Source organism: Dermacentor albipictus, chromosome 7 (genome assembly GCF_038994185.2).
Source record: "Dermacentor albipictus isolate Rhodes 1998 colony chromosome 7, USDA_Dalb.pri_finalv2, whole genome shotgun sequence".
NCBI lineage: Eukaryota > Metazoa > Arthropoda > Arachnida > Ixodida > Ixodidae > Dermacentor > Dermacentor albipictus.
Genome location: NC_091827.1, coordinates 79722708 through 79866886, shown reverse-complemented (window position 1 = coordinate 79866886; position 144179 = coordinate 79722708). Strand labels below are relative to the sequence as shown.

At 43.7% G+C, this 144179-nt stretch overlaps 4 protein-coding genes and 1 non-coding gene across 7 annotated transcripts in view; 1 reads left to right on the top strand and 4 right to left on the bottom strand.

The window, feature by feature from the left end:
* The window catches only part of LOC135897097 (uncharacterized), a 26073-nt gene extending 14505 nt beyond the window's left edge, over positions 1–11568 (bottom strand). The window contains exons 1-5 of one of the 2 annotated variants that reach the window (XR_010562906.2): positions 11443–11559; positions 10945–11031; positions 1583–1624; positions 1272–1408; positions 1139–1206 (exon numbers count right to left, since the gene is read on the bottom strand). Coding sequence is in view for 1 of the 2 variants with exons in the window: in XM_070521337.1 (XP_070377438.1) it covers positions 1139–1206; positions 1272–1408; positions 1583–1624; positions 11443–11547 (352 nt within the window). In the remaining variant the exon portion in view is untranslated. Of the gene's footprint in view, positions 1–1138; positions 1207–1271; positions 1409–1582; positions 1625–10944; positions 11032–11442 lie in introns of both variants that reach the window. The other variant, XM_070521337.1, reaches the window with a different exon arrangement.
* A 17310-nt stretch (positions 11569–28878) lies between these two features.
* On the top strand, positions 28879–28951 carry TRNAP-CGG (transfer RNA proline (anticodon CGG)). The gene has a single exon. It is a non-coding gene; the product is annotated as a tRNA-Pro (tRNA).
* A 1261-nt stretch (positions 28952–30212) lies between these two features.
* On the bottom strand, positions 30213–59470 carry LOC135898990 (uncharacterized). Its single transcript, XM_065428244.2, has 6 exons — positions 59305–59470; positions 44782–44844; positions 38662–38798; positions 38532–38599; positions 35406–35486; positions 30213–30612 (listed from the first exon to the last, which is right to left on the bottom strand). The coding sequence occupies exons 1-6, from the start codon at positions 59404–59406 to the stop codon at positions 30407–30409; spliced, it is 657 nt and encodes a 218-aa protein (XP_065284316.2). The 5' UTR covers positions 59407–59470; the 3' UTR covers positions 30213–30406.
* A 10756-nt stretch (positions 59471–70226) lies between these two features.
* Positions 70227–98238, bottom strand: LOC135898991 (uncharacterized). The gene is made up of 6 exons (XM_070521336.1): positions 98049–98238; positions 86358–86426; positions 76259–76395; positions 76108–76199; positions 73509–73595; positions 70227–70357 (listed from the first exon to the last, which is right to left on the bottom strand). Exons 1-5 carry the CDS (start codon positions 98148–98150, stop codon positions 73528–73530), a joined length of 468 nt encoding a protein of 155 aa, XP_070377437.1. The 5' UTR covers positions 98151–98238; the 3' UTR covers positions 70227–70357; positions 73509–73527.
* An 8488-nt stretch (positions 98239–106726) lies between these two features.
* On the bottom strand, positions 106727–129276 carry LOC135898993 (uncharacterized). 2 transcript variants are annotated; one of them, XM_065428248.2, is made up of 5 exons: positions 129146–129276; positions 120980–121116; positions 120854–120921; positions 120209–120301; positions 106727–107108 (listed from the first exon to the last, which is right to left on the bottom strand). In XM_065428248.2, exons 1-5 carry the CDS (start codon positions 129248–129250, stop codon positions 106906–106908), a joined length of 606 nt encoding a protein of 201 aa, XP_065284320.2. In that variant the 5' UTR covers positions 129251–129276; the 3' UTR covers positions 106727–106905. The 2 variants fall into 2 exon arrangements, with proteins under 2 accessions (XP_065284320.2, XP_070377435.1); XM_070521334.1 differs by lacking the exon at positions 120209–120301.
* Between the last annotated feature and the right edge of the window lie 14903 nt (positions 129277–144179).

Genomic DNA, 144179 nt, shown 5'->3' with positions numbered 1-144179 from the left:
TATATGTATACATGGTGTGGCACGGAATTGCAAATGATTCTGCGAAACCTATTCGCATAGGTTGCAATGCAATACGGCTGTGTGCTGGCCATAGCCCTTTTCATCACTGAAACATGTTTTGCTTGGTCAATTATATTGGTTGCATTATTCCAGACGAATAAAAGCGAAGTTGATTTTGAAAGCTCTTTGGCAGCGTTTTTTATTCCCATCCTATTCGCTCACCATCCTAAGACAGCTACTGGAGTATTTGCCGTCAATTAGAGCCTACTTGCGTTCATATTACGAAAACGCCACTTATAGTAGTTGAAGAACACGCTGTCGTTTCAGCTAAGGCAAGTCGCAAGCTTGTCTCAGCCTCAAAAGAAAGATAACTTCTGTCGTAGGGGCCATATTGCCGGACGCTAAAGAAATGCAAATATTCGCGACAAGCAGCTTAAGGACTTGACTTCACTGCCATTTAAGGTTGTGACGTAATTTTTTATGGTTTTGGTTCCTGTTAGTTGTCCCCGCGATACGTAGATGGCGACGGTTACAACGAGCCCCATTTCCCTAATATGTGGGCTTGTAGGGAAGTATCCCTACCAGTTTACATATACCTTGCTATGGGTCTTAACGCAAGACTTCTAGCCACTCATCTGAGGAGCTCATAAGTTGTTCCAACAGAAATAAAAGTGACACTGCTGATTTTTGCAGCACAAGAAATTTCATCACGCCTTTAGAAGGCGCCAATCATTAACGTTACTGCTTATGCTTATAAGGCGGGTCATGCTGAAGCATTTAATATTTGGTTTTCAGTCTGATGGAAAACGACAAATGGGTATTTACTGGGTGATGTTTTCTGGGGGTGACGTTCCACTTCGGCAGGCCTTAGAAGTGGCCGATAGCCGAACTCCTCCTTTAGGACTGAGAGGCACCGTGAACGCATCAATATTGAAATGACACTTTCTTAGATGCGTCTACGAGAATCATCATTGGGTGCAAGAAATCTTGTAGTACATCAGTCGCACAAATGCAGTAAAAAGTGTAAGCGCTCCTAGAAACTTGTATTTGGCGCTCTTTGACCGTACTTGGCCATTGCGCCAGAAAACCACAAAGTCAACATTACATGCAAAGACGGAGTACTACTTTTTCTACATACCTGGAAGTTGAATAAACATGTGTGCCACGTGCTTCAGATCAAAGGTTCCTTGTAGGTCGCCGGATATCCTGCGAATAAAACAAAAACGGCTATATATATAGAGAGAAAATTCCCTTTTTAATGTTGATAATACTTTTTACTGTGTTCGTAATATGATCGGATCAAGTGAACTGAAGTTTTGTTCATATGTTGCACTTGTTGCACTTCACACTGCCGTTCAGGATGTCCGGTGGTGTTGTATATCCATATTGGCTCTGGCGTCGTCAAAAACTGAAACAGGCAGGAATACGTTCATGTGAGCTTCCAAATGTGAGGTTTTCCTCTTCCTAAAATGTAACTCCTGCATATTGAAAAGTATAAGTGCCTTACACAACCATGTTGAGCGTGTAAGTAGTGCGCGTAGAGGAAAGGTAAGTGTTTTTGCAAATGGAATGAGGCACTTACCCTTGGGAATCCGCCATGTTTACGTCCTCGATGTACCCGGGGCTGTATAATTTAATAAATAGAATACGACATGTGGCTTGTACAATGCTCGAACACAAATGTCATCACAAATATTTTTATTGGACATGAAAGCGACTCTGTTTAGTTTGCACTTCGTGCTGCATGCCTGCGCTCATGTCGTAGCCAGCGACAGCTTAAAGGCGAAACTGCTACTGTGCCTCCAAGGGAAATGATATGCACATGCCTCCGAAAATGACCTCGTACTTTACATTTAACTTCCCTTACATAATTTATTTCACACATGTACTGACCTTTGTTATCTCCAGTCATTTCAGTGCCATGAAACGCCTTACCCAGTTGTGCAAGGTTCACCTGAGTGAGCTGACAGTAGTACCCTTTTCAGTGCAGGATCAATCCTGCGCTTTCGCGGAATATCTCAGTGTACGCACGCACACATTAAGTGCATTGGCTACAGGGAGCAGGAACGTCGTACCGAAATTCATCGAAAATTCTACCACAGTCATTTACTGCCACAGCAAGTTTTCCCTGTGAGCTTTCTTACCACTTTTTACTCCTTCTTCTTAAACTCTTCTTACTATTAGTGCTTTATCTGTGTGGCAGGATCATGCCGATTGCTGCTGAATGACTGGGCTATTTCGGTTTGTGTTGCTTCTTTCGTGAGGGAATTAGTATTGCTTATATTGCACAAAAAGCAGTACTTTGTGCGAGCAGCTTATCCTGCATTTTTTATTTGTCACTAGGCAGAGTTCATTAAAAAAATCCAGCGCACATGTTGTACAGCATATGAAAAGAAACTTTACCCTTTATAGCTCGAGGAGATCACTGAAGCATAACGCATATCTTAGTTCGAAAGACTCACAAAGAGCGACACTGGACGATACCTCTTCGACCGACTGGGCGTAATGTACCACAAACAATACAGGCAGAAAGCGCAAATAACAAGGGAATCCAAGAAACCTTACATGCTTAAGCCATCCCCCGGAACGACCACCCGGATTTCAACAAAAGTCGCAGACTAGCTAGAGCCAAAGCCCCCCTCCGATCATACGGCAGGGAAACCGATGCGCGCTTCGTCGACGCCGCGGAGCACCCTGACTGCCGACGCTTCACTCTAGCAGTAAAGGATGCCGACTCCAATACCGACAACGCGTGTATCCTCGTAGCCCAATATCCAGAAGAAGCCGAAAAGGTAGCCATCGCCCTGGTCTTCAGAATCCGGACTGCAACACCGTCCGGAGCGATTCCCAGGCGGCGGTGAGAAACTTTGCCAAAAGGCGCATTTCGCCCAAACCCGAAAACATCCTTAAGGGACGATGCATCCCCAAGGACATTCTGAATCTAAATGTATGATTCACCTCTACCATAAACATGGGCGACCAGGCATCCCCAACCTCAACAATGTAGCCCACCGCAGAGCGCGAGAGAGCCGATGGACCACGCCCGACCGGGCTCTCGGGAAGATCCCCGAGCCGAACGAGAGAGATTGACCAGATGCAACATCACAAAGATGTGCCAACAAGCCACAGGTGCATTCCCACCACCACACAAACACCTAAATAGGGTACAAGCGGCGGCGCAGCCTAAACTACAAAAATACCTTCCTGAACCCATTTCACCTCAAGCGGATATTTGCTGAAGCACTCAAAGAAGACACACGTAATATATGCGAACATGACATAGCTACACTGAAACACATGCTACGGTAATGTGACGCCCAAAGCAAAAACGAGTTATACTCTGAGACCCTACCACTTAGGTTGGTCACCGCTCTACACAGCTTCGACCACAACTACCAACACTGGGCCGTCCAGCAGACCCGCGAGGCGACGTTGAGGTAAGGTCTTGACGTCTCGTCATGGGAGGACTGAGCCCGCATCGCCAAAAACAAAGCACTGAGTGAACATTGCTGAAAGCACAATGTACAACAGCATAAAATTAGAAGAACAAACGAACAGGGCATAGGAGCTAACGTTGTTTTAAAAGAGTGATGCTTAAATCAACGAAAGAAGCTGTTTATTACAACGTGTGTGTGTGTTACATTATCGCAACATTTACGCGATTGAAGGCCTATATATTGCTTATATCATAATTAAGCTTACCCAGTCAACTAGTACTGGCCAGTAACGGGAACAGAGCCAGTGGCAATGCGCAAATGCCCCGAATGCTTCGAATGCTTCAATGAAATGTTATCAGAGTGAGTGAAGATCCCACTGAATCTCGCATTTCCTTCATGAGGTGTGTGCGGCTGAACAACACACATAACTCTGTATCTTTATATTTTGCGTAAGGTAAAGTTGTCCTTGATGCAAAGAAGGAGTAAGGCGTGCAGGTACGGATACAAGAGAAGTGAAGACGAGCGCCGTCAGCTTCGCCACTTCTCTTGTGTCCGTGTCTGCACGCCTTACCCCTTCTTTGCATTATGAATCCTTACCAACTAGCTTAGCTTTATGTCTTTGTACAGTTGTCATACGCAAACAAGACATCAATTGACACACACTACGAGTACTTTGCTGGTCATAACACACAATTCGCGTTCGTGGAAGTTTTAAACCTTAATTTTAATCACAACCACCGTCTCCATCAGCAGCAGCAGCAGTAGCAGAAACCCTCAATTTTTATCTATATTGCAGGACATATTACCTTTCCAACCGATATCCAATTACCGCTGTCTTTCGCTAGCTGATTCCAGCTTATGCCTGCAATTTCCCCATCTTTATCGCCATGTCTAATGTCCTGCCTCGCAATGCTCTTCCCATCGCTCGGCCCGCTTCTTGTGACTTTAATGGTCGACCACTTACCTGCCATACGCCTTACTCATTGCCTGTTCAGATTCACGTTTTGCCTCTTAATGTTGACTAGAATATCAATTCCTGTATCTCCATCATGCTCCTCGCTCTTAACGTGACGCCAAACTTTTTTCGTGTAATCAAGCTTTACGGCAACAGTTCAACATAACTTCCTTCGCTCTTTGCACGGGCCCATAAAATATTCTCGAGCTTATTTTGTAAAGCTTCAGGCTTGGAGCCCATATGCTAGCAGTGGTAGAATAAGATTACTGCATACTTTTCTTGTCGTAAGCTCCCAGTCAGGATTTCGTAATGCCTGCAGTATGCCCTTTCAGCGATATTTATTCTTCTGTAATTTTCTTCTGTCGATCAGGTAGCCATGTGAGTAATTGAGCTAGATAGGTGTATTCCTGCACACACTCCAGTGGCTGAGTGGCGGTCATAAATTCTTGCTGATTTGCCAAGCTATTTTATATAAGCATTCTAATATACAAATATTCTTCAAACTTCGCTTTAATATATCAACAAGGTTCTTGTTAAACAAGTAAGAGATACAGTGTATATATGTCCTTTTTACTACGGTCCAGGCTTTGGTACGTTGTGACGTCATGTAACCAGAATGTATGCGTGTCGGGGTGATAAGAATGTTGCCATGAGAAACATCGTGGCATTACTGAAGTCATAAGTTGTTCTGTACACGGAACCGTTCGATTTGCTCGTTATTTGGGGTACGCAATGGTTATCCATCTAGTCAGCAAGGATGTTAACCTCCACTCCGCGAGATACCAAAAACCCTGCTGTCACAGCATGTATCTGGTTGTTCGTGCTATTCATTCTTACTGATGCATGTACTGCACCTTCCACACTTGCTACAATATTTGGAACGCAGGCTATAGCTGACTGTACCTTCAACACGCTCTACTCATATCCGCACCTCGTGACTGAGGCCTCGGTATACCTAACACTGAAGCCCGTGAGCCGCTGAAGTATTTTTTGGAACCTTCCATGTGAGAAAATTTCTTGGATAAATTTAATATACATGCTAGCTGCTTTTTTAGTGATTGTGTTTGACATTGCCTTGATATCTCTTCGAATTCTCACTTCTTTCATGTGGAGGTTTGTGTGATTGGGTTTGCGCCAAGACTAGTCGCTCGCGAATGAGCGAAATTGCTTTTTTTATTATAAATCATTCTTATGCTGGCATTGCTGTCTTTCAGTAAACAACTACGGGTCCTTATGTGTGCTAATTGAGTCCCATAGTAGGTTACATGTGAACTGTAGAACACTTCCATCTTATGTTGTAGGCCCAATACATATTTCTTTACCAAGGTTCTTTACCGGCACCCAACGGCCAAGAACGTGATGAAGAAGTCAAAAGGCAACCATGCTCGAAAATACTCGCAAAAATTCGAAAATGGGCAGTCTCCGCTCATTCCATTGTAAGAATTGATGAGTCTCCCAGAAAATGGACGTAAGAACTATTGTACGTGCAGCGCCAGTTAAGGGCGCAAATATCCCGATGTGTGAGAAATTGTTAAAGAATTGCATAAAGTCTTGTGTACGTTAAGTGAACCACACTTGCCTAGAGTAGTTTAGTGGCACAGTGAAAACTGCGCCTGCGTCATGCAGTCGTATCTCCTGAAATCAAGGTGTGTTGGACAGGGGCACATGAAGCTGCTTTGTGTAATGAACATGCGTGAACAGTTCTGACACTGGTGTATACGTTTTTTTTGCGACCAATCACGTCCAATTTTGCCCCTTGGCCCCACTTGACACGTGTCATTTAGACCGTAGGAAAATGTGTTTTTCTATATTGTCATATATTACAATTAAAGTAAATGGTGAATATATGAAAACATTCGGTTAGAAACTAAAATAATTAGCAACTGTACGGCAAAAAAAAATACGGCAGAACTTATCTAACGATGTCTCTCGATGGTAACGCGAACAGTAATCGAGCAACTTAGCAAGAGACAAGGTTTCAGAAGTCGCATTTCTTTAACACATGTAGTGGTGATTCTGGGACTTCTCTTGGTTCGGCTATGTGCCACATACTCCTATATAATTCCTTTTTGATATGACACTCGTTTGCCAAGGTCTTCCTTAAGCATAGAGGTGTGGTGACGACTGTATGACGCGGACGCAGTGACAATTGAATGATGGGGCAATTACATCAATGAAACGACAAAGGCGCACAACAACGATATGACGACAATGCGCTCTCTATTCTTTAAATTATGGCAATGGTACAACGTCAACAACGTGACAATGATGGCGTAAGGACATTGTGAGGGCTACGTCTGCGTCAGCGCGATAGTGTGAGTACGACGGTATGACGACTACCGAATGAAGAAGCCGGAATGATGACGATGACAAGACGAAGTTGGTATGATGAAGGTGTGATAGCGGATGCATGCTAGCGTTAGAGGGACGACACCGCAGTGACTACGTTGTCATGACAACAGCGTCATAATGATGACTGCATGACAACAGCATGATTACAATAGAGTGACTAACAAGGAATGAATTTGGTTGATCGACGAGCGTAGTATGAGGGCGACGGCATGAATATAATGGGATCAAAATACAGAAGTCATGACCATAGTTAAAGAACACTGTGGCTGTGACAGAATGTCTAGAGTCGTATGTCGAAATTACAGCGACGACTTGGAACGACGCTCAAAGGCATCCAGAGGAGGGCATGACAACGAATGGATAGTTGCTCTAAGAAGGTGATGCTTTGGTGACAACAGCATGAAAATGGCATCATGACAAGGAGATGGCTAATGCATGGTGACAATGGCATGACCATGATTGTATCGACGGCGTGAGGACAATGGTGTGAGAGAATCAGATGGGGAGTTGGAGTGACGGTATGGCATGTTCACGAGATAATTACGCTGACGCCCTGACGATGGAGGCATAGTACCGACTGTGTGAAGATAATGGCATGGCAAAGGAGGCATAATGACCATTTATAGATGACAATCTGATTACAATATATTACCAAGAAAACGTGACGTTGAGTGAATGACGCATGCGGTATGATGGCGGCAGGACGACAAGGACGTGACGTTACTAAAGTGCCACGAAGATGAAAGGGCAACGTGAGGATGAGTGTGTTGCATGATGATGACGGCATGACGAAAGGCGGATGAGTAGGCAACAACGACCACCATGGAATGATCATAACGGCATAACAAGCACAGACATATACCTAGTGGCCCAAAATATTAGAGAACTTGGCAAGCCTGGTCAGAGTAGAGGGCGTGACGACGAGAGCAAGATGACACTCAGATCACGCAGCTGCAATGACAATTGAATGACCAATACGGCAGGTCTAGGGCAGTTGGCCAATGAACACACGATAGCCGTATGACAACGATGGCGTGACGACAATGGACTCAGGGGAGTCGTATGACAAACCTGGATTGACAGCCACGCAAAGGCCACGACGGCATCATGACCACAAGCCCATACGTGAGTGCTCAAGGTATTAGACAAATAGGGTCACTGGATCGGAGGAGAAGGCCTAAAGACGATGGCATGATGAGAGCGACATCCCGAGGATAGAATGACCGCAATTAAACAAACGTGACGACATCAAGACCACGACCACATTACTAGTGGCACAAGCAGGTGGGCAACTTGGGCCACTGTGACGGCATAAGAGGTTAGGTGGATGTATGGATGGATGGCAAAATGGACAGACAGACAGACAGACAGACAGACAGACAGACAGACAGACAGACAGACAGACAGACAGACAGACAGACAGACAGACAGACAGACAGACAGACAGACAGACAGACAGACAGACAGACAGACAGACAGACAGACAGACAAGCAGACACACAGACGGACGGACGGACGGACGGACAGACAGGTAGATACATAGATAGATAGATAGATAGATAGATAGATAGATAGATAGATAGATAGATAGATAGATAGATAGATAGATAGATAGATAGATAGATAGATAGATAGATAGATAGATAGATAGATAGATAGATATGTTCCAACCGATGAAGGAAGCAAATTGTGCTTTTCACATAAAGATATTCTAAATATACGCGGTTTGGTATGCTGCTTTTAAGTATCACAATGAATTATTTTGTGATCCACATTGTCCCTGCAGCGTAAATAAAGTTAGCACGTTAACCCAGCCTAATACCTTTCACGATATAATCTGCGGCTTTTTCTGCTATTGCAGAACGACTTATATCTTCCGGAGGTGCTATGCTATTTGTATGCTATGCTATGTAAGTGTGTGATACCAAGTGAGCTAACTCACTTGTAGCGTCCAGTTATGCGAAAGCGGAAGACAAAGCAGCGTGACAGCGCTGAAATTGTCAGAGATAAAGATGAGCTGCCTATTAGGTTAAACGATCTGCCAAAAAGGTTTTACTGTCTTTATGAGAATCACCCCTGACGTTTTGGTGTCTTCTGAGTAAGCCCGAAGGGAAAGTGAGCCAATTAACACTAAATGAAGTTATAACCGCTTTATGATGGTGGTGGGTAATGAAGCCTTTGCTTATTTGATGTAGTTTAGCTGACTTACTTGAACCCTTACTTTATCTTGATAACGCACTGCGTGTTCTGCATATAATATAATACGGCAGCTCCAATCTGATCTGCTCCCGGCACGGCGACAAACAGCAAGAGCGAGATTATTTTATCTCTTCTTCAACAGCGGCAAACTTGGTCTGGCACGTAATTCATATTTGCTTCTTCCATCGAAAATATCGTCACGTTGTGCGTCCGTATTTTGTTCAAGACAAGCAAGTCAGAAAACCTTCCTTCCACACACTGCGGAGCAATGGAATGTCTGCCTAAATTTAGCACCCCTGCAATAATATTGCTCGATGGCGAGATGCCCTATTTTTGCACTTTACGCTGCTCTCTTGCTTGGGCTCCGCCTCTGTGCACGATCGCAATAAATAAATAAAAGAAAGGATAGGCAACTAATACAGTGTCATGGCCCCAGGAGACCCAAAATGTTCAAGTGAACGTGTTCGAAATGGACACTGCTTTGATCATGGGAGCATTATGGCTCTTAAGCTCGCATCGCCGACACTTGGTGTACGAGTCAATATATTGGCGAACACAACGATAGATATAAATATTTGTTGCTTGGATAGTTCGTTCATACGTCTTATAATCTGTTATGAAGCGAACCACAAGTAACGGTTGTGAGCGACGTATTTTCCAGTGGTTTTTTCGCATTCTCTTTTACTTCCCGGCTCGACACATCATAATTGCGGTAGGGATGTACTTTCTATAGCTCTTAGCAGGGAAGGAAAAGCGGCTGATATTCCTGGGTGAAATGTTGGATCTAGTGCATTAACTACTCTTCGGCTAAACTAGGTGGGCTGGCAAGGACAGAGAAGTATCGTCGACATGTGAAACATTGTGGTATAATTGCAGGGAGGCAACTTAACTTCTATATTACGATGTGGGTTTTGCCACTTTATTAACCAAAGAGCAGCTTACAGTAACGTGGTTAGAAATAAGGAGGATATAAACGAAGAGGCAAGGTTCACAGACGCATTCATCGCCGGCAATGTTTTGCCTAAACTTTTCTCGCTAATTGAGGATGCGTTGACGCAGTTGGGGGCGGCCGCCCAGATTCGGTACAAGCACATAGAAACAGTACTGAGAGGACACAGTCGACATCTACAGTACCACCAAATGCTGGAGCTAGAGGGAGCTTGAGGAGAGGCGCAACACTGATACAGGAAGAAACTGCTGTGTGCCACTATGCGACCAGATGAACGACGACGGTCGCGGTAACAAAAGCCGCAATCTCATTGACCTTGACTGCCGTCTGTGAAGTCTTTTTTGGAGCACAGGCATATGTTGCCCATAACGGCGAAGGAAATGCTGGCGTAGAAGAGAAACGCTGACTGTCGTCGCCTGGACATGAGTTGAAAGTGAATGTCGTGAATAATATGCGGGGGTTTGCTCTGGCGAAAATAATGAGATGGTAAATTCTGCTCACGGTGGTTTTGATCAGGAAGTGAACTCCATCCAAGCGTCTGCCTTTCTGGTTGCTGTAGGAAGTTTCGTAATTTGGAATCAAAATAACGTCCCACATATAGCCAATTAGAAATCGGGCAACGGCAGTAGTCAGCAGTGGTACGAGTGATTGAAGGCAGCAAGTCACTCTTACCATCGTGGCGACGTATTATTAAAATGACGAAAGCATACATAAAAACTGACATCGAACAACACTGCTGCATTGAAAATAGCTATAGTGGCAGAAAAATTGCCCTCAGCTTGCTATTCTCTTCGTTTCATTGTTTGTTTACGTGTTATCTATACCAACACACTATTTTGACACCACCAATAGCAAACGAACTAGCTCACTTTAAAAGGTGCAAGCAAGTGCAGATACTCAATATTGCAACAGCATCTCGCGTGTTTTGCAAAAACGCAGATGTCTAATTGCCCGAATGTAATTTTTTCAGTGATAAGTCATAGACGTAGCGGAATGCTTCAAAAATTTGTCATCAAATCAGCAAATTTCATCAGTTTTACCAGCAGTCTTACCTTATTCGAGAAGAATCCCCGCCACCTCCCAATATGTTAAAACGAAATTGCTGCTCCTGCTTAAATAACCAGCTTGCAGACCTAATTCTGGAGAGATATAGAGATAAATAAAAACATCTGCAATGTTTCTACAAAACAGCAACTCAGCAAAAACGTTAGTGACCGCAACGGTTATAAATACCGACGCAGCCCACTGTGAAACACAGAAGGGAACGGAGAAACAAATTATTGGACAGGTAAATTCAATACTTTCTTCTGATGAGCCAAAATCTATCCATGCCAATGTCAGTTGTCTGCGCATTTTACCATGCCAATTGTCTGTGAAATAGATAGGTTCAGGAGAACATTCAGGAGAACATAGGTTCAGGAGAACAATAGATAGGCATGGAAAAATTCATTCTTTTGACAAAGATCACAATGACTACCGAAGTGAAAGCCACGCATAAGGGGTTCCTTTCAACCAAATTTGCAAATTCAAGAACACGAACAAAATCTTACCACCAAAAATATGAGAGGCCATCCAGCCCTGAACCGAAGTGTGGCTTCCAGCATAGTTAAGGAAGCGGCAAACAGAAGCAAAGCAAGAAGCTTCATTCTCGCCATGCTTCTAGCTTAGCAACTGTCTAGGTAGACAATGAGGGCTCTGCACTCCCAGCAACGGCTACATGAAAAAGAAATCGCTTTTCACAGATTTGAAATGACAGCCGCCGTTGGACGTCCATTGTTACAAGCGGCCTACATATGCGTAGCGAGAGAGAAGAGCACTATGCAATTGCTTTTATAACTTTCCACCACACGAATTTCTTTTACGAAAATCACATTGCGGCCAGATTTTATGACGCGGTCAAAATATAATTGACCATTGGAGAAGCAAATTTCTACTTTGATGCTTTCTAGAATATTCGTCTCAATAACCAATGTGCACACTGGTACACGAGCGATACCAGTGATAACTAAACCCCTACAAGAGATGCTATGGGTGGGGTTTTTTATACTCTTGCATCACTGCGGTCAATTTCATTCACAGCGTGACATGAAGACGAGACAAACAAGTCGCAAAAATTTGCTGCGAAGTTGCCAAAGATTTTGCTAAAGCTGTCGAATGAATTTAAAGATACCTTAAGCATTCCGCAGCACTACAAGATGAGTTAATATGGCGTAATTAATCGACGGACCTGTTACACAGCTTTTCAGTGTCCCGGTAGAGTTGGATAATCAATAAACATAAATTTACCGGAAGGCTGCAGAGGGCCTCCAAATTAAATATATATTTGCTATACAGCAATCAAAGCAGCTGGAATTTCCTATTTATTTACAGATTCTCAGGATGGAATTTCAGCAAGTATAAACAACACAAAGCTGAATTTGTCATAAGAAGCAACAAACAATGACGCCAAGGACAGCACCGGGGAAATTGCGTGTACTTACATATTGAAAAAGAAAAATTATGAATTATTGGAATTAAAAGTGGATGAAAAAACAACTTGCCGCAGGTGGGTAACGATCCAACATCCTTCGCATTACGCGTGCGATGCTCTGCCAACTGAGCTACCACGGCGCCCCATTCGCATCTCCATTCTGGGGTATTTATGTGTTACTACGAGAACTAAGCCTGGGAGTGTTAGCTAGCGCCACCACTCACAAACCTTGGCGGCGCATGTGGTTCCGCAGGTGTCACGAGTACGAGATCAATTTTGGGTTAAGGCAACTGGTCAATAAACCCGCAAGTGCTACCTGAAGGCATCAGTGTTGCCAGATACGATATATTCGTTATGTAATGAACGAAAAGAAAAGGAATTAACTGAGGGGCCTCATTTTTATTGATCATATTGCTACGGCACGAGCCGGGCGAGGAGAAGAGGAAGAAGACGTGAACTGGTGCAGCCTCAGGACGCCATCTTGACTTCACCATCAATCTCGTTGTATCGAGCGGTGCCGCAGGCAAGACATGACCAGAGGCTCCAAGCAAGGGGAGCGGAAAGCGTCCCCGTTAATTCAACAGCCGTGTATATATACACTAAGTGGGAGAGGGTGTGTTCCCTCACCACAATGTGTCATGGGCGATACCGATATCTGTCACGTCACACGTGCCATAGATGCGAAGCCAGCGCTGCGCCAGATACGATACACTCGTCCCTTGACTAAAGTCGGTTTAATATTAACCGTAACAGTTTTGTGGCTAAGGTGCGGGGTACTTCGACCAAGACGTTGGAGCTGCTGCAGCAAGTGCCACGCCGAAGCCGACGCCTCGCTCCGGCGCGGCCGATGGAGGTAAGGTCGCCGGACAGTCTGCGTCTCGGCGAAATACTCCTCTGCCTATTATGAAGGTGAAGAACAAAGTGCGTGTGGTAATTGATAGTACACCTTCAACAGCATTAGTGGATACTGGTGCTACCGTTTCCATCATGAGTGTGACTTTCAAAGAGAGGCTGGGTCGCAAAGTTATGTTCTCGTGAAATGATGGTGTGACGGTTCGTGGTGTCAGTGGAAAGTGCCAAGTTCCCCTTGGTATTTGTTTTGCAAGTGTTTCATTTTGAGGAGAAGATCTTAAAACAGAATTTCTCGTACTACCGCGATGCACTCAAGATGTGATTCTCGGAAGTGACTTTCTTCAGGATTGTGGTGCATTCGTTAGCTGCGGCACAGGCGAAATTACTTTTAATAGCGCGCTCCTCGCCATCCTTTCCGACACAACCTTGCCAGTGAAAAACTATTGTGTAGTTTCGAAGGATTTGCTGCTACCGCCTTGGTCGCTGTCACGTATCCCTGTTAATTTGGCTGCTGCCGACCTTTCATCGTTTTACGCGCAACTCCAGCCACTTACGTCGAGCTGCGCAAACAAAGATGTACTTGTACCACGCTCTGTCGTGAGAGTAGTGAATGGTGCCTCAAATTTGTGGTCTTTCAATTGTTCTTGCGCCCCTGCCATTCTCTCGCGTGATATGAAGCTCGCTGAATTTGACGAGATTACTTACAGCTTCATCACAGTTCTAAGCGAGGAGGAGCAGTCTCATACTAGCGATCCCCACCGAAGCATTTCTGAAGAGCAGATCCCACGAATGATCAACAAGGCACTTCCCTCACATGAGCGCCACGCTCTCGCACAAGTTTTGTGGGCACATCTTTCTGTGCTCGATTTCACACAAGGTGACAAGCAGGCTTCACTCCCGCGTTCTTATGCCCGCCACAACGGATCTGCGCACCCCATTCGGCAAAAGCCTTACCGCGCTTCTTCAACAGAGAGGAGAATTATCACTTAGCAGGTGAAGGACATGCTGCGGGAAAGTGTTGTTCAAGAGTCTTCTAGTCCGTGGGCAGCACCAGTAATCTTATTAAAGAAGGATGAATCGTGGCGGCTTTGCGTTTATTACAGGAAACTGAATGCGGTCACCAAAAAGGATGTGTATCCGCTTCCTAGAATTGATGATGTCATCGATTGTCTACATTCCGCTGCCTGCTTTTCATCACTGGATTTGCGATCAGGGTATTGACAGATACCCACGCACCCAGACGATAAGGAGAAAACGGCTTTCGTGACGCCAGATGGTCTTGATGAATTTAACGTTAAGCCGTTCGGCCTTTGTAACGCGCCAGCAACATTCGAACGATTCATGGATGCTATGCTCCGAGGACTTAAATGGGGAATTTGTTTGTGTTACCTCGATGATCTAGTGACTTCTGGCAGCACATTGAGTGAGCATAACACCCGTCTCAGTCTTGTTCTGGATTGTGTTAAACAAGCCAGCTTGCTCCTAAATTCCAAGAAATGTCGTTTCGGAGAAACCGAGACGTTAGTACTTGGTCGTCTGGTCGACAAAAACGGTGTGAAGCCAGATCCACGGAAGATTGAGGCAGTCAGCTCCTTCGAAGCACCGAAGTCAGTGCGGGGGTTGAGGAGTTGCTTGGGCCTGTGCTCGTATTTTTGTCGCTTCGTTCCGAGATTAGCCGACGTGGTGTACCCCCTAACATGTCTTCTCCAGAAAGCGCACTCTATCAACTGGACATCGGCTTGCGACGACACGTTCCGCCAGCTAAAATTTCTACCAACGTCAGGGCCTGTGTTGCGTCACTTTGATGCATGCGCACCTACGGAAGTGCACGCTGATGCCAGTGGCATCGGCATCGGTGCCGTACTTGTGCAACGTCATCAAGGAGCTGAACACGTTGTGACTTATGCTAGTCGCTCTTTGACTAAGGCGGAACGCAATTACACTGTGACCGAGCAAGAATGCTAGACAAATTTCGGCCACATATCTACTGATGCCCGTTCACTATCATTACTGACCACCACGTGTTGTGCTGGTTGGTGAATCTCCGTGAACCGAGCGGACGACTGGCACGTTGGGCTCTTCGAATGCAAGAGTACAACTTCGTTATTTCCTACAAGTCCGGGCGTCCCCACGCAAATGCCGACTGTCTCTCCCGCCTTCCTCTGACGACGACGGAGTGTGACGAAAACAGTTTTGATGACTATTTCGCTCGCATTTCTTCTACGTTCCCAGACTCGGTGACTTTCAAAGGAGAGCAGGAAAATTATATTAGTTTGGAACCTCTGTTCGTAGCCGCATCGCGTCCTAGAGCCACCGGTCGATTGTGTGTCCGTGACGGCCTGCTCTACAAGACCAATTATTCGGCTAAAGGCGCACGCTTCCTTCTGGTGGTGGTGCCGCAGAGTCTGCGAACGCACATATTGAGAGCCATGCACGACGATGTGACCTCTGGCCATCTAGGATTCATCAGAACTCTGAACCGGACACAGGAGCGTTTTTAATGGCCCAGAATGCGGGGCACAGTCAAGCACTACGTCGCCAGTTGCGAACAATGTCAACGCTACAAGCGCCCTACGACCGCTCCGCCAGGGCTTCTCCAACCTCTGCCGCCGCCTCGCCTGCCATTTGAACAAGTGGGTATCGATCTTCTGCGCCAGTTTCCCCGATCATCTAACGACAACCGATGGGTGATCGTATGTGTCTACCATCTGACCCGTTGCGCGGAAATGGCGGCTGTACCATCTTCAACAGCTGCCTAAAGGAACAACAGCTTCAACAACTGTTGTTACTTTAAAATGAAGGAATTTTCATTGTAAATCTGTCACCTTTTGTGAGCTGAACTGTGCTTAAATAAAGCACAGACGCCTCATTCAACCTGAGGTTCACGCACCTGCTAGCTTAGTGCATATTGGCAATAATAAAATAACCCTTGTCTCTGCAATGTTTGAAACAAACAGTGACCACCAACATGGAGTTGTCTGTGCGTTGTGCTTATGTATGTTGTGCGCATGTGCATGTGGATGCGTGTTTTCTGCGCGGTAGGGGAGGGCGTGTACAGTATGTTTTATGGTATGTGCTGCTTGTTTCAAAGCGTATACCGTGCCACTGAATGACCACTTGATAATATTCTGCAGTTCACTGAAACAAAATGGTCATCCCGCTGGAATAAACATAAGTGTAAGTGGCCTCCCCCATGGTACTCACATACGCACACACTGCAGGCTTTTGTTGACCGCTCTTCGAAAAAAATATTGTGTTTAATTCACTGAGTTCTGTACAGTCATGCTACTAACATATGTATATTAAAACACCACTGCTCAGGTCATTCGCACCATGACACGCCAAGAGAGGAACCGAGGTCCAACACCGAAGCAAGAAGCACGGCCTTGCATCGAATGTTTTCTCTATGATAAGGTGTATTCATGATTGAGTTTTAAAATAAATGTCATCATCAACCTATTGCCGAGGCCATTTTGAGTTTTCTTTTTCAGCACCAAGATGGTTTTATACATGGGCTGGTTGTCTTGCACTGTAGTAAGAAGTTCGCTGTTTCTGTTTGGATTTTCATGTGGCCAATTTACCTGTCTGTTTTCCTTACTTTAAAATAAAACACTTTTCTATTTTTGTACGACACAAGCTGTAGCCTGGTTCTTCTTTGTGGCATCATTTAGCGCAGTATTAGTGCTGCCACGTGCTCTTTGTCACGCATGCCTCCGTGAAATATCTGGTTTCCTGGTTTATTGAGAAAAAAAAAAAAGCAGCTGTTGTGGTGGCTAAGCAGGTATAGCGTTGCGCTGCCAAGCACGAGGTCGCGGGATCAAATCGCGGCCACGGCAGCCGCATTTTGAAGGGGTCGAAATGCGAAAACACCTCTCTTTTGTGTTTTCGTATTTTCGATCTCTTTTGTGCAATTAGTCAAAATTAATTAATCAAAATTATTCCGGAGTTCGCCAGTACGGCGTGCTTCATAGTAAAATAGTAGTTTTTGCACGTAACACCTCAGCATACATTCATAGAAAAAAAACATGCCTTAGAGTGGAACAATTTTCATCTGTGAACACCTGCTATTTTGTGGCTCAGCGACGATGGTTAAATCAATATCTGACTTTACACAACAGTTCTTTTTGCATCAGAAAATCATGCGTTTGTAACTGCAGTTTGAAAATACTCACATCTCTTCAATGTGCATGCAATTCACAATATCTGGACACTGTCACAATGCACACCTACTGCGATGCCTCATATGCACCGCACACCCAAGTTGATGCTATTTCGTGTCGCAAATTAGGGCTTGAATACCCTGCAGTGGCTAATTAAAAACAAATTTATTGACATGGCCGTAGCAGTTCTGTAACTTGGCCAGCAGTGTCTATTATACGCAAAGATGTATGTGTTCATTTACTTCGCTTGCCTTGCTTTGAAAGGGCATGTACTTTTTCCTGTTCTTCCTTCTCTACGTACGCCTGCGATCCATGGCAAGACACAGCTGTTTTTATCTTTTAAACTTTTCTTTTGGGAGATAAAGGCAACCTGCTGTTCATGAGCTGAGAATGCCTGCCAAACGCACCGCAGTTCGTTCTTGTTCTTCTGATTATTTCATTGTCATGATCCGGATTCGTGATCACCACCTGCCCTAAGTAGATGTATTTTTTTATCACTTCAAGTGTCTCGCTACTTTTTGTAAACTGCTGTTCTCTTCCGGCCCTGATAAACGTTACTTTAGTTTTCTGCAGGTTAATTTTTCGACCCACACGTCTGCTTTGCCTCTCCAGGTCAGTGAGTATGCATTGCAATTGGTCCCCTGAGTTACTAAGCAAGGCAATATCATCAGCGAATCGCAAGTTACTAAAGTGTTTTCGCATACCTCTTCTCCCCAATTATTCCCAATCCAGATCTCTGAATACCGTCTGTAAAGACGCGGTGAATAGCATTGGAGAGCTCGTATCTATGGTGGCATTGGAGAGATCGGCAATATGGCCTTTCTGAAAAACCGCTTTGGGAAAGCCCTGGCCCTTCCCGTGCCTTGTGGCAGAGGAGAGATGTTACTTACGAAATAGTCCTTTTTGATCCTAGAACATCTTCTATTTCATCACACCTTGTCCAAATACACCCCCTCAAACCATACTTTTTGCCCACCACCAAGTGTAAGGCTAGGCGCATTTCCGCCCGCAGGTGAATGTCACGGGACTTCGAGCAATGTGACAAAGATGGCGTCGGTCTCTGGGGAAAGAAAACAACAATCGTAAACTTTTTTTTGTCGTCCATTTTGGCCTTGTAGATCTACATCATTTTCCATGGCAATATCTTATGTGACGAACAATAATAGGCATGACTCTGCTAGGTACAAGTTTGCTGGTGCATCACCTCAACGATCCGTCTTTGACTTTCGAGTGGTTGTTTGCATAGGACATTTTCGCACTAATGTGCCTTTTTTGCTGATTCGATATGCTGAAAGCAGAAAGCTATGGAATGCTTTTGACAGTGTTCCCATCTGCATGGACATCCAAAGAGGCGCTTTCTCAGTTTTAATGTGCACAAGAGTACATACAATAAGCTACTTGTAGGACGAGGCTTCACCTTACTGGCGTCTTTCTAAATACATGAAAAACGGGTACTCCTGTTTATCGGCAGTAACTACAGTGATACTGAATGTATTTATTGCAAAAACATAAATTATTATCTGCTGATTATGGAGAGTGAGTCCTCAATTTGCGCCTTTAAGTAATATCTTATTTCTTAGGTATCACAAAAAAAATGTATATCAAGAATACCACTATGTCACATGAGGAAAAACAAAAACTGATCAGAATTCATTGAACTGCAGCTAATATTGCCTCTAAATTGAAGGAAAATATTGTAATACACATCTGCTGAAATACAGATATATTACATGCGTACGGCGTTTGCAAATGTTCCGAAACAACATGAAAATTCTATGTACTGTGTAAACTTTTATATCAACTGTGTCCACTTCAGATGTTGTAAAAGATAAATACGTTACTGCGCACCGAATGAAAATATCGTACTTTTACAAACAGCATCAATCTAAACATATAAAATTGAGGAACTTAATGTATCTTGCTTCAGCTTACCCTAAACTGCTGCAGTGTTTACGAGCGTTCTGAAACATTATTATTCATTTGCAGAGTTCAAGATGCGACATATGAGCTTTTTTTTTTCATTTTGCAATCTTAAAAAATTGAAAACAATGATGGTCCATATAAACCAAATTCGTCCATTCACTTGTGGGTAAATGTTTCGTCTATATGCCACAAACCTCATAAAATCTCTGTATTGCTTACGAAAAAGCCAAAACGAACCAATGTCGTGATTGATTCACAGCTTTAGCGGCTTTAAAATATGCACTAGTAAGTTATTACACGTAAACCACACCAGTTGCCTTTTTGTATACCTTTCATTACGCTCCATTGGGGAGGGCAGATGAAATTAAAGTTGTTGATGTGTAGTTCGCAAAACCCTAAACTTCATAACTGCCTCTCTAGATATATGAAACAATGCGGCATCTAAACACTTGGATACGTTTGTCCAATATCAAATGGAATCCACTGTCATTCTACCTTTATGATGCAGCGACCAGTATGCCGTCCTCTGCTAGAGACCTCCTCTGTATTTGGAAAGCAGGAATTATAAATCAATTATGACGTCTATAAAGGCATTCAGAACAAAATTTGTATCTATTTTCAACCAGTGCTATTGAAACTCCAGCATGAACACCTGTACCATCGCACCATTTCTTTCATTTTACAGTTGTTCGTTACACCTCCTATGTATTTTTCTTCGATCTGTTCCTATACATCACATTGTTTTGCAGCCTCCAGGGTCGTGTTGTGGCTATGGCGCGCCGCGGCGGTGCACTGAGTCGAGGATTCGTTTCCTTGACGCGGGGGAAGCAACCGAACTTCCCAAGTGCTTATGTGCAGGTGCCTGCTGGAAAACACCAGTATGTCGCAAAGTATCCAGAGCTTTCCAACAAGACTTCTCTCATAAGCCCATTGTTTCTTTTGACGGCAAAACTCCCCTATAGAAAATTTGCCGCTAATGGGCGCGATGTAATGTGTTATGGATCATTATGGTGGATTATGGTAGTGGGCATGCTGGGTAGCATTCTGGGTGACGGGCGTCATGAAGGGGGACGAGCAGCTTTCTACGCGACGGGCAGCTTGCTGGCGGACCGACATCTTGCTGGGTGACGGGCTGCATGTTGGGCAACAGGCAGCATGCTGGGTGATGGGCAGCATGCTTTGTGGCAGGCTCAGTATGACACGCTGGAATAGCAGTGGAAATACTCCATCAAGTGGACTACGTCACCGTTTGTGGTACAGTGCAGTGCTTGTACAATCATAGCATAACACCACCACAGTGGTGTCCTATATGTGGCGGTAGAATCTCTAGCACATATAATGACAGAACAGGAAGCAAGAAAACAAATACAGTTATCATACAGCAAGCAGCGCAAGATTCACCGAAGATAATTCTACAACACTTGAACGCGTTCGGCTCTGAAAATAATTCCTATTCTGTCCTGCGTAACCAATGACTAGGTATTGCCAAATAATCTCTGTGAGAAATACGCATTGTAAATTAAAGATATGTCTACCTACATACACTTACAATTAACTGCCATACTTCTCACAAATTATCAGACTATCTAATCTTTTCAGCTCCCTCAACAAGGCCTATTTATCATTACAGGCTTTTTGTAAAGTCCCTTCTATAATTAGCTCACTGCATTAAACCATGTGCTGTATTGGCCCTAATATGTACCTTCATGAAAGTATATTTATTTTTACGGTGAGTTCTCTTTTCCTTCTCTATTAGAGGAAAGGCTACAACTAAATTGCGATGAAGAACTTAGTAAAATAGCTATGTAGCTAATCGCTCAAAACAGCGCCCTTAAAGAATTAGAACATAATGCTTTATTCGTCAATAATGTATGTAGTGTACCTTGTTGAAGGTCGCTTACATTACAACCACATAAGAAAGATACTGCAATATCTGGGCGATCCTCCATGCAGCCAATAGAGCAAGGTTCATTCTAAATGTAGCGTAGTTAAATTTTACTGATAATTACTGCACAAGATAAAGGAATAAGAGCTTGTATAGTCGACGTTATGTTCGAAACTACGTATCCGTACTGCTACTTGCTTGTTTTGTCAACTATGCGCTAAGCTCCCTATAGAAAAAAACACCAGATCTCTTACACATGAGTGCCTTTTTGGATACAGGTGGGATGTGCCTGGAATACACCGTCTTTGTATTTACGGTGAGCACCTTCTGGCGCGTTTGATGTAGTGTGTTTCCAGTGCACGCCTAGTGCTTTTCGTATCCTGGTGTGGTGTCTTCTAGGGACAATGTTGGTGCCATCTGGCGTCTATTTAAAATTTTATTATGCATCAAACATCTATATACACGAAGGCGTGGATAATGCTGTAGTACGCACATTTACTGTGGCAACCAATTAGTTTGCATTTATCTACATATGAGAAGAAGCTGTAATATCCGAGGCAAAGCATCAGTGCAGATACTTGTTTATTAAAAATAATAAATGAAAACAGATTTTTCAATGAAAATATGAGCAATAAAAATAACTAAGTGCACCAAATTTCCTCAGATGCGCTCTGTTGCCCTAGCAATTTATTAACTTGTCAAGGCAAAATAATAAGATTAGGTACCTAGCCTTTTATTTTTGACTAAATCACACCTCAGCTTGATGTCTAGAAGAATTTTGTAATGAAATTTGAAAGTACTGTAGGAACTGCAGCCGGCTTACAGCCAGTCGTAGCTTTTATTCCCCCGAGAGATACAGAAATCCCTGAAAAAGAAAACAGACTTTCATATATTTGGAAATTAATTTATAGCAGAGCTGTCTATGGCTCGAATCCCAGAATGTTTTCGTCTTCGTGGAGAGAAAAACACATTCTATAAATTTCAAAGCGAAAATGTTTCTCTCTTTTGGAATCACACGTACAACATATAGCACATCATGTGTTTCAATAAAGAAAAACCATACAACAAGCCTCCACACCACATGATAGATGACAGGCGAGCGCGAACAATGCAAACCCCGTATCACACCCGCGCACGTGTTCGCAGTAAGACGGCTGCTACGTAAGCTGCCGCGGCAACAGCAGAGTTCAAAGTGGGGTGTGACGTCACTAGCCTGGTAACAATATGAAGGAAGTAGAGCTCCTCGCATACGCTTTTCACTTGCAGATGCATACGTGGCGGCAGTGCCGGTAGCCTACGAAGTCTTTCATATATAAAATATAAAAAAGCAGCTTGCAGGTTGCTCTCCACAGCTTCTGTTATCAACCACCTTTACAGAGTGAATTGGCCTACTGTTTCTTGTGTCATCAATTGACATTTTTTTTTCATGCAACCAGATTACCCCATTACCAGTTTTATGTCATTAAGTATTGGTAGGAAAAAGAAGCCTGCTCTGGTACGTGCGTGGCTCAGGTACGTGCGAAGGCATTAGTGTAAGGGCTGCAACGAAAACTATGTGGCACACCTCTGTTTAAAAGTAATTTTTAAAGAGGTTATACAAAAACGCATGAGAAGTTTCAGTGAGCCCCAGAAGAGTATTTCAGCAAGTGCGGAAAGAGGTGCAGGTTGTGCCTGCCAACATCATCACACTGGTAGCAATTCTTATAGGCACAATACAGCTTGTACATTTGCAACACTAGTGCTATGAAGCTATCTTTACATAGACCGAAAATACAGAAGCTCATGAACTTGGACATCATAGGAAGCGCAAAGGAATGCAAACGCAAAGAAGAGACACTAGACTGGACGGGCGCCAGACATCAATTGGGGTGTTTGACGAAAAAATAGCAACGTGCATACTTGCGCGGAAAGATACGAAAAGTAGCAGAAGGTTCAGTTGCCGCTCAAAAGAATTCTAGCGCCACTTGAGATACCCTATTTCCATTTCCTTCACGTGTAAGGATAAGGAAGTAATGCTCACACGTTGGTCAGTTTCGTTTCTAATGCACAAGGCATCGAATATTTTTCTAGCTAGTTCGTTGCAAAGCTGTGCACGACTCGGGTTCCCTTAAGTCATGCATGCATGAGCACTGCGCGCAATGATCTGCCAAAATTCCGCCCCGCTCCAAATATTTACCAGCCTTGCTATGCTCTTTAAATCTTTCATCGATGGATCGGCAGTCTCGCCAACCAAACATTTTTCACATAAAAGTGGGATCCTGTACACCACACCCACACCCACGTCCAGTGTGCTATGCCTGGAATCGCCCTTGGCAGCACCACTGTCAATAATGAACATACGTGCAAGCTTACCAGGCGCCAAAAAAAAGAATGATCAGGGTGCCACATTTTCCAGCCACCTTCTTCATCCTGTGGGACAGGCTATAAACGTATTGCACGACCACAGTCTTTGCCTTTTTTGTTGCAAGCTGATTGTGGCATGTTTTGCTCCCTTCATTCACCTCTTTAAAGCGGACCTGAACCACCCCTCGAGTTGGATGAAATTCCACAGTCCGCGGGCAGCACGCGCTGCTGTGAAAATCTCATCCAAGTTTGGCTGTCGTGTATGGTGCGTGGAGTTCGCAAGCGAATCGCGAACTTATATTTCTCGCAAGCCCTCTCTTCTAAACAGAAGGCACGTCCTCACTCTCTTATACGCGTACTATTTTGGTATCGGACGCACTATTTCTTTATTCCTTAGACGGTTGCTTTTGGCCTATAGCTAACATCAAGCTGCGGTTGGCTAGATGTCATACATACCGCAGAATCCGTGGACTGCCGCCACCAGACCACTGGCTAAGCGCACTGCGGCTCGCTGAGGACAACTGCGTTTGGCTTATGTTTACCGCTTCCTAGGTACTAAAGGCGGAAGTCGTTACGTTTACGTTACCATAAAAAATGAAATTCGATCAGCGCGCCACGGGCACATGTAGAACTTGGAGCATTGTAGACACGGCCCACTGTGCCGTATCCTTCGTACTGCAAGGCATTAAAGAAGGAATGGGAGCAGAGCGGAGGCCACGTTTGCTTACTAAAAACTGCACTTCTGCTGGATGCACTGAAGTGCTTTTAGTGGAAAAGTATTTTTCAACTAAACCATTTTGACTTTAAATGCCTTTTTCACCTCTATGGGCCCCTCTAATGACGCTTCCTGATATAGAAGCCAACAGTTCTGTGGGAACGGCAGCATTGTACAGGCGTAGTACTTTGAAGCCGCAGGCTGCACGCATCCTGGTGGTCCCAAGAGTTTTTGAGAGTTTTTGCAATGCCCTTTCAAAATCTTGTAATGGGCTAAATTGTAGCTAAGAACTGGGTTTTTATAGATTGTTGATGTTATCTCCAGCACACCTGACCATCATGCAAAATGTTACAGATAATGAGAAATTTGAGAAACTGCAGGTGTCGCTTTCAGGTAACGCAAAGATGAATTTAACCCTTTGCCGGTAGGATCAAAAACACCAAACAGTTGGTTAACAGGCTCTTCGGAGCTGAGGCCGTACATCCTTTAGGATAAATAAGTAATTAAATTAATTTATGAGGTTTTACGTGCCAAAACCACTTTATGATTATGAGGCACGCCGTAGTGGGGGACTACGGAAATTTCGACCACCTGGGGTTCTTTAACGTGCACCTAAATCTAAGTACACGGGTGTTTTCGCATTTCGCCCCCATCGAAATGCAGCCGCCGGGGCCGGGATGCTCAGCGATAAATAAGTAATTATCAACACATCTAAAAATGTGTAAAGCTTTAACTGCGCAAGCTTTGTCAAGGCATGTGGAAATACGACTCTCACAAAAGTATAAAATATCACTTAAAATAGGAATGATACATATTTCTCTACAAATACCCTCCTTTTGAAGGACAGGGGCGTGAATAAAGCGACTGCTGCAGTCTACAGGTAATAAAGAAAAAATGAGACATCCACCTCCAAAGGCATTCTCCGAATTGGGCGCGAGGCATGGATCATACACTTCAAGCAATTTCAGATGCTATTGCAAAAATCTAGAGAAGGCGTACTGCCATGAATTTTTGTCAGTCACAAAGATCCCTGAATGGTATCCCATTTTTTGCGTTTTTTACGAGGAGAAACACCCAGCAGGTCCTTTTGTAGCACCAATTGTCTTCTCGAGGCTTTGCAAGTTCATCTCAATGAAAAGAGCCAAAGTTTTCTGCCCTGATTCATTCCGTGAGCACGTGAAGGGCATGAAATTGCTTGGTAATCCTTGTAGAGGATTCCCGAGAAGACTGCTTAATGAAGCGCCTCAAAAAGACCTGTGGTCTTGTTGAGGCTTTGCAAGATGAACTTGCAAAGCCAGCCTCAAGACCACCGGTGGTGCAAAAAAGGATCTCCTGGATATTTTTTCGCCTTGAAAACCTAGAAAAGGGGCATGCGATTAAGGATTGAAAAAGACTGATGGCAAGGCACCTTCTCTAGATTCTTGCAAAATCTTCCAAATTTGTTTCAAGTGTATGATCCTTACATTGTGCCCAATTCTAAGAGTGTCATAGATAATGTTTCCAAGTACGCGTATCCTCTGCAGGTACTATACACCTTTTCTATTTGGTGGGGAGCGCTTTTGTCTTCGTGGTCTTCGTGTCTCAGTATATATGCGTGTTACTCAACATGAAAATCAGTTGGAAGTCAGCACTTGTCTTCGTCGTTCTTTTGGTCCCTTGTCCTTGTATGCGCTGTAAGTGATGTTTGAAACAATGGAATACCAACTAGCCCGTACCCTAACCATGCTTCAGTAGCAGATCTTTTTCATTCGGTTCTACAACACCTACCTTTTTGCGCTGTCCGTGGAAACATCAGTCATTTTGGTTGTGTTGCCTTTCAAAGTTGACTCATTTGAACGTTGACAACTTTATGAAATAGCAGCCCAGTCCTTCCAAAGGAAGAGTTTGTGCTGAATCATGCAATGATCTTGTTTATGTGATCTGTTTTTATTTTTTGTAGCAAACATATTTTCATATGCCTTTACACAGCACGCACATCTATGATTTTGCATATTTTGAGATATGATGATGATTCCTGAGTTATCTGAAAGGATCTGCGGTCTGAGTCTTCTCAAGACCTAGTGAACCTGGTGCTTGGAGCTTTTGATTTTTGTGGCAAAAGGCTCAAAATCATGTCTCAGTTACTTGAAGAGGAGTGCCCTCAGTTTCTCGATATCAGTATGATGTTTCATTAAGGTCTGGTGTGCTATTGATACCCCCTATGGTGCAAAAGATGTACTTAACTACAATTCTGCCCCTTCTAAAACTGTGAAAAAGGGTATACAAAAAAAACATGCACGTTACTCCCAAAAAGTCTTGTCACCATCAGGTTGCATTCATCCTTCAGCTCGAAGTGCTACGCCTGCACAGTGTCAACTGCAAGAGTTTACATTGTGACACTGTGCACAATGCTGGCTTTCCTGCAAAATTGTTGGCTTCTGTAGCAGGAAGACTAATTAAGGCAGTGAATTGAGGGAGTCACACATGACACAATGAGCTTGAAAGTAAAAAGGCGCGGCCTATGTTTGTGTCATACATTAATAACCTGACTTAACGGCTCAAGGAAATGGCTCGGAACTGTGGCATCCTGCTGGTTTTTTCGGCGCCTGGTAAGTTTGCACGCATGTGCAATATTATGAATGATGCTGGCAAGGCAGACTGCACAACAAAGCTCACTACACGTTTCGAGACGTGCACAGGGGGGTTTCCACTTTCATGTGGAAAATATTGTGGTGGATGGACCAGCCGATACGTCAATGAAAGACTGAGAGCAGATCGCGCCACTGTTAAGTCATTTGCAGGCGGTGGACATTCGGGTGATCAGAGCAGGTGGTGCTCGTGCAAACCTGATTTTCAGGTAATCGGTCTCCTGAGCAGCTTTGCGATGCAAGCTTGAAAAAATATTTGAGTGCTTTCCATTAGCAACGAAACTGCTAAACGAATGATCACTCCTTCCCTGGCCATGCATGACAAGAAAAAGGCTCATGTGAAGCGGCACTAGAATTCACTTGAGAATTCACTTGAATTCACCTTCTGCTTCATTTTGTAGGTTTGCGAGCAATATGTGCGTTCCTGTTTTTTTGTCAATAAATCCATAAGTTGATGCCTAGCGCCCGTCCAGTCTGCGCCTCTTTGTATGGGCATGCCTTTGCGCTTGTCATGATGTCCGAATTTAGTTGTCACCAACTATCTCTCTAAGTTCTGCATTGGCCTGAATTACGTATTAGAACGCTTTAAAAAAACCAGTAGGGTAGTACTATATTGACCGGAAGTGACAAATGGTAATGAATATTCTGGCTCAAAACAAAACTTTCAGTATATTAACAGCGACTGACAAGTAAATTATAAAGTTCGTGTGCGTTCATGTCTACCTTTTGGGTGCCAGACAAAGGACAGAAGGGAGGCAACAGGACACAAAAGCTATCAATTCAACATGTATTCTATTGCAAGGCTTGAATATATTTACACTTTGTGCGCACTTGTACTGCACAAGCGTCCCTTATGAAAAGGCACAAGTTGCAGTACAAATTAACACAAGCATGATAAGCCGTACTTGCATAAAGATACAATAAATGAGCGTGGAGTGATTGTTATTTCATTTCCCTTAAAGGGTATTCCTTTTTGTAATGCAATCATAATGAGCACTGGCTGACAGATGTCCCATTTTTTTAAGTGGTTGCCGGCGTTGTATATCCTTGCATTTCCTACTATACCCATAGACCACTCCAAGTATCGATGTCAAAATTTTGTACTATATATCGTTTTACGCTTCTGCGATAACGATTAATTCTAGACCACCTTACAACCATGTTACATCTCATCATCACAAATTGCCAATCAGCACTTAACGCAACGTAATCAATCATAGCGCTCTTTGGCCACACCTGGCCCTTGCCCCATCCACAAAGAACACGTATCATCAGATATTGGCTGTTGAGTGCGAGTGCCGCTGGGCAGTTTGAGGCGACACCAGAAGGGTGGTCAGTTCTGTACCACACTGCCTAAGCACCATTTTCAGAACACACAAGCTCCTGAGAGTAGGCTGCGAACAGTATTGCAAAATTAGACTGCAAGGTACTATTTGCTGAAACGAAAACCAGTTTAAGCGTCGTAATGCATGAGCAAATGTAAGTTGTTTGTTTGTTTGCGTCACTTAAGTATTTCAGTGCACATACGCCCTCTCGTTCACGCGCAAGATGTTTCACGTGCCCCCCTCCGACATCCTCCCTGATAAAGGCTACCCGATCTGATTGAATTACTATTCTTAGGATACTGCAGTATACTTTAGCTCGCGCCCAACTTCAATGCACTCTACTGAAACTCATGTAAAGCGTAAAAACGCTTTTCTGAGATAGCCCCTAGACAGATTTTAATGAAGTTTGTTGCACTTGAGAGAGAAAGTTAAGTTTTAGTGGCTGTTGGAAGCGGCATTTTGAGATAGGGCACATATATGCTACCAGAAGGCATCAATGTAGCAAAGTAGCATATGTGGGTTTATTGACCAGTTGCGTTCACCGAAAAAGATCACGTTCTCGTGACGCCTGCGGTAAAAAGGACGTTCCACGACACCGGCAAGGTCTGTGAGTGGTGGCGCTGCCAAACACTCCCAGGGTTCTACTAGGACACAGAAATATCCAAGCAAGTGAATGGGGAAACAGCGCCGCGGTAGCTCAATTGGTAGAGCATCGCACGCGGAATGCGAAGGTTGTGGGTTCGGTTCCCACCTGCGGCAAGTTGTTTTTTCATCCACTTTAATTTCCAGTAATTTATTGTTTCTTTATTTCATTTATTAATCACAAGTAATTCCCTCTATTTTGTCCTTGGTGTCAGTGTTTGTTGGCTTTTTATGGTATCATTGAGATTCATGTGTAACTTATCAATTTTGTCCGCTTTAGATGTACTAATATTTGCGATTGATCGTGACAGTATTTTTCATTGCTGAGTTAGTGAGTTATAAGCTTGATTGTTCTGTTTCCAGAAAATTTGCGATTTTCTCTACTTCTTTATGAAAAATTGATGACCTAGATCGAAAATTCTAAACAAACAACCATTAGATCTTAGAGTTCCTTTAGTATGAAACGGACCTAGTCAAGTTTGGGGCAACGGTTGCTGAGAAAAATTAATTCTACTTTCACATGTATCTATGTAGAAGCACCCATGCTAAAGCTTGCTCTGAAGACACACTGCAGCGTTTATGTTTCTATGTCTGTGTAAAGCCGTCTTCCCCCTAACTTGGGTCACTGCGTCTTGCATGTTTTAATAGATCACCGAGAAGTCTCTGATGAAGCAACCCCGTTGGAAACGAACTGTTAGACCAACTTTCGGAACAAGGTCTGTGCAACAGAGTGTGTGATGCATGTCAATAAATCTCTTTGATGCCAACTTTCGTCACTGGTTATGTGTCAGTGGGTATGTGGTATTTTCCAGTGGCGAAAAAATTCTAGAAATTTTTCCCCGGTTGTAGAGATTTATACAAGATGCGTTGAGACGGTGGAACTAGGGTCTTTCACTACATTGCTTCAACGCTAATTTCTTCATTCATTGTGAGATGGGCTTTATCACAATTCTTCATATCGAATAATGCGTATAGGTAATTCAGATAGGTATTGAAACATGGGTATTGCTGCCTAGTCAAGTGCCCGATGCTCTGACCATCAAGCCACAGTCGCACGTTGTTTGTATTGTCAGAACGTCAACTAGGTTTCTATCATCCAAACGCCAACCGCATAAATGTTAACCATCTATGTGGTTGTTCTTGATACATAGTGTCTCCTGTCTTCGACAGACACACTGCAGTGGTAGGGCTTGTCGCAGTCAATTGAGGGCCCTAACAAAGTTTGGAGCACAAGTGCAGTAATCCTGATGCAAAAGAGAAACTGAAGAAATAGCTTCGGTTCACTGTTCGAGGCGGCACCATGACGGCTGCCTGCTTTTTGAAGAATATGCATAACAATGAAGGCGACATGACGTGCGATGTAGCAGTTCAAAATTAATTTGTTTGTACAAGTTGCATCATCACACAATTTATTGCGTAGTAAGAGAAGAAAAAAAATGGATTTCATGTATTCAGGTATTCTCGTCTAGTTTGATGCCTTGAATGTGACGATAGACGCTGCATAGGTATAATACTTCCTATCAGCCTCCAACGACGCCAGCGTAGTCATATCCACGCAGTGGCAAGAATAATCTAACGAAGATGCGTCTTTGTCGGTTTGGTTGTTGTAACAATGGTGAATTCTGGTTCCATCCTTTGGAGAAGTATGTTTTGACAATGTGGTTGATACATACGTAATGACGTGCTCGTTAACTTAGCAAATTCTTTAATACAGCGTCTACTAGGGCCTCGCTCAATAGAGGAATTTCGAACTAGGAGGTCATAAACAGCGTGGTGGCCTAAAAGAGAACGAGAAAAAAGATAAAGGGTTATCACTTCTCCCAAAGGAAATCCAGAGTCAATGGCTGCTATTTTGTCTCTACAATATAATATTCTTTTGCTACAAGTGAAAGCAGTATAATATATTTCAAAAAAGTATATGTATACTTTACTTTCAATGCTTTACGAAAACGTTCTAGACACTATTGAATAAAAGTACTCCGCATACTTCTGCACCATAGTGGAAAGCATGACATGAGAAACGTGATACTTGCTGCAGTGAGTCACCTTCTTTTCGCCGAATGATCGCGTCTCTTTACCAGGAATCACGCGAAATGAACTTGTTCAATCACTGTCAATTTGTACTGGAAATTACGCATGGCACTGTATTACATTACGAGCTGTTTATACCATAGGTGATCTGTATTTAAAGAATATGTTCAAGAAGCAAAACCCATCTCAAAAATACAGTACCCCATAATTTTTTCAAGTACATGGTTCACGGATCTCAAAATTATAGAAGTGGTAAAGAAAATTAAATAGGACAGAGGTACGAATAAACAGCTACAAAAATAGACTCTTACGGACATCTTGTTCTAAAATGTGGGAGTTTCTGTAGTTATTTAGAAAACATTCTTTACATTTAAATCGAAGGGAGATACCTCGTTTATTAATCTCTATAAAAATTCAACCTCTGCGGCCGCCTTCTATGCATTTCGTAATGCTCAAATACAGAAAAATATTTTTCTTTGAGTGAATAATTTCTACACTGCCGATTTAATCCTGAAAAGCGTTTTGATGTACTCTATGTGCCATAAATGTATTAACCTATGTAATGAAAACGTGGCGCAGTTAAAATCTGCCAGGTACCTGCTGGAAACCAATATAAATGGCCGCCAGTCGACATCAATACCGTTCGCCAATAGACATCGTATTCCTGGTGCCTTTTCTGTTCCCAACAAATTGGTGTTTGGTTCTCGCAATAGGTATTCGGGATATAAAGACGTCACACTAAACTCGAGCTAACTCACTTTTGCACTGCTCTATAGCGCCTGCACGTGGAAGTGTTCTTAGCTGCAAAAATTGAAGTGATCAATTTTATGTTTTCCGCAATATTTAGAAATCACGCGCTTTATAGCTCATTTTTGGTCCTTGAGCTTTATATTTCGAAGAGGCGTGCAGTAAGAGCGCAACAACTTGAAGCACATAGTCAATTAATTTACAAAAATATAATAAGAACTTTCTACATAGTTACACAAAGCACTCATTTCAATTTACTAATTGCAGCCGCTGGGTTTGCAAGACGCATTTGTTTGAAATAAATTTGCAGGATGACTTCAGCTTCGAAGTAAAATTTATCAAAGTGTGGGACGAAATACGTGGACGTTCCAGTTACTTTTGTGCTCCAGTGCATAAAGGAACATTTATTTAGTCAGTGCAAATCTCTTAGGGCGAGTTTGACGGCGCATATCTCAAAACTCACACCGTTCTGTAAACTCAATCCAATTAAATAAGCCTTGTAACATCACTGGGCAGAATTCGGAAATTTCAATATGTGGCGTAAGGTAGCTGTTGGAACATTTAATTCGGGAATTTCTGTCAATTTGTTAAGTATGTGGTTTGTTTTCTCGTGCATGGACTGTCCGCCTTACTGATGAATAATCCCGCTGAAGGACTGCAAACATATAAGACAGTTTCAGTTTAGTGTGTTTAGCGTGATAGCGGGCTTAGCAGTATAGCGGGATCGAAATGGGCATGCCTAGAACGATAAATGGGCCATAGCGTTTAGCGTACGCCTGCTTTTTTCGCAGTTTATGTTGTGCGATCACTTACTATGAACGAAGTTTATTCTAGAAAAGCCACACCAAATTCAGTTCGAAGCACGGTACTGTCTTCGTATGGTTTTCGCAATTTATGTGAAACATAGCGTCATACCCGGTCACCGGCTTCGAAATGACTTTGGCGCTGACTTTGTAGAAGTTGTTTCGTTTGTAGCATGTGAGTCCGTAAGCGGCTTTTGCTTAGTTTCAGACCCCTCTGACGATAGAATATTATCGATAACGTTGTAGAGTTTTCGAGATTACTTTACGTTTCAAATGCATCAAGACCTTCCGCTCGAATCCTTTGTGGTGATCATGGTGATCATTTATTGGAATCCCCTTTGGGACGGGGCGACAACAAATTGTCACCTCGCCCACTTAAGTTACTCAGGTGCGCTAATAATACCTTTCCTATTATTATACTTGTATTAGTCTCTTTAGCCATCTCTGTCTGCCTTCTAACGCTGTCTATGCCTGTAAACGGTCTGGTCGTATGACTCTCTTTCTTATTTCTTCCAGCCATAATCTGAATGTCTCCTGATCATTGCCACTGCTGAACACGTGATGGTTATGTCTAATTTAAATCAAAGCACTTCTGGAAGTTGTGCGTTGCGTACTGGTGTCGCTGGCTGAAACCCTTCGCATTACGTTAGAGGTTTTTAGCATGCTTATTAGTTTAGACCTTTTAGCAGGTTCCCCTCAAGATGCCAGTGCAACATATAGCTGAAGTCAAAAAATAGGCGTGATAGCATATGACATCTGAGATCAAAAGATCTCGAATGCTATGGTAGACAGCTCATACTGATTTCTCCGTGAAGTACAAATACAACGCTCTCCCGGCTGTCATTGCGTTACCTCTCGTACTTATTGGACGCACGCACAAAGCACCGCGAATAGAAGCACTTAGGTGCACTGTGCATGAAATTTTCAAAGCGAAATGAAATAGACTACTACATGAGAAAGAGCGCTATAACGTAAAGCCATTCCAAGTTTTTCTATTCCAATTCTCCAATCAGCACTCCATGATAGTTGAAAAAGTTTTCGAGCCACCCTCACTATGCCTTTCTGTCACACGACGTGCCGATCTGATGTGGTGCCTGCACTGTGAATATGCATGATTAGACAAAACCCCAAAAAATATTTCTGATTCAAAGTCTTTTCGACATGTTCCCTCTGATATCGGTAAAACGTTTTTGGGATGCGCCCACTTCGCCTGCCTAACGCGCGATGTAACAAAACCACGAAAACTCATCTCACGAAAGTGAAGTGCTCGTCTTAAAGACGCAATACTAAACCGAAAAACACTTAATTATTTTTTGCTGGATAAGCAGAAACTGCCCCTTTCCGAATCGAATAAAAGATGGCTGTCCACTGATCGCTCTTGCGCCGGCTACTCTGATATGCTGGGGAGCATGATTTTATTTCTATATAGTTGAAATTTTTAGTGGCAGTATAGCGTTATTGAGCCGTTTCAAAACGTCTACCACATCGCTCTGCCAAACTTTCTTTCCTCATTATCCATAGAGGCGTTTTTTTTAACCTTCTCCGGCGCGCTGCCGCTGATTTCCACAAGCCATCGCAAGCTAATGGGAAGCGGACCAATCGCAGGCGCCGGCAGCACGCTATCTATGTGGTTATGTATTTTCCGTGTGCTTGCTAGGTACCACATAAACGTTCAGCCCTTGAGCATGCTCTTCGCCTCTCCTCAGCCATTTCTACAAAATTTTCTCAATCTTGGTCATAGTATTCACCTTGAAAGCAAAAGAGAGCGTCCTCCTATAAACGAGGAGCACATTTGATTGGGCTTTAGAAACAGCGCTCCATGTTAACGCCCACGCTTGAGTTAGTGGTTACGTAACTTTGACGTCAGGAGATTAGAATAAAACAGATTGGAGTAGTTTTACGTTATAGGGCCCCTACGCTATCACGCTATACTAAACCTAGCTCAGTGACGACAGTAGCGAGGAGCGAGGAACTAAACAGCTTGTGGGCTTATAAACCTGGCGTGTGTAAAACGGAAAGTTAAATTGTACGTAAGTGATACTTTGACCACTCTCGGTGGTTATTAAGTTGCGTTTATCAATAAAATTGTATCAGAAAATGTCGCTCTATCCACACAAACTGATCTCACTTTTATGCGCTACATATTTGCTTATTATATACTCCAACTTTATACAGTGGAACTCTTCCGTACCCTTCATCTGCTTCTTCTACAGGATTTCAGTAAATTAGTTTCGAGTGTGGCGGCTGTGATATTTTTGTTCTATGCTCGTTTTGTTTTGGCGCTACACTGGCTTGACACGTGTAGGCCTTTTGCATACCAAATGGTTGGCAGTGAATACCCGTGCATGCTTTCTTTGTCGTAATATTTGCAGGCACTTTTTTGCCCCATGGAAGCAATGGTGTGTTAAGCATAATACTTTTGCTAGCAGGCAGGCTGCTTAGACCTGTATGCAGGTACAATACGGCCTCTCCTTGAGGAAGAAAATATTTGGAATATCGCTGAGTAGTATCTACTTTTTCAGTAAACGTAGATTGGGTGATAATGATTAGAAAGCCAGCCTCGCTCTTCCATTTTCCTCTCAAGAATAAAGCTGCTCTCTTTAGCCCATCGCCTTAGATACCATGCTTTTGGTTGTCTACCTCAATCATTTCTTTTTTCTTATCAAATGCGCCAATTAGTACATAGTACAGAACACATGCTGTTTGTAATGTTTAGGAAAGACACATTTTGTTTCATTCCTTATTTTTCAAGTAAAAAAGTATATAAAAGAATGGAAACGCGACGGCCTTCTGTAGACAGTTGGTTCCTCTAATTAATACAATAGAGTATCATATTACATTTCATAGAAAATGTAGCATAAAAATAAAATAAGTGATAAATATAACTCAACCACGCCAACACTTCTCTGCAAGAGGTCAGTCCTTCTATTGATTGGTTGCAGGGCATTTCGGGATTGTTTACTCCAGGAAAACAATGTAATAAAACTAACCTGGAAGTGTGATCCTAAGTATCGCACATCTCAACTTCTTGCTTAGATACTCCATGTTTTCAGTCAGGCTGTCAGGCATATCTGAAAAAGGATAAAGTTTATAGGGAGGGTTCCTAATTGCGTATAACAAATTCTATAAGGTCATCTCAGTTGCAGAAACGAAGGCATCATGTCAAGGGGAGCCGGGCGCAACATCTCCTATTTTCTTTGATCAGCACAAAAATTATGTGCGTGACACCCACAATGAAGACAGCGTACAATAAAAAAATTGCAACGAGGATAGACGTCGCGTGGAAAACTTTTTATTCTCCCTGCCCTCAGTGCTCATTGACCTCAGTGAAGACGCAAGTTATTCTAGCAATGCCATCTATGAAGATACATAGCCCAGCCCTCACAAAAAAAAAATAAAAAATACAGAGCGATGATAATAAAAATTATTCAAGCATGTCAGCGAATGTATAGGCACTGCGTGAGAACGCTCTTCATTTGTATGCAGTTTGCTGTTATCCCAGGTGAACAATGCGCATAACATCACGCACTAACTCATGTTCGAGCTCCGACATGAAAGTTGTAGACAGATGGACCAGGAAGCTAGATTAGGTATGAACACAATATGTGCACGTGGTGCTTGGCGTAAGTAAGATCATTAAGAGTATGCCGTTTCTAAAACCTCCTAGACTCTTGTTTCATGCATACGTTTGTGACTTAAATTGAATTGCTGTAATGCTATCGGTGCCCCTTGATCATATGGAAGTATCAAAGACGTAACTTTTTTATGGATGAGGCTGCTGTGAGGTCAGCCAGCAATTTTTCGACCTATTGGCCATCTGCAATGGGCTAAAAATGCTTTGTTATGAATAACGCTAATGTAGTTGATGTAGTGTAGTAATATAACAAATAATGTAGTAGAACGTACAACCCAAGCAAGATGCTGTATCCGTTGTGAAACGTATGAGTTAAAGGGGAAATTCCTGCTAATAGCATAATTGACATCGGCGTGAACGCAGGCACCACAGCTGACTACCCTGATGCCTGACTATATTAAGGCCACAAGAAAGTTGTGAAAGTTGTGAAGCAATGTTTCAGATTAATCATTTCGAGGCCGAATATTCTTCTAAAGCAACGCAGGGGCTATGGAGACAGCATCAGAAGACGGTGAGGGCATGCTCAGGCAAAATTTCCAACACATCAGTTTATTTGATATCTGCAAAAACACTTTATTTTTCATATCACCGGCTACAGAAAAGCCCAATCACTAAGGGACCTCCCGCTTAGACGCAGAAGTCTGCAACTACTTTCTTGCAGTGCATTTAAGCATTTACCTCAGCCTCCATATCATTTTGCCGAAGTCGATGAGCATATGAACAAGTACCATTTATAAAGATTGCGCACCATGATCAACCTCTAACAGGCTCTTGCTTCAACGCGAACGTTTCTTTTCGTCTTCAGCACTTTGCAGGTCGTGACCGCTCGCTGCAGCTATCTTGCCCAATTTACCAGATGGGGCGTTGGGTACGTAATTGTTAGTGAGCGCCCGGGTAGAGAACTATGGTCATTAAGAACGCGCAACTGCGCACGTGGCTCTGGATATGTGTCTCAAATAGAATGCTTAGGCTACTGAGCACGTGCAACTGGACATGAGGCACTTCATACTTGTCCAAATGGACAAGGAGAACAAGAAGCAAGAGGTGAAGGCGAAAAAAACATTCTTGTGGGCTACCCAAAGAACTGAAGAATTCGTCATAAAAAATAAAGTCAAGTGCACACAAAGAAGGCAGGTGAACAGCATAGGACAACAACGTGCACTTGTTGCAGAACACTTTGCATTGTACAACACTTTCTGCAGAGTTTGTGCCATGACATAGGCCCCTAACCCATGGAGACCAACACGAGTGACGAGTGCCACTGGTGGCACTAACCTCGCCACCGGTCGAGGCATCCGTCAAGTTATTTCAGTTTCCACGAAAGCCAGCTTCACCTTAACTGATTCTTACATGCTTGCGCATTCCCTTCTCATTTTAATACGATCTAAAAGATCAGTGCACTCAAATAATTTTTGTGCAGATATTTAACTTGTTTATTTTCAGCGGGCATTCTGCTGAACGGAGATTTTCCTACTCGCTTTTCTTGTTTATAGACATATAAATACCAGTCTTATTGTCAGTCTTTGAAGTTTGTTGCGCCTTCCGGCGTGCATCTTCCGCGTGATAACTCACAGTGCTTGCTGCTGCAGGCGCGGACGCGCACCGCGCGTCCGCGCCTGCTCCGGCCCGCTCCGTGTGCCGGCGCGCAGCTGCGCGCGTACGCGCCCCGCTGGCCCCACAGTTTAGGGTAAAGCGAGATCGCGCGCGCAGCAAGGGAGACCCTAGGCAAAGCTCTCGAGATACCAGAAAGTACATTTATTAAACTGGGATTCAATACAAACATCAGTTTTAACGTCCCGCCCGAATCTGAAGCTAGTTACACAAAACATGGCCGAATGGTCGCCGGTGGCCACTAAAGGCGCACCGCGACAGAGAGAGAACGAAGAAACGAGGAACAAAGAACAAAGAGCCCGAGCAGTAAGAGGCTGCCTATCCTTCGGTCAGCGCTTGCCATCGCGCGCCCCCACAGCAGAGAAAAGGGAAATAGAAAGAAACGACAGACGAACAGACGGGGGCACGATCGGCAGACGCTGCCTCAGGACATCGAGACGACGAAAGAGTGCGTGCGCGCCCGCCGAGGCCGCGACCCCGACGAGCCGAAGTAACCATCGGCCGGCGGCGGACAAAGGGGGCCACCGCCGGCAGAGAGGAACACGTACGCACTTTCCGACGCCCCGATGTGGTCTCCCCGGGCCCCGTCTTGCGCGCGCTTACCCGGAGTGCACACAAGCAGGGCCTGAATCGCGCCAAAATGCTGGCCAATGGCGAAAGCCTGTTGACCTTCCCGTGGGCGGGATGACAGCAGAGTGACAGTTTTTTATGACCAGCTGCCAAACCGTCCAGGCAAGGAGGAGAGGGACACGGAGCCCCTGGCAACACAACGCAATGGCTCCAGACAAGCACTGCGAGAGCCAGAAAAACGCCGCGAGAGCCAGAAACCCCACAACTCCGAGGAGTAAAGAAATTCTACGTTTTGTCATACCTGGAATATGAAGAAACATGCGCTTCGGATTATGCAGCTGAAATGTCCCCATTAGGTTGATAGACGTTCTGTGAAAAGAAGAACAGATGTAAATGCAGCTCGTAAATTATAACGTGACTGTTCATATTACTTCGTGCCGTTTTGGTAAAGTGATCGCAACAGGAGAACGGAAGTTTGGTTTATGTTCATCGTTTCATCCACTTCGCAATCACGGTCTGGGCGTCCGGTGCTGTTATATAACCATATCGGCTCTTTCGTGCAGAGGAACTGAAACAGGCAGAGGTAGGTCCGTGTGAGCGTCGAAATGCTGCGCTTCGTACTTTCAAGAGTAGAAGCTTTCACGTATATACGAAGCGTAATAATAAAGCAATATTTTCATGATTCAAGTGTATATATTTTCAGTCCAAGATGTATATATTCAATACGAAAAATAAACCGTGACAGAAAATACAGTATGCTATATTTTCGTCCAGTCTTTCATGCAAAGGTCATGATAGCATAGTCATCATCGTCAACAATTACAAACAAGCAGTTGCTGTACTTGCTGAACTTATTTCATTACAATAAAAGACCATTCCTGGGAATGCGAAAATAAGACTGTCATGCCGGACACACACAAGCGCAATATCATAAATAGAAATCCGACAACAAACAAAATTAGGCTAGAAAATAAGGGATGCATGTCAAAACTTATCACTTTATTAATGTGTTATGCCTGAGAGCCACTGGTAGAAGATTTCACAGAAGTAGATAGGAGTCATCTATGAAAGTCTTACGATATAAAAGGAATTTAACCACTTTACGTACAACTTGTTTCAGTTGCAGCAATTTATCGCACGTAAAGATGATTTTGCGCATCTCTTAGACCTTGGTAGAAGCCTGTTGTTGGTAACTTGTGCCATAAGCAATAACCCAAATATAGAAATGAACATTACGTATTGAACGGCAGAGAGAAAATACAATCTGTCTAATGATCTACAAGCCCATTTTCTAAAGGGGAGATTCCGTCAAGCATACCAGCCGTACGTAGTTTTGAATCTGATAGGATTAGCAGAAATGACATCCACAGCTCGAACACCTGACGAACATCTCTGTTTGGAGGCCTCCGTATTGAGATTTTAATGTGCGTGTCGCGGATGTACAGTTGACGATTCGTAAACGGTGCCACGCGAGCGTCCACTGGCCAGCAGTCAAAGCATTTCAACGGCGCGAAGCAACCAGAACACCAATACTTTGCTGATTTCTCACTGATTTAGTAGCTCCGAGCCATTAGTAGGCGCTGAACGGCCGGGAAGTTGATGCTGGCATGGTACTGGTAATGAATTTGCTTACTGCATGTATGCGGTTTCTGATGTACTGATCTTAGTGACACATTTCTTGGGCACAACGAGCCGTCTTCAATCACGATGAAGGGGCAGGAACATGAATATATAAGAGCATGCCCACGTGCCTGTGGGGAAGCGTACAAACAACTAGCTTCTTCAACAATGCATATCCCCTACCCTCAAAATATAAATACCCTCGTTAAGCCCTCGATGCAGGTGACTACAAGGGGTCATTATTACACGAGACCACATATAGCTCATAGATGTAGTAGACCTAGTTCTATAGGCTACGCCAAGCTAAGATGATTTAACCATTAGTGCACGTTTCGCAAGCTCTCCCAGCTAGTCTCTGTATATTCGCCCCTATTTTATAAGTCGCATGGGTTGCGTCTCCTTGAAATGTAGCACTCATCGACGACATTGCTCTTTTGGCTGACAGCAATTGGGGTCACCGCAGAGAAACCACTTAGCAAGTCAGTCGTACTCCTACACTACATGCAGCTATGTCTTCTCAATGTATGTGCTTATCATTACTCGTCCCCACCGATACCGAAGCAGAACTTTTACTATTAGTGAATTGAAGATCACCCATGCAAAGGATGGCAAGCCTAGGCCTCCGTCAATGAATCAAACACTACCTGGAGTTTGGTAGCCGAAGACTCCTCCCTTACTTCCTTACAACTCCTGGATACTTTCCGTATGAAATAGCCCAATCCCTGGGAACATCACCGGAAACAACTGCTGCGTGGCCAAATACGGCCTATCTCCGGACGACCATATCAAGTCGACACAGTAGTTCTTTCACCATCCCTTACATACTTGTCTGGTTCCGCAGGCGAGTAAACGTTTTATCATGGTCGGTGAGACGTATTCCTCTCGGCTATTTCTAGATCAGAGCCACAATACACCTGCCGGTTAATTTACTAGGCATTTCTGTGAAGCGAACTACACATTCATCTGAGGTACCCTTGGTTGTTGCCTCATAGTAACTCACTCTTTTTACCCCCACAACGCGGATCATCAGGTTAGCCTGAAGATGAGAAATGCTCTTTGACGAGTTGGACCCCAATGCTCATTTGATTGAGACCTACAGTTAAATATATCGCTCCTTACAATTTCTCGTAGTTGGACATTCCAGAGGGGGTCAGGCTTGCTTTACAAGTGGGAACCGTGTTCTGCATCTGCTTCAAGAAGATTTCTTTGTCAACAAAGAACCTTTCTTTGAATTGTAGTTACTTAATTAAAATATTTATCAGCTCCCAATGCGGCAACAACGCGGCCAGCAAATCGGAACACTGACGGCTAGCTCGATATGAATATATTATTATTGATGGCAATCCACTTGTAACTCACTGATTTTTCGTTTTTCAGCAGCGCTGGTGGTTGCCTTGAATGCTCTTTCGATTTCCTTATTATCTCGAGGCGTGATTTACAGCAAGGAATTCGGTGATAAATGATATCTGACTGCCTCCATTTAAGGTTCCGGTGATGCACCTCCACCTGACATTCTTATTTACAAAAATTGGAAAACTATGCAGGCAAACATCGTTCTCCGTCTTTGCGATGATGTTTAACGGCTCTTTACCACACACTGAACGTGACGAGATGAACAATGATGTGCTTCCCGAAGCTTCCCTAGTGGTACACTTCTTTCGTTTTAATGCGGTCACTCATGCTCGGGACGTGTACTCTGTGACAAGTTGTATTCGTTGAGTTTGACAAGTCATGACAAGGCAAGACAAGGCCTAGTAATTTGTCAAAATACGCAGGTAGCTGCGGTTGCCTGTGGCAAAGTGCTCCTTCTAAGAAGTAATATAGATATGAGCCTAGCAAGCAAGTGAGCCATACCTTTACCCATGGCAAAGAAGCGTCCTATCTAGATGTAGGGAGTACTGGGTAATACAGAAGTCATGCTGCCTACTCAGGTCCTCTCAGCACGGTGACTGAGAGATAGTGATCGCAAGTCCTATTCTAGTCTCAGCTTTGTAGGTCAACACGTATGAACGTGTGCCGCTAGTTTAGCTTGGCTTCAGATGTCGCAGTGGCACTGCTAGCGCAGACATTTTTATTGTTACGAGACATCATATACTGACCTGTACAGTACCAAAAGCAGCCACGATACCTACATTGGAAGTAGTAATGAACAGGTTATGGAGGCCCCTAGTATAACTTGCGATGAAGTTAGAAGAGCCTTGCAAAACATTAAAGGGGGGAAATCAGCAGTAGAAGATGGACTACCGATCGATTTAACGAAAGATGGTCGACACATAATAGATCAAAAACTAGCGGCCCTTCATACGAACTCTCTATAGACTTCAAGGGTCCCAGAGAGGTGAAATAATGCAAACATTGTACTAATCCACTAATAGGGAGACGGTAAATAATTCAAATATTATAGGCCCATTAGCTTACTTCCAACATTATGCAAAATATTAACCAATATTATCTCCAATGGAACAAGCGCAACGCTTGACTTTCTTTCTTAGTCAACGCTTTCTTAGTCAACCAAGAAAACAGGCGGGTTTCAGGAAGGGATACTCTACAGTGGATCATATCCATGTCATTATTTACGTAGTCGAGAAATCCGTAGAGTACAATCAGCCTCTCTATACGGCTTTCATAGAATACAAAAAGGAATTTGATGCAGTCGAAATAACAGGAGGCATAGAGGCATTGTGTAATCAAGGAGCACAAGATGGTTATGTAAATATCTTGGAAAGTACTTCCACAGATTCCACAGCTACCCCAATTCTCCAAAAGAAAAGTAGGAAGATACCTATAAAGAACGGGTTCACAACAAGGAGACAGAATCTCCCGAATGCTATTCCATGCGTGCTTGGAAGACGTATTTAAACTATTAAGCTGGGCGAATATCTTAGCAACCTTCGATTTGCAAATGACATTGCATGTCCTATTCAGAAACATTGGGGACGAGGTACATAAATGATTCAGGACCTTAACAGGAAAGGTATAAGAGTGGGGTTGAAGCTTATTATGCAGAAGACAAAAATTTAGCCGGGCAAGGAAACAAGAGTTCAGGATCTTTAGTCAGTCTCTAGATTTTGTGAAGGAGTGTGTTTACTTAGGTAAATTACTCGCAGGAGACCATAACCATGAGAAGAAAATTTACAAAAGAATAAAAATGGGTTGGAGCGCATTCGGCAGACAATGTCAGATCCTGACTGGAAGCTTACCATTATCATTGAAAAGGAAGGTGCACAATCTGTGAATTTTACCGGTGCTGACAATGTGGCAGAGACTTGGAGAGTGACAAAGAATCTCGAAAATATGTTAAGGACCACGCAAAGAGTGATGGAACGAAGAATATTAGGCATAACGTCAAGAGACAGGAAGAGAGCGGTGTGTATCGTGAACAAACAGGTATAGCCAATATTCTAGTTTGCACTAAGAGTAAGATATGGAGCTAGGCAGGCCATGTAATGCGTAGGCTAGATAACCGGTGGACCCCTAGCGTTACAGAATGGCTGCCCTGAGAAGAAAAGCCCAGTCGCGGACGGCAGGGGACCAGTTGCGGCGATGAAATTAAGAACTTCGCAGGCGATAGCTGGTATCAGATGGCGCACGAAAGGTGTAATTATATTTGAGAAGTTGAGCAAATAACCAGAGCTAATCATGTATGTCGTCGCAATGCAAAAAATTACCTGAGTATCTACAAGCGCGGGCAACGAGCATTAGATGAGCTTGAGTTTGTCACCTATGTTTAAGGTACATTTTTGAAATTCTTGGTACATTCCTGTTAGGACATCCTGTATATATATATATATATATATATATATATATATATATATATATATATATATATATATGTATATATATATATATATATGTATATATATATATATATATATATATATATATATATATATATATATATATATATATATATATATATATATATATATATATATACATATATATGGCCGCACGTGCATGTCAAAGCATGAAAACACAAATGAGCACACGAGTTTGCCACCAGCATGGCTACACAATTTTTATGTTGCCCCGGAGAAACGGGCTACACAGTAAAAGGACTGATGGGCCTGCACCCAGGGACGCGACGGCCACTTGACATGCACATCCTGTTCTTGCTTGAAATAAAAGGTATATCGTAATAAAACGTTCAGAAATACCCTTTTGTACAGGCTTCCAAATTGCATAAATGGTTGATCGTTACTTAGAACGCACCACCAACCTACATGCGCCTTATCATGAGATACATCGCACATCTTTCTATGTTTGCGCCTCTTCCACTTCGAAACCACTCGCCCATCGACTTGAGAACTTTTTTGGCACGCTTACTGCCAAGTATTCAGTGTCGTAACTTTCTCTGTAAAGCCTACACAATTTTGTAAAAATATAGTCGATATTGGCATAAATTCGCCGTATTACTTCACGAGAAAGCACATCGTGAGCCAATGTAACATCTCTCATTGACAATAATTAAAAACGCGCAATTTTTTTTTTCGCGAGCAGCAACTTTTCAGACCGCTTCGCGTAGTATTTTAGTTTCGTGGGTGTTTTAATGCAGCCTAGGTATCCCCCACCACGGCAACATTCAAATCATTTTAACGGACAAAACAAACATTTCTTACAACAGTACTTTACGGGGATAAGCAGTGCACCAACATGATTGACACATTTTTCGCAATACAGTAGAAGAGCGTTAAACGCAATGTTTGGACGTTCGGCATGGAATTAGCCCAATACAGCTATCTTATGTAGAGCCTACAACAACCACTCGAATGTTTGTACAAGCGTCCGCTTCTTTTATATGTTCGTTTCTCTACATTGAATAAATTCTCAAAACTGATGACAGAAACCCTTTGCTATTGTGCCTCATTTTCCGTAGAGACAGCAACATTAAAGCGAACGTTAGGAGCAGATAAATGTAAGCAGTTGTTTACTTTTGCAATGGAACCTTCTTTACAGTCTTTTAGACGATGACGCGTACTTGCTCGCACTATGCCCTGCAGAGAAGTAGAAAACAGAGATTGTTAGTTTTCATATACATATACCGGCACAATCATGACAGAAAATTTTTACTTGCCATTGATAGCGCACTATATTTGGTTCGGCCATCTCCAGTTACTTGAATATATCGACATTTTAATTGGACATAAGCGACGAATGCAAACGCAAAAGTATTTCAGAGGAAATGTCCTTCAGAGGGAAGAATAATAAAACTACGTTGTTCTACTCTGCCTCTCGTTCCTCATACATTGCGCTCTTTTACCTACATTAGCTTTCAAGAGACAATGGATTGCCCAGGAACTCCAAAGTCTGCTGGTAGATGATTTCGGGAGTTAAGTGCCAGTGGTACACCTGTCTGTGAAGTCAAATTGGTCAAATTATTAGGCACATTGGTCAAATTATTAGGCACATGAAAACAAGTAAGCATACATATATTATCACGACAAAGAACTCCTCATAAGAGCGATAGAGAAATCACGGTGTCGGGTAAAAAGCTTACGTAGCACGTCTACCACACACACACCCTATCGCTTTGTCTTGGTGGCCGGTCGAGCTTGTCTTCTTTGAACACTTAAAGCTTTCATTCATTTTAGCGAAATACTAGGTGCGATAGAAGCACAGCCTTCGTAGGGGAGGGCGCTCCCCTTTAGTCTTTTTGCGTGAAGTTGGCAGGAATATTGAATATGCCGCAGAGCAGCGTTCGTGACCCCACTCCAGATAATGGTTGGTCTCATTTTTCGATAATGAAAAGAACAGTGCAAACGTAGATGAACAGCCAGGCTCACTGTAGTCTGCGACGATTGTTGTTTCAGAGAAGAGGATTGCTGAAGGTATTGATGCCAGATATTCGTCTCACCTTGTGGCCTTGTCTTCCCGCACAGAATCCTTAAGAAGGCAGTTGTGTTCGTCGTTGTCAGTTTTCCGACAAGTAAACTAGAACTCATGGCTTGCTCATGACAGAAATTCTGAACCCAGACAGCTTATCTCGCCTGGAAATGAGCTTTTCATCTTTTTTCTACAACGGCAACGTTGTTTGTTATTTGCGGTTTATTTCTTATGCAGTCCAGGAGTATCACAATTTCGCTTATTAGCGTCATTTCTGCTGGTGTTTTCTGCGTGCTTTCCAGTTGTGTGCTGTTGGACAAAAATAATGCTGTCTTGCATAGTTCTCCTTACAAAGTAAACATCGGAAGAGTTACTTTTTCCTCCGCCACCCCGAGCTCGGCATGGCCATTGGTTGAATAATTTTAAGAAGCGCGTGTGTAATGTTGTGTTGCAGTTTTCTTTTCGGAATTTTAAGATTTTATTGGACAGGACGACCGGAATATTGTCGGACACAGCTTTTCAAGGAAATTCAAGTTTGGTCAACATGGCAGGTAATGTGCCCTGGGTTCTTGCCGTCCTTGGGGATTGAAGTGGCTTGATCTCCATGGACATCTGTATAGCGTCACTCGAATCACTTCTGCTGGACAAGATCATTTCCACTCAAATATCCGGGTTGTTTTCCGCCTGACCTCATGGTCGTGCTAGAAACTTGCGAAGAGCTCTCTAAAAGTGGTGGCAAGTCAGCCTCGTGCTTTACTTGATTTGCGCTGCTGAAAGTAACATCCAACGTCAGCTTTGTCTCAGAAGGCTGGCTCATTACGTAGAAATTGAAGTATGTACACGTGTTGCTTCAGTACACTTTAGTTACTGTTTTAGAGCGCAGCTCTTTGGCGTTCGTTCCTGGGTTTCGCGTCGTCGTCGGCGTTGTCGTCGGCCTCGTAACCAGCTCCGCCCCCCTTTCATCCCCCCAGCGCTAGCAGCGACGGACTGATACCGCTGGATGCAGCTGACGCCGCTAGAGAGTCAAGATAACGTGACTGCATAGAACACCGTCACCGCCATGAAGAAAGAGGAGGAAAGGGTCCCCCCCCCCCCCCCCTGTTCTTGTGTGGCGGATAGGGTGCTCTTCAGTTGCCGACGCGCCGGTTATTTCACGTAGGCCCCGGCACGTCGACGAATACGTGACCACCTTCCCACGGCTAGACCTGGTTCTTAGCGCTGCGGAAGCGAGGGTATCATATTGTTTGTGTCGGCATCGGCGGCGTTGTCCCTGAAACCAACTCCGCAGCTGGGGTTGACTCACTATCGGCGTCAGCGGCATCAGTCAGTCGCTGCTATCTCTTCCCTCCTCCCTTTATCGTGTTGTCCGCTTGCTGCGCGCGCTTCTGCCCCCATCGTTTGCCGCTGGGTGTACACGCCACCCCCCTCCCCCCTCTTCCTGCGAGTCTCCGGTTGTCAAAGCGCCGGCTCGAACTTAATTCCTTTCTTCGCTCCTCCTCCAATGCAACCCCTGTGCGGTGGCAATCAGAGAGCCAGATCGGTGGCCGCGGATCTGTATATGTGCACCGCCCGAGCCGAAATTGCCGCTGCCGTTCGCCCTGTGCGGTGGCAATCAGAGAGCCAGATCGGTGGCGGCGGATCTGTATATGTGCACCGCCCGAGCCGAAATTGCCGCTGCCGTTTGCCACTGCGAAATTATCTGCCAGTTCTTTCTGAGCCATGAGCGAGACGACCGATGGAAGTCCTCCGTCTGCTGCTGCTGCTGCTAAACGAGCCGCCAGAGCAGAGGCCCAGCGCCGTCGCCGTCAGAATCCAGAGGTGCGTGCCGCCGAAGCAGAAGCTTACCATCGCCGCCGTCGAGATGATCCAGGAGTACGCGTCGCCGAAGCAGAGGCTAAGCGCCGCCGCCGAGAAGACCCTGCCGTTCGCGCCGCCGAAGCGGAGGCTCATCGCCGCCGTCGAGAGCAACCAGCAGTAAGCGAGGCTGAAGCAGAAGCTCATCGCCGCCGCCGAGAAGACCCTGCAGTTCGCGCCGCCGAAGCGGAGGCTCACCGCCGCCGTCGAGAGCAACCAGCAGTAAGCGAGGCTGAAGCAGAAGCTCATCGCCGCCGCCGAGAAGACCCTGCCGTTCGCACCGCCGAAGCGGAGGCTCATCGCCGCCGTCGAGAGCAACCAGCAGTAAGCGAGGCTGAAGCAGAAGCTCATCGCCGTCGCAGAGAAGACTCTACCGTTCGCGCGGCCGAGGCCGAGGCCAAACGCAAACAAAGGCTCGCATTTGCTGCGCTCAAATTTCGCATTAGGAAGTAACGTAATCGTCGGTAATTTTTTTCTCAATGGAACAAATACCATCACTACATCTTGAAGTTGCACTTCTGATGCGAGTAAGAGCTACTGCGCCGGAGGCTAAAATGTCTCGGAGCTGAAACTTGAGCGTGATGCACATGAGTAATATTATATTTGACGAACCTTTCCGGCTAGGTGCGCTGTGAATCGCACCTCGAAACTCTGTGTTGGCAATTCTCAGGGGTAAAAGTTCGTTGGATTCTTCCCTATTAGCTGAAATTGTATCTTGTAGTTTCCTGCGCGTCAAGAAAGTGCCAAAGTAGACACGACGTGGTGTATTTGTCTGGCGCGCGCATTCAGCAACGCATTCAGCTTGCCGCTCTGTTTACGTGGCTTTTCTTTTCTAAAATTCTGCCTTTTGCACAGTAGAAGGCTATCGACGGCTTCATATGCTACTGGAGGCACTACGTTGCAAACGCAATCAAACGCGATATAGCGCTGTAGACGAAAGTGCTAGTGCAAACTTCTGTATCTGATACTACAAATGAAACTGTCGCATGGTATAATATTTTGTGGCAAAATGCCGCAAGTTCTCTTCGCCTGCGCCGTAACCACATTGTTTTGTTTCTCTATATGAAGAGTCAGGGCCCTCTACAATAGGCTGTCTTCGAGTCAATGTGCCTAAGCATGTATTCGTCGTAAGAAAATCACAGTAGTAAGGAATTTGTGACCCTGTCGGCTCCTGGTTCCGCTACTGAATCATGGAATGGCTAAAAATGTTTCATAAACTTGGACCATAGCTTTCATTCAGAAGCTCCGCGATCATAGTGCAGTAGAGTTATGAAGTCTTTTGTGATACAAGCAAATCTCAGGCGGTCTTGTAAATTCAGCGCACGGCAGGACGTTAACATCGTTAATTTGTTGCCTTGGTTCGGGATGTTAGCTGTCTTGAGATAAGATTAGAGTCGTTACAGTTGAAAACGTCATTTGCCGCTCTTGAAATACTCAGGTGTCATGCAGCGGCTGCAGCATTATCTCATGGGCTGAAGGATGGCCAGTCAATTCCACTGGTCTTTACTTATACCCAATAAAACCGTTTTATTGGTGTTACCGAGGACCCCTACTTAGCCAATGTCAAAATCCTGTCTTCACCGAAATGAAGCAACACAGAATCGCATGCACTTGTACATAGCGCGTAATCTGAGTGACGGTCATGCTCGCCTTCTTTAATGACTTATCAAAGTTCCCTTCTGCAGAAGCATATCGATGAGAGCGGGCAGCCTCAATTCACAGGCATCAAATCAGCCCACCATAGCGCTTTGTTATAAAATATTGTCGAAAGTAAGGCAACCAATACATGAAACATTTTTTTTCAAAATTTCACCTCTGTTTGCCTAAACTCCGTGCGGCGAATCAACCCCACCGATCACTTTAGTTAAGCCGGACTTAGGGCAACTACCTGCCCTAAATTCTACGACAGACGACATTTGGTCGTCCCTCTAAAGAGCCTCAGTGAAATAATTAAATGGGAATGGACGAAACTGCCACAATAATATGTTGGTTATCGAACAGGATGCACGTCAGCTCCCTAGGGAAGTGGTGAAAGTGACAAAATGCTAGGTAGGCTCAAAAAAGCTCTCATAACACTGAATTTTCACCTGCCCTAGTAGTGACCTGTTGTTAGTAGAAATCCATAGTTTCCAGGCATACTCAATGTTTTGTTCTAGCACCTCTCCCACGGCACAATTGTAGAATCATGGCCTTCAAACAATAGATACTGTTGTTGCGAATTCTTTGCGTAAACTGTTTTTCTTGAGGCGCTCACTGAAATCATCTACGTCTGGTGTTCGTTTACTGGCGTACAATTCCTACATTCGTCCGTTGTTGGAATCTGCCGTAATAATTTGGGACCCATTCACTTTAACGAATATTAAAAAACTGGAACGCGTACGGCATAAGGTAGTTAGGTTAGTTTTGAATTCATGCGGCCGCGCGTCTGTTGGTGAGCTCGTAAGGCGCAGTGGAATACCCCCGGTGACTGTGCGCAACCGCATCTGTCGATAAAAGTTCCTCTTTCAACTTGTGAACGGCCATTATAAAGTTAACACTTCCAAGTTCTTTACTTACTCATCAGGCTATAACATGAGCTGAAGGCATGCTGTATCCGTAACCCCCATCAACGCACGGAATAACTGTTTCAAGTATTCTTTTTTTCCTAGGACAATAACAGACTGGAATAATCTTAATTCTCATATTGTTACACAGAATTCTTTATCAATGTTTGAAAAATGCTTGCAAATGTTATGAATTCCTGTGCGTTAACTGCTTGTATATTTTTTCTTGTAGGTTATGTATTCTTCACCAATATCTGAAAATGCCTGCATATGTGATGAAATTGTATGTGTTTACATGCTTGTATATTTTTATGTATACCCAGCCTGCTATGATCTGATTTCAGATCGCAGTATATATAAATAAATAAATAAATAAATAAATAAATAAATAAATAAATAAATAAATAAAGCAAACGCGCATATTTTTCTTCCAGGAGAGATAGAGCGTAAGTTTGCTTTGCGCCTCGTTTTTCTTATGAAAAGCAGACTTTCACTTAGAAGTCTACCGAAGTTCACTTGGCCTGGAGTACAAGGCCAGCAGATTGGGTAATGCTTTCGAGGTTGGCGCTGTGCACTATGAACAGATGGTACGAAGTTAACTGCATATCTAATGCTCGCATATCGTAAAAGATATGTCAACGTTTGACATTACAAGGCTTTAGAGGGATGGAAGGAGCGTCAAGGGGACTCGCAAGAAAGTTATAGATCACGCCTGCAGAACGCGCACATCGTATGACTCACGACGAGGCTGTTGCAATGCATGCGCTCCAAGTCATAGGTTGTCGAGGTTTTCTCTAAGGGGGCCTGAACAACTTTTTATCTAAGTCGAGAACTGCATTTCAATTTAAAATATACCATTTCAGAAATGCTTTGCCGCAAAATGTACTTCAATGGCTTCAGAAAAAGCGGACTTTTTGGCAATCGAATATCCCATGCTTGGTGTCTTGTACTGCGAAGGCTACGGCGAAGCGAGGTCTGCCTACAACGCTCCGCCTACTGAACGTCGCGTTTGCAAGCCCTCCAAATATGATTTTGCATGCTCACGTAGACGCCAATACAGCCGACGCAGGTGCTTACGACGCGCCAAACGCGGTTGTCCTCAGCGAGCCGAAGTGCGCTCTAGCAGCAGACTCGTCGTGGCACACCGCGGGCACCGCAGTATCTATCCTGCGTTGCCTGCTGCAGCTACAGGCAACTGTAGCGCGTATTCGCGAGGTTTGATTTTTCTACCAAAGGCTTCGAGTGGGTGCTTGCATTTATATTCTCCAATCTATATTTTGCTACGTGCTGCGCAGCGGCCTTGTTCTGCGTCGGCTTGACCGACGTATAGCAGCTACATCCAACTTGCACATCAATAGCTCAATGCGAAGGGAAGTTTGCTAAGGCGTGTAACCAGGAGCAGCTGGGATTAAGCGCGCGCTGACAAGTGCGCGTGTGGTCAGACATTAAGCTTCGTCTGGTTCAAGGCTGCCTGATTGTCCAAAATAGGCAAAATTAACTAAATCTGAAGGATAGAACACCAATGAGGAGGGTGGGGCGAAAGTATCGTTCCAATGCGAGCGGCTGGGGCCGAGCGGGAGATAATATTCGTATACCTTCGGAAATCCCTAATTATCATCAAAATTCGGAAGCGCTTTTGCCCTTACTTCAGCCTGTTGAATATACTGCGTCAATAAATATACACAGTAACAGCGGGAAGAAACGCGCTGATCCAAGCAGCCTTCTTGATTGATGTCAGCTATTCGCCAAGGGCAGCCGCGTATGAGTCGGCTATATTACGAAATAAAGTGTCCAGAAAGGAGCGAGGAGCAGCTCTCTGTTCAAAGAGAGCGTTTGAGAAGAAAAGTGGATTCGCGCTTCGCTTGCGAGCTCCAGGCACACCGTACGCTAAGGTCATAGGAGCATGTGCTATACCCGTACTATGCCTTTTTAACTAGAACAGAAGTGTAGCACAAGACCCCTCTAAAAGGGCTGCTCGCGCCCAGTAAGTCTGAGATGTACGCTTGCTCGAAAGCTGGCCGCACTTCATTTTTGACGCACTGAACACAATGTATGCGCAGCATTGTGGAGGCGGCAATTAATGCGCAAGTTTCGTACAAGCCATAAGGTTGTACGAACATGTAGGAAGGGTTCAACCCGTGTATTCTGGAAGGCCTTGACATGCACCATGGAGCTGGGGGTATGCGCACACATGATGAGTCCTACAAATTACGGCCGCTCCTGGCATGCATAACGTTACTGCAGTACTGCGAAGAATGCGATAATGGTCAGGCATGGGCGTAGTAGTTACGTTATCTCCGTCCATTGCTAGTCAGACGATTTTGGTACTGCATGCACTGGTGGACCCTATGAACTTTTCGAGGGCCAAATGATTACAAGGTGAGGCATGTCTCAAAAAATGTTTTGCCTTCAAAGCGATGTGTAAAGTATAAGCTGAAACGGGGAAGTCTACATGGGTTGGCCTGCGGTTCGATAGTATCGTGGTGTATCTAATAAAAGTGCACTGTAGTTTGAGCAGTGTTGAATAGCCGCTGTGTTGCATGAGCTGAGTAAGAAATACTAAATGCATATACACCTAAAACTATACATGTTCCATAGTTCAACCACGGCGCCCTACTACTGGAATGTTCTACAGTATATATCTTCATGGAACCTACTGTTCTTCTCTGTTATACTAGAACTTTCCCGTTGCACCCCTTACATAGCCAGCCAAACTTCAGTTGTACAGATTCTTCTGATCCATAGTATTGGGAATTCCTGCTTACATTCGGATATCGCTATTTTTGGCGTTATCGTGAATATTCCTCATTTTTCGTAACATACCCATAAAAGCGGCCTAAGAGTCTTCGCCCGCTCCTTTAATATTCTTGGACAATCTGCCACTCAACACGGTGCTACGCGCCTATGGTGCATTGCATCTAAGCACGAGGTAGTGGGATTGAATCCCACCCACTGCGATCGCATTTAGGTGAGGGTTGAATAGCCAAATGTTTCTGTCCTGCGCACTGGGTGGACGACAAGGATCCCCTGGAATTGAAAATTAATCCGGAGTCCCCCACTACGATCTTCCTGATAATAAAATCGTGGTTTTGGTACGTAGAACCGAAGAATTCATTGATTGAAGAAACTGCCTCTGTGCAAGGAGCGCTTCTCAGTCTGTACTGCTTGTCACGGCTGCCATGTGTTGGCCTTAGGTAGGTCTTAAGGAGGAGCTGGATGGGATACTATTTTAACTAATACATGGCATATTAGAAAATAAAACGAAAATACATTACCGTCACGTCTCGCTTAGCAACAGAGATCAATAAGACGGGCGAAAGTACGATGTGTGGGAATGTAGAAACCAAACGACCTGAAGAAGCACTAAGGGGAAGGTTCAAATACAGCACTCGATTTTGTACATAGCAAAGAAACAGCATATAATTATCAAAGCAAAATGTAACTGTAGTTATCGCGGGAAGTGCCTGGCGCACTTTCTTAGCGTAGCTTGCTCAACTCAAAGAACAGAAGGTGCTTAAATATAATATAAGATTTCTCCGTAGAACTAATGTCATAAAAAGCAGATTAAGACTTCGTATCTACATTTTGGGCAATATTGTGCCTAAGTGTACGGGGCAAAATGATCGACTAAAGCGTTTGTTAACGTAATATTTTGTAACATTTTTGAGTGAATTGAACGAGTACGTCGCGCAGCTCAGGGCTGTAAAAGGGCGTTACTAATAAATCACAGCTTGTCATGGTCCTTCGAAAACAATCTTTTCAGTCTTTCATAGTTATACCGGGTTAGCAGGGTTTATAAATTTCTTGATCTTGAGAAAGCAGTTTTCAATATTTTCTTGTTAACTATTTCGGACTGACTTTCTCTGTATGCTGTGGAGTTAACCAGTTGGGAGGTATAAAATTATTCGAAATTTCTGAAGCATATTCAACACTGGTCGTATGTAGCTTTTAAAATCCAGAAGTTATGTTGTCCTCCGCTAGACTTCTCTGCTTCCAGAATGTCTCCGATCTCATAATCTTGAAGGTCCTCCCTTCTGTTAATTAGTCGCGGCACGGTTTCGATGTTGTGCACAACTCTGGGTTTTACTGTCTGTTGTAGCTAGGCCAAACCACTCTGGCAAACCGTTGCAATGAAACCTGCTCTCGGACCCTGACTTGGTAGCAGAGGGAGGTTTACGGATGGCAAGGAGGAGTGCATGCCTTGTGCCTTCTTGTGAGTGACAACATCAGTAAGCCATCACTCAGGCACGCCAGTGAAGAAGTTGCAGTGAAAACGTTGCCGCACCGGAAGAAATCTGCATCCATAATGACGTGCTTGATGTGAGAGGCGCAAAAAATTCACCGGCTATTACGAGACTGCCTAATGGAAATTTTGAGCACAGCTGTGTGGGTGTTTTCAATTCGTGGTTGATTGTAACGACAAATCTGATTCTGAACGATGGGTTCCTCTCGACGGCGGCGCCGGTCCTCTTCTCGGGTAGCTCGTTTAATAGCAGCGGCACACGAAGCATTTCTACCGGTTGCGTCCGAGCCTTCATGATCACGAAGAAATGCAATAAGCTCTTCAGAATTCCTGATCATGAAAGGGTCCTCAAATCTGAGCAAGCGCAAGCGTTTCTGCAGAAACTGAGAGACCGTCCCCTGCCACGTGTCACGCTCCGATACGATGGCTCGGAATGGAATGCCTTGTTTATGGGTTTTCGCAGAGAAGAAAATGCTGAGCGCTCCGCTCTTCGCACCCTTGCTAGCCAACCCAAGATTTGTCAGGTTACACCTATCACACAGGCCCAACGCTAGCTTTTTTAGCTTAGCGGCAGTGCACGTCCTGATGGAAAATTTTTTTGCGACAGATTCCCTCGCTTTCTGACGAAATAACGAATTAGGTAGAACGGTAAAGCTAACTTCTTTATCAGAAATCATTAAAGCCAGATCATTCTGCTTGAGGTACTCGACAATTCGCTTAACATCTCGCTGCTGGTTCTGCTTGGACCGCTTCACCGCTCGTGAGTTTACCCCTTCTGAAATACACAAGCCTTTTTCATCCTCGGGCGCGCGTCTTGAAATGTTCTTGACAATAGATAGGAGCTCGACCATCTGTGGTTGAGCTCTTGGGGTTCAATACAGAACTTAGGTCCTTTAGATAAGACCGAATCAACACTTTTTGGCACATCACAGTGTCCAGTATAGGAAACCTTTCCTGGTGACACATTTACCTTCTTTCAAAACTTTGCCCAATCGAGGAGCGCTGGAAGGCACAGGAACCACAGCAGTTCGGTAAAATGGTTGCATTCGAGAGAGTACGTTCTGTACAAAGCTTCACAGTTCTGGATTGCCTCCACCTGGGACGCTGCAAGCACCCGTAGGCATCCTTGAATATGTCGCACTTGCCTCCATAGTTCAGACCTGAGTATCTTCATCAATATGGTAGAATGCTTCTTCGAGGGAGTACATGGGTAGAAGAGCAGAACAATTTCCGGAAAGACGAGCCGATGGTTCAGGGCGAAGGCACACACACGCTCATGACAACCGATGGTGGCCGCTAAACTAACGAGGGTAACACTCGAATTCATACATAGAAAGGAAGGAAGAACTGGGTCCATTGAACTAGAAAGTAACATATTTAGCAGAGATAGGTGGGCTAGTTGGTGGTCGATATTGGAATGAATCATGTAACCGCGCAAAAAACAAAGGACAAAGAAGGAAACACACAGTACAGGCGCGGAGCACCGCGCAGGAGTAGAAGGATTAGCAGGGGGTGGCAAATTGTCTGACCATTGTCGCCACTGTCGTAATTGCACGCCTAGGTTCCACGACACTAAATTCTTGAAGATGTTTACTTCACAACTAAGCCGAGAGTTCTATGAAGCTTACTGTATAATAATGTAATCTGGCAACTGCGTAAGAAGCTCTTCAGTGTCATTCAGTGATGAAGAGTTCAAATATTTTCATGCAAATTTGTGCCACTCACGCCCGCATGCCAATGTCGAGTGATGGTTGTCTGATGATTAGCAAATATGATTATGATACATGTATAAATGTGGGATTTGCGGGAGTAAATTTCAGTTGAAGTAAAAAAATCCGCGCCTGTCCTGTGTGTTTCCTTGTTTGTCCTTTGTTGTTTGCGCGGTTGATGATGCATTCCAATATCGACCACCAATTAGCTCGCCTATCCCTGTTAACTATTTGCTTTCGTTGCCGTTGCCTTGGTCGCGTCGCCTGCTATTGCATTAACCGGTGGTCCTGGCCCCATGCGCCCTATGCTCCTAAGCGTCGCCTTGAGAACAATCATGGCCGCTTCCAGCCTTGCCGCGGTTCCCCTCAGGCCAATGATGATGACGCTCCTACCATGTCTTACCATCGTTCGCCATCTCCGCATGGTCACCAGTACCGTTCGCCGTTGTCTCGTCGCCCATCATCTCGCTCCCCACTATTCCGCAGCTCTTCATCACGAATAAGACGCCTGCCTCTGAAAAGTTTGATGATTCAGCTTCCGCTGGCGAAGGTGCTTTGACGCCTTGCCCGCAAGATCCTCTTACCACATTGCAGATTAGACGCAACTGAATTGGCGTTAAGATGGACGGTGCACTTTTCGCTGCTCTTGGTGACACGGGGCCACATATACCATTAATGCATTTGGAGCTTCGCTCTCGACCTAAGAAACTCCGCCTACCATCTGTGTGACCAATCATCAGAGTCGCCGACAGGGAAACACTTCCCATCCTTGGTATACGCTCGTCGCGAATAAGTATTTGCGGCTGCTGTACGACGACATTACTTGCTATTCTCGAGCACTGCTCCCATTATCTCATCCTAGGCATGGACTTTCTTTCTGCCCACTCCGCCTTAATAGATTATGGAACCGTATTACTTCATCTTAACCTACCTCACTACTATGACACTCTGACGACCCGTAAAGCGCATTCGTGTTCCGTGGATTCAATCCGTGTGGCAGTTCAACCCATTACGTAATGTCTCTCCCTTCTATTCCCAATGACAATTACGTCCTGGCTCGCCTTCTTAACGTTCTACTGGCCAGAAATACATTTGTTCCTCCTACCACTCTCACTGTTTCTAATAACCGGGCGTCCCTTCCCATGTTAAACATCAGCTGCTGCACGCAACTTATCCTAAAAGGCATGACTCTGACCAACTTCTGTTCTATCGATGAGTGTGCCGTTTCTGCATTAGTTGCCTGCGATCCTTCGCTCCCCACTTCTTTCCCTACCTCAAGTCGTACAGCCTATCATGAGATTACATGGATGATACCGCCTAACCTCCTTCCGTCACAGGCTGCCGATGTCAGGCGCATGTTGATGCCTTATCGTGGCATCTTTGATGAGAGCCCTTTGAGCCAGACATCTGTTTTCTCTGTTGTGAGAAGAAGACGAGGACCGAACAAGTGCTCGTGTGGTTATCGTTCTGTCATCTCGGCTTCTATGTGTATGCATCTCCTAAATACACTTCCTTTTTCTTTTGCCTAGTCTTATCCCTGTGACAATATAAATGCCGATGGCCAAGATGGAAGCTGTAGGGATGACCATGGTCTCTGCTAGCTCTACAAGCTCGCAGATCTCAGACATGCCTTGATCACTATCAGATGTACATGGACTGCAAAACGGCTCATAAAAAGCCCGTAATAGAGAGGAATACCGGAACGCCTGCCTTTTTTGTAGCAGACATTACAATGGACAAATACTGTGTGCGTGTGTGTTTGTGTGTGTTTGTGTGTGTGTGTGTGTGTGTGTGTGTGTGTGCGTGCGTGCGTGCGTGCGTGCGTGCGGTCACTGATCGCTTCAGTCGGGTTTCTCCACTGAAGACGGTTTCGCTGGTACAGTGAAATCGGTACAATTACTGCGTCATTAGGGACGGTGTAGGGAGCCTAGGAGGGCGGATGAGCATTAACATAGCACATATGGTAGATTGGATAAGAACGTGACCCAAGTAGGCCACATGTCATGAACATTTGTTGTTGACAGCAAAATCGTTTAGTACATGAATATCCAACTGTCACATGTCGTCCGTCACAAGGGATGTCACGATGCAAAAAAATCAAGAAATCACTTAGTCTCTATAAAGCAGGATCTGAACTCGAATGCATCAAATATTGAGAATTATGTTATGGTGACGGAAACCTATTTCAAATATGAATAATATAATTTTAATGCAACATCATCGTGTATCGTAAACAATCCTTAACAATCAGAAAACTAATTTTCATGCTCAGCGACGTAGAGATTATCAACTAATCTTGCATAAGTTTGCCCGGCTGCATGTATACCATGCTCAAGATGGGCATGCTGAAATTTTACATTATATGCAGAACCCATGACAGACACGCAACCTACATAAAGCACACCGCACCGCTAAATAAGTAGGCATATTATACACCAGAGTCTCTGAGGAATAATAACAGTGCCTGCATCAACCGAGATTCACAAGAGTGTTTCTCCGTATGCCAGGAACGTGCCTAAGCTGAAAAGATTGCAGTGCTGGTTTCTTCATTATGTTATTTTATTTTATTGTGATTGTATTATTGTCTCATTGATAATGCAATTCTTGGTCTCCCACATAAAACACGTCGGACATATGGATTCCGCAACGTCCTCAAAATGCTACCTAAGGAGAACCGCCAAATTCCCACAAAAGATGCCCTAGTGTATAAATAGCAACTGATCATTACCATGTAAAATAAATTAATGGCGAACAATGATATTGAACGTATTAGGGATATGATGATTTTGAATGCGATTCATTACAAATGTCCAAAAACTTACATGAGGGCTGCGTTTGAGTATTACAAAATCATTGATAGGATTAATTGCTGAATACCAACATGGCCATTCGTAATTTAATGCTGACGAAAATCATAATATAATCGCTTGTTCATATTTCTAATGGCCAACATTTCCCAAACAAAAATTTACGGATGGGTTATTATTCGCAAATATATCAAATATCTAACGTGATTTTTTGTAAACCTTCAAGTACATTCTTCTAATTCAGTGTTTAACGCGACAATTTCGCGTGTGACGAGAATATTGCAGTAAAATTAGTCTGCAATAAATTTATCTATCTGGTTAACACAATTGCAGCTAAAACATGCAAAAAACATCTTTCATATGCGTTCTCCCACGAGCAACACATTAACACCTGCTGATGACTGATACCATATGCTTAAGGAACTCATTTCAGCTATGTGTGTATACTCAAAGGCGAATTAAAACAAATGTTTACCTTTATACCAGTCAGAACTGATTTCACCCCACTAAAGCTACATTCAAACATGCTTAAAGAGGTGGTAAACAGAAGCACCGTAAGAAGATGTTTTGGCACCATGCTTTGGCTGGGTAAGTATCCAGTCAGACTGCATATGGCGGAGAATTCTGGCAGCAGCCACACGGAAAAGGAGTGTATGAATGCATACATGTAAAGAAAAAAACCAAAAATGGGGTCTATTGTCACGTTCGGTTCACAGGTGCAGTGCGCCATACTAACGCGGCGATGTATTGTGTTTTACATCATGCTGACACCCGCATATTTCTTCAAGGTTATTTTGCGCTCACATCTGTTGCGAAGGAAATTGAATCGTCTCTGTGGCAACAAAAATTTCTAACTGTTTGCGTTTCTGGAGGAGAATAGCGTGCCACTTTTCTGGTTTGGATCGTCGACGTGTAAATTACAGAATTTCAGTTTTTATATGTATTAGTGTATGTATATTGCCTTTTAGCCTACACGGTAACAAAGGTTAATCATTAAAAATTTCTGCTCAACCTCAGCGTGAAATTTATCTCTTGTCTCGAATACTATTGCCTTGTACTGATAAAGAGAAAGCATACAATAATAAATATATTAAAATTAGCGTACACCAATAGCTCACAATAGGAATATCAGTAGTTCCGAACTGAATGTTTCTTAAATTGATGTTTACATCAAGGCTTGACGAGGATAATCAACTTCTGCACTGCAGGCAGTTCCGTGGAATCCGCTCGCTGTATAATTTTGGCTGCTAATAAATAAAATGTTATATTGTAATAAATATCGAGATGATTATACATATTCATTTCTGGTCACAAGTTCCTGGAATTTCAGTCATTGCATTCTTTACCGGTAATGTAACGATTGCTGTAGCGATTGCTGACGATTGCTGACCTATGTGCATAGAATTCAACATTCGCACTATTTAGAAATGTACCTTCGTTTCACCCCTAAAAAATTTCGTAGGAGTGCTTGGCTTGTAGAATCGCACACGTAGATCAGGTGGCATACCTTACGGCATCTTGCGACATATTAGTTTCTTAGCCGGGCAAAAAAAGTGATGCTTGACATTAATAATGATAGGCGGACAGAGTTCAACGTTCATCAAATATAGAACAGGCGCTCGCTACCTGCTTCTGGGAACTGCCAGTTATCCTTTAGCACCGATGTAACACCACCCCATCGAACTGTCAATTTCTGTAGCGAAGTTGTTGGAACGAATGATCTTCGCTAAAATACAGTGGTACGCGGAATACTTGAGGAATAGCCCAAATGATACGGCTTGGTTTGAAAGTTTTCATTGTTTCAATGAAGATTCTATCAGTTTAGTCACGTGATTCCGCAGGAAAACATTTGCCATCTTTCATGTCAATGAATCAATTTGCCTTGCTGCTCGAGTGCATGCCACTTTTATTTAGGCTTTTGTTATTTTACTTAGGCTTTTGTTTGTGCACAGTGAAGGTGGTTCGACGTCTCAACACTACACGCACCATAATGCTGTCATAGATGGTGTCGACAAATCCACATCTTTCAATGCTTTACGCCTTCGTCTTGTGAAATGCGTATCAACTGTTCTTCAGCTACCAATTTGTGCAAATGAAATATGCGTCTGGACGTTTAGTGTAACAAATCATGCCGTCACAGCGATGCCTCAAAATTGGCGACTTCAATAACACGCCTTTATGGATACCGTATTAACTCTTTCTTTCTATTGTGTATGACAACGCACTAAATCATTCTGCTTCTGTAAGCTTACATGTATGTCGCATGTGATTTTCCCCTCTCACTACATGTTTAACAAATCTTGAAAGTGCAGCGAGCTCATGTCTGTCTAGCGGAAATCGTAAAAATGGTGTCCCTGTGACGTGTGGTACAAGCATGTGGTTCAAGATATATCGATGAAGGGGAAAAAGGGGCTCGAATGTGTTAATTATGATCACATAAAACTAACAAGTAATGAAACCAGGAAAGCATTGGGGAATTTGATTGTGGTTGAAGTTTCACTATAGACAATAACGAAGAAATCAAAATGGAAATGGGTGAAAAGATAAGTTTTCGGTGGTGGGACCCGAACTTACAACCTCCGCATAACGCGTTCATTGCACTACAAATTGCACTACAGCGACGGCTCTAAATTCATCCCCTAACTTGGCTATTTATGCATTTTACTGGATCTAGCTCTAGGAGTGTTATCCAGTGCCACTCAGAGCCACGGTGAACGGGCATGGTACATCCTTTTTGGCCCGATACCGTCACGTAACAGGTGATCTTAGAAGGGCAGGCACGTCGCTAATAAACCTTCACATGCTACCTAATGACATCATGGATGTCATTTTCGAGACTCTCGCAACCAATAAACTGGAGAAACAGGGGAGCAAAGGAGCTGGATATCGTTATTCAAGACCACCTAAAGCCAACACAAATGAAGCCCATGAATGAGACTAGCATCATTTATATTGAAATGTTACAAGATAATTGCGACGGCAAACCAGATTTATTTAAATTTTGGCCGCGGATACCTCTAACTGGTGGTAGGCTAGCTATTCCGGCAAACGATAGGCATAACTTGTATAACTAAAAAAAAAACATTATTTTTGGCAGCATTTTTAATGTATTTGTGTGAGTGTAAATATGCGGTACTACGTGTCGAAATTTGCATATGCATTTTCATGTGTATCGTATTTCAAGTGTATTTGTGTGATTTATGAATGTTATATTATGCATTGTAATCTGCATCCTTTTCATTTTCGCCTTTGTAACAGTGTATCTTAGTCCTTTTCCTCCGCACCTTGTATAGCCGCTGCCATGTAACGGTTTCCTGGGCCCCGTGAAGCCGTTTTTACCTTCCAGTTTTCACCTTGCGAGTTTATCAACTGGCATCAACTGGCAAGGTGAAAAAAGAATGCTGTGCCACTAGTGTGGCTGCACACTCTGAGATGCAAGCCATCTTGAACCAGGTGTACGGTAGACGGTACCTGTGCAGCCAAAACATTGTTTGAGTCCTATAGGTAGCTGCGTTCACAACTGCACACAAGTGTGCTGTCACAGCAGAAAGTGAGAAGCAGCATTTTTACCGGTGTTTCTATGAAACAGTGCAAGTCATTCTTTCACCAAGGCTGGTAATCATGCATATGTAATGAGAACAGTGCATTTGTGACACACAAGGGGACATGTGTTTAAAGTTTAATTAGATCAGTAATTTATGAGATAGAATTATAAAGAGTTACCTTTTATTCTTTAGTGGTCTCTTGGAGAGACATGACCATTGCCGGCAGTTTAGTCTACTTTTTATGTCTAGATTTCATGTGCATATAGCGACTGTAACTAACAGTCAGTGCTCTGTCCTGCCAGATCTTTATGCTGCCTTTGTGATATTTGCAATATTTTGCAGTTCAGCTGAGCGAAGTATATGTCTTTACTATTGGCTTCGAACACACACACACAAATATATATATACACACACACACACACACACACACACACACATATATATATATATATATATATATATATATATATATATATATATATATATATATATATATATATATATATATATATATATTGTGAGCATTATATTACCCCTTCCTCTTCTTCCACTGCATATGTTCATCATCACGGCCAGCGTCATCGTCTTCAGCACGCGACCTGCGAAATACACAGTTGAGGCTTCACAGCTGTTTCGCACGTGGTGTAAACTGCTCCCAATCCCTTGCTCATCTACGCCTTCCAGTTTCCCTCGAACTTCGCTCAGGTCACCACTTGCTCCGCCTTTCCGCCAGGATGCCCCACGAAGATCCTCCAGGAGCCTCCGGCATCACCGTCTCTGCCCCACCAGCCATTCCTTCATGGACCATCAGCGCACGGCAGCGCAATCCCACCATGTTCGCTGGCCTTCGTAGTGGCGATGTTCACGACTTGCTGGACAATTATGACCGCGTGAGTGAGTCTAACCGGTGGGATAATATGCACAAGCTTCGCAACGTCGCATTCTACCTCACTGACGTTGCCAAGACTTGGTTTCTCAAACACGAGAGCACCTTGCCTGACCGGGCAGCATTCAAACACCAGCTTCGTCAGATTTTTGGCACTCTCAACGTCCGCTCTGAGGTCGCCAAGAAAGAGCTTGATGGACGCACGCAACTTCCCGGCGAAACATACGCATCTTACATCGAGGACGTCCTCGCCCTTTGTCGCTTTGTTGACACCATAATTACGGAATCTGATCGTGTTCTTCGTATCCTAAAGAGCATTGCCCACGTCGCGTTCAATGCACTGGCGATCAAGAATCCAAATACCATTAACAATGTGATCGCGCCTTCCTAACGCAATGGAAGCCATCCGTTTACAACCTGTCGCCGGTGGCGCGCTTCCTTTGTCGGATACCGACCTGCGTATGCTGATTCGGACTCTCATACGCGAAGAGCTCCAAGCGTGTGGCCTGCTCAATGCTCCCATTCTCCAGCCTCAACCTTCGGTTCCTGGCCTGCGCGACATCATCAAAGAGGAGCTGTCCTCCATGACCTGCGCTGCCAGCTGTGCCCCTCCTTCGCCATCTACCTCGTATGCTCAGGTTGCGGCTATGCAACCAGCGTTCGTTCGAACAGCGCCTCCGGCTCCTGCTACTGCCCCCAACCATCCGGCAACTGTACCAGCCAGTCTGCCTGCTACAGCATTCTACACTACCCGGCCTACGCCCCGCCCCATTTGTTATTACTGCGGTACTCGCGGGCACATATAACGTTTTTGCCGAAGACGACAACAGGACGAACGCCGTGGCTACGATATTTATGAGAGAAACACGTTGCTTCCTCCGAGTCCTTACCAGCGCCGGCTCTCCCGACGCTCACTTTCTCCACCTCCCGAAGCGCCTCGCAACTACCATCCAGGGCGCGCCGCTCACCCTCCTCTCTTCGAAGCTCGACATCACTCCTGCAACCGGCCACCCGCACTCCTGATTACCTATACGAAAACTAGATGGTGGAGGTTTTGGAGGGAAAGCTGCATGGCTCGCCCACACTACAATTCCTCCAGCGTGCCCGGCCAATACTTTATTCGTATGTGCAGAAGGTGTAGCAGTTCTAGCATTGATTGATACGGGAGCAGCTATTTTTATTATCATGCTGGTTTGTGCTCTCGTCTACGGAAAGTTACTACACCTTAGAGTGGAGCTCTTTTTCGTGGTGCAAACAATGTTGTGATTCGGCCATCCGTGCAATGCACCCTTAGAGTTTCGATCGACAGGATACGCCACCATATCCATTTCGCAGTGTTTCCTTCCTAAGCTTACGTGCTTATACTAGGGTGGGACTCTCTCTTTTCGGCGTCTGCTTTCATGTCGTGCCGTCAACGCCTCGTTAACTTGACTGAGACCGAGAATTCCGACGACGTGCACGAACCGCGCCTTAGCTTACGAACTACTGACGACTGTATGGTGCCCCCTGACCGCTTCCACGCGCGGGGGAAATTGTGTGAGCATTGTATTACCCCTTAATCTTCTTCATCAGTATATATTCAACATCATGGCCAGCGCCGTCGTCTGCAGCGCGCGACCTGCAATATAAACCGGCGAGGCTTAACAGCTAGCTCTCTAGAAATATATATATGTATATGCACGAGTGCGTTATCAACATTTTACTCCATGTAATAAAATGCCACAGTTAAAACACACACACGCTTTAAAAATGACAAGCAGCAAATCTTCCTCTGATTTCTTTCCCGCAACCTGAATCCTCAGTCATTTGCTTCTGGACACATGGATACATGATTCGTCCTTTCCCTGCAAGCAAGAACCGGCGAAACAATTCTGTAGAGTGAAATCGGTGAACCTTGCCTTTGCAAAACGATATTGTTAGAAAAAAAACGCGTGCGATTTCTTCAACGTGTGAAAACAAAATGACGCGTTCAGAAATAATACATAGCCCCATCTGAGATGCCCGCGCAATCTGTTTGTGCTAGCGACGCCTACAGACAGCCCTTTTAGAGATGTGCGCTTTCGAACGCAAATAGAAAAAAAAAAGCGCTAGCGGAGGAGTGACGGCGACGGCGGCTGCCACCCCGTCTGGCGCGGCCGCTGTCGTTACCAATACAACACAAATCGCCGCGGACGGAGCTGGGAATCACGCGGACGCCGAGTGCGATGTCAGGGAGTTTCCGGCAACGTACAGAGAGGTGATTGGTCACTATCGGAAAGAAAGAAGAAAATATCCACAACCCCACGGGCGTCTAGACAGGTCCCAGGCGGTCGATCTGAGACGGTTGCAGACGGGCACTTTCACCAACCCCTACCACCTGCACCGCCTGTGGCCCGCGCTGCACCCGTCGCCCGGCTGCCCGTGGTGCGAGCACGAACGGGCTGATATGGCCCATGTGCTTTGGGAATGCCAACGCCACGTGGAACAGGGACAAAGAGGCAGGGGGAATACAACAGCGGAACCCTCTGAAGCGGGGCGCCTCGCTGAGAGATGGCGAGCCGCCCTCCTCAGCGAGGCACCCGAAGACCAGGAGTGGGCCGTCCAGCGGGCCAGGGCCGTTGCCGAGGATCTCGAAAGATCTTCCTCGGGCGATGGTCCACTGGCAGCCTAGCCCCGGGCACCAACATCAACAACTGCTGGACAAATAAAGTTTATTCCTATCCTATCCTGTCCCAAAGCAACGCGTCATGGAATGTTGGCTGTGGGAAAAATTTTAATGGTGAAGTCCACTGCAGATTGCACATTTGTAAGCCTCCGGGCTACACTGTATTTGGCACACGCACGCGATTCTTTAAGTTCCTTGTAGCCATTATATCGAGTTAGCCGTACAAAAACGAGTTTAAAAATTTCGCCAGATAGTTCATGTTCGACTCCTGATTGTGGTGTCTTAAACATGTCGCATTGATAGGAAGGAATCTTGACTTTACATTTTGTATCAACGATTCGGTTTTAGTTTCAATATTTTGCGTTTTTGTCTTCATAGACAATACGAAACAGATTTCCTGCCTGATGACCTAATATACTAACATGTGTCTGGGGCCACAATTGCTTGAAAGCAGCAATATTGTCTGGCAGGGGTGGATAGATGGTGAACGAATGCTCAAAACACGAAGATTTAACGTATATAGCTTGTACGTGATTCTCTTTTCTTCAAAGAAAGCCTTAGTAGGCAATAGCCAAAATCATCTGAAGTCAATAAAAACCTGTGTTTACCATTCTTAGTTATTCCCATAAAACGCAAAAAGCGTTGCTTCTGACGTTGCCATGTAATTTGTGGAGTGGTCGTTTAGCAGGTACTCGTTACGCTTCAAACCCTGAGGAGTGTTGAGGGACGGGCACAGAAGAAGTCGCTGATACATTACAATACACAAATCTATTAATGAATTAGCATTCCCGTGGTACTATAGGCACTTTGCGAGGGCTATCACTATGTCTCTCAATGCGTGTTGGTTCTTTATCGAAATGTTTTCCCGCCAAGCTACCCGTCTGAGCCATCCCTTCGTTCGCGTCGCCCTTGGTTTGCTCGGACATTTCCCTACGTTGCTATCCGGCTACAAATTGATTGCCTTCACGGCTGACTATAGGACCAGATATGTCATCACGTGCGCCCATTAGTCCAGTAGCTGCGGTACATACGCTGCAGCCTTTCTGCTCATAACTTCATTATGTGATACGGGTCTCCGCGCCAGCTCGTCGTCGCTGTTTTCTAGCAAATGTCATTGACAAAATTTTTCGTAGCAGCTCTCGTAGCAGTCTTACTGAGCACATCAACCGAACCCTGACGGATATGCTGTGTATGTACGCATCTATTGATCGCCATGATTGGAAAGCCACAAGCACCACGTTACCTTTGCCTACAGATTGTCCCGGCATGCCACCGCCGGCTATGCGCCACTATTTCTCCTGTAGGGTTGCTGCTTCATTCCCCCATAACGCATATGCTCTGGACACATGCCTCGAGCAAGAATAGCTCGCCAGGTAGCTGATACGAGGATATGTGCATCGCAGTCCAGCATATATATATATATATATATATATATATATATATATATATATATATATATATATATATATATATATATATATATATATATATATATATATATATATATATATATATGTGTGTGTGTGTGTGTGTGTGTGTGTGTGGCTTTTTAACGTTTTAAATTCTTAAATTTTTGGCTTCCTAAATCGCCCCACCTCGTGTTCTACCATACTCAATTGCGCTTCCGCTCTCTTGGCCCATTTTCTGTAAACATAATGGTCCACCAGTTCTCTAACTTAGAAATTACAGTACATGCCCAGCTCCATTTTTTACTCCTAATGTCAATTAGAAAATGGCTAATCCCGTTTGCTCTCTAATCCACACCACTCTCTTTCTGTCTCTTAACGTCAAGTCTACATTCTCCGTTATATCGCTCTTTGTGTGGTCCTTAACTTGTTCTCAAGCTTCCCCTCAGTGTCCAAGTTTCTGCCCCACATGTTACCATCTGCAAAACAGACTCACTGTACCCTTTCCTTTTCAACGATGATAGTAGGTTTCCTATTAGGATTTGAGGCTTTCTGCCGTATGCGCTCCAACCCATTTTTATTCTTCTGTAGATTTCACAGACCCTAAAGGCTGACTTGCGATCCTGCATTCTTGTTTCCTTGCCCTGCTATTGATCATTATCTTTGTCTTCTGCATAATAATCTTCACCCTATCTCTAACACACTATCTGTTAAAATCGTCAAATATTTGTTGTAACTAGTCGCAAATGTTGGTGAACGGGACAATGCCATCAGCAAGCCAGATGTTTCTGAAATATTCGTCATTGCTCCTCACCCCTAAGCCTTCCAAGCACGCAGTGAATAGCATTGTAGAGATAGTCTCCTTGCTTAACCCCTTTCGTTATGGTATATTTCTACTTTTCTTGCGAAGAATTAAGGTAGCTGTGTGATTTCTGTTGATATTTTTTCAATATATTTAGGCGAGCCTAATGTACTCCTTGCTTACGTAATGACCATATGATTGCTGATATTTCGACTGAATCAAAAGGTTTTTCGTAATCTATAAAAACGACATAGAGTGACTGTACTCTGCAGAGTTCTCGATTACCTCATCGATTATATGGATGTAATCCATTTTGTAGTATCCCTTCCTGAAGCCGACTTGTTCTTTTATTTGACTGAAGTCAAGCGTTGTCCTGATTCTTTTGGAAATTATATTCGTGAATATTACATACAATGTCTGGAAGTAGCCTGTCGAGTCTATAATATTTGAATTATTTACTGTCTTGCCTTTTAGGGATTAGTATAAATTTAGCATTCTTCGACTTCTCTGGGACCCTTGAAGTCATGAGAAATTTCATATAAAATGCTAGAAGTTTTTTAAGCAGGACGTCTCCTCCATGTATGATTAAATCGGTTTTTATTTCATCTTCTCCTCCACTTTCCCCTGTTTTATGTGTTGCAAGGCCCTTCTAACTTCATCGTTGGTTATAGGAGAAGCCTTACTAACCTGCTGATTACTTTCGGTACTACTTCAAATTGAGGTATCATGGCTGCTATGTGTACTGCACTGGTCAGTATACAATTGCTCCGCTGCTTTCATCTAATCTCCGAAATTACCAACGATATTACTTTGCTTATTATTCAGTGCATTCATCTTGGTTTGTCCTATGCAAAGATTCCACCTCACTCATTTCACGCCCTGTCAATTTTTTACCGCTTCAGTTTTTCTTAGGTTTAAATTTCGAATACCAGCTATTTTGTCAGCTTTAAGAAAAACGGATCAGATTTGGCAGTTCCCCGAAATCTGCCCAATCTCTTGAATTGGACATTTCAATTCCTTGTCCGTTTCTGGATAAGGGCCTTTGTCACTTGGGAGAGCTTAACAACTGGTTCCCTTGGTGCCTTATCACCCACTTCAGCAGTTGCTTCTGAAGCCTGCCCACTTAGAGTTTCATTTTTTAGCTCTATGTCATCTTCAAGACTCTGTTCTAAGGCTTAGTATTTCTTTACACGTATTTCGCACATACAACAGTATACTTCTCAGAGAAAAGTCGTGTGAGACCAGCTAAGGGTCCCTTGATATATTACTGTAAGGTTTTCCAAAAACAATGCTTTCTAATAGCACGGAAAAGTAAAGTTTCGCACCGCTTCCACTGAGGCAACATTGTTGCCACTGTTTGACAGCGCCGGCTTTGTGATGTCAAAGTGGATACAGCGTATGTGTGTGCCATAGAGCGGTAGTGCTCGTTCACGGGCTGTATATACATATATATATATATATATATATATATATATATATATATATATATGTGCGTGTGTGTGTGTGTGAACACGAAATGATGGCTTTAACCGAGGTGCCCGAATTTCATTATTCATACCGCCAATGTTTCTGCGTGGTGGCGCTCGTGAACAATTACAGAGGTATTTCTAGAAGTAACACATAAATACCTCAGAAAGTGCATGGGAAGACCGCATTGTGGTAGCTCAATAGGTTAGATCATCACACGCGTAATGCGAAGGATTCGGGATCATTCCCCAACTGTGGGAAGTTGTGTTTTCATCCATTGTCATTTTCATTAATTTATAATTTATTTAATTAAGTTACTCTGTGTTGTCGTTGGTGTCTTTGTGTGTTGGCTTCCGATGATATAATTTATATATTCGGAAACATAGGTGATGCAACTTAATAAAAAAAATTGAGCACTGACCGCGCGTAATCGGAACTGAAATACAGTCACTGGCAGTACTGCAGTTGACATATATATAACGACAGAACAACAACGAAAGGCTGCGAGAAGCACCCATTGCTATGTGCACAAATGCACTGTTTACGACAGTCGCGCATAACCAAACGATTTATTTTTAAAGTGTATTAAAATTCATGTTTATTTCTGAAGTTACAAAGTCACTTTAGCGTTGGTCATTTTGGATAATGTTTTGACAGGTTGAATTGTACAAACTTTTCCATCGCTGGCCGTAAATGGCACGGTTCTTGATTAAATTCAGGCATTTGTCTGGGATATTTCTCACTGCTGAATTCAACAGACGCAGCTCATATCACGGGCCTGCAAACATGAAAAAAAAATCTGTAAACAAGTAGAATATATGACATCGCAACTATGTTCCCATTCCGGCATGCTTTAATAAACGTTATTTCGTACATTGATATCACCTACCTATCAAGCTGAAAAAAGGCAGTACTTTTTATTTTACTGTTGAAGAAGAAACCGTTACACGAATACAGCGGAATGGATCAGGATGTGAAGTTACTACAACCCCATCTTCCTTTTAATACCTATAGCACCCAAGCCACCCCTAAAAGAAACTTTTTATTTTACATCACACAATTATTATTTTAGAAAAATGTTTTCTTCTCAGAGGGTTAAATGGAAATTATCATGAATACTTATTGAATGATCGATTACCAATACATGATGGAAAATGTGAATAATAATAGGAAACCAAATTAAATATTAACCAGAAAATTTAACTGATCCTGAATATACTGAAGCTAATAAATATATCACAGTGTAAGTAAATGTGATAATTCATAAATGAAAGCCAACATAGACTGCTGAAATAAATGACGATAAAGTATCATACGTCCTAGCTATATTATAGTACAACTGCTTCACCAAAAATAAAATGCCTTAACAATAGATTTATAAGTCCCCTTCTTAGGCAACTTCAGGCTACCTGACTTCGTTAGAACGATCTTTCGAATTTTGTTGTATGACGTAAAAATGAATAACATAGGACATTGAAAAACTGCAGAGAAAATATAGTACTATGTACAATAATTTAACTGTTATAAGGAGGCATTTTATTATTTTCATCTCCTCATATATAAAGACTAGATATTGAACCACAGTAGCATTGGCAAATACAAAAAAAAGTCGGAGAGGAAGAAATCATTACGCGCAAATTCCCACGTACCACGCTCTCTAATGAGTGATTTCTTCAAATAAAAACCGCTTAGGTTCAAAGGAAGCTAGGTTCATGTTAATAGTCAAGCAAATATATTCTCCTCTTGTTCACAAGATGTGATTCCATCGGAGAAAAAAAACATCTCCAACTCACGCTTCAACGTGGTTGCACAGCGAAACCATAAACGACGATCTAAAACGATTACTTATTGCGACGTATACCTAGAAATTACACACATGGCGAAAATCACCTGGACTTTACGTAACTGTTAGCCCAAGACATTTCCACTGCCTATTAATTGGCTTGGGCTGCTACTTCGTGCGCCTGCAAAGTGTGCACAAGCAAGAAGAGAAATTCACCCAAGGACAGCTTCACCGGGCCTCGTTTGCAAGCTGTTCTGCGGATGTGCTCACAATACGTTGCCTCCTGAGAGCATGGTCACAACACAAATCACCTGCTAGGCAAGTTGTCCTTGCACACGAAAGTGTATTTACGTCACTACTTGCTTCGTATACTATACTTGCCGCTTCCGCGCAAGTGCAGCCTATGAAACTGTAATCTTTACATTGAAACGCTTGCAGCGAGCGCCATGCGCGGAACCAAGCTTTACGGTTCGTTTTTCCCCAGCATTGCCGGCGCCGCCGCGGATGCGCAGAGGCGAGCGCCATCTGCTGATACTGCAGGGAACTATGCGGCACATGCGGCGTGCGCTTCCCGTGTGTTTGCCTACGGACACGACAGACCCATTGGGAGGTGGAACTATTTGCAGAGCCCATCACGCGCATCTCCCGATGACTCTCGACCATCATGCGCTTAGTATTGAATGAATGTAGTGACATAACCTATTGCAGCCATCGAAACGATTTATTTATGGCGCGTGTGCTGCAGCGGGACTCGACTATCGAGCTTCCTTAAAAGGAAGGTTTAGCTCGGGTGCTCCTTTCTAAATACATGTAAAAGGAGAATTAGTTTTCTCGGCAACAACAGCACAAAATTTGAAGAGGTTTGTTGCATTTGAAAGAATATGTCAGAAACTAGTGATCGTATAATCAAAATTTTCGTAAATGTTTTATTAAAAATTGGCAGAATAAAATATTTCAGAAAACGAAACTATACACTTTACAACTCTGTAACTGAGCAAGAAAAAATCTCATCCCGATTCTGTGAATTGAATCTCACAGCACTCTCAAGCTGACAAAATTGATATGTCACACATGAATCTAAACAAAATCTGTAATACGTAAATACAGCTTTTGCAGAAACCTTCTTTACAACGTAACAACTTCCCGTAAAATATAAAGTTTACATACCAAGTTTGTCTGGTTTCTAGGATCTTGTAGTGGCCGTTTACAGAACCGCGATATCGATTGATGCAGAGCTCTTAATTTGTAAACTTTGTCCTTCTACTTTTTTTAGGCTTTCGCACGTGTGAAAACCTTTTTAATAAAATTCAAGCTCTAAATCGAAATTCTACTTGCAACGGTCACGAGAATGTAATTTTATCTTTCACATACAACACATTTTATTAAAATCGTCTCAGATGTTATCTCAGCAAAATGTTTTTATCGTTGTGCATGTATTTGAATAGGCCGCATCGCAGATGGGCCCCAGCTAATGCTTCACATTCAGTGCAACCGGCGCTACCCAGCGCTGCCCCGCAATACCTGCGCGTGGCTTCCGAAATACATGGCCCGCTGGTGCATGCGCATCATTTAGAAGTGCGTCATGCGGCAGCATGACGTGTTCGACGCCGGTCATTGCCCTCATGACACCGGCAAATTCCCTCATTCCCCCATGTGCAATAACTGTTGTTCATTTGATAGCATACAAATTCTGAGCAAAGCCACATTTCTCAGTGTTACGCGTAACGCTTCAGGGTTTGCCAACAATGCATCGAAGCGCTACGTGTCAGCCCAATAATTCGGCATTTTTACCAATGTTGTGCATTTCAGGTTGCAGTAATCACCCACGTTTAGGTGGATGTCTCATTTCCCTTCCTTAACTAGTTCTCGCCACCTCGCGGATTTCCGCAGAATTATGACGTCGTACTTAAGGTTTGTTCAAATCATTTGCGTGTGCAATAAATTAAAAGGAGTATTTTGATAGTGTCGGAACGTATGGTTTAAAGGAGGTACTTCACTATTTGGACATCCTATCACAGCATTGCTTCCAGCGATCATTTTTACTTTGCTTAAAGAAAAATACAGACTAAGATATAGTTGAATGATAAACATATTTCTTTGGTTCTACTCCTATATTTTAATAAATAGCCACTTTCCCCGTACTTACGCCCAAATTGAGGTCTCACTTAGAAAACGCCACACACTATGGTATCATCAACAGATAAGAGTTCCTCCTCCCAAAATATCGTGGCATCTGGAAAAAAACAAAAAACATTACAATAAATTAATCCCGTATCTATAGCACACCGCTATCCCGCAGCCATGCTCATTATAGAGCAAACAGCAGTAACGGGCATGGTAACTTGGCGTATGCTGAATCACGTCATGTAAGCCATTTATATTATGTAGCAGGTATTCGGGTGTTTCTTGGATAGACAGAATGATCAAAATGCCAGAAGCGCTGCCACTGAACCAAATGTTTGGTAGAGTGATCGATGAAAGGATTTACCAGGCTAGAAGTAGTCAGCGCACACATGACAGCGCTAATTGGCGATCACTCAGATAGGCATTCGTCCTGCCGCGAACCTAAAATAACTTTAAGTAGATAAAACAGCCAACCCACATCCGCGTTTTTGTAAAAAAATCGTACACTACAATATTACTTAGCTTTCCCAAAGAATGAAATGAAAAAAAAATTACGCCAGATTCCGTGTTTCGGTAGCTGTCAACGGTATTGAAGATAGCAATCGGGCAGTGTAGCGACCGCCAATATTCCTGAAGCGACGTTTCTTTAACACGTGTAGTGGTAATTGTGAGGCATTAGTTGCTTCGGCCTATCGCCACATACTGCCATGCCGTCCTACTTTGGTTTGGCGCTTTCTTGCCAAGGTCACCCACCAGCATGGAGACATGACGACCACTTTATTACACCGCCAAAGGTACAATGGTGTGACGAAGGTATGATATGGTCTAGAAGCGTACGGTGAGGGGCTAGTTGGTATGACATTATGAGAACAAAGAAAAACTGCGCAAAAAAGGACAAGACAGAGAAAGAACCACACGACAGTTGTTAGTCTGCGCCTGTGTCGTGTGGTTCTTTCTCTGTCTTGTCCTTTTTTGCGCAGTTTTTCTTTGTTCTCGTATGATATGGATTGAATGTGGGAGCATTATAACAGCGACAGCATGACGAAAATGAGATCGATGTTATTAGCGCACCAATTGAAATGAGGACACGGGAATGACACACACAAGGGCGCAAATTTTTGACTGGCATTAATGGTAGGAAATCAAGTGATTTATATACATGCATGAATGAGATGTAACGTGAAAGATATAGTAAAATTTGCAGGCGCAATCAACAAGAAAGACTTCATCACGTGGATTAGCAATAGCGGCATAAATTGTAAATAATACTTACTGTACCCAAGGCAGACATGTCAATGGCCGACACTCTATGGCTCATCTTTCGCAAAACCCGTTTCGCAAAACCCGTTTCGCGAAACCAGTCGAAAGTTCGCGCTTGTGTCTGTCCTTCCCCTGTCCGCGTTCCAAGTGGTGCGCAGATAACATTGATCATGAATTGTAAACAACTATCCCAAACCCATCTTAGAAAAGGAGATGTCTACTTTTAAATTATGAGGAAAGCCTAACAACGACAACTGGATGAAGACGACTTGAAGAAAATGGCGGCATGAACGGTATGACGACATCTAAACAAAGACGCTCATGATAACGATAAAATGACGTATCAGGAAAGACTTCGATGGATAGACTAAGCTGGTATGATGACGAGAGCTTGAAGGCACTCAGATGACTATAGTGAAGTGGTGGCGATCGTAAAACGAGGAACTGATGACGATGGCGTGACGACAACGCTATGATGACATCTGGAGGACAGTCGGATGTCTAAGTCACAATGATGACCATGGAAAGACCACGAAGGCCGCACCACAATAGCATGACGATAAATGCATGACCAGGACTGTGTATGACCATACAGTGAGGATGAGAGCAGCGCATGATGAAAATGGCATGAAAATGAATGCATCACAAAACTGAAGATTATGGCGCGAGGACAGTGGCCCAACGAGAGTCGCATGACCAAGATGGAGTTACAAACATGGCACGACTACGATGGTGCCACGACAACAGTCTGCCTATAAAGATGGGCCGTTGAATTTATGATGACAAAGGCGGAATAATCATGATTGAATGACGGCCCTACGATTAGAATACAATAAAGAAAGATTTACGGCGAAAGAAGCAGAACGCGGCCTGGTGGCAACGGAATGAGGGTAAATTAGTGATGACAATGCCGAAATGACAGGTTGAAGAAGATGCATGAGGGCGATAGCGTGGTGACGGCAGCAAAGGAAGAGCGGGATAAAACAGCTTGAATGACACAGATGCAAAGACCACAAAGGCACCACCACCCCGAACAGATACTTAATGACCGAACATAGACCGAACATGGACCAACTGTCAGAATAGATGTGACAATGATATATATGTATATATATATATGTTGCGTGTTTGTTGACATTAAACACAGTACCAGCTACAAATTGGTAATTTTTTGCAGCTTTCATGCTTGCGCATTTTGATGGATAATTAACAACGTTAGTAAGAGCTTAAATTGCCACTTTCGCTGTTCTAGGGTACCCAGCAAAGTATTTTTGACATTTTCCAGTTTGAAATACACAGTCTATAAGAAAAACATGCCGTACTTACAGAATATAGGGCGCAATAGAGAGTCTGCTACTTACCATGCCCATGAAGAAGCATCCCCTCCGATTTCCAACTTTCATGGCTGAGCATACTCAGAACCACCAAAGTTCCCTCCAAGGGGTTCACTGTTCTGTAGGAACACCAGAGTTCAATACCAAATGTTTTTTAGCAAAACAATCGACAACTTACTTCTTATCCTTCCAATAATATGTTCGATTAAAGTTGACATTACTTGGATTCGCGGCCGTAACAACGTCCACTCGGCATGTTGTGCTCGTTTCTGCAGTCGTATTCACAGCCCATACCAGGCTTCTATTAGAGTAGAGCTGTAAAAAAATATAAAACACAAGAAAAATGAATGTATCTTTTTAAATTCCTAATAAGCAGACTAAACAAATTGTTCTGTTTAATAAGGCGTTGCATGGTTCCAGAAAAAAAGAAGTAACTCCGAGGCCGGGACGAAAATCTCATTGACTAGCGTCAACGGGCCTTTTCTCTGTAAGACGTCTACAGTGACGCTAAACAAAAGCTTTTGTTTGGTACGGTAAATGTACTTCTAACAATAAGGTACATCATTTCGTCACGTGGTCCAAGTATGCGCCAAGTGACTTAGAAAATTATAGTTAATCTAGGAAGCACGCCAGATGCAAATATATTCCTCGAAAAATATTGTGGCCACTGACCCACAAATATAACAGAACAGCTACGAAGTCAACCTATAATATGCCTCGGAAAGAGTGTCTAACGGCTGAAGAAAATTTCGTCTTGATCGAAGAATGCGTTCACATCGTAACTTTAGGTACATAGAGATGAATAAGAACCACTTCGAGCCAAGATAAATTGTACAAGGAGCCGTATGAGGTAAAACTATTCCAGTATGTTTTAATTCCAATTTTCTGACGTGAAATTCGCGTAACTGCCGAAGCAAACATCACGTGGTGACCCGCAGGCTTGTCTCAAGAGACCAGTCAAACTCTCGCTTCATTTATAGGAGGTCAATTTTGTTTACTTTAAAGACGAATAACTCTGCCTACACTGCGCGGCTTGTCATATCTAATTGGTTGACAAGAGGCATCGAGCACGCGCAAGTGGACAGGGATTTGATGTGGCTGAGCCAGTAGATTGAAAATTGATAACCGGATGAAGAGGGTGGTGACTGCGTCTGCGATTGGTTCGCCTTGCCTTACTTAGATTGCTGTGGCTGGCCTAAAATAGTGGCGGCATGCAAAGGAATGTTCAGGGTGCTGCTAAAACAGATCCTCAGCAAAGATGCGTCGGAAGGGCAAGGTTGTAAAGGTGACAAAAATGCTCGAGAACGTTACAAGGCCACACAAAGCGTTTTATTGTACGCAAATAAACCCATGCTCTCAGGCAGCTGTGAGTAGCTAGTGCTTGAGTGAATGACGGCAGCCTTCTTTTATTTCTTTCGAAACAGGGCAGCCTGCGGCTCTTAAAAAAAAATTGAGTTTTTTTGGCAATAATGCATCTTTAACGCGTACACCTCACATTGGCGGGGTGAGCTTTCGCGGTTTTGTGACGTCGCATGACAGGCAGGAAAAGCGGCTGCAGCCCTAAACCTTTTGACCAATAGCCGAGGTCTAATGGCGAAAAGGCAGAAATCCGAAGAAATCAGAAATAAAAAATAAAAATAAATAGAAATAAAAAGAAATCAGAAATATCTAGATTTCATTTGTTGAGTCCGATCATGCATAATCATACTACACGTTATAGAAGATGGGGAGCTATCGCGGTTTGTGTGACGTTGCGTGACTGACATGCGAAGTAATGGTGGTTGCGAAGGGCTGATCGCAGAATTGAAATAGGAATATTTGCAATACACTCTAAAAAAATGGGAGCGAGAATTGAGCAACTGGCTCTTTTTCTCCTTCTGGACAGCGAGTTCCTTGTCTGAGCAAGTTTCACGCGCCGCGACACTCGTAAGTGGATGAACTTTCTTCCCTCGGCGCGCGCGCCGCGAATGACCGGGACCCGAAACGAATCGCGCGGTTGCGCCGTGATTTTGTGTTGCGTATCGTAACTTCACCGGCTTCGATACCATCTAGTCTATGCCTACCAGCGCCATGGGCGATCCGTTTACTTACTGACTGCATCTGAGCGTCTTCGATCACCAACTGCACGGATACTTCATCGCGCAACGATGCTTCGTGCTTCGTCGATGTTCGTGCGATATCATCAACGTCAATGGAAGAAGGCCGGTCGCAAAACAGGCAAGTTATTACATTCTTTATCATTTATGTGCGCGTTCGAGTTGTGCCCAGCAGTAGGCTATATGTTTTTGACGCAGTCTTTGTAGAGAGCCTTTACTGCACTGAGATGCAAGCAAGGCCTTATAGTGTTTTTTTCTGATATTTCGCTCGTGCAGGGGGTAATGCTTACGTGCATATCTTTTCTTCATTCTCGCGATACCTGCGACTGTCGTGAGATTATTGTTATTGAAAAAGTGTCCATTATGTTGCGTTGACGAAAAATGCATATATATTCAGTAGAAACGCGTACGTGTTTCGACAGTGGTGCGCAAAGTGACCGATATAGTATCCAGCGCCGCTGAAGTTTCTGGCCACAGTGGCTATGGTGTTTTCTTTATGGTCGCCGCTTAACTCTGGTTCCAGTGGCCAGATCGAGGTGGGGGCGGAATTTGAAGGCAAATGTAGGTTTGCCAAGGTTTTATGCGAATAGTAACAAATTATCCTACACCATTTCGAACTAAGCTGTTTGTGTGATTTAAAACAAATTAGGCCAAGAGATCTCATTTCTTTTTGTTTCTCATGCATCATGCTTATAATTTTGAGGTTGATGAATGAACGTTTTTTCACTTTTATAGTGTTATGTCCTTGCATTTCATAATGACATATTCACAATTGAACTTATTTTATTCCTTTTAGAATATATGGCTGGCTGGAACAAGCACTGGACTTCCATGTGCACATCATTAAATTGGATGTTCGGCACATCAAATGTCACCACCTAATTGCTTTTGTATCCTGAATAGCCCCTGAACAGAAATACGGACACCATAGTCATCCAAAAAACGCCACGTTAAATTTCCGCTGAAGAACTGTGACTGTAAATGTCCTGACGTGATGCATGCTTCTTACAACTCAGTACGTGTGAGTATCAAAATGCTTTTATTCTATGTATATTTCCTAGAGCTATGTTAATATTATTTTACCAGTGCAATGATTGGAGCTTATGTTCTTTATAATGAAAAAACTGTGCTATTATATCTTGCATTAGGAAGGTATGCGTACTGTGTGTTGTATGTTGAAGTACGCATCCATACCAATTCATTTCATGCATCGATTCCTTATCTATGAATTTGGGTGCATCGCACTCTCCTACTCGGCCCATAGCACCATTGGAAGAAAGGTTTTCTTTTTTTTTCTTAATCTGGTCGTGGGCTGCAAGGCCGGTTCGCAGCCAGTGGGAACCTCGAAGCCTTGCAATGGCACGCCTAGTAACTTCAATCCCCAGTAGGTGGCGCTAACTACTGCTTGCTTCGTGGCGTTACCGTGATCATGAAACCACGCAGTTAGCCACAATGCAATGCGTCTATCACTACAATTTCTCTGTTCAGTTTTGTTCGTGCTCGTATATGTGCACTTATTTGCTCGTATTTGCTCGTTTTGGAGAGCTGATTGCGCGGAAAAGAATACAACGTGCTGTGCGACTGCGTAGCTATGCATTACAAGCTTCCTCTGGGCTGTTCAGTCAGGTGCAGGTGAGCTGGACCGCTCTGCTCAAAGCGCGATGTTTATGTCAGTTCGACGCCTGTTGTCAGCGCCGATTGCCCGGTGAAAGCGTACGGGACGGACGCCGCTACAGACGGCTACACCTTGTGAGGTTTAGAGATATAAAGACAGCGCGCCTTGCGGTCATTGAGTGACCACTTATTTTGATGTGCCCTGGCCTCCGTGAAAAATGACGTGCTTTCTTGCTTGCCGAGCGAAACGTGCGAATTCCGTTTCACGAGGTTGTCACCCGTACAAGTTTCTCTTGCTTGCACTTCCTGCGTAGTATTTTCATATAAGTCATAGTAAGCTGAGCGAGGCTTCTTTTTTCTTACGAGCACGTGAAATGCGCTTACAAAGCACACACTTCCTGTCAGCTGAGAATAGGCGCAGTTGGTGAGCCTATAATCGTGTTACTGGCTTCGTTTGCCAGCCGTCAGCCATCTTGGTTTTGAAGGGTGAGCAACTGCTTCGACAATGCATGAGGGAGGAAAGTTACCCCATTAAAAGACGAACATAGGGAACATCGTCGTTCCTCTTTTGAAGGAGCAAGGGTCATTCCTGTTTTCCTTAGTGTAGCTTTAGGTTATAGTGCCCAAGCTTACTGAGATTTGCTTCCTTTTACATGACATGTACTAACTAGGGTTGAAAGGTAAATTATATATTAAGCCAACTTGGTGCAAGTTTCACACAAACCAATAACTTTCGAATAATAAGTATAGTGGTCTAAAAGTTTAATACCGCTGTCCCCCATCCACTTTTTGAGTATGCGATTACATATATTTTTTTGCGGTGCCAAATTTTTTAATTAGGCAAATATACATCACGGTAACATTCTGTTGACCATTCGCGCCTACAGATTGGCAGCCTGTAGATACATAGCAGTTTCCGCAATTAGGTGTTTAATTAGCGAATTTGCAGCAAATAACTTTCTAATTATCAACAATAGCTATCTACAGGAAACGAGTATTTTGGGGCCGGTCCTCGACACTATTTATCCCAACGATTAAATTTTGAACAGGGGATTACTTGTGGGAGCTACGGGACAACTTAGTTCCCCTTGCCAGGCTCCTTGAAACCGAAACTGGCTGGAAAAAAGAGCGTCTGTGTCCTCGATGTCCCTTCTCCCCTACCCGCCTTTAATCCCGTCTCCGAGGTCACCGCCGGTCCCCCCGCAAGCAGCGTGTGTGCTGTGTTGGCCTAGCGCTTGAATGCCGGCAGTACGCCAAATTGATTTCATCATTTTATTGGGGGACACCTCTCAATTTGCACCAACGAAAGACCGTTACAGGGTCCAAGGAAATTACGAAGTAAACTTGTCGGCCCACTGGCATTGAAGGCCTAGGCCAACGCCGCATACAGCAAGGAGATAACGTAAGCTGCTCGCGGATCAGGACCGGTGGTGAACTCGGAGACGTGACAAAAGGCGGGGGGTGGAGGCGAAATCGACGACGCAGGCGCTCTTTTCTTAGCCACTGTAGCTTTAAAGCAGCCTGCCAAGGGGAACTAATTCTCGTGTAGCTCCCACAAGCAATCCGCTATTGAAAATTTTATCGTTGGAATAGGTAGTGTCCAGGACGGGCCCAAAAGTACTCTTTTGCGGTAGCTACTTGTTGATAATTAGAAAGTTATTTACGATAACTTAGCTAATTACGGACGTAATTGCGGAAATTGCTCCGTATCTAGAGGCTGGCATTCCGTACACTAGGATGGTAAAAATAAGGTTACCAAGAATAATATGTTTTTCTAAGTTATGCAGCTGCATATATTAGGCCTAGTCCTGATAGTCCTAGGCAGCACCACTCACAATTATGGCGAACGATGTGGAACGTCCTTTTATTCGCAAGCGTCATGTAGTTTTGGAACTTGCGAGTAGGCAACTGGTAGATATCTTCATACATGCGGATTCATATCACCTGCTCTGCGACGACTGTGGTTGAAAGGTATTGAAGCAAGCTAAATCACAATCCCCGTTTTTGACATCCCACACCAGAAAACTCGAAATATTGTTGACGGCAAGAGGACCACCATGTAAGTTTATTGATAAATTTGCGCAAGCAGAAAGCAGTTGTCGCTTAGGCTCTAACATACGGCGATTTCACTTTTCATCCAGCTCCATCTTCTCTTTTAATGCGTGAGAAAAATTTGTCTGCCCCGTGATGCCTTATATTTGCCATATAAATGTATAATTGGTCGAGTTAACACATCCAGCCATCATCCTCGGCTCACCCACGCACGCTTTCACTCGCACCTAAAGCATGCCGCACGTGGCCGGCCGTGATCTATCAACAAAGCACAAGCGACGTCATTGAAATGCTTGTCCGTCCTAAATACTAGGGCTGAAAGCAACTCTTGAGTGCTCCTCAGATGCGTTGTAGCAGCGTTTGGCCACGCGTTTCCAAACGCTTGATGGAGATCATGCCAGTGAAACGCTGGGCTTCCACGTCCCTCTTGACTGCGGTGAGAAGAAGAGTCTTCGATACTGTGTCCTGTGCTGAAGAAGCACTTTTCTGAGCGAAAGCCAAGCCAGTGTACTTTGTTGGCGCGAGATGAGATAGTACACGATCCCGTCGCCTAAGCGCTGCTCTCAAAAAGAAGTTTGAAGAAATAAATAAAAAATAGTTTGTTACATCTACGCACTGCCATAATTGTCTTCTTTCTAATCAGCTTTTATTACAGCTACTGTAGACAGCCCTCGCGAGCCACAGTGAGGCAGGTGACCAAGAGGAGAGTCAGGGAGCAGAGATGCACAAGAAGGTGCTACCATCGATGGAAGTGCCCGTGGCATCGCATGTGGTTCCACCGATTAGGATGGATTGTTCAGTGACATCACGCGAATCTCGATTTCATACAACACCACCATACACTAATGCCCTCCGCATCACCAGTGCTAAAGTCCACCGATTCCACCCGCTCTAACGGGGAAGTTCTGCCTCGTGGTATTCACACGTCGCCATTCTCATTGTGAGTCGGTTCGGTGCTGGCGTTCTCTACATCGGTGCGTCTGGCCTTGTCGCTGAGGTTGTGTTTAATCTCACGGTGTTATAAGCACGGCACCGGTGCCTCGATGCGTGCTCTGCTATACATGTGCTGCTGGCCACTGTATGCTTTGGAAACTGGTGAGCACTCGAGGAAATTAGGTGAGCTTATTATTTATGCGAGAACGTTATAAAAAGCTATCTACACTAAAATGCTAATGAGGAAGTATTAACTTCTGTCCCAAAGTTATTTGATTATCTCAACGGGGTCAAATAAAAATGCCAGGCCAGCACCACAGATTTAACGCCCCAGGAGCATTATGCTTGCGCACCACCTCTGAGATTTTGCTGAGGATTGGGAATGTGTAGATCAAAACAAACAATCAATAAAATCGCGGAAAGTTTAGTGAATGTTGAACGTTGATTGCCTTTTGAGTAAACTTCAAGACAGTTATTTGCTTCTCTTTTTCCTCGTGCTTTCTGGCATTTTGAATAATGTGTAGCATGTGCATGCGGTTGTGATTTATTATTTGCAGGGATGCGGAATGACGCTTCGCCTTATAGACGGGAAAATGTGCATGTGACATAGTTATGGCTTTAGATTCACGTTAGTCACGTGTATTCTTGATTTTCTGAGAAAACGGCAGGCGCCAACCAAATATATTTTGCATAATAAAGCCTCCATGTGAACATGCATATGCTGGCAACGATTTACATTGTGTTATTACTAAAGGCAATTTAAATTGTTTTCGTACTTCCTAGAAAGAAACACTTTTAACCATAAACTTTTATAAACAGCAGCAACACCCAGCAAGGCGGATGTGTTTCTTTGGAAATGCGAAGAATTGTAGCTATCTGTGATAAGGCCATTTGCTAGAAGCCTTTAGTTTGGAGCACATGAAATTTTCTAAAAGGAATATTTTGTGAGATAACTTCGTGGCATTTTTGCGTCATCTTATGGAAACATACCTATTAGTTTGGTGTATTGGGGATTCTTTTCGCAAATTTTACGAGTTGTTTAAATTGCTGTGACACTTTAATTAGAGCGTGCGTGATAGATCTTTTTTTTTATTTAATGATCTAGTACTTGTCCAACAAAGTAATATTAAGGCCATTCTTCTATGACGAGATAGGGCTAGATATTGCTGCTCCCTCATGGGTGATTACTCATACCAGGTGTTTTGGACATATTCAGTTATGAAATGAAACCTGCGCCGGGTAAGGTTCAGCCTTTGTCAGAAATTTGGCTGTGTACGTAAGTATTTAGTGAAGTTCAGTGCATTGCTTGTTTGATTGCTTCAACGAAGTGTTTATCGGACTTCTAAAGTATTTTGTAATGTCCTCTGTATTTTTGTACTTCTAAAGTATATATAAATTTTAAACAGGCTTTGTCATCCAAATGACCTTTTCTAAGATGTTTCTACTTGCCGCAGTAAGATGCACTCTTCATTTTTCCGTTTTATATAGCTGCACATTTCTCTAATGCTAGCATTCATGCAACTTTCGTTACTTGAACAGTAGTCACCGGCAACTTATCTGAGAAATGACCAGTAATATTTCAAAACAGTAAAAATGTAATTTAGCATAGCTTATACGCTCAGGGAAAGTACACAAACACTGTTAAATGCACTTAAACTGCTGTTAAACCAGCTGTTAAACCATTAAATGTCCAGTAGTTCATAAAACCACCACTTGAAGCATTAGGTTAATTATCTATAAGCTGCTTTTCTTCAAACAAAATAAATGTTTCATTATCCTCACAAATTACATCATACTACCCAGAGATCGTTGCTAATGCGTCACTGGCTATGCAGTTAAACTACTCTCCTCGATTACTTTTCGAATACATTATTCATTGTGTTCCTGCTAAGATGGTGTGGTCTGAATTTACTCATTCATGCGTGCTTGAGTCTTTAAAACAGAAACCTCCACCGAGAAATATGAGCCACTGATATTTCTCCATCCACTCTTGCAAAATATTTCTCCATCAAGAACGCTGTCTTTAATACTTACTTCACGGTGTTCACTTCTCAGGACGCCATTTTTCTTGCTAACCTCTGTTTCCTATAAAAAGCTATCAGACATTGATTAAAGCTTGATGCTACTAAAATATGGTTGATTATTTTGACTGTATCGACAGAACTTCCGTTTAGAGCAGAACTGTTCAATGTGTCGTTCTTGCTGCTTAAATGCGCCTATGAATTGCTCACGCTTGGAAAAGGTCAATTTAAGCATGTGTTGGTTCACTGAATTCCGCTATTTAGAGATCACCTGGTTAAGGTGTCGAAGCAGCAGAGGTTTGGTCATCATCGTAAAACAGAATATGTCGTTTTAATACCAAATTAATCATAATCTCTGCAGTCAAAGCTCCCTAGACAGCTGCCACGTTCGATATTTGTTCTGGAATATGTTGAACAAATGTTTGACTTGCTATTTTCAAGAGGCTAACTGGCAGGATGAAAATAATTGAAATAGTAGTTGTATTTATTTTTTTGTGCAATCGCACGTCAACTAGCACAGCTCAACACTTCATCCTGAGCATGCAAATGACCCCATGCAAGCGAAACATAGACAGTATGTTTTGATGCTAATTTATCAATGCTCAAAGAAACCTAAGGCGGTGGAAATTTTTTATTCGTCGGAATAGTAAGGGAGACACAAACACAAGCACGAATGCTTACCTACAACACAAAATCCTGGTCTCGCTTGAAAAACTGCTGGCCTTTCATTGATTGCGTTGAGAAGCCTGGAACGGAATCGTATTCCGCGAGACACAGCAGAGCATTGCGTGATAACGAGATGCCTACAAGCTTGTTCCTCCATTACGCAGAGGCAACGGTATTCATGAAAATTTTTATTCAGTAGAGCATGTCGTTGCTTTTGAGAAGCTTCTGTCTGCAATGTTTTAGAATTATCTGATGCGAGTGTAAACCTATGGTGAGTGCAGTTGTTATTTGACGTCTTTTTCCGAACAGATCTTCCGAGTCATAAATTAGACGATCATGTTAATTTTGTGGTTCAGGCGAAATGTTTTGATATAGCCTTGCTATAATGCGAGCTAACATATCGTGAGTCAATGTAGCCTCTTGCATTTAGAAGAAGCGCAATTTATTTCTGTAACGCTGCAGCTTTTTATGGCGCTTGGCGAAGTATCGTGCTTTGGCGGGTGTTTTATTGCAACCTACACAACCCCCACCACGACAACATTCAAATCACTCGTAGAGACAGCACAAGTTTTCCTAGTAGAAATAGTTTACGAGGGCAACTAGTGCACCAGAATGATTGATCAATTTTATCAGAATGGAGTGGGATAGGGCCGAACGCAATGTCTGGCACGCTTGGCTGGGGAATGACGAAATGCATTTATTTCCTCTATACCATAAAACAAGCGCTGGAATGTTTGTAGAAACGCCTGTTTCTTTTAAATGTTGGGAGTTAACTGCACTCAATAAAGCTTCAGTATTGATGATAAAAACGCTTTACTATTGCACTTCATTTTCTCTAGAAAGAGCACCTGTATAGGGAACGTTTGGTATGACGTCAATGAAATTGGTTGCTTACATTTTCGATGGTACCTTGTTTACTGTGTTTTCGACCATGGTGATGACGCCTGTTCATTCGCCCCACGCTCTGCAAAGAAGTAGCAAACAGAGATTGTTAGTTTGCATATACATATACGGACACATTCGTGACAGGAAGTTCTTATTTGCCATTGAAAGGGTACTATAGCTTTACATATTATTTTGACATATTCAGTTACTTCAATGCATCCACATTTTGGCTAGACATAAGTCACGAATGCAGACACAGTAGTATATTCAAGAAAACATCCTTTTGCGGGAGAAATAATGAAAAGGCGTTGCTCTGCTATGCCTCATCTTCCTCATATTTTACATTCCTACTTCGACAGTTCCTTTCAAAAAACATTTGATTACTGAGAATCTCCGAAGTTTCATGGTGGATGATTCGTTAAGTTTGGTGACAGTATAGACCTGTCGGTGATGAAGGAGAATCGAGTGTTCTTTTGCGCTCAAATATAGTCAAATTTTAGACACATGAATACAAGAGAGCATATATTTGATGACGAGAAAAATCGCCCACGCAGCGATAGCAAAAGCATATAGTCATGTAAAATGTGCCAGAAGCACGTCCATCACTCGCCCATACCGCTTTATCTTTATGGCCGGTCATGCTTCTCTTGTTTCGAGACATATTACTTTCACTCATTCTACTGAAATGCTAGGCCCATAGAAGTAGAGTGCTATGGCACAGGAGAACTTCGTTCCTTAGTATTTTTGCGCACAGTTGGCAGGAATATGGGATGTGCGGCGTAACTGCGTACTTGGGCAGCCTCTGGAGAACTGTTGGTCTAATTTGTAGATTATGAAAAGATGATTGTCGATTTTGATGACAGATCAGGCTTGCTCTTTGTGAAGATTTTTGTTTCAAGAAACACAATTTGCTGAAGATGATGATGCCGGAAAATCGTCACACCTTGTGGCCTTCTCTAGACGCACATAATTGTTAAACCGGCAAATGTGTACGCCACATTTATTCACCACAATAATGAGATATTTATCGGCGAAACACCTACACTAGGAATGCACGGTGACTCACGATAAAAATTCTAAAAGCAGATGACTTATTCGGACAGAAAATGAACTCCCGTTCTTTTTTGTATCACGGGAACGTTGCTCCTTGCGGGAGGATTATTTGTCATGCAATCGTGAACTATCACAATTTTGCTTACGAACACGATTTCTTCTGGTGTTTTCTACCTACTTTACAGTTCTGTGCTGTTGGGCAGAAATTATGCTTTCTTGCATTGCTGTGTTTGTACAGCAAACATTTGAAGAGTTAGTTTTACCTCACTGAACTTGCGTTATTCAAGGCCATCTGTTGAATAATTTTTAGGAGTGCTTCTGTAGTGCTGTGTGGCATTCTTCTTTTACTGAATTCTGTCCTCCCATTCGGCAAGATGTTTGGTATATTGGCGGACACCGCGAGTGAGGGAAATTAAAATGCGAAGCAGGATGTACATAATTGGACAATGATTCAGCACAATGCGTTGGTGGGCTAGTTGGTGCGAATCCATGAATACTTTTTTTAGTGCAAAACAACAGACACAACAAAAACGACAGGGCAAAGAGCTACTCTCAACTGACATCATTTTATTGCGTCACTCCTTTATAGACAGCTGAAACTAGAGGAACATGCGCAGTCAGCACCGTGATGTGGTGCCACCAACATCCGACACAAGAGCGCACTCATGCGACAGAATAAAAAAAAACCATACTGAGCGCTGTACAAGGCTAAGTAAGGCACACTAATGCACTGTGACCCCAATGGCTGAATGAAGAATGCTTCGGATAACCCTCGGGAGGCGGTGTCACGGCTCTTTTTCAAAATTGTGGTATCCCGAAACATGGGTTTGCATCATTAAAACTTCTTTCTGGGCGAGTTGGTTCATACTTGACATAAAAATTGTAACAGCGCAAACACATGCAACCACAAAGTACGAAGGACGAGACACAACCGCTTGTGTCTCGTCCTTCGTACTTTGTGGTTGCATGTGTTTGCGCTGTTACAATTTTTATGGGTTTGCACTTGCATATTTTGCAATGCTGAGCCAAATGGGAACCTGTGCCTGTTGGTATGGATCACTTATGTTCTCTAAGGCGCTCGTTAACAAAGCCGCCTGACTGCTATACATACACTTGAAGAAAGGGGGTTAACCGAGCGGCCCGATTTTTACTAGTCATGTCATCAGAAGCCAACAAACACTGACACCAAGGACAACATAGGGGGAATTACTTGTGCTTAATAAATGAAATAATGAAACGATAAGTTATAGGAAAATAAAGTGGATGAAAAAACAACTTGCCGCAGGTGGGAACCGAACCCACAACCTTCGCATTTCGCGTACCATTCGACTTTTCCAATTACAGACCAATATCAATTCTTCCAGTACTGTCTAAGGCATTAGAAAAAAATTATTCATTGCCGGCTGACTAACTTTCTAAGTAAGCATTCTGTTCTTTCTGACTACCAGTTTGGATTGAGAAAACAGAGATCGACGGAGATGGCATTGCAAAAGAAAAAGAAATTATAATTTCTGCCTTTGAAGGAAAGCTTCCTGTTCTCGGGAAATATATATATATATATATATATAATATACATTTTCTATTATGTATAAGCCAGGGCGCCTGCATAAAGACGCTGACTGCCTGTCCCGCAATCCCGTGGATCAACCGGAGGATACCGATGCCGACTCAGACATCAGTGTTCTATCCATCTCCGACTTCCTCCATATTGGCGACGAGCAGCGCTAAGATCCTGTTATTCGAACACTTATGGAACGCCTAAGCTCCTCGCCCAATGACCCGTGCCTCCGCATGTTCACCTTGCGCGATGGAACTTTATACCGTCATAGCGTTCGTCCTGACGGCCCGGAGCAACTCCTAGTCGTTCCCAAGCACCTTCAACTAGTCGTGCTCCAGCAACTTCATGACGCTCCTACTGCTGGACATCTGGGCATCACTCGTACATACGACCGCCTACGGCGCCGCTTCTTCTGGCCCGGCATTTATCGCTCTGTGCGCCGTTATGTCACTTCTTGCGACCTGTGTCAGCGCCGGAAGACGCCTGCTACGCCTCCCGCTGGTTTGCTTCAACCAATCGTTATCCCCACAGAGCCTTTCTTTCATGTGGGCCTAGACCTCCTGGGCCCCTTTCCAATTTCTATCAAATGCAACAAATGGATTGCTGTAGCAACCGATTATGCCACGAGATATGCCATCACGCGAGCGCTACCAACCAGCTGGGCTACAGATGTCGCAGACTTCTTACTATACGACGTCATCCTGCACCACGGCGCTCCTCACCAGTTGCTGACGGATCACGGCCGCTACTTCTTATCGAAGGTCGTCGGTGACCTGCTCCGCTCCTGTGCAACAGAACACCAGGTTGCTACCGTGTACCACCCTCAAACGACCGGCCTCACCGAGCGACTCAACCGCACGCTAACTGAAATGCTGGCCATGTGCGTTTCCGACGATCACCGTGACTGGGACGTCGCTTTACCATACGTCACTTTCGCATACCACTCGTCCTGTCACGACACTGCCGGATTTTCACTGCCGCCGTCACCAGCGATGTTGTTCACGTCGCAAGGCTTAAGCCCTATGTTCCCCCATTAAGTGAGGCTCTATAATTTGCACCGGGTCGGAGCTACTCCACCGGGAGGGTGATGTTACGGTGAAGGGAACGAAGAAGTTGGATTGGCCTAGACGAGGACGAAGTCTGGCAGTTGCCTGAACGCCATATACGCCAGTTGCAAATATGCGTTATTTTACACTCGCGGGCCTGCTTTCTTCCTGCAACAATATATATATATATATATATATATATATATATATATATATATATATATATATGTATATATATATATATATATATATATATATATATATATATATATATATATATATAGACTTATCCAAAGCATTTGATCTAATTGACCACTTTCTATTATCTCAGAAACTCAGTCACTGTGGCATTAGGGTCATGAGTCTTGCTTTAATGCCTTCTTACCTAACGTACCGTAAACAAATGGTGTCTTTAAATGAAACCTCATCAGATGTTTAGCCAATCTTATGTGGTGTACCACAGGGAAGCATTTTAGGGCCTTTGTTGTTTTTATTGTATATAAATGACAATTTTCATACCCCCTTTCCGGTTCATCTCGTAGCTTATGCTGATGATATTACAATGCTTGCCACAGGAAACACACTGAGTTATCCATCCGTGGCAACCAATTTTTGGAATATTTGCGTCACTGGTGTCATGTACTAGCACCACCGACGGAGGGCGCGATTCTCAGGGCCATTCAAGCCTCCTCTTAGCCTAGCGATGGATACTGCGGACAAGAATTTTAGTATCTGGCAATGGAACTGCGGAGGGTTTCCCAACAAGAAGCCGCTTCTGCAGCAATATTTAAGAACTCTCACGGTTAAACCCCAAATCATAGCTATTCAGGAAGTTGCAACGAGTACTCCTATCAAACTCGCAGGTTATCTGATAGTATCCTCCCATTCAGGAGGTAGGGGAGTTCCTACCCTTGTCAACAAAAGGTACAATTGCCTCTCTCGCGATCTCGGTGCAGTTGGTGATTGCATCGAGTACGTCATGACTGAAATCCTCATCAACGCACCCAGAAAAAGCCTAAGAAGAAATAGCCTCTTTATCCTCAACGTATACTGCAGCCCCAGCTACCGCAGGGTGAGAAACTCTCTCCTCAAGAGGGCCGTAAGCATGGCTGGTGGCACCCCCTCGTCATCGTCGGGAATTTCAACGCCCCACATAGGGTGGGGGGGTACACCCATGACACGCCCAAGGGACGCGTACTGTGACAGACTGCGATGGAACTGGACTTGACCCTTATCACTGATAAGGACTTCCCCACTAGGAGAGGCAACTCCGCACGCCGGGACACTACCTCAGACCTCTATTTTGTCAACAACGTAGGGGAGGTCAAGTGGGTCAACACGACTCTAGACCTCAGAAGTGACCACTGCGTCATCGAAGTCTCCCTCCCGATTGCCTGCTATAAGACGATGAAGGTCAAGCTGATCGGCTGGGAAGTTTTCCGCAGGATCAGAGCCGAGCGCGCACCGATGGCCGAGACAGATTTTGAAGGTTGGTGCAAAGGCATCAGGGATGACGCCGCGGAGGCAACCGAGAAGATCGTCTCTGAGCTCGACGTTGACAAGATGCATAGCAGGTTGGCGCACTTGCTGGAAGCCAAGAAAGCCCTCCTCACGAGGTGGAAGGGGCAGACGCATAACAGGAGGCTCCGCAAGGAGGTTTCGGATGTTAACAGGGAGATCGAACAGCATTGTGGGAACTTGTGTAAGCAACAATGGGATGAGCTATGCGAATCCGTCGAGGGTCAGCTCAGATCAGGCAAGAGCTGCGGTCTGCTCGAACACCCTCTCGATGAGGGCAGCACCAGGTCCAGCCAGAGACGATCCCCTCGCGCGAGCCATCCACCTCGCTACGGACTCTACCCCGGACGACTTGATTGTCGACAGGCTCATAGACAAGTAGCTGCCGGTCGCGGAGAGCTCTGCCCCTACCCAGTTCCCGGACTACGCTGGGTGTGTGGTGCCGGAGTTGGACCAGGACTTTACCGCGGCCGAGATCCGAGATGCCCTCTTCTCACTCAACGTCAAATCTGCCCCTGGCCCAGATGGCGTCACTAACAGGATGCTGAGGAAACGCGATGATGAGTCGATCGACTTTCTCACTGAAAGGATTAATGAGGTCTGGCGCAGTGGACAGGTCCCCACACAGTAGAAGGCAGCCTGCACAGTAATCATCATCATCATCAGCCTGGTTACGCCCACTGCAGGACAAAGGTCTCTCCCATACTTCTCCAACAACCCCGGTCATGTACTAATTGTGGCCATGCCGTGCCTGCAAACTTCTTAATCTCATCCTCCCAGCTAACTTTCTGCCGCCCTCTGCTACGCTTCCCTTCCCTTGGAATCCATTCCGTAACCCTTAATGACCATCGGTTATCTTCCCTTCTCATTACATGTCCTGCCCATGCCCATTTCTTTTTCTTGATTTCAACTAAGATGTCATTAACTCGCGTTTGTTCCCTCACCCAATCTGCTCTTTTCTTATCCCTTAACGTTACACCTATCAATCTTCTTTCCATAGCTCGTTGCGTCATCTTCAATTTGAGTAGAACCCTTTTCTTAAGCCTCCAGGTTTCTGCCCCGTAGATGAGTACTGCTAAGACACAGCTATTATATACTTTTCTCTTGAGGAATAATGGCAACCTGCTGTTCATGATCTGAGAATGCCTGCCAAACGCACCCCAGCCCATTCTTATTCGTCTGATTATTTCCGTCTCATGATCTGGATCCGCCGTCACTACCTGCCCTAAGTAGACGTATTCCATTACGACTTCTTTACGGCCTGCACAGTACTCATCCCGAAACCCGGTAAAGCACCAGGAATAGAGCATCTAAGACCAATTTCCCTGACTTCCTGTGTCGGTAAGGTTGCAGACTATGCCCGGCTCAACCGGCTCAAGGTGCACATCGAGGCCAATGACATGTACACACAAAATATGATTGGTTTCAGGGCCGACCTCTCGACACAGGACGCCATGAAGTTGATTAAGCATCAGATCATCGACTGGAGCACGGGATATACCGGAGCCATCCTTGGATTAAACGTGCAGAAGGTGTTCGACAATATCTCACACGAGTTCATTCTCCAGTCTATTGCCGGCTTCGGGCTCGGGAAGAGGGCCTACGACTTCTGTCCGATGCTTCCTTAGCAAGAGAACTGCCAAGCTCAAGATCAAAGGATATCTTTCGCAAGAGATCACCCTCGGTTCACGCGGCACGCCTCAGGGCTCAGTCATCTCGCCAACATTATTTAACATCGCAATGATCGGGTTTTCTAAGGAGCTCGCGAAGATTCAAGGAATCAACCCTACCATCTACGCAGTTCAGATCATCATTTGGTGCGCCGGTGGGAGTGACGGCCAAGTTGAAGCCGCCATGCAGGAGCGCCATCGATGCGACCGAGCGCTTCCTCCTCCCCACTGGGCTCAGATGTTCTCCTTCAAAATCTGAGCTGCTTCACTACAGGAAAAGACCCAGAGGCGGCGGCCATCATGATTGGAAACCGGAGTCCGAAAGCGAAATATGTCTATTCACTGGTGACGAGTCTCCGGTGCCCTGAGTGGACTCGCTCAGAACATTGGGGATGTATATCGAGTCGAACATTTCCATGGAACCGCACCCAGAATGATCACCGCTAAGACGGAGAGTGCTCTCAGCCTCATTCGGAGGATCACCAGCAGGCACCGGGGAATCAAGGAAGACAATCTCATCCGCATTATACATGGTTTTGTTCTCTGCCACCTTTCATACTCGGCAACCATGCCTAATTGGCATGTTGCAGATAGGAACAAGCTCAATTCACTCATCAGAAAAGTCTTTAAGCTTGCCAACGGCTTACCTGCAAGCACCCAAATAAAAACCTACTGAAGCTCGGAGTCCACAACACGCTCGAAGAGATTATCGAGGCACAAGAGCACTCACAGCTCGTCAGGCTATCCGGCACCCCGACAGGCCGCAAGATACTCAACGAGATGGGCCTCAGTTCTGTCGACGACTGCCCTGACGCCGTGCGGATTCCCAGCGACATCAGGTCTCAACTGCACATCGCGCCCGTTCCCCGCAATATGCACCCCGCAAACATCGGCAGATGTCGGGCCAGAGGTACAGCTCTACTCGAGCATGTCCACAATAACCACATTGAGGCAAGCTTCGTGGATGCCGCGGCATATGTCCAACAAGAGGTATTCGCGTTCTCCGTTGTAGACACCAATTCAGGGCTCACTTGCTGCGCTACTGTATGCACTTCGAGGGCCGTGGTAGCCGAACAGGTTGCAATCGCGCTGGCTGTAGTCGATGGTCGCAGAGAGGCAATATATAGTGATTGCAAGGCAGCCATCCAAACCGGTATGGTTTCCCCCCGGGCCCTCCGCATTCTCCAAAGTTCCAAAAGTATCTCTCCGCATTCTCTCATTTGGTTTCCCGCGCACTTGGGGTCGATGGAGCGTTCTCCCTCTAACCCTAACGAGGGCACACACGAGCCAGCGCGAGGACTCACTGACCGCGCCGCCTCAGCAGTCCCCCTGCCCCGCAGGGAACCCTTGCTTCCGTTTAATGAAATCACCACAGACTATATCTGTCAAGACAGGTATTCCCCCTCCCGTACCCCGCCTTATGCAGAGCGCGGGCGGTTACCCTTCGACTTTTAAAAGATCGTGCGTACCCTAACCTCGCGATTTTTCATACCATATACCTTGAGAGATATCCCAGTGCGGACTGCCCTGCCTGTGGACTAAGGGCAACATTGGACCATGTGTTCTGGGAGTGTGAAGCCATCGGCTCCTCTTTCAGCGAGGATAGGTGGACTGCGCTCTTGGGCAGCCCCGAACTGAGCGACCAAACCCTGGCCGTCCAGAGTGCCCACGATTGGGCCGTCAAGCTCGGCTTGGCGGTCCCTACGTGGGACTAGCCGGGTGGCGCGGGGTTTCTCCTGCGTCTTCTCTGGACCGAAATAAAGTTACTTTACTCACTCACTCACTCACTCACTCACTCACTCACTCACTCACTCACTCACTCACTCACTCACTCACTCACTCACTCACTCACTCACTCACTCACTCACTCACTCACTCACTCACTCACTCACTCACTCACTCACTCACACACTCACTCACTGGTGTAATCAAAATTGTCTTAAAGTTTATACGAATAAAACAAAGGCTGTGATATATAGAACAACAAATAAAGGAGTAAGTGGTGATATCGAACTATGATTAGGTAATGACAAGATTGATATTGTATCCAGGATAAAATCTCTTGGTGTTATATTCTCTGAGACACTCAATTGGGACCTACTAATTGAAGATAATCGTGCTAAAATGAACAGTTTAAATGGCGCGTTATGTAAACATGGTTTAACCCTTCCCACACAGGTTAAACTCCTCATTTATAATACTTCTATAGCGCCAGTGATTACTTATTGCCACAGAGTTTGGGGTACGACGACACAACAAATTAAACAGCACCTTCTTATTGCACAAAAGCGTACGTTAAGACTGATAGCTAATATACCGTGGAATGCTCCCACCAGAGAATATTTGAGGCAGTTAAATGTTTTAAGAATAACTACCTTGTATGAGTTCAAAGTGCTTCGCATTTACAAAACTGCTGTAGCAACGAACAATAACCTTATGCTAACACTATTTCAGCTAGTACGTCATGTACCTACATATGATGTACGCCACTCTGTATCATGGACCCTGCCGTTGAGTACCGCACAGTTTGTTTTGTTAAACAAACTAAAGCGTTTGCTTAACAAAACATTTTGAACATTGTTTTTCAGTGAATGGAATGAGTATGTCGCGTAGCTCAGGGCTGCAAAGGTGTGATAGTAACAAATCACCGCATGTCATGGCCCTCAAAAACAATATTTTCAGGCTTTCATATTTTCGCGTTGTTGACGGCGGTTTTAAGTTTTAAGAGCTAAAGAAAATTGTTACCATTGTTTGCCAGCTTAAATCTTCTTGACCTATCTTCTCTGGATGGTGTCGAGTATATCAAGTTAGGAGGTAATAAATGATCCAAAACTACTGAAGCATACTCTAGCACTGGTCGTATGTAACTTCTGCATTCCAGGATATCAATTGTCTTCCACCAGCCTTTTCTGCCTCCGCAATGTCTTCGATGTCATAATTTTGACTGTCCTTCCTTTGTTGATAATTTGTGACGCTGGTTCAATGTTGTGCTCAACTTTCCACCTTATGTTGGCCTAGCCATTCTGGTAAATTAATCGAATGAAACCCGCTATTGGACCCAGACTTGGAAGCAGAGGGCCAATGGCATGGGGTACATGTGCCTTGTGCTTGAAAGTCAGAGGAATTATCATCATTAAGCTATTGATAATGGACGTCAGTGATGACGTCACCATACTAAAAGAAATGTGCATCCACAATGATCTGCTTGACATTAGAAGCCTAGAAATTCGCCGAAAAATACGACGCAGCCTACTGCGAGTTTTTAGCGCAGCTACTTAGGCGTTTTGAATTGAGAATATATTGGTTCAGAGAATGTGATCCTGAAGGATAGGGTCCTCTCGGCGGCGGCGCTCCTCGTCTGCTCGGGTAGGTCGTTCAAGAGCAGCGGCAGACGACGCATTTCCAGCTTTTACGTCGCTCGTTGTTCACAAAGAAAGCGCCAACATGAGAATGCGTGGCTCACGCTGAGCGCATTGTCTAGCGGCAGCGTCGTAGCGAAAGTAGCCAGTACGCAGTGTATCTGAAGTCAACGCCAGCGCTTTCCCATATATTGTATCGGAGGACACACTTGCCGCGTGCCTGTTTGCCGCCGTGGAGCACACCACAGGCGTCGTTCCGCTTTCCTCCGCACCCTTTCTCCACGCTGTCCTCTTTCGCTTTCTCCCTCGCGCTCTCATCGCTCTCGCCGTCTTTCATCCACCGTTAGGCTCCACCTTCAGTTTTTCATCCTTCGCTGTACTCGTTCGCTCGGTTAGGCCGAGGACGCCGAAGCTCACCGCAGGAACAGAGCGCCTAAGACCTGCGCTCTAAAAACGAGTGCAATGCAATAGATTGCAAGGAGAGACGTGGACTGGTTGCACGCCTGCCTTTGGAAGACTCGGCCAAGGCGACTGTGATGCCATAGACCATGTCGAAAAATACACCGACTCCAGTGGCGTGGTCGAGCAAGATAAACACAAGCAGGTGAATTGTTTACGGCCAACCGTAAGTGCTCTTTATGATTTTTGCCACCCAGAAGGCAGGAGTGATGCCGTTGCGTGCAGCGACCCGCAAACGACACTGCGAATGGAGTGCAGTAATAGGGGAGCGATGTGATGGTGGCTACAATGGCCGCAAATTTTAACACAATACTCTGGCAAATTAAAAACGGCAATATGGGTGCGGATAGCCGAGATGAGATCTATAAGGATCACCATGGTATCAGCCAGATCCACAAGGTCGCAAAAGCCAGGTATGTACGTAGACCTACGTAGACATTCGTAGACCTTAAACGGCTGATAAAAACCTCGTACTAGAGTGTAATGCCAGAACATCAGCATTCTTCAAAGTTAACAAAACATGTGGCAAATAAACTGCGTGTGTGCATGTGGTTGCTCACCACTTATGCTCGGAGAGTCAGAAGGAGAAGGTTTAGCTGAAAACGCCAAATCGGTACACTGAACGCGTCATTTGGAGTGGTGTAGGGAGCCTAGGCTGACCGATTGGCAATTAGATTGTGCACATGACAAACTGGACAAGAATGCGACACAAGTAGGCCACATGCCATGAACATTTGTTGCCCACAGCAAAATCAGTAGATACACGATTATTCCAGTGTCACATATCATTTGTTACAGAGAACGCCTTGAAAAGTCTTGATGAAAGAAAAGATAACACTAATATCAGTCTCTATAAAGCAGGAACTCAGAATAAATCGAATACGGTGACATACGTTATGGTACGGAAAGCCATTCTAAATGTGCATAACCCAATTTTAACGCATATTCATCGTTTGCGTTACAATCACAGTCACGCTCAAGCTTAGCTCAGTTCAGCAATGTAGGCACAATCAAAGGCGAGTTAAGAGTAATTTTTACCTTTGCAGCACTTAGACTTGATTTCACCACCCAAAGTTTACATTCCCACATGCTTAGAGAGGTGGTAAACAGAAGCACAGTAAAAAGGTGATGTGTCCCCATGCTTTATCTGGGTAAACGTCGAGTTCGACTGCATATGAGAACTCCGGGAGCAGCCACACGAGACATGAAGAAACAGTCTTTTACACACACACACACACACACACACACACACACACACACATATATATATATATATATATATATATATATATATATATATATATATATATATATATATATATATATATATATATATATATATATATATATATATATACACATTCACTGTGACGTGCAGTTCACAGGTGCACCGCGCAAGACTAACGCGGTGGTCCATTGTGTTTTATGTCATGTTGGCACCTGTATATATTTTCAAGGTTATTTTATATGCACATCCGTTGCAAAGAATATTGAATCGTCTGTGTCCCATCCAAATCTTTATACCTGTTTGCGTTTCTGTAGGAGAATAGCCTCCACTTTCTGGTTTGAATCAGCGACGTGTAACACTGGACAATTTATTTTTATAGAGGTTTGTGTATGTATATTGTCTTTTAGGCTACATGGTAACGAAGTAGAAGTCTCATTACGGTAGGTTTGGATATAATGGTAACGTGAAATTTATCTCCCATCTGTACTTAGCGTTGCTTTATTACTGATAAAAAGAGCGCAAGACAAGTAAATATATTGAAATTAGCGTAAGCTAATTGAGGAAAACTCACAGTAGAAATATCAGTATTTAAAACTAAAATGTATCTTGTATTGATGTTTACAGCAAGGCTAGATCAAGAAGATAGTAACACAGACTGCAAGCAGTTCCGTTGAAACCTGTTGTATAATTTTGGTAAATTTTGGCTTCTTATAAAGGAAACGTTCGTCATGTCAATATTATTGCATGTTCGAATAATCACGCAGGCCCGTACACATGTTTTTTTTTTCTGGTCCCAAGTTGCTCGAATTCCAATCGTATTTCTTTGCGTGCGACATAAAATAATCGCGCTGCGATTGCTGGCCGATCTGCTCACGATTCCACATTTCCAGGATTTAGACACGTACCTTTGTTTCGTCCCTAAAAAAATCGCAGCAGTCCTTGCCCTGTGGAAACGCGCATCTAGATGAGGTGGCATAGCGTAGAGCACCATGTGACACATTGGTCGTAGAACGGGTAAGAAAAAGGTTGTTTTGGACATTTTTACTGATTGCCGTAGATATTTCAACATTCATGAAGTACGGAAGAGCAGGCGCTTCTGGAAACTGGGAAGTTGATTTTAGCGCTCACGCCACACTGCCCAAAAGAGCTGTAAATTTCTCTAGTGAACTTTTTTTGCAACGAACAAGCTTCGCCAAGATCCAGTGCTACGTGGAACTCTGGAGGAATTGTCCAAGTGATGCGGTCTAGTTTGAACGTTTCCGTTATTTCAATGTCGATTCTGTACGTCTAGTTACCTAATTCCGCAGTAGAACGTATGTCATCTTTCATGATATTCAATCAATTTGCCTAGAAGATCACGTGTATCTCGAAACCTGCTGGGAAATAGAGGTGAGGTTTTTATTTGTGAACACTGAGGGTGTCCCTACGTCTCAACACTACACGCGTTATAATGCAGTCCTAGGTGGTGTCAGAAAATCCACATCTTTCATTGCTTTACGTGTTCGTCTTGTGAAATGCTTACCAACTGTTATCCAGCTACAAGTTTAGGCAAATGAAATATGCGTCCGCTCGTCTAGTTTTTCAAATCCTCTCATCAGAGCGTGGCTTCAAGAGTGGAGACTTCAATAACGGCTTATATGCCTTCAACGCCATCTTTCTCTTTGTGTCCACTAAACTGTGTATGACAGCGAACTAACTGTTTGTGTTTCTTTAGGACTTCTTGTATAGTGGCACGGGATTTAGTGCCACGTACAACCCCATAATTTTCTTTAAAACGCGCGGTCGCCCATGTATTTGGGCTCTTAAACTGCAGGAAACAGTGCCATGGAGCGGGGCAATCAGTGGAAATCATATATTTTCTTCATATTTATGGTATTGTTTAGAATGAGTCGAGTATTTTATACGCTATATATATAACAGACCCAATCCTGGCATTCGAACAATTTAACAACAAAGTTAAAAGCGTGTACTCGGAGTGTACTAACCTAACACGACATACTCACTGGTTCTCCGCCCCTAGAAACCCATGGATAACAGGATCCCTCTTAAAAAGTATTAAAAAACGTGATAACCTCCACAAAAAATTAAAACGCACACCTTTTAATGTAACCTTACAGTCGCGGTACATAACTTATTCTAACACACTTACCAGACTCTTGAAAGAAGCCAAGCGTTCCTACTTCGAGACAACGGTTGTTAAACACACAAATAACACCCCCAAAACCTGGGATGCCATTAGGTCCTTTCTTCATCTGTCTTCACCAAACCACGCACTGAACCAACTAAATACAGGAACAAGGGTAGTAACGGAAGCCACTGACATCGCAAATGAATTCAATACTTTTTTCTGTCCTACACATGATCTTTCACTAGACAGTATACCAGAGCCAGTACTCAGGCAAACCCCTTATTCATTTTACTTGTTCCCTACATCACCCAAAGAAGTATCCGATTCAATCGCTAGTTTACGAACTACAGGTCCCGGCTTTGATAATTTACACCCTTCTAAAATCAAATTAGTATCATCCCATATCGCCTAAGCACTCGCGCACATTTTTAACTGCATGTTCATAACAGGCGTTTTCCCCGATGAATTAAAACACGGTAAAATAACTCCTATATTAAAAAAGGTAACAAAGAAATAATTTCAAACTACCGTCCTATCTGTATGCTATCTTTCTTTAGCAATGTCATTGAGAAACTACTTGTAACTCGCTTAACAAAGTACTTTCACAAATTTAATCTTCTCTCGCCAGAACAACACGGGTTTCGCAAAGGTTATTCGACTAAAACAGCTATAACATCATTCACTGACAAAATAAAACATGCCCTTGACAACTCCCATATTGTTGGTTCAGTTTTCATTGACTTCATTCAGTAAAGCATTTGACACCATCTGTCATAAGATCCTTTCTTACAAGTTAGAAGCTCTGGGCATTTGTGGCCCAGCTCTTACGCTCATCCGCAGTTATTTGACTAACAGAACTCAAGTTGTAAATTTCGGAGGTTCGCTTTCACGTACTAAACCAGTCACTAGGGGTGTCCCACAAGTCTCACTTTTAGGCCCTTTACTTTTCCTGGTGTACATTAATGATCTTCCTCACTGTTTAACCAGTACTTCATCTATTCTATATGCTGACCACACGACTATATTTACTCATAGCAAATGCATAAATAGTGTAATAAAACGACTAAATTCTGACCTGAGCAACTTATCTGCGTGGTTCACAAGTAAGAAACTTCACATCAACCCTTCGAAAACTCAGTTTATGCTTTTTTACACACATAAACGCGTCATCGCGCCTGCGTCACCGCTCGTCTTACAAACTCATGTTCTCTCACCTGCACATGAAGTTGTCTTCCTTGGCGTCAAACTTGATCCCCAACTTAAATTTAACTTGCATGCTGACATGGTCTAAAAAAAATTGCCTTTGGAATAAGAGTACTAATCCTAACGCGCTCGTATTTTCCACAAAACGTTAGAACTTCACTTTATTACGCATTTATTCACTGTCACTTGCAATACTGCATCTCAGTTTGGGGAAACACATATTGCTCGCACATAATACATCTACAGCATATACAAAATCAAGCCTTGAGGATCATTAATTTCTCCAGTTACATGTCACATGCAGTACCAATTTTCAGTTCCTTAAAAATACTACCATTACGTTGCATGCTGCAGCTCAAATTGGTTTTACTAATATACCGCACACTAAATGAAATAATTTTAGATGCATTTAATAACTCTGCTCTTACCAACACTAACAATACGAGATGTTCCTCTAACAAAAATTTTTTACTCCCTCGAATAAACACTAATTATGGAATGTTTACTTCCCTTTTTACGGCCATTAAATACTGGAGCAAACTACCACCCCATATTAAAGCCTGCCGCACAACATTAACATTCAGGAGAGAGACGAAGAAATATTTACTAATGACACTACTGGCTACTGATTCTTTACTATAAGTATATATTGGGTACAAATCTATTTCCCAGTTGTCAATGTTTCTGTATTTACCTATTGTATCGACAGCCTTTATTTATTGGTTATTCCATATCTTCCTTTGTCTTCTTTTTAATCTTTTCTTAGACATTTCAAATTTTTTGTCGCATAGTCTATATAGCATTTGTACTTTGCGTATTGTAAGCATATATTTATTTCTACTTATCTGTTGCATTAACCCCGTGTTCTTTAACATGTGTCATTCCTATGTTTCATTAACGTGTCAATTACTACATATTTATTTATTCATACGCTGTATCTGTTTCATTTGCTGTGTTTTGAACTTCAATTATTGTAGCCAACTTTTTGTATTTGTTTATTTTTTCATTAACTTCGTGTTTTCTGATGTCTGTCGCTGCTATGTTGCCAAAATGTATTAATTCATGCAATGTTAAATTACTAATAGGAGGTCCCCCTGACAGTTCTTGTAACTCCGGGACCTCCTTCTGTACTAATGATTAATGATGAAATAAATTGAAATAAAACGAATCTATATGTGTCTTAAAATGTGTTGCTTCACACATCTTTCAGTATTTTAGCCTCTGCTACATCAAAACTTTTTTTAGCACACTTGCTGCCAAGTATCCAGACATGTGGGGGATTTGCATTATCTCTGTAATGTCTGTACAGTTTTCAAAAGATAATCGATATTAGGAGAAATTCACCGCGCTGCTTCACCATTGGAAAGGCAATTGGAAAGGCAATAAGAAAGCGCAATATATTTTTGGCACACTGCAGCTTTTTATGGCGCTGTGCGAAATGTCGTGCTTTTGCGGGTGTTTTATCGCAACCTACCTATCGCCCACCACGGCAACATTCAAATCACTCGTAGAGACAGAACACATTTTCCTTGCAAAAAAAGTTCATGAGGGCAACTAGTGCACCAGAATGATTGATCAATTTTATCAGAATAGAATCGGGGAGGGTCGAACGCAATGTCTGGTACATTTGGCTGGGGAAGGACAAAATGCATTTATTTTGTCCACACCCGAAAACAAGCACTGGAAGGTTTGTAGAAACGCATGTCTATTTTAAATGTTGGGGTTAGCTACATTGAGCAAACCTTCAGTATTTACGATTCAGACGCTTTAATATGTACTTGATTTTCTGTAGAAAGAGCACCATCTTCAGAAACGCTATCAAACAGGAACCACCCAAACAGTGACCTTAAACAAGCCTACACCGCTGGAAGCACACTTCATCGAGCCGAGGTTCTCAAGCACCGCCCGACGATCACAAAAACAACAACCCCTCTTCTTACTACTAAATTCTCAAACGCACTCCGAAATGTTAACAACATCCTCAGCAAATACTACCCGATTCTCCACAGTAACCAGAAACTTAAGATTTTTTCAGACCCATCAGAGTAGCCTACAGATGTAACACTAATTTTCAAGATATTCTTGTGCATGCCCAACTAAGGACAAATACTAAATTGGCAACCCGTCCCTGTGGCCGCCCCAGGTGCTCTACATACAAACATATTCAAGCTACCACTACAGTAAAAAGTACGACGTCGAATTACTCATGCAAAGTAACTTCGGGTTTCACCTTTTATCTATTTATTTATTTATTTATTTACAGGATACTGCCGTCATTAGTCTCAGGCCGTGGGCAGGAGCGGACAGTGCAATATACAGATGAACAAAAAATTAACAGCAGAAATCATTACAAGAATTCAATACATTGAAATTGACATATTCCCTGATCCGCACAAGCCGTACAGAGCATTCCCAAACAAAGCATCCCAAAATTTCAATATACTTTAAAATACAGATATTCGCTGAACCGCAAAAGCTTTACAGAGCGTATTGATAACAACGCGATATTGATAACAAAGAGTCGCATTCGTACTGGTATGCTGAAAGGCACCGCGCATGCTCCGTGGGTGGAGCAGCAAAAAATCCACACATAGTAACGACAAGCAAGCGAAAATAGCACTTGCGTATATTGTAATTCAAGAAAGTTAACAGAAAAAATTATATTCATACATACATACTTATACATACATATAACATCAAGAATAAATGCTATTCAGCTGGTTGCAGAATAACTGGCCTGTCGGACATTCCAATGTACTGGCAGAGAGCACATTCCACTCACCCATCGCCCGAGGAAAAATACGTGTTTTTAAATACGTTTCTTCTGCAAAAAAATTCCTTTATTTTCTTCGGATGATTAGATCGTGTTTCACGCCTAGTAACTAAAGTAATATACATATCCTTATCTATCCCCAGTATATCATGGTAAAGTAAATACATGTATTTCAGCCGGTCCCCATATGGCCTTAATTTTAATGTTTGCAGGTTAGTTTTGTTAATAAGAAAAGTCGGAGATACGTGCCAGCTATAATAGTTAAATACGAATCTAACTTTTTTTGAACATTTTCCAATTGAGTAATGTTCTTCAGGGTGTACGGGTCCCATACTACCGAGGCGTACTCAAGAATGGCCCTAATATACGTTCCGTACGCTAAAAAACAGATTTCTTGTGCGGGCTGTCGAAGCGACCTTCTCAAGTAACCAAGTTGGCCCATTGCCTTTTTTGAAATATGAGATATGTGATCGTTCCATCTACGGTCGGATGAAATTACGAGGCCTAAGTATTTGTAGCTACTAACCGTAGATATATTATTACCACTGAAACTGTAAGAAAATGTAAGACTACCTGCACATCAAGCAACGTAGTGTACTGTCCAGAATGTGCCGCTTGTAGCAAAAAATGCATATGTGAGACTGGACAACAAATTCCTACAAGACCCAACGGCCACCGTGCGGATACAAAACACATTTACGTAAAGGAGCAGCCAGCCACCTTAATGAAAGTGGTCACATATTCGACAAAGCAAGGCTCTACATACTGCAAACAAATTTACGTTCACCTCGCGAAAGGAAATATAACGAATCATTTCTCATACACAAGTTTAATTGCCTACACCCTAAAGGAAACACATTGGCACGCGGCAACTTAGAATCTTTAAAAGCGGTAACTTAAATCTGAAATTCTCATACCATCAATCAAGGCACAAAACACATTATGCCACCAGCTAACCTTAATTCCTTAACCTCATCTATTCCTCCATTTCGAAATTGTTTTTCCTGTCCGCCAGTAAAGTTAGTATACTCCTTCATGTTTTTTACGTTTATGTAAACTGCACGACTGTGTTTTCGCAGGTACACCTGTAACCGTCCGCTTCTGCACCCGTCACCCTTCTATTTCTTATTTCGGCTCCGGTTCCGGGCCCATTTTTTTGTCTGATCTTTTGTGTTATATTTTTTAAGCACCCAGACCAATATATTGCGAAATCCCAGGCATCGGTATAGCTTTTTCGGCGCCTCAGCCACACAGGGTATCGCCATTTCTTTATGGCACCGTAACGACGCCTACCTTGAGCTACTGGGGCTAACCTCTCTTAAAAGACCATGTCGCTGCCTTCCAGTTGCCACATACATTGCACCCAAGACTCCATGTCGCCATTTTGGCTACTTCAAAATTACTCGGCACGTTGCTGTTACGCAACTTACCAATAGCCACTTACGCCACTTTACCAATCCCATAGTGGGATTGGTAAATTCGTTTTCTTCCCCATGTTTACCGAAGGGTTTTCTAGGAGTAAAATCTGTTAAATCTGTTAAAATCACATAGCACATCTCGTTACATGCATACATTTCATCAATAAAAACAAACAAGAGTTCGTGAACTATTGCACTCAAGCTGTTCCGTGGATTAAAAAAAAACTGAAGATGGCTTCAACAACGTTCACCTACGAAAATGCAGGACTTAGCATAACTGCGACTTAAAACAGGGCGTCTCTGCACCTGTGATACTGTGAAGACTTATACCTCTGAAATACACCAGTGAAGAGTTATACTTCCTGGTTTCACTATTCTGAGAGCCTACATATTGCTTGACGGAATTAAAATACAACTTTCTGAGCCACTGCAAAATAAAATATAAATTTGCTGAGCGTTTCTCAAAGTGTACATCACGCATCGATTGACAGCTATAGAGCCCTGCTCTCCATTTGACACCATAACTATATCTGTGCCAAACATTCTCGAAATATTTTTTGTATGTATTTGTAAGCCCTTTTTCTCACGAACTATTTCTAGGGAGAACAATTCCTTACTGCAGGAAGAATTCAGCTGGCTATACGATTAGTAATTCAGTCTCTCGGTTGCACCTCGGTTTCTAGCAAACTGCCGTCCTACACGAATGTCTTATTTAAATTTGGTACAAAACTTCAACGCCTTTTTTGGAATGTCATTCCCTTTCAAAATAAATTGGTGGCACGGTGTATTGTCTGAAAAGAAAACAAATATAGTGCAGCACAAATCTAATTGTGGGTTAACAAGAGCAGTGGAGAGGTAACATCACTACAAGGTAACTGAAGGAATACAATTATAGTGTTCGCAAACTGAGCGGCAAATAATTTCGACATTTGTGTTGCTTCGCACAGAGAGAGAGTGAGAAAGAGGGAGAGAAAGTATCTTTATTAGAAAAAACAGATTTTCGTTGGCGTGTACACAAATATTTATATTTCTTGCCTCCCAAAGCACATAAATAAACGACCTTTCAAGCTTCCAAAATGCGCCTGTCTCTCTTTTTTTACAACTGCATATCTGAGTGGTTTCGAGGCAGGGAGAACAGGAGAGAGTCAATGAATTCCACCTTTGCAGCGTTCTTTTTCCTGCCCATACGGCTGTGATGTGCCACGTTGCGCAAGTATGTGCTGACAGCTCGGGTCGTAGAGAACAATTCCATGTTTCTCGTACTTGTGGAACCATTTCAGACATTTCTTCAGTGGCGGCTTTGTGATGAAGTCATTCATAATTCTGAGGTCGTACCTGAGATTTTTGCCTGGAAAAAGAACAAAATTGGCTTAACTTTGACACAGACAACCGACGAAACTACAGCCCTTTCACATTATCTTAAAAAGGGCAGCTGCTCAAACTAGATTCATTTAATGTTAGATTTTATGTACAAAATTTCAAAACCAATATCTTATTTCAGCGTGCATGCAATGTATGAACGCATGCTTCTGTTCATAAAAACAAGGTTACGCATTCCCCAAAGCTCACAACTTCTGAATGAAAAACTCAGATCATCGTTTTTTTTTTCGGTGGACTCCACGAGCTTTATCTCGAAGAGACCACCTAGATTCTGGCTGTATGTACTACCCACGTTTTATTTATTATTGGTACCCCATCATGTTATGACACATTAACTGTATTGTTAACGTTTATGAATTACGCCTGAATAGTTGAAAGGGCACGATGTTGTATTTTATCAAATATTCAGGGAATTTATGGCAGCAAAACTCGATGCAGGCTCTCAAACGTCTTCTGAAGGATGAAACTCGTAAAACAAAGAGGGTTAATTTCAGTGTTGAAACTAAACCTAATACAGGCCTGCTTTGCATTTTGATGGCAGATTTAAAATTTTAGTGGTTATAATTATTTGTCTAGGAGGTCTGTTTTTATTCATACGTGTGAAACATTATTTCAGCAGGGGACAATAAAGAGCTTTGGTGTTGCTTTCCCAGACGCTCGGTGTGCTACTATAACAATTTATCAAGATGGATACCTTATATTTCAGAATGATGCAGCCATACAAGTGTAATGTATCGATTATTTGGCTCAACAGTGATTGGAACTGTATATGTAATGGTACCCTTACTTCTGATGACACCCAATTTCTTGTATTTTAAGACTGTTGCGTGATCTGATTGGAGACTTTTGTTACAGAGTCGTTTTACATATTACAGGGTCCCTGTTATTACGGACCATGTTACATATTACAGAGTCCACCTCTACTTCTCAATTTCCCAAATGTGCACTAGGCTATTTTTATGTCTTTGTAGATTTCAACTGCCGAAAGTGTACGTTGTATACCTCACCTTGACCTTTTTAGTTTTCCCCACTTTGCAAGTTAATTATATATAACATGAATATCTGGAATAACAAAATGCTAATAAACAATTGATAGTGTTTTATCTTATTTAATGTTACTGTAAAAATATTCGCTTTTTTATTGAATGTGAAGAAAAGAGCATTATTTTTTTCTCAGAAGCAAAAAAAAACACGAAGGAAAAATCCCAATATAGATATAATTTTTATTCTCTCTTTACCTGCCACCACCTGCGAATTTATAATTTTAGCCAACAAAAAAATCTGTTTTCGGAAAATATATTTAGATATCATCATATGTTCTTCGAAGACGAACGAACTCTTGTAATATACGCATAGGTATAATGTACTTTAGAATCTACACCTATATTGGTGGTAACTTGAGGCTAGAAAAATTCATCGAATGTGAAGTGTCATGTCACAATTTATGACATTTTTCTGCGAAGCCTACACACAAAATTAGCTCATTGATAAAACTTGATGAGAGTTATAAAAATAACTGTGTGTGAACCACAGCACTGCTACCTTCTCATCTTCAATTTAGGCGGTGCTTAGATGGAATCATCGTGCAGCTAAAATAAAAGGGCAACGGGGTCGTCTTGACAAGACTTTGGGCCCCATAACGTGAAACAATTCCAAGGCGTTTTTGTGTAATTTTGTAACCGCCTATGCAAGCATCGGACGCTGGCCCGCAGCGTTGCCTGAACAGCCGGATGAAATGGTCTCCTAGGTTATAGGAGGTTAATTTTCTTTGCTTTCGAAATAGAGAATATTACCTACACGGAGCGGTTTTTCGTTCTAATTGGCTGCCAGCAGGCGAGGAGTACGTCCAAGTGGACAGGGATTCGATTTGGCCGAGCCAGCACACTGAAAATAGATAACTGGATGAAGAGGGCGGTGCCAGCGTCTGCGATTGGTCCGCTTTCTCTTACTTAGCTCGCGGTGGCTGGTCGAAAATCACGGTGGCGTGCTACGGAAGGTTAAGAACGCCGAAAAAAGGATCCTCAGCAGAGTAGGCATAGCGAGGTTATACGCGTGCGGAGAGTGCCCAAAAAACGTTAGAGGGCCACACAAGAAGTTTTGTTGCACGCAAATAAATTCAAGCTTTCCGACAGGTGCTAGTAGCCAGTGCGTGAGCAATCGGCGGCAGCCATCTTTTATTCTATTTGAAGGGGGGTGGCCCTGCAGCTATTAAAAAAAATCAGTTTTGTTCGGCATATTATTGCGTCTGTTACGCGTACACGTGACTTTGACGCGTTGAGTTTTCGTTGTTTTGTGATGTCGCGTGGCAGGCAGGTGAAGTGGGTGAACCGTGAAATCTTTTGACCAATACCAGAGGGCTAATCGCGAAAAGGCGTCGAATCAGAAATAACCATTTTGCTTTTGTTCAGTCCAATCATGCATAATCAGGCTGTACACGTCATATGAGACGGGGAGCACTTCCGTCGAGTGACAAACAGCCGAAAGGGGGGGTGGCCAAAAATTTTTTTGACAAATCGCGGAGCGCTGATGGCTGAACTGGAACAGCAAAATTTCGAATATCTTTACGTTAGAGTGCCTCTTTCGTAGCAGAATTACCCCTGAAATATAACACGAGATTTTGAGAAACTGACAAATAAGGTTGGTTCGGCACATTTTGACAACTCGAATTTCGGAGGCTCTCTACATATTTTTTTCATCACAGAGTAGTGCGGTCGATTGCTTTATTTGGATTCGTATGTCTTACAAACGCGAGATAACAAATGCAACAGGTCTTTTCCTCAATAACGAAATCACTATTTGCAATCAAATGCTCCTATGATGAAGATTTAGGAACCTCTACAATCTTTAAATATATACCTAGTTTTGTTGTAATGCTCACACATGCACTGTACGGCTCGCGGTAGGGCATGGTAAGCAGGCTCACCAAAAGAAGACCTCCATTTACCATGAAGTCAAAAGACACTTGGTGAAATATTGCGGTAATTTCTTTGTGTAACCCTTGAGAGAATATGCAGCTGCAGCGAACCTTAGTGCATGGAAGTTCACGGCATGCTCCGTGGCGAAACGCACGAGCTGCGAGAACTAAAGTTGTAAACCGTAAAATGCTGCTTACAACTCCCTTATATTCAATATCCTTGTTTCGTTAGCAGGATCTTTATCACTGCCGATGTCATTGACATCGGCATCCCTTCTATTCCATCATGGCTTTGAAGACGTCGTCCATTGTCAGCATGATGTCGTCGTAGACCGGGACATATCCGGCGGCCGTAGCATCCGCTGACAATCTACGACAAGCCAGGTACTAGCTTAACGATTTCTGGGTCAACTTAGCAGGACTACTTTTGACACGGGCACAGTCGTCAAATGCGTCGCTAGCGCTGCCGTTAGCACGAAGCAAATACTTGATGCATCGTGGGGACGTATTCTAGCTCGATCACCTTAGGCGAGAGTCACCTCGGATATCGAGCTCGCGGCGATTGGCTGGTTGAACGAAACCGGACGAGCTGAGTCGTTGGTTGAGCACTACATAAGGCGAAGGCGATAGTATCGTCGAATGTATCATCCCACAATACCTCCCTTGGAGAAATCTGTGGAGGGTAGTGGTGTTTACGCTACGTGGCCTTTTGTTGTAAAGAAACAACTCAGCTGTTGGGAATGCCTAAATTTCTTTGTTGTACAGGCAAATTGTTTTTACTATTCTCCGTTGTAGTGGAGGCTACATATAAATGCAAGGAATCAGGCAGGAGCATCCGCGATCATTCCTTGTACCGATCAATTCGCTACAGAGGCATTGGATTTAAATGCGTTCGAATGCATCGTTTTCTCTGAAGTCAACTACCTCTTTCGAGACAAAAATACTAAGTGTGAAAAGAGTAAAGGGTAGGCTGCAACAATGCACCAGTTGCAATCTTGTGCGTGTGTTGCATGTGGAAAGAGTTGCGATAATATGACGTTTTACTAGTTATGCAAGTTAATCTAATCCTCCTTAAAGCAGTGTTGCATTGAAAGTTTCTTAAGGCGAGTATTTCTGTAAATATGCAGTTGATAGTAAATGGCAATGGTGTTATCGGTGATTTTGCTTTTTTTGGCTAGCAGCATTACCAAAATTTTGTTACAACTATGAGCAAAAGACCATTCCAACAACTTTGATACAGTGTTTGCGGCAATGCAATAAAATATTTCCTACTTGGTAGAAACTGGAATTACGGCTGGTAGTTATTCAATAACGACCTACCCTAACTAAATTCAACCGTTTTGTACGGGAACACGCTGGAATTACCAGTTGTTCAATAACACCTTACCTATCAGGCATTGAAATACGTTGTTGAACTACTCCTGACTGAAGAGAGCCAGGATTACATAAGAGCATAAAAAATTGCTTCGAGTGTCATTATTTTCAGATGCTAATATTTTCTTTTTATAAAGCGTAGCCAACGCAACTTATAACAAGCTCGTCGCGATTTAACTGAATGAGTAAACATGTAATTTATTCGCATGTCAGCCAAGAACTTTACAGAAGGATCTCAATTTTCTTGCCCATCCGCTCGTCCTGCCTGAAAGGATCTGCCGAGTGAAATATAACACTTTGTGCACACATCATTATAATTATACATATTATCATCACGATTATTAGTAATATGTTTGGAAACAACCGCACACACAGAGAGGAAAATGGCGAAGGAGCCGCCTGGCAACTGCCATAGAGAGGGGCCCAAAGCCTTCCTACTCTTCAGGAATAACGGATAATAGTGACGAACTATAATGCGCAACAAAGTACTAGAATGCCCATTCAGGAATTATAGCTTTGTAGCTTTGGCATCTACTGTACTGAACTCGGCAGCGCCTAAGAATCTGCTGAGTCATTTAAATTCCAGGAAGCGACGCAACACGCCGTGTGGATTTATAATTGTTTCCCGAAATATTGTATCAGCAAACAACTGCGTCTACCTGTTGAGTTTTCCTACAGCCTTCAATGAAACGTGCAATGGCACAACGCAGGGCAGTGTGATCTTTACTACTTTTTTCATAGGACGTGGTTCGATGGAAACTGGCGCCGATGGAAACGTCGGTGCCAGTTTGCACCAATCACTGAATGGGGTACATCGCATGGTTTCATGCTCCTGTTGTGGCCATGCGATCGATGAATTTCAAATTCGTATTCATGGTTTCACATTTTGTAGTCTACCTATCTTTGTAAAATGTTTTCTCTGAATGCTCGTGTATTCCCCCAGCCATGTTTGACGAATGTCCAGATTCTCTTCGACTCTTGTAGTCCAGGTAAACTGTCCCAATGTGTGACAGTTTTGGTTTTCATTTCCTTTTCACGCTGCGCCAAGCTTATTCAAATGGTGTAAGCACTTTTAACATTTCGCCAATAAGTTTATTATAATCACCCGCCTACACATCGTCAACGCTTCCTCTCGATGGCACATGAAGTAATATTGATCGGTATTTTGGCGGAGTTCCTCGTTACTGGCTTCGCATCATCTTTCAAACTTCGACCCACACGTACAAGAGGGACGTGATCACGCTAGTCAGAATTTTTGTACGCGTAATTCACGTAAAACAGAACGGCAAACAATGAATAAATGCTTACGCTAGCCGCTTTCTACAAGCATCAAAGCAGAATTACAATTTCGCAAAACATTTGTGCAGAGCACTTGTTTCTGCCCAACGAAATGTGTGTTTATATCAAAAACTTTTCGAAGGTAATGACCATACTCTCACTGCTTGCTGTGGCTTACCCAGACGTGAGTTTGTGGCTTACCCGTAAGCCACAAACTCACGTCTGTGGCTTACCCACAGACGTGCAGAATATCATCATCATCAGCAGCAGCAGCAGTAGCAGCAGCAGCAGCATGATGATGATGATGATGGTATTGTGCAGGTCTGTGGGTAAGCCACAGACAGCAGTGCGAGTATGGTCATTAACTTCCGAAGGCAGCCGCCGCCGCCGCTGCCAGCTTTATGTACACTGCAGGACGAAGGCCTCTTCCTGCGATACTGAATTCCAAGGCTCTTTCGTGGACCAATTCCAGCTAGCGCACGGGAATTTCCTAATTCCATCACCCCGCATCGTCTTCTGCCGTCTTTGACTGCGTTTCCCTTCTCTTGTCAGCCATTTTGTAACCGTAGTGGTCCGCCGGTTATCTAACGTACGCATACATGACCTGCCCAGCTCAATTTTCTTTTGTTAAAGTCAATTACAATATCGGATATACCCGTTTTCTCTCTGATCCAAACCGCTCTCCTTCTCTTAACGTTATGCGTAGCATTCTTCATTCCACCGCTCTTTACGCGGTCCTTAAGTTGTCCTCAAGCTTCTTTGTCAACCCAAGTTTCTGCCCGGTATGTGAACGCAGGTAAATTGCACTGGTTGTACATATTCCTTTTTAATGATAATGGCAAGATTCCGGTCAGGAGCTGATAATGTCTGCCGTATGCGATGGAACTTATTTTTGTTCTTTAAGTTTCCTTCTCGTGATCACAGTTCTCGGTGAGTAATTGTCCTAGGTGAGCGTACTCCTTGACAGCCTCTAGAGGCTGACTAGCGATACTGAAATCTTGTTCCCTTGGCCGGCTATTCATCATTACCTTGCTCTTCTGCATATTAACCTTCAACCACACTTTTGCACACTCTCTGTTGATGTCCTCTATCAATTCTTACAAGTTGTCTCCAGTGTAGCTGAACAGGACAATGCCATCTGCAAGCAGAAGGTTGCTGAGATATTTGCCGTTGGTCTTTACTCCTAAGCCTGCCCAATTTAATAGCTTGAATTGTCGAAGCTGTATACAATTTTTTCATCTTTTAAGAAGACCTCACTACCTCTTCCGACTTGAGGCGCCACTCTCGTACCTTCAAGATTCTTAAAACGCGCCATATTCTCCCCAAGTTTTATCGGCTAGAAAATGTGAGCAACGCCGTAAGTGTGGACGTATTTGCCTCTAACAACCTTTTTGTTTTTGTATGACGAGTTAACGGAGATGGCTCATTTTCAAGGCCCAGATGCCAACTGCGTGTGTCAGCAATGCTGCGCTGATAAGCGCTATTGTGAGGCACCAGCAGCCTGGCCACGATCTGCCTTGAGGGACGATCCCGTTTACAACGCCCATGACCAGAGCCCATGGTCCAGCCACCGCCTACGTGTTTTGAACGGCGACGTTACAGACAGCCGCGACGTGAGTCTGTCGTCACTGTAATGCCTTAGAGGTCTGGGCCCAACTTCAATGATAGTTGCAGGTCACCTATTTTCTAGAGCTGCGGGGCTCAGGGACACATCACGAGGTATTTCCCCCGTGGCTTACAGCATGTTCCGCGAGATTGTATATTCACCCCACATGCAAGAAGCTTCATACTGGCAATCATTTGTCCTTATCGTCAGCTACATCGAGAGTACACGCCAAGAAATGACTACCCAATATCTGACCGCAGCATGACTCCACCGCCATACTCGAACACGTCGATGATCGTCTCCGTATCACCGCTCACTTCCGTCGCCCCATCTGGGAAACTTGCTGATGCGAGCGATGGAGGTGAGGTCGCTGGATTGTCACTTTTTCAAATGCCTCAGTCTATTGCTATGTTAAAGAACAAAGTGCGTGTTTTTGTCGATGGTGTAAATACGGTGGCTTTGGTAGATACCGGTGCTTGCGTGTCTGTGATGTGTACTTGTTTCAAGAATCGCCTAGGACCAAAAGTGTTGTTTGCTTGGGACGGTAATGCCACGTTTCGGGGAGCTGGAGGTGAACTGTTAAGTCCTGTCGGAGTATGTTCAGTTGTCATGCCCGTTGGCGGAAATGCATTTAGAACTGTATTTACCTTACTCGAACGCGCCACGCATGACATATTCTTGGTATTGACTTTTTACGTTCGTGTGAAGCAACATTAGACTGCAGGGCTGGCGAAATTTCACTCAGCAGCGATATCAGGGCACCATCACTTGACGATGTTCGATCCGATTGTCAAGAAGTATTTTCCGTGTAGACTGATGTACTGTCGTGAGCTATATGAGCGGAAAGACGCGACGAACGCGTGGCAAATAGACTCGAAACACAGTTAGAGCGTTACGAGGATGGGGCGGTGGAAAACAGAGGGATAAGCGGGATGCTCTTCCTCTAACTTTTGGTACTTCCGCTGTGCCTGCTTTTTTTTTCGAAAGCGGTTGCTGGTGACATTTCACTTGCCACCGACATCACATAAGACGGTTGTGTGTCACGGTGACTTACGGCTGATCCATTTTTCTTTCGTGCTTTGTATATTTTTATTTCCGCGTTTAGCGCAAGCGCTTTCATTTATACCACAATAAACTTCGTATATACCTATATATACCTATATATACCTCGTATATCTACAATAGGCTTCGTATATACCTTATTGAGGCGAAAGCCTTTCTTGGCTTTCAGCAGACCTGACCGCCGGAGTGTCCGCTGAAGCGCCATCACGCAATATCAAGGGAGATAAAAGAAATATTAAGGAATGAAAAACGGTTGATAGTGCAAGTTAGTGACCGATAACGCTATAATAAAGATTGGTACAAGGCATTCATCACTGGTAATGACTAAGAATGACTACTAATGACTGGTAATGAGTACTAATGACTCCGAAATGACCTGCATGTCTAACAACGGCTTGTAATGACTGCAATTGATTAGAATTGAGTAGAAATGTCAAGTAATGAGTACTACTGGCTAAAATGACTACTAATGACCTGTAATGACTGGTAATGACTATCACATGAGCAATATGTCTGACGACAACTTGTAATGGCTACAATTGGTAAGCAATGACTAAAGGGATTAGTAATGACCAGTAATTACTCAAAATCACTGAAATGACTTGTAATGACTACTAATGACTACGAACTGACCAATGTGTCTAACGACAAATTGTAAAGACAACAATTCATTAAAAATGACTAAAGCACTTAGTAATGACCAGTGATGACTAATAATGCCTGAAATAACTTGTAATCAGTGCTGATGACTAAGATATGACGAACATGTCGAACGACGGCTTGTAGTAACCGCAATTGATTACAAATTACTAAAAATACGTAGTGGTGATTTGAGCAGTAATGACCAATAATCACAGAAATAACTGACTTGACTAGGAATGAATACAATATGACCAATATGTCTAACGACAACTTGAAATGGCTACAAGTTATTAGAAATGCCTAATGATGCTTAGTATTGACCAGTAATGACAAATAATGACTTAACGAGAGAAAAGGCGGTTAACCGAAGGGCCCGATATTTATTAACCATATCATAAGAAGCCAACAAACAAGGACAACACAAGGGAACTTGCTTTTATTTACTGATTGAAATAAAGAAATTTTTTAATCAATGAAACTTAAAGTTGAATAAAAGACAGCTTACCGCAGGTGGGGAACGATCCCACATTCTTCGCCTTACGCGTGTGATGCTTTACCAATTCAGCAACCGCCACTTTTTTTTATTTATTGTAATTCAGCAACCGATGCTGCCGTCTTCCCATCCACTTTCTGGGGTATTTATGTATTACTACTAGAACTAACCCTGGGAGTGATAGCCAGCGCCGCCACACGCAAGCCTTGGTGGCTCATGTGGAACACCCTTTCTGCCGCAAGCGTCGCGACTACGTGAAAAGACAGGCCACAATTATTTCTAAATTGTCGTCAATTTAGATACCCAAAGGCTAAGGTAACGGAATCGGAGTCACATCTGGCTTCTTTAGAAAGATATGTCCCGAAGATAGAGGAAATGCGAACAGCAATAGATAATATAACATAACAGCAGCAATGAGACCAAGATGCGATGTCCCTCGTTGTGAGGCAATTAGATGACCTTGAAAACTGGGAAAGGTGTGCGAATTTGGTCTTGGACGGATTGGAGGATTCCGCGGCCGCCAAGACAAGTGCTCAGGCTGAAGATTTGATTCTTAATTTCTGCCGCACAAAACTTCAGCTCACGTCCGTTAATATTGAGTGTGCCCACAGAATAGGGCCATATCATACAAATAAAATACGGCCAGTAATCAGCCGATTTGCTTCTTTTAAGACGCGACAGCAGATCTTGACGAAGGCGTATAACCTAAAGGGGGTGGCGTACATAATATTTGAAGATATTTCACGTGCAGACTGCGAAAAAAGAGAGAAACTTTGGGCATTTGCAAAAGGAAATAGGAAGGAGGGAGTGAAACCGGTTCTAAAATTTGATACCTTATACCTGGGTGATAAAGGATATCGAATGTAAAAGCCCAACTGGAGACGTAGTCGAAACGTGATCGTTGTCGCAATTTGCGGTGACGCATCAGCTCAGACCCCTAATCGTCAATTGTAGAAGCCTTAGAAATAAAGTTGATAATTTTCATTTACTAATAATTTCTGTTGAGCACGCAGCAACTGAATCATGGTTCGATTCTACCGTCCTCAATAGAGAACTGTTTCCTCTTTGTTATCACAGTTTTAGGCGGTACCATGAACCAAGGGGAGAAGGAGTATTCGTTCTTGTAAGATCCGACATGCCCTGTGTTCGACTTGATTCTGATTTGGAATGTGAATCTGTATTTTGCAAGTAGCGGGCCGAAAATTGTCAAAGTATTGTTATTGGACCTTATTACCGACCCCCTGGTGTTTTCAATCTCGCCGGTTTAAATTGGTGATCGGGCAATATGCTTGCTCATACGGCCACACGCAGTTTATATACAGCTTCCTTTGAGTTTGTCCACGAAAATATGCGTCATCTGTTCGTAAGAGACCCTTCGCGTAATGATGGCACTGGTAATGTGCTTGATCTGTTGTTTTGTGATGCACCAATCATTCTATTAAATGTACGTGTTTTGGCTGCTATAAGCGATCATAATGGTATTGTAGCCGTCATGATCTTTCGAAATATGTGTGTATCCAAAAAAACCTCCTAGAACTGTGTATGCTTATAATAAGGCTAACTATGGTGCACTAAAATTCGCGCTTGAATCTTATTTTCGTACTTTTGATACATTGGCCGATAAAATAAACGTGGTAGAGTTATGAGGTGTGCTTAAAAACAAGCTTTTGAACTGCGAGATGACTTTGCTCTCCTTCGAACTTGATAACTCAAGTAAGGTCGAAATTTTTGTTAATTGCTTTTCATGAGTATTTCAGTCTGCTCATTCAAACATTAGTGAGGTTAATAGTGTTGATTTTCCGGTCGAAGCCGTCAAAATGTCTGAGGTTGTGCTTTGTGTGACGGGCATCGAGCGATTATTACACTGTTTGACACCAACAAAAGCATGTGGTCCGGATGATATCTCTGCATCATTCCTTTTAAATTGTTCGAGCATATTATGTTTGTACTTCTGTCGCTAATTTCAAATTTCCTTAAATAACAGTATTGTTCCTGCTCGTTGGAAAGTAGCGCGAGTAGTGCCAATTCATAAGAGTGGACAGAGGGACCACGTTGAGAATTGCAGACCAGTATCCTTAACTAGCATCGTATGTAAGTTAATGGAACATATGATTTATAGCTGCATCATGTTTCATCTTAATAACAATATTCTTCTTCATCCTAGTCAGTATGGATTTTGGCAGGGCTTTTCGTTCATGACACAATTGGTTGCATTCACTCAAGAGCTAGTCTCCGCAGCCGACAAGAAACAAGTTGTTGACTGTATATTTCTGGATTTTAAAATGGTTTTTGATGTCCTTACGCATACTCTACTGATCGCTAAACTTCGACGTTACAAATTGAATGACAAAGTTATCGCATGGATTGCTGAGTATCTTCTCTCAAGACAGATGCCTGTGGCTCTAATGGATGTTCCTCTAAAATATTCCTGTGACTTCTTGCGATCCACAGGGATCAGTTTTAGGTCCACATTTATTTTTGTTTTTCAGTAATGACATCCACTTTGGGCATTACATTATTATTGAGAACGTTTGCAGATGGCTGTATAGAATGCAGGGTCATCAACAGTGAATTAGACCAACAAGCACTGCAAAATATTTTGGATTTGACTGCTACATGGTGTGAAATATGGAAAATGTTGCTGAATGTGAAAAAGAGTGTCCACGTTATCTTTATTAGGAAGCGCTCATACGACAGCATTCATTACATTACAAACTATGCTAGTCTTGAACAAGAGACAGGATATAAATATTTAGGTGTATTTGTTCTGCTGATCTTAGGTGGAACAGACTTGTTGCTCATGTTAGGAACAAGGCTGGAAGAGCATTGGGTTTCTTGAAACGCAATTTTAGTAGTTTGCCGCAGAAACTTAGGGAGCAGCTGTATTTCACACATGTCCGCAGTACACTGGAGTATGCCTGTGTATGCTGGGATCCATGTACTACAGAACTTGTAGATAAACTAGCAAAAGTGCAGAACAGGGCAGTTCGATTTGCCCTTGCCAAATCCTCAAAGCTTCTTCGACACCATGCTCCCGTTGTCTCCACCCGATGACCCTCCTGTGGGCCAGACTTTATGTCCTGCCAAAGAAGCCCGGTGACCTGCCCTGTTCTATACTCTCTCCTCTGAAGATGTTGTCAAGTCGCGTTATCACGCCGGACATTTGCTCGTCACATGTGTGCCTGGTGAATTTGTTGTCTGTCTGGAAAAATGGGCTTTACACAAAAGTTCTGTCACAATATACCGGCCCATACGTCATACGATACGCTTGACTCACAGGACATAGGTCATGGCAAGAGTGACTTCGCACAGTCATCACCCGCATAAAACAAAAGTCGTGCACGTCGTGGGACTCAAACTGCTTCACCATCTGGCTATGTAACTCACTCGGCGAGCTTCGTCTTCCACCCAAGAAACTGTCATGCTGCACGACATATCTGAAGGAAGTGAATGTAGAGGTGTGCGCGGGGAGCTTGTCTTTGCCTGTTGACCTTATATAACCGTGATGCCCCTTGCACTACGCTAGCCACCTATCATATTGCAAGTAAATCCATCCTATCCTTAGCAATATCATGCAAAACATACAATATAATTACAATTGCACTTCAGTTGGTAGAACTACCAAACAGAAATACTTCTGAAAAAGGAGCTGCAATGGTCTCAAAGAATCAAAAAGGACCGTTAATGAGAGTAACGCACCACAAACATTCGTCGTGGTCATAACCACTGCACAGCTGTTGTCATCGCTCATAAAGAGCAGATCCTCTTGAAAGTTGAATAGAGGTTCTGGAACTGAATACATCGTTTGTTGAGAGAAGGAATTCTTTAAATACAACATTAGTTCATTGCTTTACTAATTTGATGAACAGAAGCTTCATTAGCAATAAAATAGCATTACGTCAACGTGGACATTGATTCCGTTTTATCACAGTTTACACTCCCTAAAAGAACTTTCAAATCTTTTCCAACAATAGAGTGGAAATGATTTTGTACGTGGAGCGATCGTGGAACAAAAACACTGCAATTTTGGGTGCCTAATAAGTATGATGTCCTCGTTGACCTATGAATATGCAGAAGAGGGGGGAGATACGATAATCTGTAGAAAAAACCGTCATAACTGGGATTTTACTCCAGGCTGTTTACGTTTATTGGGCGCTATGGAACTGAGAAAATGCAGAAGAAAGTCAAATGTAGTGCCTAATAAACGACAACATGGATTTTGCTAGCGGATGCAAGTATTTAGTGCATGGAAGCGAAAGCATCAATTGGGAGCATTTTTCAGAATTAGTCTGTCACAAACCACCCCGTCACCACGCGAAAATACAAGTCAACTACAGAACATACCTGCAGTTTTCACATCCATGTGGTTTTTCCGGTGCTGATCGAATATTCCATGCAATGATCTAGATACCCTGCAAGTAAACGGAGCGGGAATATTCATTCATATATCTTTCATTCTTACGCTATTACTTGTGGCCTCGGTTGTAGCACGATCGTGTGAAGTTTACCGACATTCTTTCCATTGTGATCACCACATCAACTAAACACCTTAATTTGGTGGGCCCAGTGGTGCTGTATATCCATATTGGTTCTTTCGTAGAAAATAACTGAAACAAAAACGAAAGTATTTTCATCAGAGCCATATAGACAACGAAAAAAAGATGGTTGAAATACTTGTATGCAATGCTTCGATACAGAATGACCACTGTGGTGTGGCCGCTGTCTGCATCTGCGTGACCCACAAAGCTTCACACAATTTGGCGACTGTCAAAGCAGCGTTAGTGCAGTATTATAGTCATTTATGAAGGCAATGGAAGGAATCACGGCAACTCAGCAACCCGCAAATATCATCCGGGTGAAAGACGTGTCGGGGAACACTGAACAAATCAAATCAACTTGCAATTACGTTTCGGTTTTTATGCCATAGGCTTGTGCCTAAATTTGATTGTGATCTAACATTTCAAAGAAGGCGGTCGCGTTCTCGGGAAGCAAAACTTTCCTAAATTTACGACTCCTCAGACCAGTTTTTGACGTCATGTCTTGTAAAACAGGACATTATTCCAATAGACCAGAGCCCATTGATGATATTTATTAGGAATCTAGTCCAAGCCCAACTATCCAGCTTCCAACTGCACATTGCAGGAGGAGCATGAGTTTGATCCTCAGATTTGGTTTTGTGGCTTTCTTCCTGCAGAGCACTATTTGCTCTGGCTGGGTGGTGTAAAACAAACTCGTGCCTGTCTTATGCCGCTGCTTCGAAGTGCCGAGATAAAGCAAAAAAGACAGAAGGTTATCGAAGCAATGTCACCCTGCTGTAAAACATGCGCTCGTAACGTAACCGCTTTCGTTAAAATCCGCTCGCAACCGATTGTTTATCACAAAGTAACAATTTAAGTATATTTTATTTCCGCAGTGGCCTAATATAGGAATGCTCGAAGATGCATACGAGTAGGCAGTGCATTAAACATATTTACTTTGAATTCAAAAACTACCTATTTGGCATCGTCGAGTATCAAAACTAAGCAAATACTTTCCAACAGAATGTCAAATTTCGGTTACTCTGTTCCACCTGCTTGTATCGCACAATATCAGTAGTAAAACAACCCCAATGTCTTCTAAGCAACGAAGAGCCAAACCGGATAATGCATGCTTTGTTTTCGGTTTCGCGGTCGAAGGGTGGCGCTAGCTAGTACTCCTGCGGTTGCATCTTGTACACATATAAAAATATTCGGGAAAGTGCACGTGGGCACAGCCATTACCGTAGCAAAACTGATAGCGCAATGCGTCCGTAGTGCGGCAGTTTTAGGTTCCAATTCCACATGCAGCAAAATGTATTTCCTCCACTTTCATTTACCTGTACCTTATAATTTCTACCTACCATTCAATAACTGCAATAAAATTATGCAATTCTTTCATTTTCCTAATATGTGAGGGCTTAATATGGCGGTTAGTAAATATCTCGGCTCCAGATTGCCCGTGTTGTCTTCCATTTTTTGACAAACGGTCATGTTAGCTTCTTGTATGCCAGTAAAGTTTTTCTTTGGTCTAGTCATACAGCCATGTTATGTTTTATTGCAACGAGTGTCATTTTCTCTGTAAAGGGCCCTTTATTATTTCCAAGCTAGAGAAATGCTTCATCTTTTTCCCTACACATTGTGATATTTTTTCAACACCAATTGATTACGTGTTTCTGCAAAGCTAGTGACACAGCACTTCTAATTTTTCGAAAGTTTGCATGGACCAAGGTGTATAGAAGTTGATTGGCTATTCGTGCAGTTATTTTATTGAAAACGATAGCAATCTTGAGCTTCAAACTGATCCAAATTGTATGTGGCGGTTGGCGGACTATTTGTCAGTAATTAGTATGAGCGTGTTGCCTAATACACAGAAATAAATGTTCATGTTCGCGATATATGCGTCGGCGTTACACTATTCCATTTGATTCACTCGAGTTATTTGCTCTTAACTGTGAAAGGGGCCAAGAAGGAAAGCCGTTCCATTACGGCTTGAAAAAAATCTTGGTCCCCTTGGCAATGACGGCGACAAAGCAACACAGGCCAGAAGGATAAAAAGTGAAGAATAATATTAACATAAAATTTTTACGAGCAACACGGGGAAAAGTTAATAGAACAGAAATAACACATTCGACACCGGTACTTTTTTGATGAAACCGTGATAGAGTTTCTCGACAGGGTGTTTTGTTTATGAAATAGATATGGGGTATGTATTAGCATTATTGGCAAGTAAGTTGATAAAACAACGCCTTCAGTCGCGGAAGTTTAGATCTAGAACATCTATTTCTGCTTTGTTGTGTACATTCAGCAGTCGAGGCAGCTTATTTCTGAATATCTGCAATCTGTAATTCGTGTGACATTTTCAAACTTTCCCTATGTCAATCTTTCTTTCGGTATGGGCAGAGTTGCCTAATAATTCTAGGTTAGATATATATAAAAACGGCAAACGATTTTCCTAATGCCGAGTTTTTGCTCCGTTTATATTTGCGCAGGACTTAATATGGGTACATTTTAGTTACTGGAACGACCTTCAGGTTTTTGAAGAGTTGTTCAGTATAATGAAAGGTTGGCAGATAACTAATGATTCTTAAAATATTTTTTTTTGCATTCCTAAAGGACTTGTAAGGTTTTTCTCGGCCCTTGTGCACCAAAATAAATGTCAAGAATAATTTACGTAGGACTAAAATAAGGAATAGTAAATAGCAAGTTTGGCAGACATTGGTAAGACAACAATTTGGTAAGACGTAACAATAACGTTTAAGTACGCCGGTACGGAACATAATTTCTTCAAAGTATTATTTACTTGGCCATCCCGCTTGCAACGTCTTAGAGAAGCATACTTCCTTGTGGTACCAAGAATGCTTCCTCGGGGCACGCCCGAGACTTTTGCTTTTTTACTAGATAATAGGTGCCTTACCTGTACAAACTGTTTCCTTTAAAAGCGATAACTGATTAACATATTAGGTGCGCGTCCTTCAATAACATAATGGTGTAGTTTAATAAAAAGAATACAGGAATTGATGGTATTGAATGATTGAGTAAAATCAACAAAAATGCCCAGAGCAAGGTTCTTGTCCTCCTAAGTATTCCAATATATATTTTGTTTGATAAAGAAGTGCGAGTTCTGTAGACCAATGCGTTGCGAAGCCCTACTGCGATTTTTTTTATTATGAAATATTTATCGCAAACAGGGGAAAGTTTTTTGTAAACAATTTTTCCAAACGCTTAGAAAATACGGGCAGTATTGACATCGGACGTTAGTTCGAGACATGTTGCCTATAGCCATTTATTTACAGAGCGGAATCACTCAAGTCACTTGCACTTTCGACGGATAAATGGTCATTGATAGACAAACGTTGAAAACGCACGTTGCTATAGGTCTTGTAAAGTCAGTCACTTATTTAAATTTGCGAACACAAAGCGAACTCCGTGTTTTCGGTTCTAAGAAAACTGTATTCTTATCAGCTGTACCAAAACTGTTGCTTTCTTCCGAATGGCCTGCGATTACATTTATGCTAACAAAGAATTCCTTAATTGCTTTACCATTGCATAACTGCGAGTCGGCCTAGTTGGAACAGATTTATTGTTAAAAACACTCTGTGCGCAATACAAACAGGGCCGAAGAAAAGGAGTGACACAAGGACTAGCGCTTTCTAACTACTGGTTCTATTTTAGAAGAACCATCTGCCTAAATACTCACCGATCTGTGCGATCCAGTCAACAGAACACGCCGATAGCGCATATAGCAACACTTTTTGGGAAGCGCTGATTCACGACATTTTATCAACTATGAACAATTTTCATTTACAAACAAGTTCTCTAAGACTGCAAAAAGAGGCAGACACATTGCCATATGGGGGATAGAAAAATGATGCAAAAATGACATTCTTTGCCTGTGCGCACAGAATTTAATAAATATCAGTAAGAACAGAACATTTCACTAGTAAACTAGCTTTCAAAGAGCTTTCTGCACGAAAAAATACGCAGCCACCTGCGATGCAGCGCTTGGTTCTACAAACAAAATTCGTTAGAGGCGTATTTGATCCTAGATGCGCATAAGATGCGCTATCGCACAGCAACTAAAACTCACGCCTGTACTACAAAGAAAAATTTGCAGTCCGTATTCAGTAGCATGCTCGGAAGTGCCGCGACATCTGTTTTCACTTGCGAGTGGTATTTTACCTCCGAAAAAAGTCCTAAGTGAACCGCCGACCCATGACGTTGTATGGGCCGATTTCGATAGTCGTTTCTTGCTCTTCACGCGATGGATATGCAATGTTTTCTTAGTGCAGTGATACTTTTCAGTCAACATGTCTGTCTAGACATATATCTTCGTCAGAGAAGCGCAGGCTAGTGCTGGCAGCCTTCGGCTATGCACATATACCTGTGTTTATGACGCGTAACATTGGCGGTCATAGCTTCTTGTGCTAGTATTGTAGACATGACAAAATTGTTTATTTAAGTACACGGACGCGAAAGCTGAAATATATAGTGATTTATCCTTGTTAGTCTTCTTGATTCCTGAGCCTAGACGCGCCCATAGCGTGAAGGCGGACTCGGCGGATACGCTAGGACTAAGCTTCGGCGGAGACCAATCTCGGCGCGGGTAGCTGGGGAAGCTAAAATGTGTGTATTTTAGCCTCGGAACATTTCTAGTACAATAGGGAAAGTAGAAGCGCACGAATCACCTCAGCTTTGTTATCAGTGCGATAATATCAGTCAGTGATAGGCTTCGAACTCGGGGTCCGTGAGTGAAACTTCAGTTTCAAGACTGTTGTGCAAACTTGGCATGACCAACTTCTTAGTGCGCTCGCGTATTTCAGTTTATGGAATGTGATCACCATCTAATGACGGCTACGAATTCACTGTTAGGCGCCTGACGCGCCTGCATGTATTCGAATTGTTCAGAACCTTGTCGGCGCTTTTATACCAAGACCCTTTTCTAATCAGACGGCGTGCATGACGCGACCCACGGCGTACATTCATTGATACCTGCGCATTAGCGATTACGCTGGGATGTATGAAGGCTCGTGTATGAATATGTTTTACTAGAACCGTAGATCAAATTTCTACTGCCAACGACTGTGCTCGCCGAGGTCATCGTGCCTTTAGTGAAACGTTGTTTTCTCGGCGCAATGCGGCCCGTCACAATGTAGGATTCACAACTTGCAGTTGTGACTTCCTCTCGTTCTTCATCGTCATTGGAAGGTGATATTATAAGGTGCTGACTTGCCATGAAACAGTTGCATCCTCCAAGCAAGTCATAGTCGTTTGCAATGATGCAGTTTGCTCCACCTCCCTCAATGACGTTGCTTTTGCATTGCCGGCCTCGTTAGAAAGCCGAGTAAAAGAAAACATTACGTTGAACTTAACTGAACAATTATGTTTTAGAATAAAAACAAGATCATCTCTGGCAGCACAACTGCGCAGCTCGTGCAAGGGAGAAATTGACCGACATGGTGAAATAGCTTGGCGCCGCCTCTTTGGGGGGATGCTACCTCTCCGATGAAATCTGCACTACCCGATTCGCTGAAAACATCGGAGGGTGAGGAGACATGGAAATTGCGTCAGCTGGTTTGTTTTGTCAGAGAAATTCAAGTTCAGGAGCAGAATTGGAAACGTACTCTGGGAGTGTTGTAAGGAGCAAAGTTCATATTCTGCGCACATAAAACAATAATATACACAATCGCGAATACTCAACCCAGCGAACTCCACCTAATGTTTTTCTTTAGTGTCCTTTTAGGTACCTATTAGGGCAGATATTTCATGGCCTAACGTAAGCCCGTATTTTTCGTCAATACGGGAAATTTTTTTCGAAGTTCACCTCACCTGTAACTTGTCGCGAGCGTTTTCGTCTTTCAATCTACCTGGATATAAAACAAAGACGTACTTTAATCTACAAAGTGCCTCTGCTATGTGCGACAGCGACAAACTCATTAGAAGTGCTCGCAAGAAAATCACCGGTATCTAGCTGCCACTTGCTTTCTTTCTCACTTCTTCGACAAGACAATCTTTTCTCCAAGATACCGGCAATTCTTTCTGGGATGCAGAACAGCGGCACTGTTCGTTTTTGCTAATTTTACAGGCTCTTTTCTTTACGGTTGTGAGGTAACCAAATATAGATTTGATTGTATCGCTTTTTTGACTAGAGCACCCTGATGCCATGTGTTCGCTGCAGGGACATTTCGCCATACTTTAGCGTTCTCTTTTGTGTGTTCTTTAGAGAATGGGATTTTAGTTACATTAATATATCCGCAGACACCTAATGCATCCTCTGAATTGTAATACAGATGAAAGCCAGGTTTCATACACCACCTACCATGTTTTTGTATATGCCTCCTAATTACACTCTCTCAACTCTTTTATTTCACCTGCAATGAATGGCCAAATAAATAAACGTAATGGATATTATCGCGCATGCCGTGAGTTGTACTTGCTTAATATCTTCATAAAGATGCAACTTGCACGCATCATATGGATGCCAGACGTAGTCTTGTTCACAACTGAAGCTTCATGCTAAGCCGGCACAAACTCAGAGGTGAACCACGTGCATTCGAGTGCCTGCTGATGTTTCCTTACATCGAAATATTCTAAGCAGTAGTACCAAAAGGAATAACAAAATGGTGGTTTAGAAGATAGTAGCCAATCGCAAAGCCACAACTTGCAAAATAAAATTGCACTGGATAACTCAGCCACGTTACAAAAAGCGTACCTTCAGGCCTTCGTTGGGAAAGGTGCAACGCCGCTATTGACATTGTCAGAAGATAGGTAGTCCACTGTGATATGCAGACGATAAGCTCTATTAGATGATATGAGCCATTGTAAGAACTTGTTACAGTTGTAGTAAACGAAGTTTACTATCATTTAAAAGAAGTGCTGATTATACTTTAGCACTCTAAAAAGCACACATGCTTTTGAGTAGCACATTTTCGGGCTGCAGTGACGGTGCAAATTCCTACAGCAGAAAAACTGCGAGTAAAGAAATAGAATACTTTGTTTTGGGTGAACTTGTAAAAGGTGACACTCAAACTACCACCATTGCCAGGGGTGCATTCTTAGGTCGTTCAAGTTTGATCGGCATGTCTGGTGCCTCGGCTGTTGATGCATTTCACATCGAACGTTCGAGAATATTCCTTGCTGCATACTTACCTTGTAGAAAGTACACCGCTGTTCGCGGGAGGCATGCAATGGGATTACAGACAAGATCTTTTCGCTATCGATTCGGCGACGACATTCCAGAAGGTTCACGCATGTAGGCCCGTCTTGGGACCCATTGTAACTGTGGTTAGCCACTGGATAGCTGTCCTCGGAAGAGGAGAAACAATGCGCGCGTGCCATTATCTAATAGTGTCTTAATCCTCTAAGCTACCTTTTGAACTCTGTCGCACTTTGGGCACCCGGCGATTGCAAAATATTTGGTGTGTTAAGTGACACGCTTTAATTATCGATATTATGCTTACTGAATGTGCAACGGCATGCAGCCTTCCCCTTAGGCGACTTGATTGCATACGCATAGGGAATTATAATTTCACTTTCAGCATTACCACTTGATGGGTTACAAATTAGAATTGTTTTTTTTTATGCTGGATTGCGCAGAAGGATGATCTTGCTGGAAAGTGAGTAGTTGTACGTGCCTTTACTCCCCTTTATTTGTCTATTTTGTCGATATACCCAGATATAGTGTAGTGTCGTTTTGCTGCTTAATACAGAGATTATCTAGCGAATATATCGCAGACCTCGCAGAGGTCTGTGATATATTCGCAGACCTATAGACCTATATTATAGACCTATACACCTACATTCGCAGACCGATATATCGCAGACCTACTTATTTGCCAGGTTCCATAAAATTGGCAGACTTCGAAACATAGCTTAGATAAATTAGAAACTTATAGATATTGTCACGCCAGTATTGCTTTTCCCACTTCTCAATGGGCATAGTCATACAGCGTTTCAAGAGATCCCGCCATAACAACACAATGTTTTTTTCCTCTCGGTGCACCCAAGTGAGGAGTGTTTCTGAAAAGGCATTGATGATATTGGTATAAGAACTCTCGCATGATTATTTAGGCATAGATGCCAATGTAGCAACGTATGTGCGCTTTGACAATAAGAAAATTACCTTTCTGATGCTTGAGGCCCTTCTTCCACAACTCCAGCAGTTGCATTCCAGCCCAGTCAAACAAGCGGCGTATAGAAGAGCCATAAAAAGCAGCTTTCCCGCCATGTCTTTCCTATGAGCACAATCTACTGGGTTACGCTGAACATAAAACTCCCGCAAACCAAGCTTAAGAATAAGAGCTTTGTACTAGACAATGGGCATGGAGGTTGGCAAGAGCATTCACAGGTGAACAGCGCCGCAGTTACTTATTGTACTGTCGTTGCTCAACGTGCTGGCCCGCGATTGTTTATTTTGCAGCGATAAAATGCAGCTACAGGTGCTTTAAAAGGTTGCATGCATAGGTTTAGACTTTTGAAGGGGACTGCTAAACCTAAACGAGGTACTCATAATCAGAAATGTTCTTCAATTGACCCTTGTAGTTCACCTACGCAGACTAAGGTTAGCCTTGCGATGCTTGCTGTAGTGGATATAGAGCGAGTATTATCTGAAACGCCTCGTTTGATATCACTTCCATATCATCAGCAGCAGCAGCCTTTTTTGTGCCCACTACAGCACGATGTCCTCTCCCTGAGATCTCCTGTCACCCCTGTCCTGCGCCAACCGATTACAACAACTAGTGTAGGCGAATTTCCTAATTTCATCGCCCCATCTAGTCTTCTGCCGTGCTCGACTATCCGGTTCCCTTCTCTTGGTGCCCATTCTCTAACCCTAATGGTTCGACAGTTATTTAACCTACGCATTACGTAACCAGCCCAGCTACATTTTGTCTCTTGAATTCAATTACCATATCATGGTTACAAAAAAAGACTGAAATAAAATGAAACAGCCGGCACTCCCGCCGGGCATATGCTGGGCATCGCGAGCTTTTCTTAGTTTCAGTAGCAGGAAATATATTAACGAACATCAAGCAAGAAAACAAAGAATCAGCACATTTCGCTACCATTGACAAGAAGCTAGTCAGGGAGATAAGATCCCTTATTTGCTCAACGTTTCGCACAGCTTGGAGAAGCTCAGCAATAAAGTAAATCTTAAAGCTGTTTTTATTCTGCTCAGGAGAAATTATCAGTATTCTGCAGATGTGCGAATACTCGCTCGGCATGACAAAATATTTGCACTACTAGCCATACGAGGGCGGTTTGTAGCATGCACAGTGGGTGTGGTTTCCATGGTTCCCTTTACTTGCGAAAAGAAGTACTTTGGCTAAACTAGCACATGTGTGTATGAGTGACTGAAAGAGCATTTTCGCATTGTTCCCACAGCTGTTCAACGTCATCTTGGAATTCGCTGTAGAGGCTGTCGTTGTGTTGCATGATAAATGTTTCATAATTCCTAAACACCAAGAACAGCTTACCTGTGAGATTATGAATGCGGACAAGATACAGTGACTGCGTGACCGTTGCACCAGCATACAGCCTATTTCTCTCCCCCCAAACAAAATTAAGTATCTGGCTGTGATGCGATACTGAATCATCAGAAGTGTAACATCATGCAAAAGCGTTAGTTTCATCTTTGAAAGTCTAAAGCGTATGTGTTCGGAGATTTCGTAAATAAAGCTTGGTTGGAGTGAGCGCCTCTGTTGTTTCCTTTCTGCCCTCCTTGTCTTTTTGCACATGTCGTCGTCTCGATATCGAAAAAAGCTTTCGTCATGCGCAAGCAAATACATGCTACTTGATCACACTTTGCCCATATTCGGACAAACGCACCTATCTTCCAAAGAGCCCAGGTTGAGTATTGGTTTACCATAAGGAGTGCTCCGGTGGGGCCCGACGTGTAGATCGAGAATTATTGAGCGAAATTTGTTAGACCGTAGTGGTGATGCGTGTGGAAGCATTGCTGCGTGGATTCTATAGGGGGTATATAAAAATCTAAAATAACCATTTTTCGCCCTTTAAGCCATTATTCGAGAAGTGTAAATAGTTCACTCGGTCTCATGTGTTGATTTGTTCATTGTTGATTACAGCAAATTCTGTCAAACTGTGACAGAAAAACCAGTGTGCGATTGTAGAAGTGGAGTTCCTCCTACCAAGGCCAGCTCTTCATTGTTACAATTGTGTGTCTGCTATCCTGCGGCGAATGATCTGTAGAATAATATGTGACCATGGGATGAAGAAGGGATTAGAGGTGAAGAGGCATGGCTATATATTGCTTTGAAGAGATGCATACGACAGAGAGGGGACAGCTCCAGCTACCTGGTGGCTCAATGGCGTGCATGAGAAGCCCTCCCTCATCACTCATGGAATTATCCCGCCGCCCTCCGTCCCCTGCGGCTGCATACCACCGAACAAGGCTAATAATTTCTGGGCCCGGACATGCCGCTACTGTAAACTGATCCTGGCAACGTTTAAGACCCAAACACTCTCGAATGATACAAGCTTTGCACGGCCATTTGAGGAATTGTTAGGCATTGCTTCGATTATAATAATCCTTAGTGAGGTTAGAAGAACTTGTGACGCTTACACTGTAAGCACTTACGGCCACATTGTATCCTATAATGGTAGAGAATACGAGATAGGACTTCTTGTTTATTAGGACATAACATGCACTATTGGGCAAATGTGTATCATTACTGAGAGGGCAACCGTGCTCTTGCGAAATATAAATATGAGATATACATTTTGGTTAGTACAAGTCAACGCTCCAACCTCCTGTCATGATCATAGTGCCAAAGAGCTCGCACTATAATGCAAAATTAATTACACTCCAGCAGTTAGTGTCGTTCCTGCGTCCTGTACACGTATTTATTGTCAGTGTCTTCTTGGGGAAGAGATATTTTCACATTGCCTTCGAATACACGTTTTCTAGAAACATACTCTTGGTTGCTAGCATGTGCTTGTGCTTTCTATTTTTCATTTTATTTTGCCAGGCTTTCTTCATTCTGCGAGGCATACGCACGAGCTTGTCTAAATATCAACTTTTCTCGGTGTCCTTCACTATGATGAATACGTCATATTTCTGGTTTTTTACGACATATGAAAAAATGCGCATATTCCAGAGACATTTACGTGAATGTTAATAAAGTTTAGACTTATGGTCACAAAATCAAGCGAAAGCATTGTACTCTCACCTGCTAGTTACTCCCAGGATTACTTCGGTTGGCGTAGTGAAGGTGACTTCTTATAGCAATAGTGTGGCAAAGGCGGTGCGTCATTTTTACCCAAAGATAGCGGAACGTTTGACATTTGGTGAGCTACAGTTTGTGTTTGGATTAGGGTGGTATGTTCTCCAGTCGCCACTAAATGGCAGAAAATCTCTTTAGAGCTGTTCTGCGGCCTTGGGCCTGAAATTTACTGTACCCGGACAGCAATGCAATTCTAGCGGTTTCCGTTCAGATCTCGAAAAAGTTCGCATGTCAAGGATTTACTGTGCTGAGATGTACCTGCTGTGTTCGAATCTTCGTGGTTCTTTTTGTGAAACTTCCACTGATTTGCATGGAATTTTGATACGCTGTGTGCATTTTAAGAGAACTTTTAAAGAAAGATACGGACACGAACATACGGGCTGCCTCAGCCAGCTGTGGAACTGACGTCGCCAGCTTTTTCTTCACAGATGAAATACATCACGCGGCGCCCCTCGCTATTGGACGGACTGGGGCCGCGCTTTGGTTTCAAAGGTTGTCCAAAACCTCCGGAATTCCCGTACACCAAAAGATAACTGGTGCGTAGCTTATCGCCCTCCGACAAACGGCGTCACAGATCACCTCAAAAGAACTACCAAAAACGTGTTTGTCATGTATGTTTTTCCTGACTATCGTGATTGGGACGCCGCTCTACCTTTTGTAACATTTGCAAATGTATGCCTATAGACATGACGCTGAAGGTTTTTATCCGTTTTATCTCTCACATGGACGAAACCTCATGCGTCCTTTCATCAGGCTTCTTCCTGCCGCTTTGGTGGGACGTCAGCACGTGCCCGTGATCTCAATTCTACAGTTTCATAGGCAAGCCAGCGCAGCAACCGACTGCGGTGAGTATTCGCAGGAAAAGCAACGCAGCATGTATAGACCGTTTCATCGGGCGAGGAGGATAGGGCGCGCGGAGCGCCTTTCCTCCTCTCTGGCTTGGGCGATCCGGCGCGGCGCTGCTTGAAAGTATTGCTGTCGCGTGCTGCGGAACGATTTCGAGATGTTTTAGATCTTACTTTGTGACATTTACGCCGTGTTTATTCATATAAGTTTGTCAGGGAAGCCTTTCGGTGCATCGGTAACTACTGTAGGCAGAAATATGTCTTGGGGGCGCAAAAATGTGACGCGCATAATCAGCCGCGGTGTACGCGCATTATCAGTCGCGGTGCGTGTATGTGTTGTTTACTATTTTGCTTATATTGAATTTAATTCAACAAAGAAAACCGGCGTCTCTGTATTACCAGCATTAAATAGTAAATCAGCTCACTGGCTGATCGATTGGCGTAGAGAGTAAAACATAAAACATAAGAGCGCATGCTCGTGCACGGCCAACCTAAGGCAACCACGAAACATCTGAGCGGCAGGTGATATCAAATATTTGTGATACACTGGCATCGTTCTCACGTATTTCAAGCCTAGTATGCTTGAAATTACGATATGTCTACGCTAGCGTTGCTGCATGAGGCCCATGGCGCTGCTCAATGCAGCGATCACTGCGGTTGGTGAGCCAGCACGATACATATATAAGCTGTGGGCTTCGGCATTGCCTTTTTGGCCTGTATACAGCCATAATATATGAGAGGGTTCGCATAAAAAGAATGCGATGGCTATATTTGAGGACAAAATTTCCGTAATACGTGTGAGTGCGTCGTAGAGCACTGAACGAACACAACCGAAAAAAAATCGGTTATCATACTCTTTCTCAAAAAAAACAAGAGAAAACGGGCTAACGTTCGCCGCACAACGTTTATAAATATATAACCGCTGATGCCGTATACTTGGACCATGCGCTATATATAGAACAAAGATATCTGTAATCCAGAAACCTACTATTGCTTAGGACGCTTGCGAAGTTCGTAAATGGTCGCTTTGATGGACAAGCTTAATTCAGGCTGTGAGGTATGCTGCTATTACTAGCCAAAACTATTTTATTCATGGGTGGAAACCTCACCCACCCAACCAAGTAGTCACGCAATGTAACCTGCAGCGAACAGTTCGAACGCTTCGAACAGCACAGCTCCTATCGTAGCAGAAGGGTACCCACGCTGTTACGATCGTCGCGTATGTTTCATGGCTCCTAAACCACAGCTTCGAAATAGAGGATAATACTGCAATAAGGTCACATTAGTGATTGGAACATTCAGAAATACACAACTAATTTCCGAGGCTGATTGCAGGCTCAAATATGCGCGCACACATCGCGCTGCGTGTTCCGTCCACCTAAGCGCCAGATGAAATTCCGGCCATGACGCCTTAAACCACTTCAGCACGTCTCACAGAAGCGTTTACCATGTAGAAGACGCACGTCATACTAAACAGACCGCACGACCGCGAAAACAAACGCCAGAACCTGCCGCCGAGCGTATACCTGCCATGCAAAAGACCGCTTTCACCCAAGCCAGTATGGCGCTGCTCATAGGCGGCGCCACTGCGTTCACAGTATGGCGGCGCCTACGAAAAAACGGTCTATACCACCTGTCACTGCGATGGCCACATCAACTGGGGTGTTGTGGTCCTTCTTTGCAGCTTCAGGGTGAGGTACACTTCTTAAAGAAGTTACTATGGGCCTTACTATGTTTCCGATAAGGCACATTTATCATTGACCCCATCCCGCTTCTCGAATCCACCATAGCAGGCCCTTCCAAATCTGTCGCCCATGTCACCCTCCTTAAGTGCAGGCTATGTACAATGCCTTCAATCACACATGATGGAAGGCAATGTGCGTAAAATCAGTGATCATCGTCATCTTCAGTACTGTTCTCAGCTTCTTATCTGGCATTGGAACAAATTTTAGGTGACAGTTACAAGTCTCAGTTCCTATGATTGCAACAACCTTTAACAGTGCAACAACCTTTAGGCAATGATTACAAACATCAAGAAAACAATTAGAACCCTCTCTAGTCTAACACTAATTCTGAGGAAACGGTCAGCCACACAATCCCAGGACTATTAGGAGCCGCACATACCAACGTTGTGGACGCATTATAACCATTCATTTGAGGTATTGCTTTGACTGAGACTCTGGACAATGTTTAAGCATGGCATTAAATGTCGATTGCCACTCAGAAGACAAGAAAGCTTCATCGATGCATTTACCTGGGGTGGAAATGACAAACCTATTCGTTCGTAAGGGCTGCTTTTCATTGGCTCTTCGCTGCTGCTAATAATATTTCTTACATCACTATTTGCTAGTAAGAACACTTTTACCGTAAGGACGTTGTGTGAATACGGGCCCTGATTCAAGAATGTGACACCACTCTACCCGAGGAACACTTTGTGATATACGTGGCAACGGCGGTGAGCAAAAGATGTAGGCAACTGGGTTTCCTAAGTTCAGCACACCCTGAGGTTAATGCGCTCTGCAGCTAGGCAACACAATTTCAGATCGTCCACTGTTTGAGCTACGAATTATTCACGATGCGGATGAAGCCGTCGTAAAAAAAACCTATCCTCTACAAAACCCATACGTATACAAACAACCTCAACGCATTTATGCAGCTAAAGCTCGACTGCTTATTAGTGAGAACAATCGACTTCACAAACTTCCGCGACTATACGTAAGTGTTCACACGGTGCAGACACTTGGCCGTGATCAAATCAGTTGCTTTACGGAGAGAAATGCGTGCGGTTACTTGGGATCTGTAAATAATATTCATTTCCTCCTACCTTACCCCCACACTACACAGTCTCATTGCACATTAGTGCGGGAAAATCTAACTTCCACCGGGACACGTGGTCCCGAATCCTCCCCACCCACTTCTCCCTTTTCCTGCAATCTAGCCCGGGTAGAAAAAGCTGGCCTCACAGCGTTTTCGCTGCAGCGACTTTACAGCATCCCAATATTCTACATGGGGTCTATCGTGAGTAACAAATGCGCAGCGTACGAAGTGTCTCTGCTACTATATCTGCCGCGAATGCACACCCTCAAGTTCGTTGTGCCTTGCGCAAACAGAAAGTTACAAAGAATTTCCGGGTTCTGATCCACGCTCTGATCATTAGGCAGGCCGCAGTTTTCAAAGAAAACTTGCTTGCCGGTACTCATATGTTGTCCTATCTCGTCGTCTAGGGGCGTTATAACATAAAGTGATTCCAAACTTTTTCTATCCTAATTGTGGAATGCTGCCTCCTCTATTGGTCATAAAATTTTCAAACGCCCCCTATATACCTATCGGTGACGCGATGTCGGGAATACCGCGAAAACTTCCTGTCTGAAATGAAGTGTACTCCCTATTTATGCACGATTAGACAGAATGAAAATAGATGGCTTCGCATTCCACACCTTTTTTGCGATTAGCTCTGTGTAAATGGCCAAAAGCTTCAGGGCGGCGCCCACTTTACCTGTCTCTCACGCGACGTCGCAAAATCACGAAAAATCACTACGTGAAAGTGAAGTGTGGGTGGTTAAGATGCATTAGTATGCCACACAAGAACTGCATTTCCTTCGGAATACGCCACCACTTCCCCATTCCCAAAGAAATAGAAAATAACTGCCCCCCGTTTGCTCTGGAAATGACCGCTCACAGCTGCAGAGTAGACTTATTTGCATGTAACACAAATGTTTGCTGGAAAAAGAAGATAGAGAATGAAAACAGTCCTGGGACCCGATTTTTATACTCATATCACAAGAAGCCAACAAAGACAACAAGGACACCATATACGGAAAAAACTTGTACTTACTAACTGAATTAAAGAACATGTGAAATAATGTAAATTAAAGTGGATGAAAAAGCAAGTTGCCGTTGGCGAGACAGAAACCGACATCTTTGCATTACACGTCTGATGCTCTCACCAATTTAGCTACCGCGGCACCGTCTTCCTACTCACTTTTTCGTGTATTTGAGTTTTACTATTATTCAACTAGCCCTGGGATGTTAACCAGTGTCACCACTCGCAAACCTTCGCCGCGGATGTAGAACATGCTTTCTGCCGCGTGCGTCACAAGTACGTAATCTACACTGGTGGCGGCAACTGGTAAATGAACCCACACATGTTACCTCAAGGGATCGATGTTGCTTTATTCGGGAACCTCGTAATGGAATAAACGAGAAGAATGGGAACCGGGGCATCATATTTTTAATAATAAGAAGGTGAATCGGTAAGAACTTCACACGCGTCATGCAAAGACGTGGGTTCGTACGCTACCTGTGGCCAGTTCCTTTCTCGCCCACTTTCATTTCAATTAATTTGTCATTTATGTGACTCAATAAAGACAGGTACTTTTCCCTATGTTCTTCTTGATGTCTTTGTTTGTTAGCGTCAAATTAACTGTTTGCTTGACAATGTAATCTTCGCCTTCTGCGCTGAGGATCCGTTTTAGTGGCAGTTCTAACATTCCGTTGCACGCCACCGCGATTTTCGACGAGCCACCAGCTAAGCAATGAGAGAGGAGATTCTTGAAGGAGGAGGAGAAGGGGGTTGAAAATATAGGATGAAGTGCAGCGCAGTGACTGTCTCTCCGTAGAGGACGCCTCAGCTGCACTGCACGGGCTGAAATGGGAATGAGAAGTGGGGTGAGAGAGGGACAGATGCGGCAGCGGCAGCCGAAGCGGCGGGGGCGTGCGTGGGGAAGCATATAGCCTCGGTGTATGCGGCACTCAAGTCGCGCCCAGTCATGTTGAAGCAGAGCTTCCTGTGCGTCGAGAGCCATGACCCATATTCAGTGCACATTGCCATCTATGTTTGGGCAGTTGTCCAGCAGGGCACGGAGTGCTGCAGCGGGCGCGGTTATGAGCGCGTTTATTTGGTTCTCTTCTCGGAGCGGTTGGAGGGCCGTGAGATGGCTCAGCTGCAGCTGTTTGGGCGCTGTGACCAAGCAGGGCGTCGCTGTAGAATCGGTTTTGTGGTATGCCCGCTGACGGAGTAGGAGCGGCTGTGTGCGGCTTGGTCACTGTGACGCGGGCTCCGGCCAGCAGAAGCGCTTTTTTTGAGCGAAAGGGGCCACATTAAGGACGACAACAGCTCGGCCGCCCTTCTCCAGAGCTGCCACTCGGGACAGCGCAGCTTAGTCGACGAGTGATGTCCACCGAAGTTAACGCAGCGTCGTATCTCTGCAAGGCAGTCTTTCGTTGTGTGCGACTCCCCACAGCGGAGGCAGCGGCTGCCACGCGAGCAGGTGGCGCCGTCGTGGCCAAACACGTCGCAGCGGTCGCAGTGGAGGGGCCGAGACAGTCAGAGCACGAATGGGGCGCAGTTGCTTGAAGAGCTGCACATTCGCGCCACTTCGTGAACAAGAAAGCACAGTGGCGGGGGCTTCTATGTTCTCATTGACTGTGTGGGCAACAAAGGAAGGGTCTACAGCATAGATAATGCCCACACAGGAGTTGTTGGGTACGACTTTTTTGCCGCACTGCCCCGTTGCCGGTGACGTACACTTTAAGGAGAGGCGTCAAGCCGGTGCCGCGCGCCGCATCTGCAGCCACTACATTTCGGTGGAAATTGACGCGAACACGTCTCACGCCTAATATGCAGGACAGCTGGGCGGCGATGGCGTCTCTCGAGAGAGCGAGGAAAGTGGCGTTTCGTGGGCCAGTACAGCACCGTGAGGGCAGGATCATGAGTGGTACCGGCGTCGCCGGAGGGAGTTTTCGGGAAGTCCACTAACTGTCATAAGCGGTGCCTCCTTTTTTCGGCTTTCTTGAGCTGCACCGCTGTGGGTCGGCAGACTAAGGAATAATCGCCGGCAGCGGGCGATGGCGGAGAGGGCGAGTAGCTCAGCACAAGCTCCTCTGTTCCCTCAGTGTCTGGAGCAGTGGGGGGCGTATTCGGCCAATTGACATGGCACAAGGGGCCGTTGGAGGGATCTTCTTCGATACGAGCAGCCACCGCAATCAGGCATGGGCCTGCTCCACTGCGGGCGTGCTTGAGTCCGTGTTGTTGGACGGGGGTGACGGGCAGGCCCCCGGCGACGAAAGCGAGGAACGATCCGTTCGGACAGGACTTGTCACAGGCGGGTTGGTCCAGTCCATGCGGGAGAGGGAAGTGTCGGCACTGTCTATGCTTGCGGATGACAAGGAAAAAATGCCGGAGCTCTCAGAGGTGTCAGCGGCCGACGGGGAGCTGGCACAGCGTCCGCAGAGGCAGCCAAAGTGGTGACCCCCTCATCAGCACCCCCCGAATCGTCCATTGCAGTGGAGGATGCGGCGAGGTGGTTGCCATCAGACGCATTAGGCACCACGAAGCGGAATACGCGGAAGGGAGCCTCCAGTTCAGTTGGGGTGTGCGCGGATGCTGGCGCTTTTACTGGCGTGGGCGGGTACGACCGCGCGCCGCAGCCGTAATCCTCGGCTGTTTCAGAGGGCGTCGTGGCAGCGCACAGAGCATGTTTGGAGCGTGCGTGCAAGCCGCACGTCCGGCGCAAGGCGGCAGGCGACACGCACCCAAGACGAGGTTGTAATCCAGGTAGATGTGGCTGCAGGATTCGCCTTGCTTCCTTAAGAAGCGGATCTATGGCGCGGTTGCGGCCGTACGAAGGTTCAAGGCGGAAGCCAGGAATAGTTCTCGGAGCGTCATCCATAAGATATGGGGCCTCGGTGAGGTAGAGCGGCTCAGAAAACCATGCCGGCTCCCGTATGAGCCCTGAGAAGGGCTGCGCTCAGGAGCGCGCTTGAAGGCGAAGGGAGCCGCGCGCGAGAAATAGCGGGCGAGACGTGGTCGTCGGAGCGAGGAGCAATGCGACCGCTCGCTGCGAGTGTTCGGCAGTGATTCTCCAGCTAAGCAATAGGAAGCGGCCCAATCGTATATGCCGGCATCACCCTCCTCACCCGGTAATCTACTTTCACTCCACTAGCTTGGCCCCACCGTCATCCTCTCCACGTCAGTGGACTCCTTGCCTCTTCTCAGCAAATTAGGTAAAAAAGCCACTCAATATGGGCAATGCCATTGTTTCTGAAAGCAAACATAAGTGAGCTCCTATAAATGAGGAGTCTGTTTGATTGGTCTCTTCAACAACGCTTCGAGTTACCTCCCAATGCTCGCGTCGGTGTTAACGTAAATTTGACATCAGGATATTGCAATAGTTTGACCTTATAGCAATTAGCCCTCTTCCAAAAGATTCAATTCACCAGCATGTTCAATATTCAATAATTATGTAGTTGGAAACTCCCCATGCATACACGCATCATGGGTTGTTTTTTCAAGTGCAAGCAACGCTGGATACATCATCGTTCTTTGCTTTTCTCCTCAAAATATATGCGGCCGCCACGGCCGCGAACACTCCTGCGGTTCTCAGCCATGTGCTAAGCAGTCAAAGGCCATAGCCTGCAAGCTACCGCGATGTATGGTCGTGGAATAAAGACAGTCTGCGAAAAGCTAAATGCGGATGTCACGTTAGAGCTAGCCAAGCTTTAGGATATTAAATATTACCGCAGGAAAATGTGTTTTATAAATTGCTGTGGCAGTATCCGCATGAACCAGGCCTCTGAGCAAGCGTGCAATTCAATTCCCTCATTAAACCACGTCGCAACTCCTTGTGAATAATCAAACATCAACTACAATTTGCCATATTGCTTGTTTTGTGCACACACTACATTTGTGCGCGATATGAGTTCCAAGACAACTCCAAGACATATCCAAGTCAACTAAAACTACTCAAGCTTCTACTACTACTGACTACTACTACTACTACTGACTACTACTACTGAAACTACTACAAAAATACTGAAGCTGTTTTGAATAATGCACGCCGTATCTGGTCTGTGCACAAGTTCCATGTGTACTAGCAACATCCACAACGCGCAAACGAAAGGCGATAATGTAAATTTTTAGCAATCGCCTAGCTTCATAATTGTGGCATCTTCCTTATCTCAGGCAATTTTCTCATTCGCGTGCATGTACAAAGCTTCTTATTTGCTGGGAGTTCTTCTCCTAATGCTTCATCTATAGAAAAAAGTTCAAATTTTATAATTCTTGCTCTATAAAATGTTCATCTCGAGGTAATTTTGTGAGTTTTCTGCGAATACCAAACAAACAAATGCAGCTTGTAAACTTTCCAATACTCTTATCGGGCTCTGTCACCATTTCCTGTGACTACTCTTTTTATAAGAAATATACCATGGTTTCTATATTGCACGTCAATTGAAATTCCGCGGAATCAATCTCAAGATGTGTACAGTATTCGCCTAGCGTTGAATTAAAGTAGCTCCAGAACTTACTGTCACCGTCAAAACAAGTTAAACCTGAGGCGCTTAGTGCAGGAAATCTAGAAATTGAAAATAGAACAGTAATTATGTTGGCACGTTGTGTTGAATTTAAAGGATGATTCTATACCCAAGCCGCGATTTCGCAGCTATGCCCATTTTCTAACGATAATGCCTTTCTCGCTTTTTAAGCGTCTGTGTGAGATAAGAGCAACGCTGCTCCACCGGCGAAGCGTCGCCTCTGAACAGGGATAGCTGCAAATGAGCGGCCCATTGCTGGACTTTAAGATTCATCGTTGTCCATTTCGTCTGTACACACGCATATACTTTCAGCGTTAAATGCAAATGTCTGTTTCCAACAACTTTACAGATATCCGATGTTACGTGCTCCTCGGGTATGTCATCTGAGATGCAGCCCCCCCCCCCCCCTACCTTCATTTTCTCCCGGTTACTTGAACCTCTGAGCGGCGGAAAAATAAGATTACACAGAAGGTATATCAGCACGCATGTTGTGTGAGGAATTTAGCACGAAGGATGGCGCCTAGCAGTTTACACAAACAAGGTGTGTTCAGTAGTGAAGGGAACCACCTGAAAAGGTATGTTTTTCACTAGCGTGCCGCAATGTTCGCAACATCTTAATAATATTCATGAGGCTGCTCGGGTAGGCACGTTCCCTGCGTTTCCTGGAATTAGCAGATTTGTTGTTAAAATATAAGGAAACAAAGTGAACTGCTGCAGTCAAACAAAAGGAGACAGAAGGCTTCTTTGTACCTTATTTTATTTTGTATGATCGTATGTTGCTTGCAGTGGCGTGCCAACTATTTCTCCAAAATGGGAGGGGGGCAAACCGCAAAAGATGTGAACTTTCCGTCTCCCTCTCCCTCTCTATATATAAGTATATAGATAGATATGAATACGTGCTACCTGAAGGCATCAATGTTTCTGGATTCGAGAGCCTCCTTATGCAATAAACAAGAAGAAAGGGGGTTAACTCAGCCGCGCGATTGTTAATATTAATATTAGTAGCCGACAAACCATGATACCAAGGACGACATACGGGAAATTACATGTAAATGGTAGTTCTAGTAGTCGTACATAAATACCCAATAAAGAGGATATGGAGATGGAGCTGCGGTAGCTCAATGCGTAGAGCACCGCACCTGCAGTGCAAAGAAGTCAGATCGTTCCCCCAGCTGCTAGTTTTTTCATCCACTTATATTTCCATCTATTTATCGTTTCTATAATTTGATTAGTAACTACATGTAACTTCCCTTATGTTGCCCTTCGTGTCATTGTTTACTTGATATCATTGCTTCTAATCATAGAAATGCGAAGTACCAATTACCTTGCGACATACCATTTACCATAGATGACCACGAAGTCACGTCGTCATACGACACGGGTGCGGACACGTCTGTTATGAGCTAGAATCTCGGGCGTATACTGAACAATGTTTCGACGCAATGGACTGGGACTCAGATTCGTACTGCAGGAGGGCACCTCGTAACTCCAACGGGCCGGTGCCCGGCACGAGTCAACATTCGGGGTTTCACGTACATCGATGAGTTCATCATTCTTCCTGAATGTTTAAAGGACCTTATACTCGGCAAGAATTTCCTTCAGGCAAACGGTGCCATCATCGACCTGCAAAAGTTCAAAGTGAGCTTCGCTACTACGCATGCCATTGCGGACAGTAATGACAATGACCGTGACATCGCGCTTCGCGTAGCAGACGATCACGTCACGTTGCCACCCAAGAGCAGCATGCTTACCCTTGTCCGATGCGACATGGAAGACGACGCCGACGCAATCGCTGAGGCAGACATCCCATTTGCATAGCCACAGCGATTCTTCGGGTGCGAAACAAATGTTCAGTCGTTTTGTCAACAAACCTTAGTAACGAGTATCGGCATGTACCGCGAGGAACGACAATCACATTTCTTCGTGAAATCATTGATGTTACTGTCATTGCCTCATTGGAAATCGCACAGTCTCAGCAATCTGAGCATACCCAGACTCAAAGAAAGCGTTCACGTTAACGCTGCTCTGCCACACCATCAGTAAGACCGTCTAATGAGTCTTACGAATGAATTTGCGGATTGTTTTTCAACGTTGTCCAAAGTACAGCGCACGTCCATCACAAAGCACCGCGTTATTTCGGATGAGTCTGCACGTCCTGTTCGTCAGCATCTTTACAGAGTGTCTCCAGTTGAAAGGGAAGCGATCAAGCATTAGGTAAAAAAGGTGCTCCAAGATGACGTGATCCAGTCGTCCACAAGCCCGTGAGCCTCCACTCAAGTGTTAGTCAGAAAGAAAGACAACACGGTACGCTTGTGTGTAGATTACAGAAAGTTGAACCGTGTCACCAAGCGCCATGTTTATCCATTGCCACGCATCAACGACGTATTGGATCGTCTACAACGTGCCAAGTTTTTTTCCTTCGTTTCGTTTCCTTTCAAAGAACGTTAACACCAACGCTTTAGTGAATCACACCATGAACGCACTGGGTTTACGCCGCTGTTTACAGAACCTCTCAATAATTCAGTTCACTGAGTATGAACCACTGAGTGCGCGGCAATCGACGGAAATGTGAGATTACGCAGGCAGCAGCCTGTCACGCTATTGGTTTCTGAGGAATTGAGGGAAGTTTTCGGCAGTGCTACTAGATGTCCCAGCGTATGTAGAAAGAAGCGCTAGAGAGGAGCCCACTGGCTGCTTGACGCGCACCTAAGCGACAATTGTTCTGCAAAGACCAACCATTGTTTTAATTAAAAATAGT

What these genes read in the sequence shown, in the direction of transcription:
- LOC135898993 (XM_065428248.2), bottom strand. Translation starts at nt 129,250, where the DNA reads ATGGCGGGAAAGCTGCTTTTTATGGCTCTTCTATACGCCGCTTGTTTG. An exon ending in TGCTACAACCGAGGCCACAA is followed by an intron (nt 120,922 to 120,979) that starts GTAATAGCGTAA and finishes GTTTACTTGCAG; the next exon opens with GGTATCTAGATCATTGCATG. An exon ending in CATGGATGTGAAAACTGCAG is followed by an intron (nt 120,302 to 120,853) that starts GTATGTTCTGTA and finishes CGATGTATTCAG; the next exon opens with TTCCAGAACCTCTATTCAAC.
- LOC135898991 (XM_070521336.1), bottom strand. Translation starts at nt 98,150, where the DNA reads ATGGGGACACATCACCTTTTTACTGTGCTTCTGTTTACCACCTCTCTA. An exon ending in AACAAGGTACCATCGAAAAT is followed by an intron (nt 76,396 to 86,357) that starts GTAAGCAACCAA and finishes ATTTTTTTACAG; the next exon opens with CTCTACTCTAATAGAAGCCT. An exon ending in GATGCTTCTTCATGGGCATG is followed by an intron (nt 73,596 to 76,107) that starts GTAAGTAGCAGA and finishes GTTTTTTTCCAG; the next exon opens with ATGCCACGATATTTTGGGAG.
- LOC135898990 (XM_065428244.2), bottom strand. Translation starts at nt 59,406, where the DNA reads ATGGTGCCAAAACATCTTCTTACGGTGCTTCTGTTTACCACCTCTTTA. An exon ending in CAGTTCTGACTGGTATAAAG is followed by an intron (nt 44,845 to 59,304) that starts GTAAACATTTGT and finishes ACTTCTCTGCAG; the next exon opens with GGCATAGTGCGAGCAAGTAC. An exon ending in AAGAAGGTTCCATTGCAAAA is followed by an intron (nt 38,799 to 44,781) that starts GTAAACAACTGC and finishes TGCCTGTTTCAG; the next exon opens with TTCCTCTGCACGAAAGAGCC.